Below are 144,179 nucleotides of genomic sequence, written 5' to 3' on the forward strand. Positions count from 1 at the left end.
TTCATGTATTCCATCTGGAAATTTTCTAAGAATCAGGAATCCTTCCAAAAATCGTTTCATTATCAAAAAAAATCCAAGTTCTTCAGAAATTAATCCATTCATTGATTTCCCTAGGACTTTCTCCAACATTTCCATTTAGAGCATTATTAAAATTTCAAAATTCCTTCAGAAATTCCTCCAATTTATTTAATTTTCGAAGGAAGTCTGCAAAGAAATCTTCCAATAATTCATCAAGGAATGTCTCCAGAGAAATGTCAAGGAAAACTTTAAGACTTTTTGGTGAAAATTAAAAAAAAAACGCGGGAATTTATAAATAAAATCCAAGAGTTTTCTCTGCTGAAAAAATTGAATCCTGGATTCTTGATGAAATTCTTCAGAGGTTTTTTTTTTTTCAATAAATTGCCAAGGTTACTGAAATAAATACATTCAATTCTCTGAATAATGTCCTACAACATTTTTTGAAGAAATTCCTTAAAGAAGTTCGGAGAGAATCCCTGAAGAAATGTATATATGAATGATCGAAGCAATAACTGTAATAATTGACGTAGTATCAACTGGCGTGAGACCTTGAATAACTTTCGATGTACTCATCATAGGAAGAATATAGGTAAAAGCCTTGTAAAACTATCGTTTTGTTTCGTGATTTGCCTGCGCTAAGAAGCTAGCTAGGCCATGTATTGTGTTCCTAGTGTTGATCATGCGATATTGAATACGACAATACAGTCAACTCTCCATAGCTCGATATTGAAAGAACCATCGAGTTAGGGAGGTGGTATCGACTTACAGAACACAAATCTAGTGCAACTGAGATCCAAGGAATCACCGAGTTAGCTTTGAAATCCAACTTTTACTATGGTTCTCTAACTCGATATCGAGATACGGAATATCGAGTAAGGGAGAGTTGACTGTTAGTTTTTTTAGTTTTCATATTTTTCCTACAACACCAATATAAAAAGTTTTCAGATGTCGTAAAAGTAATATCGCTAGATTTATTATTCGATTTTATACACATCTCCCTAACTTGATGGTCCCTTCAATATCGAGTTATGAAGAGTTGACTGTATATTTGTTCTTAGTTAATCGACTATTATCACATTTTTTTTTTGTTCTAAACGGAAACCTATTGATTTTGTAGCCTGTGACGAGAAAGGTTGCCGTACCCTATTTGATGCAATCACACCGGCACATCGCTAGCACAAAAAAAGCGATGAGACATTTCACCGATGTTTATCTTACTATTTTGGGAACATTTTGTTAATCGATATGGAATTAGATTTTTTTTGCTTCTGCGAATTTTATACCGGCTTGTCTGATTACAACACAAGCAAGATTGACTGATAAATTTCCCTGAACGCAGTGTTCCTATTTTTAATTTGTGCAATTCCCGACAATCATCTCCCCACCCCATTCAATACTCACAATTCCACCAGCCATTCTTCGGTCAGCATCCGGTCCCAGTTGCTCTCGTCCAGTTCGATCACCTGCGATTTGGCCGCCCGGATTGGACCGATCCATCCGATTGCCCCAAGCACCACCAGCAGCGTCGCAATTCGCCCCACTCGAAGTTGCATCATTTTGTCAATATGCGGGAGTCGTCCTCCAGAAATCCACTAGTTAAACCTCACGACCGGAAAAAAAACGTGGAATTTTCAATCTCGATTTTCCTCCTACTGATGACTGACTGGAGGTTCTTCCTGCACTTGGCACTCTTGTTCTTTGCTGTTTTTTTTCCTCTGCCACCAGCACAGACTCTGATCCTACTTTTCTTCCTCTTGATGTGCGTGTGCCGATTTTTATTTCTTGCAATGATACGTCAGAAAATAATCCGCTTTATCTTCGTTTCTGCACACAGATTCTGCGGTTTTGCGTTTACTTTCTTTCTCACTTGCCGTTAAAAAAAGGTTGAAGCCGCGGTGGATGTTTTGCCACAGTCAAGAAGCACTGATGTGGCGTCGTTTTGTTTTGTTCTCTGCGGGGATGACTGATGCGATGCGATTCTGCAGCTGTCAGCTTTCTGTTTGCTCGCGCGAAGTGACGGTTGGTGAAGGTCGCGACAAAGTGGAGTCACTTTGACGTGAGAAAGGCGTGATGATTGTGAAAATTTTAGTTAAAGTTTACATTATAGTACACTCTTACGTTGAATAATTGAATGCTTTGTATTCTTTTAATAAATTTAATAAGCTTCTTGAATTTTCATAATTTAATAGTTGTTAAAATCGTACAATCTGAATAAGAAGTTGCTATCGATACTCGTTGAGAAAAACTGACTCCACATTTTGAGGCGCAAATCAATTTTGTTTCGTTTTCCATTCGTTCCGGCGAGGACGAGGGGTCTTCGCGAAACATCGTTGCGAATTGATTTTACGAGATAGTGGAGTTCGGAAATGGGCTTCTTGACTCTTGAGAATCACGTTCTCTTTCCTTGCACTGAGAATAGGCCTTTTCATGTGACAGATCCGTCTATGCATTTGTTTACATCGGTGGAGGACCGGTGCTAACACGGGCCTGTCATTTTCATAGAACAACTGTCAAAGTGCTTCCCGATCAGCTGATTTGAGACGTCATGTGAATAGGCCTATAATCCCCATCTACACGGAGACGGAATTCAACTCAATTTTGGGTTGGCAGTTCCGTAGTTGAGCCCAATAACTCAATTTTGGCTAAATTTCCAAGGTCCCCACTAGGTAGTTTGGCTTTAATTCCATTAGAAAAATATACTCAATTTTGGGTTGATTTAACAAAAAATTGAGATCTTTCGACCCAAACATAAGAAAAGTTGCATTTACCCAAATTTGGCTTATTGGGCCAAAGTACCCCCATTGGGTAGATGCAGCTCTCTCTATTTTTGACAACATTCGTGTGGGAGAAAGAGAAAACCGAGAGATTTTGGGTTGAAACTATAATCGATATACTTAATTTTGGGTAAAGTAAACTCAAAAATTAGGTAAAAATATTTCTCCGTGTAGTTTATATGTGCGGCACCCATAGATTTTTGCAATCAAGCTTTGTACATAATTTATATATAATAATGATGCAGGTAAAACCAGATTCATTAACCCTTCATTTTTACATGCGGCACACATTCAATAGAAGAGTGAATTCGATTGAATTGATATAAGCTTACTTTTATATTTAAATGCGGCAAGAAATGGTTCACTTTTGAATTTTTTTTTCGTTTTGTTTGCTTTTCTGATCATCTAAAAAAATAAATAAATTGAAAATTAAGTTGAATGCCATATTTATTGAATAATATTTAGTAATATTGTGTTCATAAGTAATTTCAAGCATTACCCTGCCCGAATAAAAAATACAATACAAAAACAATATAACGTATTGCAACAGTACCATTCAATATATTGGAAATACAATACAGTATATGTAAAATGACAATACAATTACAGTACAATATATTGTTTTGAACAGTTCACTGTATGGTATATGAGATTTTTGCAATATAATGTATGGGTGGTTAAGTATCGTAACAATACAAATATAGATATTTTCTCATACAAACATTTTGAAAATACAATATGATATAATGTTCATGTATTGTCTTGATTAGCAATTCGTGTATTGTTGTACAATACAAAAACAATTCAACGAACTGTATCATGGTTGCATTCGTCGTTACATCTAATGTCAAGTGACTTCTAAAAAATTACTTATTTTAACTTTTTGAATATTTTTCACCCAACATTTCTTGCTTTCTGAACTTGTTTTGTTTATTTCTTTCAGCAAAGCTTCATAGAAAAAAAGCAACAGTTGTTTTACGCGAAAATAGGAATTTGACCAAAATTGTAAGGTATAAAACCAATTAAAAACAATTCAATGTTCTGTTACAATATATTATATTGTTTTTGAATTGTATATCCAAACAAGAATAATATTGCTTCGACATTCAATTACAATACGCTTTATTGTATCCAATACGTTATATTGTACATTAATGGTTTATTCCATTCACTGAATGATACGTTTTTATCCGGGTGCTTTCTGCTGTCGATGGGCGCATCAATCCGAGATTGAGTTCAGTTTTTCTAGCATCGTCTCCAGGTTTGCATTTGCATTCTAACCCTACCCAAGTAACCGTACAGCTGTATATAGTTGCATCAATATCACCTTATATGCTACTATAAAATATGGCATATAAAGTCATCCTGCATTACATGTCTAATTAATGCAGTATTAAAGTGGAAAAGGGCGCAATTAAAATGTAAATACGGCTACATTTCCTAGCTCTATGTTGGCAATTGCTAAAGTATAGTTACGGTCTGTACCGTATAAAAGCTTTAGCCAAAGTGTATTTAATGCTCAAAGGAAACCATTATTTTAAGACCCAAAATAGAAACACAAAAATATTATTGTACTCTTTTGTTCGTTGGATGTCAGGTCAGCGTTGCTTATTTGTCTGTCTATTTTTTTTTGTGTGATTGGTGGGATTCGAACCCAAATTAAGTGAGATGTTTTCGATGACTCGCCGCGCCTATCCTCCGGACCATGAATGCTGCATGTCTTGGCCGGGAAAATTGTACAACTTCAAGCAGCACCCTTTCGTTGCCGGTGGCAAATATTGTCGATTTCACTCGTCGGATACGTCGAATCATGATAATGTTTTTAGTGCACTTATTCCTTGTGGTTCAAGGAACAAGTGCACCGAATACGTTGAGATGATCCGTTTTTCTGCACTCTACAAATTTCGCGATAGTTCAATTTGGGGTGAAGTGCGCAATTAGTTTGGTGAACACGACTGTTGCACTTCCCAGTTAACCGCGGCTTTCGCTCTTTTGCTGTTGAGATTTTGTTTTGTTTTCATTATGTGGGGCTAAAACGGTTGCTCATCTTCACGCTTTATGTATCGTTTTAGCATCTTGCCACATTGAATCGGCGATAGGCGTGTGGTGTACGCACGGGCCTAACAATCGTAAGGTTTTTGGTTCTATTCCAGGTTGATGCAACTTTTTTTTTTGTTTTCAAATTCTGGTTTCTCATAAGACAAATCTACGAATTTCAACCAGATTTCTTGTGGCGAATTTTCATAAGGGATATTTAAGTATTTCTATAATCTATTTGCCTGAGTGAATGAAGGATCGACGATAAATACTGCATTGAAGTCTTGCCGTTTTTGTTGCGATGAAGCATTGAGTAAGATGATGCAATGAAGCATTGAGTGGTGACCGTATATCACCCATTGATGCACATTTCGTTGCTACAATAAAGCAATGCTACATTGCATTCATAAAATGGAATTAAAGCATTATTGCACGCATATTGCAGAATAAAAGCAATGATGCATTGCACTCGTTGAATTAAAGTTAAAATACGGTTATACATTAATGCTTGTGGTTACTTGGGTAGGTATGTTCATCCTGTATTCAAAACATTTAAATGTAACATAAAATCTTACATTTCTTACAAGTGTATTTAGTTGTTGCATTGAACCGTCAATAATGTTGTTATTTGTTTCCAAAGAATCATATCATGATCCGTTACAGAACTCCGTACAATTTAATTCATATAAAAAATAACAATAAAATTCATGAGCATGTAACATGCGTAGAATTAGTTACATTAAAATTAAAAAAAAAATCATTGAACTGTTTTTTTTTTCTTTTCAAATGGTGCTACATATATCGGTGAAAATCATACCCAAGTAACCACAAGCATTAATGTATAACCGTATTTTAACTTTAATTCAACGAGTGCAATGCATCATTGCTTTTATTCTGCAATATGCGTGCAATAATGCTTTAATTCCATTTTATGAATGCAATGTAGCATTGCTTTATTGTAGCAACGAAATGTGCATCAATGGGTGATATACGGTCACCACTCAATGCTTCATTGCATCATCTTACTCAATGCTTCATCGCAACAAAAACGGCAAGACTTCAATGCAGTATTTATCGTCGATCCTTCATTCACTCAGGCAAATAGATTATAGAAATACTTAAATATCCCTTATGAAAATTCGCCACAAGAAATCTGGTTGAAATTCGTAGATTTGTCTTATGAGAAACCAGAATTTGAAAACAAAAAAAAAAAGTTGCATCAACCTGGAATAGAACCAAAAACCTTACGATTGTTAGGCCCGTGCGTACACCACACGCCTATCGCCGATTCAATGTGGCAAGATGCTAAAACGATACATAAAGCGTGAAGATGAGCAACCGTTTTAGCCCCACATAATGAAAACAAAACAAAATCTCAACAGCAAAAGAGCGAAAGCCGCGGTTAACTGGGAAGTGCAACAGTCGTGTTCACCAAACTAATTGCGCACTTCACCCCAAATTGAACTATCGCGAAATTTGTAGAGTGCAGAAAAACGGATCATCTCAACGTATTCGGTGCACTTGTTCCTTGAACCACAAGGAATAAGTGCACTAAAAACATTATCATGATTCGACGTATCCGACGAGTGAAATCGACAATATTTGCCACCGGCAACGAAAGGGTGCTGCTTGAAGTTGTACAATTTTCCCGGCCAAGACATGCAGCATTCATGGTCCGGAGGATAGGCGCGGCGAGTCATCGAAAACATCTCACTTAATTTGGGTTCGAATCCCACCAATCACACAAAAAAAAATAGACAGACAAATAAGCAACGCTGACCTGACATCCAACGAACAAAAGAGTACAATAATATTTTTGTGTTTCTATTTTGGGTCTTAAAATAATGGTTTCCTTTGAGCATTAAATACACTTTGGCTAAAGCTTTTATACGGTACAGACCGTAACTATACTTTAGCAATTGCCAACATAGAGCTAGGAAATGTAGCCGTATTTACATTTTAATTGCGCCCTTTTCCACTTTAATACTGCATTAATTAGACATGTAATGCAGGATGACTTTATATGCCATATTTTATAGTAGCATATAAGGTGATATTGATGCAACTATATACAGCTGTACGGTTACTTGGGCAATGTCTCGGAAATACGGCAAAAATATGTGATTTATATAAATTATTTAGAAACAATTCCGGCCCCACTGCTGGAAAAATCACCAATACTACCACACAACATGACTGCTTATAGTCACCATCGCGAGTGTTTACTCTCCGTAAAAGTGAAATTGGAATTGGAAAAATAAAGCCAGTTCAACGCGATTTGCAAGGTTTTTTCGGTATTTTAATCAAAGTTATAGAAAATTTAGATGTGCGCGGTCGTAGTGATTACATTTGTATCGATTTTTACTTTAAAATTATGTGTAAAAAATTAGTGAGAACTTTGCTGCTAAATTGATGCCATCAAAAATGGAGGAAGAAGCTGAAAGAAACAGAAACTGTGGTTTGAAAAATGCACGAGCTACGTCTCCTAACTACAATTGTGCAACAAATTTAGTTTCAGTGGGTAAAATATAACCATGTGTGCTAGCTATAGCCGTTTCGCATCACAATCTAAAGGTAAGAACCGTAAAATTCGATTCACAAGTTTGCTTATATTTGTCCAAATCAAATGTATGGCAAGAGGGGTGGAAAGGAGGGAAAGTGCGGTAGGTGCCATGTTAGACGCCATTTCTGGCCTTGCTTTATAATGTCCTTAACGTTCTCACTGGGATAGAGCCTGCTTCTCAGCTTAGTGTTTTTTTATAAGCACTTCCTCATTTATTAACTGAGAGCTGTCTTTGCCAAAGTTGCCATTTTTGCATTCGTATATCGTGTGGCAGGTACGATCATACTCTATGCCCAGGGAAATCAAGGAAATTTCCATTACGAAAAGATCCTGGACCGACCGGGAATCGAACCCAGACACCTTCAGCATGGCTTTGCTTTGTAGTCGCGGACTCTATCCACTCGGCTAAGGAAGGCCCCAACCCCTACCTTATTCAAAACAAGAAAAAAAAAACATAAAATTAATCACATGGTTGAAAATATATTTTGGTGTTTTAGCTTTACCGACGCCGATCAAAATGATATAAACTCGCTCATATGGCCCAACACAATTGAACGAGTGAAAGCGAAAACAAAAAGCTTTGAGCAAGCGCGAACAATCGGCTAACGTAATCGTAGTAGGCAAATATGTATACACAGAACAAAAGCTCTCAGCCGCAGCAACCAAGCGAAACTGATCCACCCGATCGCCACCCATCATGTGCAGTAAAATAGATGAAGTGAAAGCTCACACAGCCTCTGATTTTCAAGTTCATTGTTGTTTCTGCTGTTTGCTATTATGTATGGTTGTCTTCTCCACATTGACGGGGTCGATGGTACCTATTCATCATCGTTAGATACTCATAATCCTAAACTACTGTTACTTAAGCATTGGGAGGTGGCAGGGCTTAGTTTTCAACAAGACGTGATTATCACGTTTCCGATCTTTCCGGCGGGTCATCATTATCGCATCGCATAGGAGGCGCTGGGAAAGGTTCAAATGCGATCGCAATTACATCACCATGACAATCACGTCATGTCGCTGATTGTAGTTTGAGAGGTTACCTGTCGAATACAATGTAGGTACTTCATCAACTTTCGGTGATTATGTGTCTAAGGAGATGAACTTTTTCTTCTCATGCATTTCCGTTAATCCGTTAGTCAGATTAAGTCATCATTTTCTCGTGAGTGATCTAAGGGCTTGAGTGGTTATCTAATTGATTCAAATTAAACGTCACGCCCCTACAAACTGCGGATAGTTCTGCGTAGTATAGTGCAGTAATGGCATCGAGCCGTTGAAACAAGCTTTATAAACGACTATCGGCTTGAGCTGTAAACGTTCGGATAATTGCCGTTTAGCCTCAACCTGACACGGATCACGTAGAGAAACTGACGGATTAGATATCGGCGCTAGAATTTATACACACGTGAGCCAATTGTTAACGGTTACACCGGTTACACAACTGCAGTTTAATCGTTACAAATTCGATATGCAAACACGTTCCTTTGTTTGTCTGATCGAAGAATGCGATAAAATCGAACATTTTTTTCTAATCATAGTTCACTGCGCTTATCTTAGCTTTTACCGTAACGAATCGTATAACTGTCGTGCGATAACCCGGGCTTTGCGCCTACGTTGATGGGGGTCTATCAGAAAATGCTGATAACCGGCTTCCACGCCATAAAGCTTAATCCGTGTGGTGTTTATAATTTTTCGAAGATGAAAATAGAAGTAAATTAGATAAGAGGTGCAGCTTCAAAGTTCAACATCATTACCGCCGCCGTGGCGACAATTATCGATGTTTGGCTGGGTGCACCTCCCACCGCAGATTACAACGCTGGATGCAATCAATGTAAATATGGATTTTAATTGTCACTCTCACGGTTTGGTGGATGAAAAGCAAAAACGAATTTGTTTGTTTTATTTTTCCTTTCGAACTGAACATTTCACTCGTCGTAATGAGCTTAAGTCTAACAGAATATCCAAAATGAAACTGCCACGAAATGTAGAAAGAAATCATCGGCCAATTCCTAAAATAATACTTTGAATATCTGAATAATTGAACTGAACTGAACTGAACTGAACTGAACTGAACTGAACTGAACTGAACTGAACTGAACTGAACTGAACTGAACTGAACTGAACTGAACTGAACTGAACTGAACTGAACTGAACTGAACTGAACTGAACTGAACTGAACTGAACTGAACTGAACTGAACTGAACTGAACTGAACTGAACTGAACTGAACTGAACTGAACTGAACTGAACTGAACTGAACTGAACTGAACTGAACTGAACTGAACTGAACTGAACTGAACTGAACTGAACTGAACTGAACTGAACTGAACTGAACTGAACTGAACTGAACTGAACTGAACTGAACTATAGAGGAACTATAGCAAATGTTGGTTTTGCTCACATTTTAACAGAAACGTCAGTTTTCGCGAATCTCTCTTATAAAAGATCACTAATGTCCACAAATACGTTAAACTTGAATCATACATTGAAAACATTCTACAAGCTCGATCAACATCAATCGATGGTGTAAAACCAATGGCTATCGGCAATCCAAATTCAAATGTAAAACACGTAAATATACAAATTTTCGAAAACTTTGCTGTAAGATTTATTAGCGATTTGGTGATTTTCCGATTCCAAGCACCCATTACAGACGCCCGGTTTACCCAAAAATAACATGTCACGCGTGAATGGCAAATGTGAGTCAAACTAGGTCTACTAGTGATGGATATCGCCATTGTTAAACACGTTCAAATCATGTGTAAAAGACTTTGTTATCGAATCAAAGTCAATCCTTAACAGAATCACAAGTTTTACACGTCATTTCACCTTGCATCCACGGGTCAAGAGTTTTTTAATTCAACATATAGCTAAGTATGCTGTTTCGCCAAAGAAATGGGTCAACAAATTTCCTACAGAGAGCCTTTTTTGAAATGACATTTCTCGAAAACTTATTCAATCAGACTCAAGTCAGAGAAGTTAACAAACTTACTTTATCAATCCTACGTGTTTCGCAGACGAAATTCTACCCGTTCCGGTCGAAATCAATTCGATTTTTCACTTTTAGAACGTTCAATTTCAGGATTTACAAAACGGCGTGAGTAAAATTTTAAACTTTCGCAACCTAACCATTACTTTCACCGCTTCGTTGTCTGGAGAGACAGAGTGACTTAACCACGAATCAAAACAAAACACTACTTGAGTCGATTTTACTCTGGTACAGACACGTCGCAAGTAACTGAATGAAACGAATGAATTTTATCATACAATTTTGTGGGAAACGATAGGAACTACCTAGTGTTTTAACGCGAGCTGATTGCATGCAAAATTTAAGCGATGTACACAGTAAAAATATGGTAAAAATGAGATTTATTTATAAACAGTTTTAGAAGACAGGTACGTCGATTTGAAAAAGTGTTCGATATTTCTTCTCAACTGCTTACTGCGATCAAAGAAATGTGATTTTCTTGACCAGTCTTCCACGTATCGAGATAGGCGATTCTACTGATCCTTTATAAGAGAGATTCGTAGAAGCTGACATTTCTGTCAAAGTGTGAACCAATCGAGCAGCGAGAGCTGTCAAAGCGTGAGTCAAATGAACATGCATTATGTTTGTTTTGAATTTTTCTTGAGGAGTAATGTAATCCGCTTGAAATTATTTCGGTAAAAGTTGTTTTGCATATTACAAAAAATGTGAAATATTTTCCTTTCTTGAATTTTTGTCATGCAATATTTAGTTTAGCATCAATCGAAAAATATCAATTGTAGTGTGATTGTACATTGAAGATGGAAAAAAGCTAAGACCCAAGCTTCATCTGAGTGGTTCTCTGTGCAATATCACTATCCTGATTGAACACGGAGTAGCAACTACGAAGTGTATGTTGTATGTTCCATGTTTATGTTTATTAGTTTAGAAATGTAGCTCATAGTTCTATAACGAAACAAAATACACTTTTAAGCAATGAGGAAGTCATGTCCGTGTTACAATATTATTCTCGACGCGGAAAAAACTCAGCACTGCTGGTCTGTTGCCAAATCATTCCATTTTATTTTTTATCTCTCATATAAAGGTTCACTAGGCGATTCCTCTTCTTGTCAGCAGCAAATCAGCCTTAACGTAACAAATGAATGCTGCCTATGTCATCACTGTATTTGTAGTGATAGATTTTATCTATCGGTTTTTGCCAAATTTTCTGAAACTGGACAGCACGATGCTCTTATATACGAAGCCTGTTGCCTGTTGCAGATCTCCACCACACTTTGATCGGACCATTAATTTGCATATTCAAACGAAGCTGCATCAAACAAACCCGGGAAAAGTCAAATAACAAATATGGAACATCTGTTTCGCCGATTTTGCCTTCACAGTTTAGAGACCTGGATTAAACGCCACTGCTAACGGTAAACTAACGGCGAAAGTCCCATTACTTACTGCAATCTTCTTCTTGTACCTACGTCACGTACTTTCACGTGTAGATAGGCAGGCTGTTTTCAATTGCGCCTTCTGTTTTTCAGTCCGAAGTGTGCCCATTTGCCCTTTGCCATTTGTATGTATGTGCTGCTGTTTTTTTAAGTCAACAACGGTGACAGCATCGCATATACAAACATTCACTGAAGCCTAACGCCTTCGACGTTCTTCAAAAGTAATAAAAAATGGTCGAAGCCGCCAGCAATCATCTCGTAGCGAGAAATCAAAGTCATTACCTTCGCTAGTCAAAGCAACCTCAGAACCAAGCAGTGCCCTCCGAAAAAAAAAAATCTCAAAGCCTACTTCAAGAGTGATCACGCGACCTTACGATTTGAGCCGCCACCTTTTCAATGCGAACATTACGAAAGCCTGCTGAGGTTGCAGCCGTTAGCTCTTCTGTATAGAGAAACTCACCTCCGGTAGACACGACCCGTCGTTAGTGACCCCCGCCGGCCGGTAGATCCTCCATATAGTCTCTCAATCTCAGTCTTAGTTTGTCTATTGCCCAAATCTGCAGGGGCGTAGGTAGGTCTTCCATCAGGGGGCTAACGACCATTAAGTTAATTTTGAAAATTCCACGGATAAAACAATCCCCTTTGCGTTATTATCTAAATTTTTATATGAAACGTGGCACTATGGAGAAAAATCACCCTTTTTTTTGAAGAGCAATAATTTTTTTTTGGCGAGATTTGAAACATATTCAATTTGCAAAAGTGCCATAATTATTTTATAGAACAAATTCAAAATTCCATAAATTTCGGCTTCTCAGTATGGAAAATTTAAACATAAGATTAGTCTTCTAAGCATTGAACTTTATTTGATGTTTTCTTCGACCGGTGCGAAGGGGAATAATGACCCCCTCCCTTCATCCCCATACCTACGTCCATGCGAATCTGAGTCCAAACTGTGTGCACCTTGCAGGTGACAGATTCATTCTTCGGTCGGGGAGACCCCGGCCAACCAGACAATCGATTCCAAATTCAGTTCTCCGAATCTCCGAACCTCGCCAAAGACAGGCAAGTGGTAAAAAAGGAATCCTCGGTCGGCGATAGGAACTTGTGCATGCTTATTTTTTTTTTTTTCGTATGCCGTCCCTGCGCTAAGCTCACCGTCGTTTGTTTGATGATGACGAAGAACTGCGGCGTGTGGTGGCGTTGCTTAGAGACTGGAAAGGCGCGCGCCAGCAGTTCAGCCTGAACCGTCGACCTGTTCGGATTGTTAGCCTAACGACGCGTGCGCCAACCACGTGCTTCCCCACGTAGATTAACCGTTTCGAACTCGCGAGTGATTGTTTGTGGAAATTCTTCGATTGTTTGTTTATTTTTTAAACGCGTGTCATTCTGCGGCTGGAATTACAGACCGAACTTCCGGGAATAAGCCATTTTATGAGACGTTTCGAATCATATGTTTTTTGTTTGTTTACCAGCTTTGAAACTTGCTGGCGGGCCCATTTATTTACGTTTCTTCTAGCGCCACATTAGGGAGGAGCTCATTCAATAATGGCGTGCAACGAGCTTTTCAATCTTCCCCAGTAAAATCAAAATCAGCAGGCAGGGAAGAATTTATTTCATTTACTGGTAACATCAGACATGTAACCGCGTAGAAAAATAGCCAGAAAGAGATAAAAATGTCATCACCAACAAAAACTTTACCAGCGCCATTCACATATCATACTAGTTTTTAAAACAATAACAATGAGCGGCCCGCCAGAAAACGTCATCCGACTGTCTCGTAAAATGGCTTATGGGATTTTATCGGTCATTCTCGCGGGTTGACAATGATTAGGAAGAATTTAGTGTGTGATTTCATCTGTTGAGAAAGAAACGAATGCCGCCTGGGGTGGAGATGTGCCTACTTGGATTAACCGAATCGGACGAGTGATTGTGGGAAAATTTGTCGAAACAAGTTACGTTGAAGAGTACCAAATATTGTACACGGAAAGCAAAAAAATAGTGTCTGTATCGTTCATACGTGTGCATATGCGGAGTGACTAAACCGTTGCAAAAGAAATCACCTCGATCGAGTACACTAATTCGATTTAAATCCAGTGGGAACCTTTATATGGATCAGTAATCAATATTCACGATGGTGTACAATGAAACCAAGGTAAGAGAACCGGGCACTTTTGTCTCCTTGTGGTATGGACGTGTCGTTTGATCGGGGCTCGACTGTATACCTCTGTCTTTCCATAGATAGTATAACAACGATGGTTGGCTGTACGAAACGGTAGCCGATTTCACATTAAGTATCGTTTGTGCAAGTTAATTGTGAACCAAAGGACGGTAGGAGAGTAAGGGGTGATATGGTCATCTTGATAATAAATAGTTAAAATCTGACTATCTTAGAATAATTTGATTAGATTTATGAAGACCAAATAAATTTCCAGCACTTTCAACCGAAATCGTCATCAAGAGTTTCAAAACCAATTGGACCAGTAGTTAAAATCAAAGTTTTTTTTTTATACAATATGCATATTATAGCTGAGTTTCAAACAGTTTGATCGTCAAATAGTCTCTAAGACACATTTTTTCATAAGGTCGCTAAAATAGAATAAAACACTCTCAAATATTTATGAATAGCTGTTATCAAATTCAAATGACTGTTTTACCCCGTGTACCCGTTACACCCTGTTTGCTTTTTAAACCGATCACTCGGTCGGATTTATGAAATACTTTTCAACACAATGTTACACGGATGAACGATTCATTGGTTATTTGATTAGCTGCTCCGTGTGGAATCGATGGTGGCATCATTTTGCTTGACAAAGTTCACTGTTGGAAACGAGAGTGTACTGATAGTAATTATTCTTGTACAATTTCACTGCACAGTAACAGTGGTTTCTGTTACATAGAAGGGCGCAAACCATAAGGGCATACAAGGGCACAATTTGTGAAGTTGTTCCTCGATTCTCACTACATTGGCGTAATTAAGAGGGGGCTAGGGTTATCTTAGCCCTCCTTATAAAAAAAAGTTCATCCCCTAGAATTGTTAAAACTTTGATGATACCTGTTACCCCTCTCCTTGCTCAAGAAATTTTGAAATTTTGAATGCGTCAAGTCTCTCAAAAATTCCAACTCAGGTTACGCTAATATTTTACTATTTTAGATGCATTTGTATTCTCCATGCATAATATTCTAATAAAAGGATGTTCATTAATTACGTAAGACGATTGTGACAATTTTTCAAACCCCTCTCCCCTCATAGTACACTTTTTTATGGGAAATAAAAGTAAATTGAATGGGACGTATGAAATCTAAAGTCCCGTCCCGTTATTAATGGACGACCCCTAAAGGCTGATTTGCTGCTGAAAAGGAATCGTTCAAGAAAATTCTCACTGATTTCTTGCAGAAATTTTCTGCACCAATTCCTGTTTGAACTGATACTTCGTTTTAACTGCGTTCTGCGATCAGAAAAAAAGCGTTTTCTTAGGCGGTTCCCAATGTCAAGAAAATACTTGTCAGCAGCAAACCAGGCTTAAGGATTTACATTTTCCACACCCCTCTAGATTAGCTTTAATGATTTTACATGATGACACTGAAAATGATAAGAAGGATTTATCAAACCAATAATTTAATGAATTTCGGATATCAAATCTTCAGTTTTCATTGAACCTTTTTGGTCATGGGAAGTTTTTGTCGGTAAATGATCTAAAGCTTAGCAGCGAAAAAATAATTGTGCTAGGAATATTTAAGAAAATGTTAAATCTGATAGGACGTAGAAAAAATCTGATGAAAATAGTATCAGTTAGTGAAAATTATGTATTGCGGCTCCTTTAATAATTTTTCGTTCTGCAGTAGCCGCCAAGTTCTGCCGCAGCTGTCAAAGTTCTACCACAGACTTAAGAATCATTGTATCATTGAAAGAAACCATCTAATCAAAGTATGCTAGTAAACTCCAAAGCATTGAAAATCAGAACAGTCACCATCGTGGTTTCAAAGGTATCATCGCAGCCGATCGATGATGCTTTGAAAAAATCAGTAAAGTGACAGCTGCGGTAGTTCTCTGTTCAGCCGGTAGCTTTCTATGTTCAATATAAAGCCTGGGATTCACTTTTACTGATACATAGAGTAAACGTAAAGCTAAGTATGCTCCTTCGCCTCAGAAAAGTAAAATTTTCTTGAACAAAACTAATCAAAAAATTCTCTACAATGAGGATCTCCATTTGAAATGACATTTCTTCTCAAACTGCGTACTGAGATCAAAGAAAAATGATTTTCTTGAGCAGGTTTTGCAAGAAATTTCCCACGTATCGAGATAGGCGTTTACATTTTTTTTTTCAGGTGCATAGTCTCGATGAGTCGTTAACCACGTTTCCCCATTGCATTGCGTTGCGTGGTAACGGAATTTTTAGAAGATTGCATACTGAAAACTGTCATGTTATTTAGAGTCAACTCTCCCTAACTCGATATTGAAGGGACCATCGAGTTAGGGAGGTATCAAGGTACAGAACAAATATTTTTAAAATTTTGAAGTTATTGTAAATTTTACAAAATACATTCAAAATAGTTATTTCATCGTGAAAATTAGTAAAATTTTGATACACCCTCCTACTTGACATTTTTTGAACAGTCAACAAAAGTTTTATCACCCCGAAACAGGTAAACACCCTTAATTTTACTATAAGCATAATCATAACATTCAAGTTTATGGAATGTATTAACAGGTAATTCCGTACATGATTCCATATTTAAATAGAACTCAATGGCATGGCTGCATCAATGTTCCTTGCTAAAGTAAAGTGAAGCTAAACAACTGATTCTGGATTGAAACAATCATTGCTACACTTAGCTTAACGATCTTATGATTGAAGCGATTACCACAATTCAAAATGTATTCTTCCCGACAGAAGTAAGCACTATCAAATGTCGCCACTATACAGTATGGCACATGACAAAAATGCAAAAATCGTCATATCATGTTTCATGGTAGTTTTTACATGGAAAATGAAAACGAAACAAAAAACTGTTTGGACTTTGTTTTTTGCTTTGGACATGATTTTCATCTATTACTTTTGTATTTATTTATTTATTTATTATCGTTAATCAAAGTAGACTACATGTTAACACTTAAATCTATATACTGCTATATCTTACAGAGTTAAAGTATATTCTTAGGTTACTACGCGACATTGTTAAATCTATTGTTTCGCAATGTTGATTATATAAACTCATCATTCGGTTTAGAGGAGAAAATTTTGCATAATTAGTACGACGGTGATTAATAAAAAACAAGTTACGATTCCTCAATTGCCGGGAAGGAGTATAAAAATTTAAACTGTTTAATAGGTTAGGAGAATCAATACGATGCGAAACAATATCGTTCACGAATGAAACCATAGCGAATTCGCGGTGCTTTTTCAATGTCTGGATATCAATGAGCATGCATCTTGATTCATAAGATGGAAAAGGGAAGGATGTCCAGCCCAATTTACGAAGAGCATATAACAGAAATAGCTTTTGAACTGATTCAAGACGTTCTTCATGCGTCTTCATAAAAGGAGACCATACAATACTACAATACTCTAATATAGACCTCACGTAAGCGACGTACAAAGTTTTAATGGTGTATGGATAATTAAAGTTAGAACCAAAGCGTTTGATAAAACCGAGCATATTTGTTGCTTTATGTATCATGGTGTTGTAATGATCGATAAAAGTGAGTTTTGAGTCTAAAATTACGCCTAAATCTCTGACCCTATCGCATTTTTCAACGATTTGATTTCCTAAAACTACAGTTGTTTCTTCTGTGTTTCGCTTTCTGTTAAAAGTAATTAAATTACATTTTTTAACATTTAACTGAAGTAGGCTTTTACTACACCATTCATCAAAAATAGATATCTCACTCAGATAGATGTCAATGTCGTTAGCTTACTTGATTTCCATGAATAACTTCATATCATCGGCATAGATAAGAATATTTATATGCTTAAGAATGTAGGAAATATCATTTACATATAATATGAAAAGAAGAGGTCCTAGATGTGAGCCTTGAAGAACTCCTGATGTAACATGGATAGGATTCGATTTTTTACCATTATATCTCACTATTTGTTGCCGATTTGTTAAATATGATTGTATCCAGTTCAAAGATGGTTTATCAAATCCTATTTTTTCTAACTTGAAGAGTAACATAGAGATGTCAATGCGGTCAAATGCTTTGCTGAAATCAGTATACAGAGCCTCTACATAGTTACCATTGTCCATAGCATTCAAAGTATAATTGGTGAATTCTAGTAAATTTGTAAATTTTCACCTTACTATAGAGAAAAAATAACCAAAACGACCGCTATGAAAAGCACAGATAGCGCCACCGTAGCCTTGTATTCAAACACACAGCAATGTTGTCACAATGTCAAATCCCATATACGATGGCGTCGCTGTTTTTATGCGGTGAGTGCCGAAAGACCTTCAATTATTCATTGGAAACATACCTTTTAATTTTATCATGCAACCATCGAGATCAACATCTTTGTGATGGAAGGTTTTAAAAGACCAAAGATGAGGTGATAAGTAGCTGAAGCGTTGGAGATTTAAACAATTTTTAGAATAAACGGCTCATTCTGGAGAGCCGTGGTGAACCTTCATAAAAGTGTCATAGGCGGCCCTGTTTTGCTTAAAACCTATGAGCCAGTACTGATCTGAGTTGTCTCTAACCAATGGAACTTCCTAATTAATCTCATATAAACTTTTGTATTTATTTTTCATTAAACATTACCCAAAAATAAAACCATATCAAACCCATGAGACACAAACTATGATCATGGCAAAACATTTTGTTGTAATCGCAAAGAAGCAAGTTTTCTAAAAATTCATCACCAGAGTATACGACGATCGAACGCTTTTTCTAACCTTCAGCGACCAAAACCTCCAAAATATGACAAAAATCGTCCTAGACAGCAAAGTACTGTAAGAAAATACTACAGTTATCAAAAATTTCATTCACACACAAAAACATTAACAATAACGCTTGTGGAGCTAAATTCACGTTCAAAAATTTTTCGCATTTTTTTATGGGACATACTGTAACTGTTGTAATTTCTCTTCATAATCTATCAGAATAATTCGTTACCACGTCTTCCCATGTACACTGCCGTGAATCGCAAGTCAGTCCCATCTGTAAAAAGTAGGCATTGAGAAAATGGACTGTTTTCAAACTCGTTTTCTATACGAATATTTAAAAAAATCCAGAGAATTGGAACATGTTCCATTCCAAACTGAATGAAACTTTCACAACTTGCTTTTCACTACGATATCTTTGCGAGAAAAATATAAAGATGATCAAAACAAGTTACATTTTTGTGTTTTACGGTGCGAAAGTCGGTAATGGGACTGATATGCGGTTACTTTTCATTATGGGACAATTTGACTTGCTGTTTTTTTCCTATTTTTTCCGAACAAATCATATTATTCCATTACTTCAGCTGAAAGAGCATTGGAAGAGATCTTGAAAACTGAACTCAACTCAATTTTGACGAAAATGCAGATGGGATTGACTTGCGATTCACGGCAGTACAGGGGATAGGCAAAATTTTGCCTAAATTCAAATGCTTGTAACTTTATGAAAAATTGATGAAATTGGATGCATCCGGAAGCAGTCGACGGAAAATTTGGTCTAGTTTCAGGAATGTGCTTGACCATGCATATTGGCCATTCGACACCGGAGATATTCCGGATTTTCCTAGGTTATGTCCAAATGTCATTTTTTCTGTCGCTCGTATTTTTGTGCGGCGTGAAGTTGCGTGAAGTTTACAATTTTCCTAAAAACTAGAACTTATAGGAAGTTGATTGCCGGTGGATGCATTAAGATTTGTTGAAAATCTTCAGAAATATGACCATTTCCGTAAAACTGGTTCCGGAAAATATGGTCAATCATGTTAGTATTACCCTGGAAGGGAGTCACCGATACTACTTACTTGATACTTGATGGGCTACAATTCGCTACGATGAATCTGCGCCGAATGGATGAGTCTTCTCCACTGGGCTCGGTCCTGGGCCAATCGCTTCCAGTCGCCCTGAACGTTAAGTGCCCTTAAGTCCTCCTCAACCGCAAAAAGCCATCGTGTGCGCGGCCTACCACGAAGTCGGCGGCCTCGTCCGGGTTCTCTGTTGAATATTATCTTTGCTTGTCGTTCTTCCGGCATACGGGCAACGTGACCAGCCCAACGCAGCCTGCCGTGTTTTATGCGCTTGACAATATCCACCTCTTTATACACTTGGTACAACTCGTGATTCATGCGACGCCGCCAGATGCCGTTTTCTAGTTTACCGCCGAGTATTGTTCGCAGCAATTTACGTTCAAAGACCCCGAAAGCTCTCCGGTCGACTTCCTTCAATGTCCGTGATTCATGGTCATAAAGGACAACCGGAAGGATCAGTGTCTTGTATAACGCAAGTTTTGTTTTCGTTTGCAGGCTACGGGACTTCAGCTGGTTACGGAGCCCGTAGAAAGCCCGACTCGCAGCTGCAATACGTCTTTTCACCTCGCGGGTAACATCATTATCGCATGTCACTAGTGTTCCAAGATACACAAATTCTTCCACCACTTCAAACTTATCACCACCTAGCACCATTTCGCTACCACTAACACGTCCGGACCCACGTTGACCACCAGCTATCATGTACTTCCTTTTTGTGGTGTTGATCGTGAGCCCGATTCTCGCTGTCTCCCTCTTGAAAGGCACGAACACCTCTTCCACTGCCCGACGGTCAATCCCGATGATGTCGATATCGTCCGCGAAGCCAAGGAGCATATGAGAACGTGTGATAATGGTACCGCTTCTCTGCACACCGGCTCTCCTGATAGCACCTTCGAGCGCTATGTTGAACAGCAAGTTAGAAAGAGCGTCACCCTGTTTCAATCCATCTAAGGTTACGAACGATGATGAAATCTCGTCCACCACCCGCACACTTGATTTTGATCCATCAAGCGTTGCACGAATCAGTCTAATCAGCTTCGCCGGAAAGCCATGTTCGGACATAATTTGCCACAACTCGTTTCTCTTCACTGAATCGTACGCTGCTTTGAAATCTACAAACAGATGATGAGTCTGCACCGATACTACACACGAAATATTGAACAAGACTTTTCCAAATTGCAAGATAACTTCCGCTCACCAACGACAATCAAGGCAGGCTTGGAAAAAATCGCTAGTTTTCTTTTGATGTGTACCTGCGATCTTTCTGGACAAACCTGGAAAAAGGGCCATAGTTTCGTGTGCATTTAATTTCGATTTTGATTGGAAAAGAGTAAAAAATGCGTGTTTCAGTAATTTATATTCGATCAAATTAAAAGGTGCTATCGTGGCATTGCTTTTGGGTGTGCAGGAATTGATTTTCAACCGATTGTTGTCAACTTTGTTGTAATGCAAAAATATGTTTTGATCAATTACGCGCTTTTCATGTTTGTCCATTCTTTAAGATCTGGGCTCACAATGACAGTTCGTGACAGCAGAATCTCGGCTCACTATGACGTACATAAATTTTGTATCGGTTTCTCCCTCCCAGGTATTACCAATCATGTAAATATTATTCGGAGCTTTATCCAAGTGGCATCAATCTTCAAAATGATGCTTTCAGCAGCATATTCAGAACCATTAGATGCACTGACCACTCTATAGTAGGTTCCACGTGCCCTGAGGGAAGTGGCCAATTAGGAACATATCTGGAACCATATTAATATGGGCATCAAACTTCAATATTTTCAAAGGTGGTGCTTCTGGAAGCATTTTAAGCACCATCGGCTGCCATGGCCACTCTATAGTAGGTTCTAGGTGCCCAGGGGGATGTGGTCAATTCAAAACACGAACCTTTAGTGAACATCACAACCTTTCTGTTGTCTTCTCTCCAAGAAATATCTTTCGTATAGTATAATTGATTTTTTTTAACAAATATCCTTTCGAATGTGAACGATATTACATTACATATGATGAGCTCGACTGCACACGGTGTGCTGGAACACAGATATTATCAAACTTGCATGAACCTCCGATCTTTTTTCACTAAAAGTTAGCCTTGGTAGATAAGAAAAGCTTGGAGTGTATTAAAAAATCTTTCATCGGCAAAAAATTGAAAAAAGTCGATTTTTGTGGTTTTGCCCTCTCTTTTGTATGGAATTCTTAGGATAATACTAGAATTACACTAATTCCGATGGATTTAAACCGCCTAGAGACCAATGCAATTTATCTTGAACAAAATGAATCATAGATGTTTCAAATTAAGCATAAATATTACATACACCCCCACAATATGACCCGCCTATGGCAGTATGCCGCATTTTATATAATCAAAAATTTCACTTATCGCCTTAGAACAGCTAGGATTCCAGTACCAATTTTAAGTTATGTACATAGAACCGCTTGAGTAACTACCAGTAGTTTGAACATCGCTTCAGTAGTAGATGTTCAGAAATGATGTACTACCACTATTGGAACATCAGTATCAGATATCCACTTCAGTCCACTTTTTAGATTCCACAACAAGTGTGTAAAATTTTAGCTCAAAAGGTGAACATTTAATTCAGCGCCGGTTGTTCAAAGTTTATTCCAATGATATTTGTATGGGTTAACATACTTACGCAATGAACAATCGTCAGATGTCACCCATTGAATTCTATAAAAAATATGAACGCAAACCTCGTAGGGTATTTCTACAATGAAGACCGCGGGCAAAATAATTTTCAGCTAAAATCAAGGCCAATGCAATAAATTTTCCCAATCTGTTTAAATTTTTCCAGCAAAAATCCATTTATATCTCTTAACAAAAGAAATAATAGTTTAAATTTTACTGGCGCCAAACGGAATAGCGATATTTAGACTAGCAACACTTTTTTTAGTGCTGTTCTGGTATATTGTGTATAAAGCGCACTGCTTCTGACAAAGACAATATACGAGACTCGAATGTTTCCTTTTAAAGTTAAAAATGGTTTTGAAAGATGCATAATAACTAACATGAAAACATAAATTTTAGTTTTAGCCAGATGAATTGACTATCATGGTGCGTTATTGATGTGTGATTCTAGAAAGTATACCCAATAAGCGGATGCAAAATCTTTGTCTATCTTACACTCTTATATAAAATCTGTAAACAACAAGACCAGAGAATGTATATATTTTTATGACATATCTACTATATTAAGAAAACTCCTTACCTTTTTGAACAACGAATCTAAATGATTCCACTAATTTAGAGAAATTAAGAATATTGCTAATATTGATGTGTGGTGGGATGTCTACTGTAAGTTTATATTAAGATTAAAACGAATTCACAGTGTAACAAAAAATGACATCTCAAGGATCAAATAATGTATCTATAGTATATTTGGGATTGCTGAATATGATGCCGTTCTAAGAAATGTTCGTGCACGTCATTTTTTAGCTGCAGGTCGCAAAAGTTGAATTAAACAATGGTTTCATTAACGTTTACATAAAATTTAAAGTACGATTCATTATATTTTTATGATCTAATACATTAAGCATGCGAAATAGGACTTAAACTTTCATTTCAGATATAATTTGGTTGAAATTGCACGATTTAATTTAGATTTAATCAATTTTTCCAACATACTTGCAGTCTCCATAAAAAAATCTTCGTTTATTTATTTATTTTTTTATTTCTTAACCTTAAAAAACAACTTTTGAGCGTCTCAAGTTTTATGAACTTTGTTGATAACTATTGTTATACACATAAAGTTTGAATTACGAGGCAAATTAGGCATATAAATGTCCATACAAGCAGGCAAACGTGCATGCAAGTTAACTGATATAGTCAAATTTTGCATTTTCAACAGCCAATATCTCAAAAACTAGATGTGCTATGATATTTTTTTAAACGGCAGTGGATTCAGCAACCCTTACTTAAGTTAATAGCGGTATTTCGGCGCTTGAGAAAAAAACGTGTTCCGCAGTGTTATGTCAGTAAATGTGAAGTCGATAAAATACGGCATACTGTTATGGGCTGGTCATATTGTGTGGGTGTATGTAATATTTATGCTTAATTTAGAACGTCCAATGATTGATTCGGGCTTATGATGTGTCCCAATGGTCTTTAAGCGGTTCAAATTCAGCAAATTAGTGTAGCTCTATTATTCACCTATGTATGAAACCCATATACAAATAGAGTACAAAACACAAAAATCGACTTTTTTTCAAATTTTTGCCGATGAAAGATTTTTTAATATGCCGCAAGCTTTTCTTGACTACCAAGGCTAACTTTTAGTGAAAAAATATCGGAGGTTCATGCAAGTTCGATAATATGTGTGTTCCGTGGCTGCAGCATCTAGCAGTTCGCAGTACCTTGAAGTATTTTTCCATCATCCACGAGTAAATGTCTGCAATTGATACGAGAAGTCAGTTCATAAGGTCGGAAATTTTGTTATTCTCGATATCTTCATCTGGTAGGCGAACATAAGCCGTATTTCAAGATCAGACGGTTAAGGCAGTAATGGATTTTGCTTAACTATATTGGGCCAGTTGACTCATTATCGAAATTGAAAAATGGAGTTTAATCTGTAGGTACACAATTTTCAATCACAGTAGCCATGAAATGCAATGTACACTTTTTGCTTCATTCAATTTTAAACAGTCAAGATTTAAAAGGGCTGAGAATGGTAATAGTAAACAGTAGGCTTGAATTTCGCGATACTAGCGGGTCTTTCCTGACTACAGTAGTTTAAAAGCGTGAGTCTAATCAAGTAGCCTTTGCTGGGTGCATGAATTTTCTAAATCAGTAGCGTTATTGCAGAATGAAAACGCGGGAAATGCAACGGGAAATATAACATTGTTTGCTGTAATTTTGGGATGGGAACAGCCTATATAATCTGATAAAAAATAATGTAAAGAGTCAACTCTCCATAACTGGACATTCTGTGTCTCGATTTCAGGTTATGATACCATAGTAAAAGTTGGTTTTTATGGATACCTCGATGGTCTTTTGTACCGTAGTTGTACTGATTTTATATTCTATAACTCGATATATCCCTTACTCGATGGGCCCTTCAATATCGAATTATACATAGTGGATAGTAATAGAAATGTTTTCCAATGCTTACAGAAAAGATATGAATTTTAAGAGTTCTCTTTACAATGATTGAGTTTTTTTTAAACTTTGTACTTGGAATCCATCTTCGTTACGGTACGACTCCCAATTACCCACTTGTACACCGAATTCAAATTTAAAGGTGATGCTCACCACCATGCAAAAAGCAAACACACTCAGCATTTCTTAATGTTTGACCAGTTTTTGAGTGGCGTCTCCGTGGGCTACGGTTTCGGTCAGCAGAGATCATAAGTATGCGCAAAACTGAGTGTGACACTGCCCTTGGGATGGGCGTCTCGTCAACTTGAATTTCTTGGCTGAGCCTATTTGGTTTTGATCAATATGGTTTTATATTTATCTTTCCCATTTGTCCAAGATTTCTATGCCTGCTTGGAGCGTCACAAACATTATTTCTTACTTATCTTATGTTGATGTCTACTGTGCTAATAATCTATAAAGAACTACAGTCAACTCTCCATAACTCGGTATTGAATCGAATTTGAAAATCGAGTTTGGGAAGTATCGAGTAGCAGAACTTGTGCAACTGTGATCCAAGGTCCATCGAGTTAGCGTCCAACTCGCCATTGTCGTAAATAGAACAGAAGTTATCAATTCGCAGAATGCTGAGAATTTCACTCACTCTATCAAACGCTAATCCATCGCAATCAAACGCAATGCAAATTTGACCCGTTTTAGCCCTAACAAATTCCGAAATGACTAACGTGCTGTTCCCTGATAATGATCGTTGACGTCTGCGGGCAGCACTTCGTCACTTCGGTGGGAACTTCGCTACCAGATCGCAACTAGTAGAGCTTCTAGCAAACAATTGACTCACTACTTCTGCCTTCGTCTCCACCCGACTGACGACACTGATCTTGATCTTGATCACACTGCAAGTGAATTAATAGAAGCATCGCTCGAGAATCGGCCATTTGGCGCGTCGTGGAAAATTCTAACTAAGTTGCGTTCGTTGAATTATCAGAAAAATATCGCGAAGGAGATTTTTGCTCACTTATCATTAGAAACCTGAAAATAGGTCTACTCATGCTGGAAAGCGTGATCTACCCGATCGAGTTTGCTATCTCTCGCGGTCAGTCAGTGGCGTGGGGGATAATTGCCGGCTCGTCAGACAAGTTAGTGCAGTCGAGTTACCGGTAACTTTGAGGTCGGGTCACTAGCTTTGGCAGATTTTCTGTATTAACAGTTGAGGCTCTCTAAATTAGCCCTAATTCGATTTGAAACTATCGTCTTAGCACCCAATTAGCAAGATAGGAAAATAATGATTAACTTCTTACGAAGTGAGTAACCAATACTTAAAAGAAGATCTAATCGTGAGATTCAAGAGAAGCATACAACTACAACGCATGTGCGTAGTCAAAGGGGGGTAGGTGGGGGTCGTTGTCCTTTGCCCCATGCCTGACAAAAAAAATAACTACATAACATACAATTCTCTAATTTTTTTTAAGAATTTCTAGAGAAATCCACGAAGCAATCAATAATGGAGTTTTTTTGATCAATAATTGGACGAACCTAAAAAGAAATTGATAATGAAATCTTTGGAGATTTTTTTTTCAACTCTCGTAAGTTTAAAGTAAATCAAAAAAAAAAACTGAGACTTTCCAGAAGAATTTCAGAAAAGGCATAAAAGAAGTATCTGGAGGATTGATTTCATGAATGAATATTCACCGTGAGATCCAGGTGAAATTCCAGTTGATGTTCTTGTGAGATTCCTCCAAAAACCTTTTAGAGGAATGTTTAAAGAAATTTTCATACGTTTACCTGCAAAGTATTGAGAATAATAGAACTCGAGAAACTTCTCGATGTTTCCTTAGAGAATTTATTATATCCTTATATCTACGCATACGGCAAGAAACATAGGTTGATCAACCGATTCAGCACTTCTTCTAACCAAGAAAAGCCCGAACCGTTTTCTGCTGCCATGATCTAGTCAAGACATTTTTTGTTTCGCATTTTTCATGAAAACGAGGTTCAATGGCCTCATATGTCACGTTTCATGCACATAATATGTACCTCGCATGCTGCCTACTCAGATCCATGAATAAATTTATCAAACAAGGGTTACCTAGATCTTCGCACAGCTCAAGAAACCGCTTCTCCGCGGCACTACGATCGCTATAAAATCTTCCAATGTCAAGGTCGTCGTCGCCATTTATGTCAGCTGCTCGTGTTTATCGTTGTAATGCAAGTCCGAAACCAGTTTTGTCGTCCAGCTAAAGCAACTTCCTGAAATGCGTAGCTCGGTTTACTCGGAGGTTCACTGAGCTGCGTTCAGTTCACAGCTAAAAATTCACACGTGTTGATCCAAGAAAACTGTAGTCCGCCCTGTGCGCTACGAGTTAGGACAAAGTGCCAATTAGTGAATCCATCGGTCGCCGGTGGGAAACCGTTTCGATCGATCGAAGCAAGCGTGGTGATTTTCAATACTGATGCACGTTGTGGGTAGACGCAGTAACCTTACATTTTTTTGTTTCCAAGAACTGCGGTCAAGTACAAGTTCAACCGAAGTGAAGGACGTGAAAGGAATACAGTTGATACGGTTCTAAATTGTTCCTTTATGGTCAATATTGCAGTACATTGTGATAAAAGTGTCGGCTAATTTTATAATTTGCTATAAAATTAGCCGATACGGCTAAACATGGATCAGTCAAAGTGAATATTTACCGAGGCTACTGTCTGAGTGACGAGAAAATATTTGCAAATGTTAAACATTGTCTACTATGTCACGTTTGTCGTGGTGAAGCAGAATCCGCTCCAAGTCACTTCACATGTTCAATTGTGTCACTCGTACCTTACTCTTAAGCCGCAAGTGTTCGGTCTTTGCTATAGGCGAAACGTAAACAAAAGCCAAGCCAATTCATCAACGCCTTCTTGATCTGTACCCTTTCAGTTTCTTGAGAAATCCTAGAAGTTTTGCCTTTCTGTTATTGCTGAGCTCCGCAGAAAAGCGGTTGTTTCACTCCAAATTTTGACTACAGAAGATTCGAATGTCCAGGTGATTAAGTTTAGACGAAATTCGTTTTTGATGAAGTGTCACGTAGAATTTGAGCAATTTTTGATCGCTTTTTTTTAATTCACGCGTTGGATGCATGCAAGTGACACTAAAAGAGGCTACAAGCGGTAGTCAAATTACACGTATCTGTCAAAAGATAAGCAATTAGGGCGGAATTAGAAGAGATAATACTCAAATCTACATTTTTGATTCTCTTTATTGCGATTTTGCTCAAAAGATTCAAATACTTAAAATCGGTATCAATGTATATTTTCATTGTCCAGTCAGCTCTTTCAGAATTGCTCTTTAATAATTAAGTGCAACTCAATGAAGTACAGCTAGATGAATTGTTCCTAGGTTTTACCTCTGTTTAACAACTCATCAGAATTGGCAGACATGACATGCTGTGATGGTGTTGAAAGAGCACTCAAGCTTTTTGACGTTTGATTCTAAAAAAATGAACGAAGGATGCGGCGCGATTGTGAACTGCGTTCAAAATGTCACGTTGTCAATCTGCACATATAATGGCTTGCAATCCAAGGCAGATGCATGCAAAAGAATACCGCTTTGGGAGCTGTTAGCAAAAAAAAACGAAAAAGTAGAGAGGACTTCTTAGCAAAGCATGCTAAACAAGCAGGTTTAATGATAGGAAAACTCCCTGGACCGGTTTCTTGGACGTCGTAGACCTTTACAGAATTTTCAAGGTCAATCTGCTCGAACTCTACCTCTGTGTGGAAGATATTTTCCTACTTATTTCCGTAGAGAAGATGTACAGCAAAGGAGGCTTCGGACGATTTCACTCGATTGCGGTACAAGGTTAAACTGTTCAACGCAATCAATCACTTCAAATATATGAAGTTAGATTTTCTAAGACCAAAACTTCCAGGATAAAATTTCAATTTAAGCAAAGCGTTTTCGAATTCAAATTTTTCGATTATTCAACGGATCACAGCCATTGTTGTGCATTAGCCGCAGTAGGCCGTTGTTGTCATGGTATTTCACCTTGAGGGAAGTGAAAATTTATTACACCCCTAATGTCCGCAAAGTGTTTGAACACCGGTTCCTATTAACAACGGCGCTCAAAGCTTCCAAGCGACGTCGGAGAGGCTTTGTATTGTGCTAAGTGGTAATTAAATAACATCGATGCTGCACAAAGTTTGGCGGTCGTTTTGTTGTTTGTTGGTTTTGGTATTGCTAAATAAAAATGTCAAACATGAAAGGTTGACGATGATGGAGTCTGTTAGATGCAGCGATAGGTATTTTTAACGATAATGTTTTTGAAGCTATTTAAGGCTAAGTAGCCCGTCATTCGTTTTGGCAACAATGATGACGTTTCAGCTTGCATTTCAAAGTGATAAAACTCAGTCTTGATAGTTTCTATTGACTTGAAAAAGTATCACTGTATGCGCTTACATGCATGATATATTTTTAGCTGTGTCAGTGCAAAACCAACTGATTTTCTTTGATTCGAAATCGTGAGATGATTTAGCAACAATCATCAACGACGCGTACAAATTTCAATGACGGCCTACTTCGTTATCGAAGAACAAAACGTTCCGGGCGTCGGTACCGGAAATTGCTAATAACGAAGACTTTTGTTTGTTTATTTACTACTTTCGGAGTTCAATCTAAGTTGAAAGCAGGGTTAAATTTTTGAAGAAAATAGTTACTAATGAGTGATTATCATTGCAAGATTCAAGATTGCAAGAATCTTGATCCATTCCTTCTCTGAATTTTGAACTCATCAAAATAGGTTAAGGAATTCCTTTCAAGCGGAAAACTGGGTGCAAACAGATACCCAAAAACTTCACAAATGAATTGAAATTAAGGCAAAGTAAGCCATCATTGAAATTTGTACGCGATATTGATAATTGTTGCTAATTCATCCTACTGTTCCGAATCAATGAAAATCAGTTGGTTTTGCACTGACATAGCTGAAAATGTATCAACATACTCTCGGTATGTGAGCGTATCTTGTGATACTTTTTCGAATCAATATAAACTATGAGGACTAAGTTTTATTACTTTGAAATGATTCTATCATGGCTTCCAAAACGAATGAAGGACAGCTTAGCTTAAAGGTATGATTGATAGATGTGAAAATAAATGCTGGTGATCATATCATCCAAGTAGGCTCCCAAACTCCCCTGCCTTACGAAGATAATTAGTTCTCCATTTGAACTTTTTTTTTTGTCCATCACCTTTAACGACCGGACGTTCTTCGACAAGAACGATGATCATCGCCGAAATCTCCTAATTGCAGCAAAAAGATCGCTTGAAACGAATCGGTATTTTGCATTAATTTCGTTGGCCTCACAGCTCAAGAATAACAAGCGTTTTTACCAATCATGGTTTAGTGACGTCAACGTAAATAGTAGCTTATGATTTATTACATTTTGGCAAACATGAAGAGTTGCCCAACTCGTTGCATTTCTTAGGACCTGTATTTGCTCTGTGTATGTTTAAAGTTTTTTATTAAGGCTTCTTGTTAGGAAGGTATCGAGTTATAGAACACATAACCAGTGCAAATGCCATTCAAGGGACCATCAGGGTAACTATAGAAACCAACTTTTGCTATGGTTTTCTCACTCGATATCGAAATACGCATTATCGAGTAATGGGAAGTATGCACTTCGACAGAAAAGTAAACGCCTATTCGCTCTAAAGAAGGTACGGTGCTGCCATCTGGAAAAAGTTTACTCTATGCGTGAAGCGTCGAAAATTTAACCCGGCAAGGTATGGGAAGTAAAATTTCAAATGCTTATATAAAATTAATTACAATAGCTATTTAAATTCTTTTCAGTACATGTAGATAGACTATTGATGGGCTACATCATAGACACATTATTTTGATTTTTATTTTTTTCCTCAATTTTCTGCGGATTCTATAGCTTATCACAAATCTAACCCCGTACACTAAACAGAATTTAATTAAATTTAGTTTTGAATTATTTAGAAGCATTTGAAAATTGACTTCCTATGCTTTGCTATGTAAAGAAATCGGAGCTTCACGCATAGGGTCAACTGTGGTAATTGCCTCCGTCATCGTGAATCTCGATGCGTGGGAAATTGCTTACAAGCAGGCTTGGGAACTGTGACCACAATTCACCACAGTTCATCGATTCTGCCAGTCAACCAAAACACAAAGCAGCAGCTGCATTAATACCATCAGGCGTTGCGCTGCCAACGGTTCACACACTGCTTGAATGTTTTTTTCTCTCCTCTATGATCGTTTTCGGGCAGCCATTCCGAGGTGAATGATTGAAAAAATGTTAAATAATTCAATCGCTAATATTTTGCTTGTGTTAACTGAAATCTATTAGCTCTAACAGCAAGAGCACCATCATTCCGTTGCGATACATATAAACAAGTTCAATTTCATGCTGCCTTTATCGAGCAAAAATGCAAAACCCCGAAAACCGCAAAAATCGTGTCACCACTGTGCTAGTGTGTGAGTAACTTCCTTACGGTTTTGAGAAAATTAATTCAGAAGAATAACAACCTGTCTTCTAAGACTGTTTTATAATAAATCACCTTTTTAATTTTTTTTCGCCGTGTGTATTGCTTAAATTTTGCATACAATAAGCTCGCTTAGCTTAGCTTAGCTTAGACTGACTACACATATCAATGGTTGCTATTCCGTGATGGATCGAAGTCAGTGAAAATGCACAAAGAATCAACTAGAAGTTCGGCTGGGATTGGCCATAATCTTCTTCAGTGTGCATAATTCAGTGCCTCTATTAATACAGGGTCAATAACGGCACCGGCCACGTCCTTGCAGTCAGGTGGGATTGGGGGAAGGAATGTTAGTGTGTAACCTTTGCTTTTTGGAGACCGTGTTTGCCTCTGCATCTCCACAAAGGTTACTGGGAGGGATGTTTGTTAATGGGGAGGATCGTTGGGTCATAGGATTCATTTTGATAAGCGATTAGACCATGATAAACAATGATTTGTGAGATATATACATGCTTATACGTAAATATAATATTTTCATTTGATATGAACAATTTCTATGTAGAGGAAAATTATGCCGACACTTGAGGTGACGAACCATTCAAAGTTTGTTGAACAAATACCTAAATGTAACATTCCTACAGCTGTCAGGACGAAAGCATGTGTTATTATATTTTACTCATTTGAAAAGAAACAAAAAACTCGATTGGTTGGGACATCATAGAACACTCTTATTCTTATGCCGACACTTACAGTGGCGAACCATCCAAAGATTGTTGAATAAAGTGAACCTTTCGCAAGTCTACACTTGTAGTGTCGAACCATTCAAAGTTTTTTTAATTACAAAAATAAAGGTAGGTGTTCTGAAAAAAAATGTTAAACATAAATAAATCATTAATCAGAGTTTGTGTCGACACTCACAGTGACGAACCATCCATAGTTTGTTGAAAAATCATGTTTACATCCCACCATTGTAACGATTGAATGTGCAGTCATACATATTTTATAGATTAGAAATAGTAGCATGAAACGAGTTCACCAATTGATCCGTTATCCTTGACTGAGCAGCCACAATCCACTTTCGGCTTCACTCGTTTGCTCGGCTATAAAAAAGCACTCAGGAAAAAAAAAAATAAGCGCGCGACCCAAAAAGAATAAAAAAAAAAACTGTTCGGGCTTTCTTGACGCACTGCCCAGGAGCAAGCGTCAAGGTCGAAGGATCAAACAGAACTAACCGATCGCGGCACTTTTTCAGTTACTCCAACCGAACTCACCGATCACGCCACTTTTTCACTTACTAGACCAACGCGCGACATGTTTGATCCTGCCCTCGTCGCTCGCCCCGGGAAAGCAAGTGTCAAGGTCGAAAGATCAAACAGAACTCTTAAATTTAGCATACAATAAGCTCGCGCTCAAAAACTATGGAGTTCCTGTTATTTCCCACAAATTTTTTTATTTCAAAATGATAAGCCGATTTATTCAGTTACTTGCGACGTTTTTCTACCAGTGTAAAATCGACTCAAGTAGTGTTTTGTTTTGATTTATGGTTAAGTCACTTTGTCTCTCCATACAGCGGAGAGCGGTGAAAGTAGTGGTTAGGTTGCGAAAGTTGAAAATCTTACTTTCGTCGTTTTGTAAATCCGGAAATTAAACGTTCTAAAAATGAAAAATCGAGTTGGTTTAGAGCGAAATTTGTAGAATTTCGTCTGCGAAACACGTAGAATCGATAAAGTAAGTTTGTATACTTTTTTGACTTGAGTCTATTTGAATAAGTTTTCGAGATTTCACTTTAAAATTACTTCTCTTAACTGCGTAAAGCTGCATTGGGCATTAGGGTGTTCCAAAATTTCGCTTCAAGCGGGGGTGAAGCTCTACTTGGTTGCTAAGATTTGGTTGAGATTTTTGAAAAAGTCCATTTTTTGTAATTAATATGATAAAATATATTTTTGTTAAATTTGAATTTAAATGTTTATATTAATAAGTCTTACTTCCACTCAATGCACTCACTAGTGTTACGACCTTCCTTAGCTGTGTGGTAAGTGTCCTCGGCTACAAAGCAAAGCCATGCTGAAGGTGTTTGGGATTGATTCTTGGTCGGTCCAGGATTTTTTCGTAATCGAAATTTCCCTCACTTCCCTGGTCATAGAGTATCTTCTTACCTGTCACACGATATACGAATGTGAAAATGGCAACTTTGGCAAAGAAAGCTGTCAGTTAATAAATGTGGAAGTGCTCGTTGAAAACGAACATTGGCGTAGCTAGGATTTTTTTCTGGAGGGGGCCTAGGTGGGGGGTCTAGCAAATGCTTGTTTTACAGAAGTAATGTCGGTCGCAATAATCACGATTTTCACAAATTTGGTAGTTTTTACAGATTTGTATCGATTTCATTCATTTAAAATTTTGTCTCATTTCGTGGCATATCAGTGATATTTGTAAATTTCAATCATCAAAAAGCGCACAAGGATTGCCTTTTGTGTTTCTCCTTTGATTATTTCAGGAATTAAATCATGTGCTTTGAAGAGTTTCCTCTGAGAATCCCTACGGGAATTTATTCATGAATTATGTTCGCACTTTTCAGTGCTTTTTTCAAGAACTCCTTTACTAGTTTTCATTGAGTTCGTCCTGGGATTCCCCACGAGAATCATTCTCAGACTTTTTGATCTCATCAGAAAATTTCTCGAAGAATCTCTATCGAACTGCTTAAAAAATCGTTTGAAAAATTCCGCATTACAAATTCTTTTAACACTTTCTCCTCGAAGGTCCTCTAGGTATACATTACATATAAATTCCAATTGTTAGTTTAAAGTATCCCCCTGTGTTCATAAATAATTTGTTTAGGATTTCTAAGTATTTCCCCAAAATATAGAACAAAAATATATAGGATTCTCACCAAAAATGACTTCACAATCAACAAGCAAGGATTCATTCCACGAATTCTTCAGAGAGTTCACCAACAGTTTTTCCAACTTTGCTTTTGAATTTCTTTCTATGGTTTCTCTATAGAATTGTTTGAAGAAATCGTAGCAAAATTATCCAGACATCCTCCAAATATTAATTGGCTCTTCCAGGTGTTACTTTAAGGATTCCTAGCAATATTCCACAAAAATTTCCTGAGCAATTTAAAAGAATTCAATTGGGAAATTTTATTCATGATTGCTCAGAGAAGCTCTTCGCAAGAAATCTGTATTTTTTCACAGATAATTATTTTTTTTTTATTTATCTAAAATCAAGGTGCAACATCTCTTCCGTGAAAATAATCAAAGATTCCCGAGTAATTTGCACAGAGATTTATTAGAGAATTATATTATTGTTTCTTGTAGATTCTTCTCAAAAATTACCAAAGATTCATCTTAGCATTTTCCAGAGCTTTTTTCATAAAACCGCACTAACGATTCTTTTGGGATTTAATTGAACATTTTTTCACCAGATTCACTCAACACTTGTAATTCATTCTTAATCTTAAAAAAAATCTCCAGAAGTTCCATCAAGTATTCTTCAGGTTCTAGAAATAACTCATTTTTTTTGCGAATATAAATCTTAGGAATCTTCCATAAAAAAGACATATAAAAATTTAAACACTCTCCATTGTTTGGGTCTAAAACTACTCCTGCAAAAACTTAATATTTTTTGGGATTGCTTTATAAATTCCTCTATGAATCACTCCATATCAGATTTCTAAAGTAACGAAAGGTTTGAAATAACCTTGTTGATAAGTTATTGAATAATTGCAGCTTAAACATACTTCGGAAAATATCACTGAATTCCTGTCGTAAAATTTAAGAATTTTTGAATTATGTTAGCAATGTACCTCACAGAAAAGCTTAAGTGGTTCTTGTAGGATTTACTACATAAAATCGTATTCTTTTTCGACGTCTTTTATAATAGAAAATGATCCATGTTAAAACGTATGAATTTTTTTACTGAAAGTATTTGTAACTAGAGTCTTATATAATATTTAGTATGAACTTTGAAGATTCATGATACTATGGTGAACATATTGATGTAGAACCAATTTTTTCCTACCTCTAGAAATTCCAAACACACTTTTTTGAAGGTTTTATTATCGACTATTTTGTAGTACTGTAGAAGTTTAACGTGAAAATGTAAGATTCTAATTTAACCCTTTCTTTCCCACAGCTTTGTTTGACAATTTAACTATCAAAATGGCGTTTCAGAAAACAAAAAGTTTTTACAAATAAGCTATATTGTTCAAAATTACAATATTTTTTTATTGTTTTTTCAATAGTTAGTTGATTGTTTTCCAATAGTTTGACCCTAAGGTCACTTATTTCGATGTTTGGTAAGACAAATGAGCGAATAAATTTATTCCAATCATTATTGAGCTACTCTTACCAATTCGGTTTAGCTACCGTTCATTGAAAATCGGTGACACCTGTGCTACCATGGGAAAGAGAGGGTTAAATCTTAGTGAAAACTTCTGCATTACTTTGAAATTTTGTTGAGGAACTCCTGATGGATTTTCAGGAATTAGAAACCATACGCATAAGAATTCTGTAATTTTTCACAATTTGTATAATTAGATTTAGATTCTTTAAAACGATGCTTTTTGGAGTATGGAAAGATTTGTACGAGGTTCCTCAAAGCGGTTTGCGAAGGAAGAAGAAACATTAAAATGTTGAAGCAAGTCGAACAATAGATGGGCAATGGTACAATGAAAGATAATTTATAATATCTTCTCTACAGGTAAATTACAGGATAGTAATATATATTCTCTAATGAATTAACAAATAAAACAAATTTCTCAAGGTCCATCAGAATCTTTTTTATCCTTAAAAGCTATCCTTCCTTGATTTCTGGTTTTCCAGAATTCTGCCAGAAAGCCTCTAGAAATTACGCTTTCGTATCGCACAAAAATTCAAACCAAGAACCAATTTCTAACGAAGTGTTTTAAGGAAAATCAATAAAATTTCTTTATGAATATCTTAATAAATTTTCTCCTTCCCAGTTATTTTGCTACAGACTCCTCTACCGCTATGCTTATTTCGAAAGCAAAATTTTCCTGGGAATTTTCAACAAATTTCCTCTAAAGATTCGAGGGTAAGAGACATTTTGAAAACATTTTTTTACAATTCTTGAATGATCCGGGGATTTGAACCAAAATTTCTAAATCAGAAAACATAGAAACTTTTTGACGCAATTTGTGAAATATTTTAGAAATATTTCTTAGCGACTTGAAATTTGCAGAAGAATTTGTAATAAAATTTTTGGGAAAAATATTTAAAGCAATTCAAAGAAGAATTTCTAATAAAACTTTCAGCGAAATACCTCTGAATTAGATTTAACAGAATTAATGATTTTTTGGAGGAATTGCGAGCGAAAACTTTTTGAAAGATAAAGTATCATTTTTAAGGTAAATCTGGGAACATTTTCCGAAACCAATTTGATAATAAATAGTTGACATAGGAGTGGATGTCCACCAGGATGAATTCGCTTTGAAAGTTTGAACAAGTCCCACAATATTATTTGACTAATTTCGGAAAGATTTGCAAAAGTTCTGAAGCCCCCCTTAATTATTCCTTAAGGTATTTGATTAAACTAAAATTTTATAATGCATATCGAAAAGCTTTTTGAAAAATTGTGCTACAAATTTGTTGAATATTAATCAAATAATTTTGGAATTAATAATCTATCTTGAAAAAATAATGTTCAAGCAATAAATTTATTCATGCAAAACTACTTAAAAATTGAATCAAAATCAAAGAGAGCTAAGGTCACTATGGTCGATTTTGTTACATTTTTTTTCACGCCATGTTAAATTTCTACCATTTATTTGAAGAAAACTTGGCCATGCCGAAATTCCTTGAAAAATTCTTATTTTTCGACAAGAATTCCCGCTATGTATTGTCTGAGAAATTCCTATAGTAACTTTGTCTATTTTTTCAATTATTTTTTTCGGACATCATACGAGTTGAAGTTGTCGCGTGATTCACCAAAGTCAGAACTATCACGCTGATGCTGTATAAGACAAGCGAGGTTTTCTCGCTATAGTGCTTTACAACATAAAATAACGTAACTACTGAAGAAATTTTTGTCAATAACAAGAGTCATGTACCTAGATTGATTCAGACGATTTTGCTGCAAATTAAATTGTTTGTTTGTTTCTTATTTTTTTAATTTTATTATCATCAAAAATTCTGGGGGGCCTGGATGGTTCTGGAGGGGGCCAGGCCCCCCTGGCCCCCCCTGTTCCTACGCCAATGAAAACGAAGCTGAGAAGCAAGCTCTGTCCCAGTGAGGACGTACTGCCAGTAAGAAGAAGAAAAAGAAAAAGAATAAGAAGAGTTACAATAAATCTATTGACAATGTTGTGATGCTGTTAGCAAAACATCATTAAAGATGAAACAATGATAATTTTAACCAACTCCGCAAAAAAAAATCACTTTTATAACATCGAAAATTTATTTATCACATCCTTAGCTACCATTTGGAAGTTGAGCCCCCAATATTTCCGACAAATTGAAATTTTGGGACACCCAATACTCAATGGGGTGTACCCCCGAAATGATCAACATCAATTTTTGACAGGTAAAAATCACCGAATCCGGCCTACTGAGCACCGCGGTGTGGTCAAATGGACGAGAATTAATGATGCTCAATTACTTAATTGCGATAATTGCTGCTGCGTTCATTCGGCGTACTTCCGCACGGTACGATCCAGATAATTGCTTGTCAAGGCAATAGCATCGCAAACCGGTAATAAACTTGAACTGATTTGAAATTTTGGATCAGATTCGCGTTTTCAAACCGCGATTAGATTCCTCAATAAAAATCGATATAATTCCAGTTAATGAAACAACTGTTTTGAGCAAAAATTTAGGTTGTTCAATTTGAGAAGATTTCTTGTGCAAAAGATCCTATGTAACAATGAGTGGTTATCTCCTCTCTTTTCGATTATAACAGTGCGATACTTAAGATTTTGTGAAGTTTTTTTTTACTATAGATCAACTAACAATGTCCTTGGCTGGCGTTTCATACAAAAAACGTAACAGAAGAGATTAACGCGTTATTGATTAAAGTGCAAGTAAACAAAGAGAGCATCTCAATGGTAGATAGGTTCTTATGAAAAGCTACGCGAGATTTATGAATTGAAATTTGTTTGCTTTTTGGTTACCTTTCACGGCTTTAAAGACAAAGCCATCCTGAAGAATGTTTATCAGATTTCTTGTATCTTCCGTCCCATTGAAACTGTTCTGCGACAAACGTCGTAAGTTTCTAGCATTTGAATTGAATAACTTGTGCTGGCCACCGAAGAAGCATAGCCATAGACCGAAGCCGTACGTATGCTCCCATGGGGTTATTGTACTAGGCAAACATAACTGCATAAAAGTACTCCTAGTATGCGCATGTGACGAGCCTCACGAGATGTCTTATGAGACTCGCTCACTAAGATATATTTTGTACGTATCTGCATCCACATAATCTGTGAGCTGCGACATGGGATATCGCATGGCACACTAGCTCATTTAGGTATACATGAGAAATACGACACTCTGGTCGTGATGCCAACATCCCAAGATACAGAAATACAACAATAAGAAGAACTTTCAAATTCTAGCAGCTAAGTTAATAAAAAAATACTCAACCAACCATTCCATTTTTTTATTCAGTTCATGTATGAACTGAGTTAGAACCTATATTCAAGTATACCACTATTGACAAATCTTTGTAAAGTGACTAAGCAATATTGAATTGAATCAAAAACGAGGTTTTCGAATCTTTCGCTGCCTTAGAAATTTGGCAGTATATACCGAATAAAACCATAAGAGAATCTGCAACAAACTCCCAATCGTTCTACAGTCAACGATTGGTGAACTCGGTCGCATCCAGTTTGACTGATTTACATAAGATAACCTGTCTCTTGGCGCAGTTTTTTTTTGCAGTTATACATAATTTGATTTTTCGTCAGAAATAGGAGAGATTTGGTAAACCGGTTGATCACGATAGACTTTTGCTCTCAACTGTAGTCTATCTGTAGCCCAGTAGGAGCTTAAAAGATGCATGGTACAGCTCAGAAATAGCGTGCAGTTTAAAGCATAGTTTTTCGAAATCTGCATTTCGGAGTGCCGAAGATGCTCACAATAACTAGGATACGTTTAGAACACATTAATTTTGTCTAGCATGAAACAATAGAGCTCATATATTTAAGTTCCAAGAATTGATCAAAAGAATCCAGGATACTATGTTCTACTGCAAAAAAAGTTCTCTGAAAGTTATCGAATAATCATACTTGAACACTATAGATTTTAAAAATCAGTAGATTTTGAAATCAGTAGGTTGAAAATTGGTGATCTTCCCCTAATATCCTGCGAACAAGATGTGGGCTTCAACAAAGTTGTAGCTGAGGAAATTTCCTTTATTGCATACATAGCTGAAAAGTTAATACAAACTGTGTACAGCCACTTATCTAGCGAATTAGATTATGTTCAAGTATCACTAAATTAACTTAAAATACGCCAATATACTTAAAACTACAATCCATTTTAAAAAACATGTATGCTTAGGTTTCATTTGAAATTTACTATATTTTTTAGTCTTTGAGGAAGTGAATTAAAATTAATGACTCCGGTATAAAAAATGTTTCTTACTGCCAATTTAGTACGAGGTGTAATCTTTCTCTGTTTCTAGTAAAATGTGAGTGAACTTCTGCAGCCGGCATTAATTCAATGTTGTGTTTGATAATTCTATTTTTGATTTTGTATATAATAATGCTGTATTTGTGAAGATTAACTAGAGATAAAATTCTTGGTGAGTATAATGCAATTGAAGGGGAAAGAACAGGCAAGCGTTTAATAATTTTAATAACTCTATTTTGAAGCACTTTTAAAACATTTAATTGACTACTAGCAGCTGAACCCCAAAGGCAAATTAAATAAGAGAGGTGAGGTAAAATGTATGAATTATATAAAAGCCAGCAACTTTGTAAACCAAGACATCTACGCGCTTTTCTAATAGTTAAAATGTAGGGCACAATTTTGCTTTTCACTTTTTGTATGTGATTGCCATCTCAGCTTAAAGTCTATAATTAAACGTAGGTAATTTGTTTCGTAAACAAACTTTTACGTCCCGTCCTCCGACATGTTTTCATCAATAGGGTCCTAAAGCCCTGTCCCAATTTTAGTATCAAACGCTTAAGTTTAGGGCTGAAACACATGTTTACTCAATTTTTAAATGATTTTCATTGATTGAAGTCCAAAAAAATTTTTTCTATGATTTTTCAGATTTTGTCACACCCCTTGGTTTAAACTCAAATTTTGGGTATATTTTGTTTTCCGTGTCCCTTCCGAAATGTCAGATAAGAACAACCCCAGTGTTAAAACTATAAGCCCTGTGGCATTTTTGTCGAAAAAGTGAATGTCAAACATGATCACAAGTGTCAAGGTTCATATTTGAAATCATTTTAAAAATTGAAGTTCAAAAATGTTATAGCCGTTATTTGAGCTAGAAAAATTGCTAAAGTAGTTCCAAGAACATGTTCTTTTGTATTATTAAATAAAAACAAGAATTCATTAAACATTTTAGGACCCAATTTTCATTGAGCTTTTCTGAACCACCCTCAGTGCACTTTAAAAAGATACAAGTTATTTGCTATAAATGGACAATGCAGCATTCAGAACCATGTTTGAGATATTCCGGGTTGTACTGGGGCCATGGCGGTGTCAAATATGAGAAATGCGATTATTTTATAATTTGTTTCAATAACACCATCGTAATTTTAATGTAAAACGTATACAAATGGTTGACTGTGATCATTTGAATTTAATTTGAAAAAGCTGCCCGTTACAGAACACCGTCGCTGGTTCCGCCAGGGCCCCTTAGGGAACATATTCGTTTTATGATCAACACATCTCAATCTTTATGAATTCAAGAGAACTTGAAGAATAAACTCGACATTGACAAATGTGGCCACTCCAGAGCACCTGACACAGCTTCCACCAGGGTCTCTTTGGGGACATTTGCGTTTTATGAGATAAACATGCCGTCCAACGTCTCAATCTTCATGATTTCGAATAAACATGTCAATAAATGAAGAATAAACTCGGTACCAACTGAGGAGGCCATTCCAGAAAACCTAACCCAGGCTCCACGTGGGCCTTTTTGGGGACGTTTCCGTATCATGACCAAAACATACCATGCGACGTCTCAATCTTCATGAATTTAAATGATCATGTCAGGAAAATTAAGAATTAACTCGGTAATATACGGTGTAGCCACTCCAGAGCACTTGACATGGGACTTCATCATAAATTTCTCCATCTATATAACCATTAATTCTTCTAAATATATATCCAGAATGATTCCTCCCTACTTCCCTGATTGCGATTAACCCGAATGCTATGACCCTGATTATAATTTCTCCGAGCAAACTCTTACCTTTATAACCCAATGTAAATGTACATTCGCATTTAACCCGCTAGACATTATCCCGGACTAATGGATTTCGGGGTATCTAAGGGTACATTCAGGATCATGGCTTTCCGGTTAATGGCATTTGGAGTAATGGATTCCGGCAGATGTGCGTCCACTTTCGAAACCAAATATGTCAGCAAAAACTTCATGTCCCTGGAACTCAAGAAAATTTTTCATTCCTATGAAAATCAGGACCATATACTGAAAGAAACTGTTTTTTCGAGTCGATTATTATTACAAGGCTGAGAAAGCTTCAAGATCATTAATTAGATTAACTTAGTGGCTTATGTTTTGGTCAAAATTCACTTAGAGATTTATAGAAAAATAAAACAAACTGTAAAGCTTAATGGTCGCTAACATTGTTCTATAATTTCCTTAATTACAGTCAAACCTCCATGAGTCGATATCTGAAGGGACCATCGACTCATGGAAATATCGAGTCGTGGAAACAAATTCTTTGGAAAGCTGTTTGAAGGGACCACCATAGTAACCATGAAATTTTGTTTTTAGTATGGTTCCATGAGTCGATATTGAGTCATGGAACATCGACTCATGGAGGTTTCATCGTATTTCTGATATCATAAAATGGATGAATAACCAAAATGATGTGAGGCTGTCTTATTTGCTCACCAGAAGAGATTAATAATAATTTTTAGAGTACCATGGCCTACTTGAGATTAGTTGAACCCACAGTGGGCAAGTATTAGAGTTCCCATTCTTTGTACTGCTGGGTCAATGTTAGGTGGGGAGGAAATATTAACGTATTACTTACACAAAGCTGTTGAGTCCGTTCCACGAGAAAACACTATAAGTTTGGAAAATGAGAAAGGGTTCAAAAATTGGACTTGTCTTGGCAATCTACACGTTTCATTATAAGAGCCCTTGAAGTCTACCAAAAATAACGTATGATTTTTTCATTGATAAATCCATCTGTACATAACTTGATACTGTCGATGACGGACCATTTTCAAAATTTGCATAATCATGCAACATCAACCAACAAAGTTATCTATCAATTTCTCAAGAAAAATCGACACTTATAGTGCCAATTCATTCAAAGATTTAGTAACATGAAAAAAAAAAATAGATTCAAACATTATGCAAAACATAAAATAAAGTTTCAGTAACCGGCTAACCGGCTGTTTGATGAACATATGCACAAACGTAGTATTCCCTTCGCTGTCTCGATAATAATGTTAAACACCACATTTAACTCAATAGAAACATAAGCATGAAACGAGCTCACCAGTTGATATTCCATCCAGACCAGAATGCGGTTCTTTTTTTCATTACTCTCAAATATAGTGGAACTTTTTTTCTAATTTTACAGAATAAATCTTGAATTGCTGTAAACTTTCTTAGAAGAAGCTGAAGATTTTTGGTAAATGCTACAACGTACAGTAACTCTTATAAATATTTTGCAGGAATTTGTACAACAATTCTGAAAGCACTCCTGATGATTCTAATAAGTTTTTTTTAGAAATTTTCCTTATAATACTCTATTTCCAGTAATCAAGGATTACTTACAAAAATTCCTAAGACAATTCGACCAAGAACTTCTAGAGGAATCGTTCGAAAAATCGCTAACATATTCTTCCGAGAATGCCTTGGAAACTCTAGAGCTCTTCGGTTATCGTCTACAGCATGACGCTAGTGCTGTGTATAGGCGAGCTTTGTTCAAGGTGCGTGTGCTCTATACACGTTGCGGCAGGTTTTGTATTAATCCATGAATTGTTTCAACGATTTTTAAGGCATATCCCGAGAGTCCATGGAGATGGATGGACTAATTTGTCATGAAATATTTCCAGGAGTGCTAACTGAATATCTACAGAGTTGCCAGTAGAAATTATGTAGAAATGATATCACTTCTTGTTGAACTATTGGTAGGACAGTTCTTTGACTGTTGAAACATTTGAAAAGGGCCTATCTGCATAACGTTAACATTGAGAAATGTGCGTTTGAAGTATTGTGTATTTTCTTCACTACTGGATTGCAAAGTGCGGCTTCATGAGGGCGAAAATGTGAATAAAAGTGCGGGATTCAATTGAATCATGTTCTTATTTTTTGGATTGTGAAGAATAAGCCCGCCTAAGACACCGACTCGTTTTGATGCAATCGCGCTCTTCTATTAGCGTTTTAGCACTTGTAAAAACTTCTGCGTTAATCCAGTGGCAAAAGAAATGCGCAATACCATATTAATTATTCCTATTTCGAACCCGTTCGTTTTTTTCTAGTTTTATTCTTGTGTTCCATACTCATTATAGTCTTTTATGTGGCCATACTCATTATAGTCTCATATGTGGCCAAATCTCAAATAATACAAAACCTCGCAAAAAAGGTTGAATTCAAACATCATCTGCAGATTGGCCCTTCTACCAATCTTCAGACCATTTAGGCCTGTTCAGTTCGGCGATTTGATTGAACATTGTTGCACTTGGGCCCCTCCACTTTGGCCCTGTGAATAAATATAGTTCTAGTTAGGCCCAGTTTGTACATTTTATTGATTATTGAAGTGATTTGCATAAATTTTGAACAATGTATGAAACAATGAAAAGGCCTATCTGGTTTTAGATGGACATTTTCACATTTGGCGTCCCATTGTCAGAAGACGCTTTCAAAATTGAATAAAATCATATATGTATAAAAACGCGTTTTGCAAGCTCGTGAGAGTATGTAGAGGCACAGATAACAGACGTTGAAGTCCGATTGTAAAACTGTGTAAGTCAATTAATGGTAATTTTGAATGGCAATACAAATAGCAACATCGTGGTGACGCTGTCATCGCTAAGTTCCTATGACGATGTCAGTAGTGAATACGAAATATTTCAAGATACTGATATTCACCACTGCGGCGCTAGAGATTGCAAGGAGTTTCAATTTGAATATTTACACAGGTTTTCAGAAAATGTTTGTTCTAGCATAAACATCTGTTAACTGTAGTGGTGGTAATTTACGTATAAATTTATACAATTAGTGAAAAATCTAGTCTTCTAAAAAAATATTTACCTAAGAATATTTTTACAGCTTTTCCAGGAACATATTCAGGGATTCCTGGAGAAATTTTTCCAGATATTCAGCTTTGAAGTTACACCAGGAATAAATGCAAGGATTTAAAAAAAAAAATGGCAAAAATCAATCTATATATACTTCTACCACAACTCCTATATGAATTCTTTTGAGAATGCATCCAACAAAATCTCTACTTTAAGTTGTGTGCATCAATTCAATGTGCAATTCCTTGTATCTATCACCTGTCACGCGATTTGCCATCATCAGAACCTGAGAGAGACTCGCGAAGAGGAAAAATATCAAGGTCATATGCAGCTCTGATTCCCCTCTCACGAAACGTCAAATGCAGCCCACCGGTTTTATGGCTGAAAAAGTGAAAAGTATTGTGTTCAAAGTAAACTGTTATTAAAAACCTCACTCGACGGAGCAGTTTTTTCCAAAGTTGCTGATAAATCTAAGCAGAAGATTAATTATTTCTAATGTCTGCTACGTTTGCTGGCATGAAATTTCACTCAAACGGCTATTCATGATTAAATCTGTTTGCTGTGAGGTTCATGTGAGGATTTAAACAGCATGCGCATAATTGGTATAAACATAAAGTGGAATAAGAAAAAACTCAGCAATCACAGAAAAAGAAGACCGTCTTCGCGAGTCTCGTCTCAGATCAGAACCACCACCCAGATTTTGTAAACGGCAAGCGAGATTTTTTTTATAAGTTTTTTTTTTAATTTCTCATTGTAATAGACTGTTTTTAATCACGCCGATCTGTCATGAAACGGCCTACTTTCCTGCATATATATGTTTTGTAGTTTGAAAATTGAAGAACTTTGAAAAAAATGTTGAAGTTTCTTCTAGAATCCTTAGCCGAGTGGTTTGAGTCCGCGACTATAAGCAAAGCCTGTCTGGATTCAATTCCGGGTCGGTCCAGGATCTTTTCGTAAAAGGAAATTTCCTTGACTTCCCTGATCATAGAGTATCATCGTGCCTGCCACGCGATATACGAATGCGAAAATGGCAACTTTGGCTAAGAAAGCTCTCAGTTAATAACTGTGGAAGTGCTCATAAGAACACAAAGCTAAGAAGCAACCTCTGTCCCAGTGAGGACGTAATGCCAAAAAGAAGAAAGATCTGTCAAAGTCACACCGAAAATCTTCGAGAGCACAAATCTAGAGAAGCGAATAAGGCTATCCACGAGGACTTTTCGTGATAGGACTGACAGCTAAAAGTGTGAATGCAACCGAAATGAAAGAGTAACCAAATCATGCGAGTGTTATCGGAGCTTTACATTTTCCTTTGTAATCGAAAGTCACTCCGATCGCGAAACGTCAAAAGCACATGGTAAACAGAAAAAAACAGCTATGATACTAATAAAGAATTAAAAAAAAAAAATCTCTTATAAGCAGGTGAAATCAACTCACCTGTAAAAAATCTGAACTGCTACGGCAAATGAAATGTAATATGTTGTTAACAAAATGTTAATAAAATCTTAAATTTGTTTTACCAAATTAGGATGATAGTGTTGTCTAATAACACAGAACACCTAGATATAAGAAATGAATGTAATATTTTGAATGATAATAATAAAGAATTAAAAAAAAAAAGAAAAGAAAAAACCAGCTGATTGCAGCCGTCTCATGGATTGCCTTATGTCGCTCTGCGCTGAAAGATTGATTGCTTTTTGGTAGGTAACAAGTATACGACTGAGCTAGTAAGATACTTGTTATCATTTATTCATTTGACTGCTGGAAGGTTTCTAAACACAAAAGACAAGCCTAAACTTAAAACTTCTATAATTTCTTTAGCCATCAAAATTTAAAGTTTTTTGAATTGCGCAACACATTAAGACTGCAAATGTGTTTAACTCATTCATTCGATTCAGTTGGGCGTCAAACTCAAATTGGTTTTGCTAAGCAATTCCCTCAAGGTGAGAATAATCACACATAATACTAAATTTAACCGGAGTTGTTCTTCGCCTTCGCCTCTCAGCGCCTGGCCACAATCTGCGGTTCTACGGATCGACGATCAAGTAAGCTCTGAATCAGCTCCGAAAAACCGGTGCCAATGGCAAGGTCAATCTTAATTGAGGTGCTACGCTTAGCTCGAAGCACGAAAATTAGTGTGAATGAAAAGCATGACATTGTTTGTTTCAACTATGACTATTGCGCAGATCGGATGAAACTTTGCAGGGAAAAGTGATTTTTGTGCGCATCGATGGTAAACACAGCTGTTGATGGGAATCTCTTTTCTGTCAATAGTTTTCCCAGTTTTTCATCGCTTCGTCTGAAGAAGTGAATCGTACAATAGATAGTGAAAGCTGGGAAATCGCTTCCAAATCGTTTCGGTTTTGTTTCTCCACTTGGATTCGCCAGCCGGAAATTGCCTCCTCGCGTGAAGTAACGAAATTCCGAAGCAAACAAAAAGACGATTGAAAAACAATTATACCTCCCTGTTGATACCGCGAGGGAAAAAGTAAAGCGCCTCTATATTGGCATACGAGTGGGCTTGAGTGTGCCGGTTGAGTTGATTACTAAAAGTCTTCACTACACTAGTTTGGTTTTGATGGTGGTGAAAAGCAAAAAGTGAAACCAGTTCAAAGAGTTTGCCTGATTGGAAAATCGTTCCGTTTTTGCATAGGAATGAATAAAAAAAAGCCGACAGACAATGCAGTAATCATTAGTTACGTATGCTTCGCGCGCGGTGGTGGCGCTGCTGAGATTCAACAGAACGTAACCAAGTCAACGCACCAATCGCAGCAGGCGCCTTTTTCAGGTGCACCCTTCGCCTAAAAACCTGACGAACGATGCAACAACAATAGTGCAGTGGTTTTCAACTTTTTTTTTGCTACGGCATTCTGAGCCCTAGATATATAATGCTTTATTTTTATGTTAACATAATTAGTTTTTTAGTAATTTCAAAACATATCAAATACAAAATTGATTTTATCTACCTCTTGGCTTAAATGAAATTGGCTGAAATTTAGACCAGAGACTTCTTTCCGGATACCAGTCAGGATATAAGTGTGAATAAAATTAACGAGATATGAAAATGGAGACAGGTCTAATCCATAACTTTATTTCTCTATAGTCCATGGATCGTGATCAAAGACATTGGCAATCACTGATTATAACACAGACAGAGATTCGCAACAAAGTCGATCGCAGTGCACCGTAAATCGCTCCGTCAGTTGTCAGTAGAAGTTTCGAACCGGCTACTTAGCAGGGCCTACTGTGTGCGGTCACTCTGACACGTGATCACGTGATATCACGCACCCAGCAAGCATATAGCGCCATCGTCATTCACAACGGCTATTGCAGTGCGCCCAACCATCAGTGACAACCGTTCGCCGCCCGCTGAAAACGGAGAGGAGAAGGAGGTGGAGTAATGATTTTTCGGAATTTTCTTTTCCTCGCCCACCAGCTGAACGTCAAAAGTCGGTTTATCTCGTGACGAACGATCCGCACGGTGAAAAACTATACCCGGTGCAAGGCGAGGCGGTATGAGTGCAAGAAGGTGATTACATATTATCTGCTCTTGGTGAATGAGCGGTTGTCTAATTTTTTATGCTTTGAAGTTTATCTCAATGTCTTAGTCAAAGCGATGACTAGCTAATGACGGTTATTTGTGTCGCAATTCAAAGACATGAAATGAAATGCGTGGGATTAGTGTTTTTCTCAATGGTAATGCACAATTATTAGCATTATTTGAAGTCGTGTTTACCAATTAACTCTTTTAAGACGAATGGGTCATATTGACCCAGCTTCAATAATTGGCAGTAGGAAACCTAAGACTAGGAAACCATGAATTAATGACAAGTGCTAAAGAAAGTAGAGTAAATTATCCCTTACTCAATAATTCGTATCTAGATATCGAGTTAGAGTTATTATTAAAACTTAGTTATCATGGTTAACTCGTTGGTCCCTTCAATATCGTGTTATGAGTTTGACTGTACTTCTGTGTCTTAATATTATAAGAAATTTCACTTTGGTTGAACGCGTCCGAGGAACTCTAAATCATCATGAAACAGCTCGATCTAGAATCTCCAAATTATTCCAAATTGCTGGTGAAATGATCTAGTAGATCAACGAGTTATTTGATACTAATTCTCATCATGCATCTCTCGGTGGTTCAAGATGATCTAGGTTTAGTAAATTATAAAATACTGCAGATTAAATGATATACTAAGCTCCCCAAGTTTTATTAGCAATAAAATATATACACTTAACGACAACCTATGAATTGTTGCACTTTCTCTGTTCAGCAGAAAGTTCAGGTCAAATGGTGTATTTACTAGATCAAGCAAGGATCTCACGGTTTACCCAACAATGAGACATATGTAACCGTATTGTAGGTGTCTAAACCCTAACGGTACTCCTAGATAAATCTATACAGGAATTTTCGACAAACTTAACACTAGATAACAAACATGCTCCAATAACACAACCGAGAAATATTCCTCATGAAAGCAATCACATGGAATTCTGAAAGGTGTTCTCAGATGTATCTCCGGAGTAACTATTTAGTTACGGAGAATTATTCGTGAACTTCATGGAATAATTCATTGTAAAATCTTAACACTAGGATCTCCGAGATAAAAAAAGTTACGCGGAGCCTCGGGATCAAAAACATTAATTTTCGGCTATATCTCAGCGATGGCTCAACCGAATCTCGAAATTCTTTCACGTATCTCATGTCCATATCCGAAAGTTTTTTAAGGTTAAAATAACTGTTCTTAGGGGTGTTCAAAATTCCTCTAGAGCAATTGAACCAATAAGCTTTTTGTTTGTTAACTGAAACTGCATGAGAATCTCCAACAAAGTATTTCGGAATAAGTTGAACTACATTTTGATTGTAGACATTTTTGACATTTTTTCGATAGAAATTTTCTTGCATAAGTACAGTGAACAGTACAGTGAGCAGGGATATCAATTTTTGCTTACCCTCAAAATTTATATTACAGTGGTTACACTATCATAGGTCACCCACTGTTATGGGTCATTCCCATTTGAATTGCATGTAGAATAGGGTGACTAATAATCGTGACAAAGTGGCCCATAATAGTGAGGGCAGTGTACTGAAAATAATAAATAAATATTGTTTTCTTAACTTTTTGCCTTTTTGAAACAATAGTATGTAAAAAAACAACATTTGAAACAATAGTATGTAGACAGTAATTTGATTGTAGCAGTCCAGAAAATATGTTTGAGTAGTAATATAATTTAGAGATTACACTAAAAATTCATTTTAATTATCAAACTTAAAAAAATCGACGCTTTTTATCCTTTTTGCAAATAAACAAATGTCAAAGTGATAATATGTAGTTTTTTCGCCATAAATTAGATTGTAGGAGTTCAGTGAGCATGTTTGAGTAGAAATGTGAATTTTTAATTACATTCAACATTTATTTTATTGAAAATAAACCTAAGAGAAATTCTAAATTTTAACTCCGTTTGCCTGTAAAACAATGTTCAAAGCAATGACACGCAGTTTTTATGGCATGAATTGTTTGGGCCAAAACAATATTTTTTGGGATGCATCTCTTTGCGATGCTCACCTTTATTCACACTTCAAAAAAACTCTTGAGTCTGCCGCCCGAACAAGAAAGCCCTCGGGGAGTTGTAAGAGCACGCTTTTTTTATGGAATTTTACTCTGTTGTGTTTTGTGCTGCATCTTCCTAGCTCATTTTCTGTTGCCTCTCTGCTTAGTATTTTTTCGCTCCCTTGCAAAGAGGCTAAGGAGCACGCTGCTCTAGAGTATTTCACCGAACTCTATTGATGTTGAATTCTACATGCAAATTGGTGCCGAAAAAATATTTCACTGAACAACATGGGAGAACGAAGTAGGATGTTCCTATCAATACATAAAACTGACCTAGATCAGTTAAAAGTTTGAAGTCGAAGATTCCTAATCTCTAGCATGCATATCCATTAGGGATGTTGGTTCTATTCCGTTAGACCGTATGATGTTAGGCCGAATGTCGTTAGGCCGAAAGGGTTGTTAGGCTGAATGGGTCGTTAGGCCAAAAATGTCCGATAATTCTAATGAACCGTAAGGTCGAATGGGTATCTAACAGCATTTGATAAAAAAAAGGAAAAAACATCGATGAATGTGTTTGCGGTTTGAAATAATTGTTAATGATCAAATGTTTTTTATGCCTTTCGACTCTTCCGGCCTGACGACCCATTCGTCCTAACGGAATACGGCCGAATGGCCTTCGGCCTAACGACATTCGGCTTAATGACCTGCATCCCTAGCATGCATATTCATAGCACTAAAAGTTTTGGCATGCGATATACGTGATCGACACAAATCTGCCTCATTAGGGATGTTAAAAAAATTGTTTTGCCTTACTTTAAATTATAACATTTGCAATAAAATTTGACAAGATTCTCATGCCGCTTTAGTGTGCAAAAAAAATGTATCGGTTTATATGTTCTAGGGAAAATTTGAACACCCATAGGAACATTTTTTTCTACCGTACTAAATAATGGAATACAGTATTTTGAACCGTTTCTGAGATAAACCTGATTGAAATTTAAGCTACATCTGATATTTGATCTCGGGACTCCTAGTGTTAATTTGAATACCAGTAGTATGCTACAATATGCATTGCTTTTTTGGGAGCATATGTTTTCATACGACTGTTTTAATGCAATCGCTCAAAATCACTTACACTTTTAAGCGTATTTTGTACATTGTATCGAAAGAAAACTGCCATTGAAGCATTACTGTCCCCGATAAAGTATATGTTAAATTATGAATGATGCAATAACATAATGTAGATTGAAAAATCCACATGGGATAGTTAAGCTTTTATAAGCGGAAAAGATTCAACAATAATATTACAAAGAATTTCTATCCAATCTCACACGATAATGAAAACTTCGAGTCTAAATAACTATGCATCTCCCCCAAAATCGAGGACAAAATTGAAAGAAACACCTGTTTGAATGTTAATTATTATAAAAAAAACTTATGTGGTAAACACGATTCTAGAAATTAGCAAGATAGTCATGTTATTACAAGTGTGAACTAGTTAAAAAAGGATGTGAATAATATTATTAGTTCTTACGTTATTTTTTCGTGTTATTTTAGAACAAATTTGTCAACAGATCTTCAAAACGTAAATCATTTCCCTCGGTTTTCCACATTTTAGCACCGTTCCATTAATGAGTTCTGATTCAACCTCGTGGACTTGATGTTTGCCACCTGCCTAACGAGATTTTATAGTCGGTAGCTTTACAGATAGTTTTACAGTAGTTTCTCGATTTTATCACTGTTCGTTTTAATATCGCTTCATTAAATCACTCTCGATTTTAGCACGGTTTTCTGTTCGATTTTATCACGCCTCAGTAATTGTATGAATTTCATACATTTTGCATTGAAGAATAATCCTAAACAATGATCATATATTAATTTGATCCATCTCCTGCGTGTTTTTCATTTCATTCGCTCTATTCCTGCAACATAAATCTCATATTTTGATGAAAATTATACAGAAAAAAATACATTTTCATTATATCACGCTTAGATATATCACGCCAAAAAAATTTGGATCCGTGATATAATCGAGAAATTACTGTATAGCCTTATTCTTTAGCAGATGGTTAAAGATGATAGAAGATAGAAGATAGAAGATAGAAGATAGAAGATAGAAGATAGAAGATAGAAGATAGAAGATAGAAGATAGAAGATAGAAGATAGAAGATAGAAGATAGAAGAAAGAAGATAGAAGATAGAAGAAAGAAGATAGAAGATAGAGACTATAAGAAAAAAGTTTAAACGTTTGCGCTAGTTATTATCATTAGAGTAATGATCTCTATTACTCTTTATCCACACATTGCATAACATTTTCCAAGCAAGTGATTCAAAGTGACTGACCACCAATCAAAATTTAATAAAACGCACATACTTTTATGTCACTTCAATTTGGATTACGCTACATTCCTTTTTCATCTTCATTGAGGCCCAGGTCACTGCTCTAGTCAGTCACCCAACCACCAAGGTCGTTACCATTGCAACGTAACATGTTGTCATTCCCTGCACGTTCGCCTACTAGGTGTCTTGCGGCTATACAACTTTACTCTGTTAGCGATAGCGAAAGCTCAAACCAACTGCGCCAGCTAGTGCGCAACCGCGATCAACTCGCTTCTGCTATAAGCTTTTAAGTCGTCAAAGCTCTCCTCACTGACCGTCGACTTTTTCGCTTCTCTCTTTCTTTTTGCAGCCATCCATCATCGACATAGAGAAGGGACACGTAGAAAATGACCAAGCCACCAACGGAGTCGACGGAGACAAAAAGCAGCAGCGGTTCAACATCTCTTCGACGTCATCGAGCGCTGTTGTCGCGAGGAGTCCCCCCGGAGCAGGCAGTCCACGCTCGACCAGTGAGCGGATCAGTCGCGTCTTTCTGTACGTGATTCAGTTTGTCGGATTCGGTTGTTCGATCGCGGGTATCGTCCTCGTTTGGTACTTCATGGGTTGGGAATTTGGACTGCCGGCGGTGCTGATCGGCCTGCTGGCCGTGCTGATTGCCAGTGGAAAGTGGCGCTGGTTCTACATCGCAGCCGTGACGATCCCTCGGGATGTGAAGTGAGTTCAGAGGGTGACACGTGGAATACGGGAGGGCTCGATGAGTAGATGTACTGGTAGCTAATTGCCTTTCGTGGTTTAAGTGAAAATTTAGAGATTTTCTTCAATTGTGGTTTCCATGGACGAGTGATCATTGGATAAGCACGAGATACTACGATGGCCAGGCGGTGGAAAGTGTTTTCCAAGGTTTGCTTGGATCTTGAGAGAGGAAACCGGTTTCTTCGAGGCTCTCCGCATATTAGGCGTGAAGCAATCGACGGTTGACCGTGATTGAGCATCTAGTAGGCCGCTGCTGCTGTTGTTTTGGTAATGGCATGACGCTGTTGACGTTGATGATGATGATGAGTGGCGACTGATTGACCTTGCAGCACCAGCGTCAAATTGAACTCTCATACCAGAATCGCAAATAATTAGCTTGCGGGCTGAACAATTGCCTCGATCGAGCAAGCTAGTGTGAATTTCCTATAAGGCATTAAGTGGAGGTTACAAGCACCAGGCTATTCAGTAGCAGCAAAAGACGGAAACACAGCACGACTGTGCGCGATTATTATGCAAGACTCTTGACTTCTCCGGAATGGAACTGGAGTGTGTGCTAGTGCCTCAACAGGTTAAGCAAGGTGATACCAGTCTATTGTATTAAGTTATTTTTTGCGATACTTTGCATTGATAAGACAGACGGGATTTTTGTTGAATCAGATATAAAATTAAATCGAATCGAATGATAATTTGGTCATATCGATCAAGCGGCTTAAACAAAACCTTAATCAGGAAGAATGCACCTCATCAGAGTCTCCAGCGTGGTTCGAACGTGCGTGACATTCCGTCATTTTATCGTCGCCCAGTGCACTCCACCACGCGTTCTACACCAAGCCAGTCGATTTGACAGCCGAACTCTTCGTCGCATACCAAGTAGCCAGAGCCGATGTATGATATGAATATTTTCTCGATTGACCGGTCTATTGGACCTTGGCGTTGTTGGTTGTCATGTCTTCCGAGCTTCCTGCAGAACTATTTATTCAACACGTCATATTTACACGTTCGACAGGTTGACTGTCATGGCTTTTGGTTTGTGCCTTGGCGTAGGCCGAATTTCTTTATACGGATTTAGAAGTATTTTCTTTCTGTAATAGCGATAACAGACCGGCTCATAATCTTATCGGTACATTACAGCTCTTGATAACATCGTGACCGGCTTGCTTTGCTTTTACCGTAGCGTACTATATCCCTTTTGTGCCTCGCCTGCTATTATCAAAGTCATAATTTACACGCTTTCACTTTCTGTCACTAGTGCAGTAAACAGTGAAGTCCAATGAAATCAAACCCAACAACGACGATGACGTTTTTTCATTTCGTCCCTCTCTTGGCTGCAAGCGCAGAATTGCAAGGCCACGCGAGGCTAAAGTCCGCTCATCGCCGCCGCCAGCTGTTTTATTTACCTCATATTGCTATCTTTTACTGCAAAACTGACAACAAGTCGCGTTGTAAGCGTGTTTCGTAATGGCTTTCCAGTTGTGGCTGTGGGGCGCTTTATCGTTCGTCATCGTTTTTCTGCAGCCACCACTGATCTGAAGTACCTATATGGGTGAGCATGAACATAACATATCTACTACTTGCTTGAAGGTTTTAAGTTTGATAATGATCAATCGCTGGTGGCGATTTAACGGCCTCCTATGATTTATAGAAGATAGAAGATATATTGAGATCTGTATCAATTCTTCTGAAGGACGAAATAAAACATCTTGGACAAAATTCATAAAACACCTTGAAACTTTTCAAGTGTCCGGCCATTTGGCCGAAAGGAATTTGGCCGAATCGCGTACTAAAAGTTAATTAACTTGCTACAATGCTAATGAGTAGAATTAAAAAAAATACGGCCCAAAAACTGAACTTTTTAGTTTGCACATTTTTATGATGTTATCGGGTGTCATGTTTGTCAGTATATAGATCAACAAAATTGACGGAGAAAACGTAAAACTCATTTTTCAGTATTTTTTAACTTAATTTTGAGTTGTTTTTCTCTCCCTATTTCATTCGCTCCTTCTATTGTTGTCAGAGAGCGAAGAACAAAACAACCCAAAAACCGAACCTCAGTGCGTTATCTCAAATTTGAGTAAGTGGCATAGTACTGGAAATTGAGTTATTTGATCTGCCGGTTGAGTGAAAAAAACTTAGCCAGTAGTTTTTTTGCATGGCTGAAAACAACTTCTACCCCATCAACTCAAAATAAGGTTAACGCACGAACTCCCGGAGTTGAGTGGAATGAATTCACTTTTTAGTAGGGAGACTAACGGCTTCGGCACCATTCGACTATTATCGGCAACCAAATTTCAAACGCCAAATATACAGTATTTTTCTATCAAAACACATCAGTGGAAACATTCAGATGATCCTTTGTTCTGTCCGCTTCCCGCTGGCGAGATTTCCGAGACTAAACAAACGATATCATCAATTCAAATGAGCACGCCTCAAAATGCGACTTATTTGGAGCTGCCAAAGAGATTCACCAGCAGTTGTTATGTGAAAATTGCCGAAGAGAATGAGGCTGCCGACAATAGTCACACTGACAAGGGATGTTAGCAGCGTTGTAAAAACGTTTCCAAAAGCATTTTTGACAAGTCTGTCGGTGTGAATCGATAGAGGATTGAGCGACGCATAAATGTAAATAGACAAACACGGAATTTGTCTGCTGATGTCCGAGAAAATTACAAAAGAAGCACGGCATCGGCTTAAGCTGCCGAAAATACGTAAGTTCCCCTACTTCATTTTCTCCGTGCAGGACGAAGTTGTGAATTCCACACAACGTGTCAATACTTTTGGCTGAACGGGGATCAATTTCTCCTTATGAAGAGTCAATTAATCAATCAACTTTTGGCTGAAGGCTGGTGCGTTTTTAAATTACCAACGGTGTAATAAAATTGATTTTCAATTATTTTTATCAGAATTTTTTCCTTCTTTTTAATATAAGCTATTCTTTCGTGTTTTCCTGACTATTGGCAAGGATACGCTCATATTTTAAGTAGTAACATTACCTCATTTGCAACTTTTTGCATTTATACTGATAGAACGAATTTCTGTATTACACTTGCTTACATTTACAAAAGGGATTTTTCTTCTTTTGATGAAATGCTGTTTTCTGAAAATATACTTACACTACCCGTCATAAATACGTACCCCTTAGAACAAGTATTGCAACACTCAGTGGAATATTGGATCACCTCCCAGAAAGTTTAGCATTGCCTTAAAACACGTAAATTCACATTGTTGAATCCTTATAATTTGCAAAAATGCGATCTTCAGCAAAGATCAAGGACATCCGGAAGGCAAACAGTTTGGTTGGCAATTTTTCCGCTAGGTGACGCTAGTGAGCATGCCATATTGAGCGTTCTAAACCAGTTCTATCTTGTGATTCACATGAGATAGAAAGTGCGAGTTTTTGTGAAGGACATTTGGAAGATAGACAGTATGGTTAGAAATGTTGCCGTTAGATGGCGCTAGTAAGCATGTAAAAATGAACATTTTAAGAAACTTCTATCTTGTAATCCATATGAGCCAGAAAATTCGAAATTAAAATTCTAAATTTTAACTCGAAATGAATCAACCGTTAATAACTTCAATATGAAGTAATTCATACCTTGTTACTGAAATGTAGAGCAAAACAGACTTAAATCTCTTACGTATGAAATGAATCTAACGTGAACCTTAAATATGAAGTATAACACACCTGAAACACTTGAACATAAAGCAAATCAGACTCGATTATGAAGAGATTACAACGTCATTCATTTGAAAATTAAACGCAACAGGCCTGAGTCACTTCACTTACTTGAAAATGAAGCAAATCAGAACTGACTCACATGCAAATTAAGTAAATCAGTGATGAGTTTATTAAATATAAAGCAAACCAGACCTGAATCACAACTTTGCCGAAGACTCGATCATTTCTACCACATTAATATTATTTATACCACATTAATAATAGATTAGAATGCAAAATTTCTTATGCTAATTAGCGCCACCAAGCGGCAAAATCAAAAATCAAATTTACCTTTCAGAAGTCTATGACTTTCTGAACAACTTTGTCGAAGACTCGAACTTTCTATCTCATCTGGATCATAAGATAGAGATTGTTTAAAATATTCAATTTTACATACTCACTAGCGCCACCGAACGGCCTGGAACTTCTAAACAACTTCACAAACTAGAACATGCTTAATTAAAATGCTCACTCTTACATGCTCACTAGCGCCATCTAGGGACGAAATTGTGAACCAAAAATTTTTCCAAATGCCCTAGATCTGTTGAATAACTTTGCTGAAGACCGTACCATTATAGATCATCAACATCTCAAGGAACATATAACATATGTTCCTGTTTTGAGGTGATGTCAAGTTTTCAAAAAAAAAAAAAAATGTTCTACAATTTTTTAAACACTTTTGGTTTGGGCGTTCGTTTGTTAATAAGGCGGAGGGTGTTCAAATAGTAAGTGATATAAAATTTAAAAACATGTCAAGCGCAAATTCTATTTTATAAAGTAAAGTTACAGGATCCGCGGTGCAGTTGATCAATTACTGTGATTGACTTCCAAAAATAAAAAGTCATGCTATTCACTAAATATGGAGTCACTGAATCCGAATCAAGTCTCAAAAATATGACAACTTGTTGATAAATTGGTAAATTTTGGAATTGAAGTTTACGAATTACAGAATAAACCACATTAAACGCCTAAATGTAGGCAATTTCCTTGAAAATTGGCAACTTGTGAGCATGAGCATGAGCATTGATGACCGTACAATTCGTAGTTGCTACTCCGTGATTGACCAGAATAATCGAAATTGTACAGGGAACCAACAGATGTAGCTTAGGAGTAGCATACCATCTTTAATGTACATTTTCGAGGACTCTGAAATTAGTAATGTGGCGCCCGCCACGTCCTCACGGACATCGGGGAAGTGAAGGAATGTTAGTGTGCCATCCATTGTTACTAAAGACCGAGTATACTTCTGCATCTTCATGGTTGTCACGGAAAGGAGTTTTGTTTAGGTTTAAATCTCGATTTGTTTTTTAAACATTGATAGACGCTTATGTCAACACTTAAAGTGTCGAACCATCCATAGTTTGTGCAACGAATACATAAAAAAAAAATACATGCCACGTTACATATGCGTTATTACAAGCATGAAACGAGCTCACCAGTTGGTAATCCATCCTTGACTGAACAGTCACTCCGATGGCGCGCGAATAAAGTGCTAACTGAAAAAACAAAATCACTCCGTGCGCGCGAAAAACGAATCGGACAGCTTGGGCTTTCGCAAAGCACTATCCAAGCAAACGAAGCCACCGAAAAAACACTCCGAGCGCGTGAAAAATGAATAGAACGGCTTGGGCCTTCGCAAAGAACTTTCCAAGCAAACGAAGCCAACGAAAAAACATTCCGAGCGCGCGAAAAATCAATCGAACGGCTTAGGCTTTCGCAAAGCACTCTTCTTTGAAATTGAAAATTGGCAAATTGTTCACGAAAAGAACATTTTTTTCGCTGAAAATGAATTTTTATACTCAATTCAAATTCAACACTGGGCTCGAAAAACAAATCTGGAATGTATGATACAGTTTATTTGAATGGTGTATTAATATGGGCTTGGTAAAACTCGATTGTTTGGAGCAGAACCTTTCACCAGATCATCAAACATTTACTTAAAATCAAGACTTAAAATGAAGACATTTTTAGCTCGATTGCTTAAAAAGGAATAAAACTAGAACTATTATTCAAAACAGCACTGTTGCTTCTTTATTTTATTTCTTTGTTTTATTATTTTTGCCAAATGACCCTTTCGGCCAAATGGCGTTCAGCCAAACGGAATTCGGCAAAATGACCCGGAACCAATTTTTCATATTAGTTTCAACCCATCATCGTTTACAAAAATTCAAAACTCGTGTTTTTGCTCAAAATTGAAACATTGTTCTAGAAAATTTATCATTATATTTCACTTCCTACCTATCTGTACTGCAATGATAGATTTTTCTGATGAATTCTTTAATTTTGAATGAAAAAACTGAACTCTTCAGCCTTAACCTTTCATAGTCCCTAACAAAAAGTTACAAATTGTGACTTAGGGTCGTTTTCGACCTGAAAATTCAAACAGCTCACAAAAATCAGTGTGTTGACTGAAAAATTCTTAGCGATTCTCTGGAGAAATTTCTGAAAATAAAAAGTTCCAAGACTTATTTTAGAAAATTTCCTAGAATTATTGGAGGAATTTCTATAGAAATCTTAAAAGGAATCTCTGCAGCAATTGCTCTTCAGATAAATATCTAGTTCAAATCTTGTATAAATTCTGAACGACAATCTCATAGGAAATCTCTAGAAACTCCTGGAGGCATTTCTAAAGAAGTTATTGATCCATAGATTTCCCTGGGACATCCTCCATGATTGCTGGTCAGAACATCTTCTAAAATTCGGATTTTTGGAAGATTTTTTTTTATTTCCACAATAATTTATGCAGAAATTTCATTCCTATAGTACTTCCTGACAAATCACTGCTGATTTTTTTAGGCATTCTAAGCAAAATTCTTGGAGAAATTTCCTAGAAATGTTCGTACAGAAATTCTTTGGCGCTATATTTACATCTTTAGAATTTTCCGACGTAATGTCCGAACATACCTGAAAAAATTTCTGATGAAATTCCTAGAGAGGATTATGAATATTCACATATTATTTTTCAGATCATGAACATTCACATGAAGCAATATAGCCAGTCCATAAAAAAACAATCTAGTGGGTCACCGAATTCTGTGAAAATATGCTATTTTGTTCTTTATCCGAAATAAGAATACAGGTGTTATTGTGTTTTTTGATTAAGGTGACCATTCCCAAAATAGGGTGACCAGAAAAATCGCGATTTTGCAAAAATTTTATTTTAAAAAAATATCATAACTTTTGAACCGCTTGACCGATTTTCAATCAAGTAAAATAAAAGCAAAAAATATAAAATTTCACAAAGATTGGTTTTTTAAATGAAAAAAAAAAAAAAATAATAAAAATTTCCGTGTTTTCGTGTTTTGAGGGTCTTGGGACCAAAGGGGCTATTGCTGTTCTCATTTTTTCTTGAAAGTTCAGACAATTTTACGTTTACTGTCAAATTTTCAGCGATGTATGTTTTTTAGCTTTGAAAATAAAAAATCTGTCATTTTTTATCGGCACACCTTGTAGGTCTCAGCGCATTAGAATTTTTATTTTTGAAAAATCATAACTTTTGAACAGCTCATCCAAGTTAAGTTTTGTTGTCTTTTTTTATTCCTGTTTGGCCTCTTTTCGATTCACTTTAGGTCTTTTTTATCAGGCAACAGGTCTTTCATATCCTCATTATTTATGAGGTACTCAGTCGCAGCCCTGTAAAGACGGATGTGAAAATAGTACAGTGGGATTCCGTTTTTGGCATGCTTCATTTTCGGCACCCCCCGATTTTGGCAACAAAATGGATCCGTTTTTGGCAACATTTTTGAATACCATTAAAATTTGTAATTTTTTGTAAATATTATCGTGTCTGTTGCTTTATTTATCTGAAAGGCAGGTCAACTACACACCGATTACATTCCAGATCTTCATTTTCGTTGATATTCCCCCAAATCTCATTAAATACTAAGGACTCCCGTACGCGCTTATTTACTTCAGGATGGTCATTTGTCATGCATTCGCAACGTTTCATAAGGCCATTCATCTCCAGCACAATCTCAACTAGAGATCAATCTATTAGGCATTCCTATTAAGTGTCCAGCCCACTTGGGGCTGCCAGTAGGTGGTACACTAAAAATCACTTCTCTCCAGTTTTGGAACAGCTTGTTTTAACAGAGCACAAGCATATTAGGCAATTTAAAGTCACCTTTTTAGCTCTCTGTTATTATTATGGAGTTACATACATTGCGCATGAAAAACACAACGCAGTAATAAATGAAAATACAACAATATGTCGTGCATCATAACGTTTAAGGAATTTCATAGAATAAATTGCTTAATTCTAGTGAATTGCAGAAGGGGCAACATATAATCCATAAAAAAGTGAAGATTTTACTATATTGCATATTATTTTTTAAGAATTCCAAGGTTCCATTCAATACCGGCACAAATGCGAACACAGTCCAAACTACAACTTATTCTCAATAATTGAAGCGTGCGATAAAAACGATTAAGAGTATTTTAACTTTTTGTTTGTGGTATAAGTGTGTATATTAATATTTCTCCGATAACTAATTAGAGCTACGTTCCCTCTTTGTTGGAAATTCTTTAATACGTTAGATTTTTAAGAGACGAGTTCGGTACAAGATTTTTAATCAAAGATACGGGTCTCAACATAAACAAAATGTTCCTTGCGAGCTGGAACTATGAGTTTCCTAACTGAAGCCTGGAGAATCCTTAGGAGATTCTTAGTCCCTTAACTTCTCAGAAGTTTTAACAGATTCTTGAGAATGTCTGCAGATTCCTAGCGGACACTTGGGGTTTTTTTGTGGGATCCTGAGAATGTATAGTTGGTTATTGGGGATTAAGTCCGAAATTTGGTGATTCCTAATAAACTCTTAAGATTTCTAGGGCATCCTGGTAATTCCTAGCGGGAAAATGTGAATTTGTGGTGGTATTTTGAGTATTTCTGGAATCTTGTAGATTTTGAAAAGGTTTCCAGAGGAATTTGAGGAGTGCTAGTGGTAACCTTAGAATAAAAAACATTTGAAAATTTTCCTTGGAGACTTGAGAATCTTCGGTAATATAGCAGCAATATTCTTAGCAAGATGCTTCGGAACCTTAGCGTTTTCCTGTAGATTACTTATGAGCACCTGAAGATTCCTATCAGGTTCTTGAGGTTTCATAACTTGGATATATGTAAATATATGTTTATATGTTTAGCTGAATAAAAACTCACTTCAAGTAAAAATAATAAAAGTTGTATGTGTATTCTACAAAATTACGAGTCGCATTTATGTAGATGTAGATGTAGTTGTTTATGTTTGGTATTTTGACTGCAGCCAATCATTCATTATGAAATGCTTTCCTTTATCAGAAACATTAATTAGGAAGGTATTCTAAACTTACCAACTTTTGTAAAATTCTACGCTGAAGCCTAAAGTTGAACTGATTTTTGATGATTTTCAATACCCAGGGCTTTTGATTTGTACTTAAAAACGTCTTTGTATGAATACAGTAACAAATTTATTTTTTTTCGTATTCTTACGCAGTTTTAGGAAAAGCATGGAAGTAGAACGTTTGCCACAATTAATATTTCGGCGTCATAGAGTGAACCGTTCAGAAGTCTTTATGCCATATGGTTCTACAAGGATGATGTAATAACATTCTAATGATGTTTTCAAAACCAGTAGTTGAAAAATAAAATTTAAAATAAGGGTTTCGATTTTGGCACGGTTCCGTTTTTGGCAACTGAAAATTTCGACTTTGAAAACAAAAACGAAATCGTATTGTAACATTAAATTTTCAGTTTCGTAATCCATAGGGTTAAAATTGTTCTTGGATTCACTGTGCACAAAATATTTGCTAACGTTTGTCCTACCCATGGTTCCTAACATGGGCGTGCTTCTGCATTCGGAGAAGGTTTCTCAATAATAACTCCTTGGGATTGTGATGGGATTCTTAGATTTGTAATGAGCTCAACTCAGAGCTGCCGTTTCGAAAGTTCTTCGACAATCCGTATGGTTTTAGGATCCCAAATGTATTTAAATATTCCGAATAAATTTTAGAAACCATCTGAAGAGAAATAAATGAAAAACCCAATTTAGTAATATACCATTTAATTCCACTAAACTCTAGTAGAAGAATTCAAGAAATCTTGATTTGAAGTTTTTGACTAGAAATTTGAATATAAACCATATTAATATTACGTAAAAGCACTTAAAAACCTACAATAACGCGTAAAAAGTTTGCCAAACTGTTCTCAAAAAGTATACAATTGTTACCGCTGTTATAATTAGAAATATTAACAACTGATTTACTTTACCAAAGTGACTTAAGTATGTTTGTAAATGGCTTAAACCAGTAAGTTTAGTTTAATAGAAATACGCATAAATTTCAATATGATATTGATGTTACTAGTATTAAGCAAAAATTGTATCATTTGGAGTGTAACTTTCTGTTGGTACTAAAAGATGAGGAAGTTTTGCGCCCATTTGAGGAAGAGTTATCTCAGCTCAACTCAAGTGGGCTTTTCCCTGCTCCAAAAAAGAAATAAAGAAATAAAGAAATAAAGAAATGTTATGTTCGATAAACGTGAATCATTCAATGCTGAATATTATCTATTTACAGCTTATTTGTCGACTTTCACACTAAGTGACCAGCCGACTAAAGTCTGCCAACTTTCAGTCAAAAACTTCAAATCAAGATTTCTTGAGATTCTTCGTAAGAATTTTTTTTAATAATTGTCCCAGAGGTGCAAAATAACCTTAGGAATCGAGCACTGTACCGTTTTGAATCATATTCCGAACACTTAAGGCCAACAGTGACTTCAAATGGATCCGAGAGGCATAAATTCGCTAATATTTATGAAAATTTTAATTTCTTCGCAAAGCCTAACCGTTAGCTGTTCGGTTGTGCCGAAAAATTTATTTATTCAAGCTTGTTTTTACATAAAAGTATGGAACAACAGGGGGCCCAGATAGCCGTAGCGGTAAACGCGCAGCTATTCAGCAAGACCAAGCTGAGGGTCGTGGGTTCGAATCCCACCGGTCGAGGATCTTTTCGGGTTGGAAATTTTCTCGACTTCCCAGGGCATAGAGTATCTTCGTACCTGCCACACGATATACACATGCAAAAATGGTCATTGGCATAGTAAGCTTTCAGTTAATAACTGTGGAAGTGCTCATAAAAACACTAAGCTGAGAAGCAGGCTTTGTCCCAGTTGGGACGTAACGCCAGAAAGAAGAAGAAGATGGAACAACATTTTGATTCAAATGCCGAACACTGTGCTCATTCTGTCTCATATTCCGAACACCTTGCTTCAAATTCAGAACAGCACGAATTAATCGTATTCAAATGAATAATTTCGCAAACAAATTTATCTTTGCTAGTTCTAGTGGTCTCAAGCTAGAGAATCATCACTACTCCCGAGGTATAAAATATATTGGAAGACGTTAAAATTGAATTGCAATTGACTGCCATTTCCTTGTGATCTGATGACATATTTCAGCGAAATATTTCAACCTAGTCGCCATACAAAAATCGAGTGTTCGGAATATGAGTCTGTTCGGAATTTGAGACAAAACGGTACTCAGATTTGTTGGTCAATTTTTTTTTGCATAATAACGGTCTGTCGGGGCACCGTGTTTCTACTTTTAATCGCAATATTTTTTAGCCATTCCCCTACTGCCAGAGTCGAAAAATTAAAAAAAATGTCAGAAAAGATTTTTTTCTCAATTTACATTGGTGATTTTACTTTGGACCATTGCCAACTACAATAATCGAACATCAGAATGATATGGCCAGGCCAACCAATTATATTTTTTTCAGGGGGCGATGAAATTCACAAATTTCAAATGACATTTGAAATGAAATTCACTGACATTAGAAGGCCATTTTTTTAATCATTCTCTAACTGATTTACTCGAAGTTTTGGATTTGAATTTAATGAATTTTTTTAAGACTATGGCACTCACTCAAATATATTTTATTGAAAATTTTCATCAGTTACCAAACATTTATATCAATTATTTCGGATACTTGTTCTTGAAAATAATCCTTTGCTAATAAGAGTCTTCAATTGATCATTATTTAAAAAATCCACTAGAAATTTGATAAATAAGGCAGAGATCTCTGTTAACTAGATTCTTCAGATTTTGAAAGGTCAAGAACTCAGAGATTGCGAAAGTTTCTTAGAGCTTCGAATAGATTCTCCAATCAGTATTCTCATGGTTTGAGAGCTTGTTCTTAAAAAAATAAGAAAAAAGCAACGAACATAATTTTAAATCGCGGCTAGTACACGACACTGAAGACGGCCTTACAGTTGAGATCGAAATACGCGTATCTATCAAAGGATACAAACTCCAGTGGAATTAAATGGTATAGTACTAAACTCTTTTTTTTCATCTACTTTGAAAATAATTTTGTTTAAGCCATGTTTTGTTTATATGTTTTGAATCGTAGGTGTTCTAAACCCAAGTCATTTACTTTAGGTTAGTAGTACCTCACCCAGAACATTAACTACAGAACACATCATCGGATATTGAGGGTTATCCAAAGACTCTCTGGATAAAAGTTCTACCAAATCTACATTCGCAGCCATAAATCAGTAAATTTCTACAGAAGTACGTTAGAGTGAAAAAAATCTCGTTATGGATAGGATGATGCATCAAGAACATTCAGCATTTTGACGTTACGGTCTTCAGGCAATGAGAATATATACCGAGGTGAGGAAGAAGACATTTAGTGTGCGTGGCATCCGTGTACGGTGCAAAATCAGTGGCGTAGCTAGGGGGGTGCGGTGGGTGCGGTCCGCACCGGGCCCCGAGCTCATAGGGGCCCCAAAATTGCAGTGCGGATTTCTCATAGTATTGAAAGTTCGACCTAGCTTATAGGAAATTGACAATTTATTCTTCTTCTTTCTGGCGTTACGTCCCAACTGGGACAAAGCCTGCTTCTCAGCTTTGTGTTCTTATGAGCTCTTCCACAGTTATTAACTGAGAGCTTTCTATGCCAATCGACCATTTTTGCATGTTTGTATCGTGTGGCAGGTACGAAGATACTCTATGCCCTGGGAAGTCCAGAAAATTTCCAACCAGAAAAGATCCTCGACCGGTGGGATTGGAACCCACGACCCTCAGCTTGGTCTTGCTGAATAGCTGCGCGTTTACCGCTACGGCTATCTGGGCTCCATTTGACAATTTGTATGATCCCAAACTAAAAATTTGTATAATAAGCATAGGTTTTGGAAGAGATTTGGATTAGCTATATATAGGGGCCCCTTGATTATCCCTTATTTTCAATACTTTAGGGCTAGATTTAGAACCAGCAGAGGGGTCCAGGGGGATCGTCACTTCGGGCCTCACATTTTAGGGGCCTCCACAAATATTTGTTTAGTAAGATATTTTCCTTGTTGTTGTTCAATCAATTGGGCGCATGAAAGAACTGAGCCTTTGAAAAGGGCCACGTTCAGCTAAATCTCATATGGAAACTTAAGTATGCTCAGATACTTTTTTTTAAATGTCGAGTCTAATCACGGCTTTGGATAAAATACTTCATGAATTTTGATTTCCAATTAAATGAACCTTCATTTGTTGGCCTTCAAAAACCTGGAGCGTTGGTGAGCTTTGAGCTTGAGGTAATCAAAATTCCTTATTTTGTTATCATCCAAAAATACTTATCAAAAATCATCAGAATTTATTCTCGGGTGGCCTTAAATAATAATTCAGGATATTTCTTTAAAAAATTCGCCTGGTAATTTATATGAAATTATGCCTTGAATTTTACCACCTTTTTTGTAAATCTTATTTTGAGATTCCTCCAAGGTTTCGTTTAAAAAAAAGGGAAGATGCTTTCAAGAATTCGTTTAGAAATTTTAGGATTTTTTGCAGAAATTTTAATTGGATTTCTTCAGGATAAACATTAGCAACAAATTCAGGGATCTTTTTCCAGTACTTTCATGTAAAGAACCTTATGTGCAATGCTACCTGAAATGTTTCAATTAATTTCTGAAAGAATTGCTTCGGGCGTAATACCGCTATAAAATAGCTAGTAATACTCGATTTGACATTCCGATATGGATAGGTTATAAAAAAATCCACAGAGATTCCAACAATGATTACCCTGATTTGTTTCAACGATGCTTGAAGATTGCATACAAGAATCGTTCTAGGAATTTATCAAGGTTTCAAGCAAGAATTTCATTGAGGGGACTTCTCAACATTTGCCCTTGAAAACCACTGAAGGGATTTCTTGTCGTACCCTTGGTCAAGTCCGACATTTTCCCAAGTATTCCTTTACCAATGCAATGACGCCAGGGATTCTTCCACGAATTATACCTTTTCAAATATACCCCTTGAGATTTACCTGAGGACTTTTTTCTAGTACTCATTTTAGAAGTTTGCGAGAATTTCTCAGATAATTGGAAATCTTTTTGGGTTCGTCCTTAATTTTTCACTGGGAGCCCTTCTTGAATTTGTTCATTATCACAGGCTGTCCGTAAATTACAAAACGAGTATCCGACATTTCCCCGAAAACCATTTCCCCGAAGGATTTTTTCCCGAAAACCATTTCCCCGAAAGCTTTTGCCGAAGACATTTATTAATGTATACATATATTTATTTTAAATCGTTTTAATAGACTATATTCAGCAAGTTTGGTAATCGCGTCAAACGAATGATTCTCTTATGAATGATTCCAATCAAAAAACGAAAGATGAGATATTTGGATTGAAAATCAATGACAGTTTTCACTGGCAGGTCCGGTTTTAAAAATATGTTTCAAAAAATAAGTTCAGAATTCAAATTTTATTCTGCTAAGAATCGTAATTGAAATGCATAAAATGTAGAAGGTAGGTTTTGAAAGGATATTGAAGAGATGAACAAATCTGATGCTTAATGTTGCTTGTTCGAACATAATGCATTTTAACGACAACGGCAGAATGGTGAAATAAAGTTTTAATGGTTGAAAACAATTTGCAGGATTCAAAGACATGACTCAAACGAGATCTTCACTGAATGAAAACTTTGAAAGATCAAATGAGTCACAGTTGATTTTGGATGCATTTGACAGCTCAGCACAGCGTGTCCAGGCTATCATTCAATAATTGCTTCCGCGTTAGTAGTTTATGTTTCGTAAAACATTACCAGATGGTCATTTTTTATTAGCTACAATTGACAACATAAAAAGACTTATTTTCAATATTATAAATATCCCTTCTTTAAAACATAGGTTGTCCTTCCTCTTATGGCTGGTCAAATAATCATTGCCATCAAAATAGTAGATAATTTTGAAAGCTTGTCTCGCCTTCTTATCATCGTTCTTTGAAGATTTGCTGTGTAAATATTGTACTGCTTGCAGCTGCCACTGAATTCATCAGAGATTTGTCATTTTTTATTAGAAGGCTGTTCTTTATAGATAAAAATATCAATAAACTAACAGAGCTACTGAAATTGTAATCTGATATTTTATTTACTGGTAAATGGATGCTGTTAGGGTTGACCCATTTCGCATAAAGATGTTTCGCATATGGACGTTTCCCGTATAGTGGTTTCATACAAGAACAGGTAGCAGTCTGAAGAAGGCATATTATTCTCGTTATGCCAAACGTTCTTATGAGAAACATTGTTATGCTAAATGTACCAACATCCAACTCCCCCCCCACCTTGAGATCTACTCTTTATAAAGATTTTTTTACCGAATAGGATTTTTTCTCTTAAGTTAGCGATTATCAGCATTTTGAGTATTGATTACTAACATGCTCATTGTATTTGACGTTTTCGACTAGATTACCCATTTAGGAATTCCTATCCAAGATAGATAGAAACAGATTTATATTGGGAAAACTGATATTGATTGTCAAAAAGTTAATGAAGAAGCATGTTGTCTTTTCAAAGTACCTAGAAGGAAGACTCGAGGTCTAATTATGTAGTGCAAGATATAAAATATTTTAAGGATCAATGGACTCATTGTAGCTACTGTCACTAAGCATAATGAATAAAACCTTAACCTATTAACCTAGTGGACACATGGCATGAGAACGTTTGACCGAATAAGGCATCTTTGCGTAATAATTCGAAACATTGTGAAAGAGCGGCCAATTATAAGAAAAAGAGAAAATGTAAATTAAAATATTAACAGCTAAGTGCCATCAAATGTTTGAACAGTACCCAGACAACCAGAAATCGCATGAAAGTTCACGTTATAACTCGTTTATTCATACTAATTATATCAAACTCGCAAAACACCGTGGATAAACTCGTCAAATTGATGAGTTTCCTCGCATAAAACACTTTTTTTCTGAGTTCATTTGCACATTTTGTTTCGCCTCGTACACTCGTACAAAGTAAGTCGAATCAATTCGTAGCAGCTGTCAAATCAACATTTGTTATCATAAGTTAAGTCGCATAAGATCACAGGTTAGTTCGGTGGAATATTTAAACACTCGCATTGTATGTTATTATTCATCACATAATATATGCACGCATATCGCCTCCACTTTTGTACGTAGAAAGCCTTTTCGCGACATCTTATAAGTGAAACTTTGCACATACAAAGCCTCCAGGTGATTTAGTTATGCATACATTTTGGTTGTCTGGGTATAAATATAAAGAACAGCCTTTTTTCTAAGAAGTCAAAATGAAGCCGAATGTTCGTTCGGCCTGTCATTAAGCCACAGATACCGCTTCCAATTGAACATTATCCAACATTACTTCAAACACAAGAATTTTATAACAAATTAATCATTTTCATCTAATCTTACATCTGCTAGCACGTTAAATACTTTTTGGCAACAAGATCATAAATAGCTTTCAGAATGTTAATTACATTACGATTTTTTCGGAGAAATGGTACATTCGGGAAAATAGTTTTCGGGGAAATAGTTCATTCGGGAAAACGTCATTCGAGGAAATTGCATTCGGTGAAATGGTTTTCTGGGAAATGTCGGACAATCTTACAAAACAACAAAATATGTGAAAGATTATCTCTCATTTAAAACAATAAAAAATCTATGTAGATGTATGGTTTTTTATACATCTATAAAATAGCGAAAGATACAATGATTGATAATTTCAAAATCAATGCTTCTTACTGAGATAATTCAATTTAAATTTATTGGAGACGTTTTCTTCTGAGGGGCGCTAGCCATATTAGATGTAATTTCTAGAAGATGAATTCAAATATTCTATTTATTTTTGAAATTATTTACAGAATATTGGCTTTAAGATTGACTGGAAACAGAAAATTATTCAGTTCAAATCCATTGAGTTCGAAGGGTATTTCTCTTCCATCATAAAGCTCGAAAAACGGCGTTCGTTAAGACAGTCCAACGCCATTGGGATGGATTTCACAAATATTTGACATCAAAAATGGGTCAAATTTGTTGCTTGAGAACATAATATTAAACCATGTAGGAATGCTCAATGTATCTATTTCAGTTGCATAGAGGCATGTCTTCAAATTTAGTACGGATAATATGCGGATACCCTGTACGAGAAGTTTTTCAAGTGATAAAATCAAAAATTTCCCCAGTAACTTCTGCCAGTTTTTTTTTATCGAGAATTCTTTCAAATATTCCTGCAAAATGTCTTCTAAGACTTCTTTTACAAGGACTTTTTTTATCCAAGAATTTAGAGAATTTCGGTAGAGTTCCACAGTTCCAGAAGCTTCAGAGTTATCTCAATCTGTCCATGTTTTTTTTTCAAGGGCGATCCATTAATTACGTAAGACAATTTTCGGGATTTTTCACTTCCGTCTTAAATATAAATTGTATGGCGCGTAAGAAATCTTGAACCCCCCCTCCCACCATAACCCCTTACCACAGACAAACAGACGTCACACTCTCATCATTGTCCATCGACCACCTTTTGAACGATCGATTCAAAAATATGGTAGGTGGCCAATCCACCACCCGCAGCGCTCGCATCGTTTTTGTTTGCGTTTGACGTTTACACATTACTGCCATCTGTTGGCCTGTCGGCCAAACAGACTAGTACTAGTTTTAGCATTGGGCGTACATGTCCTCGTGACTATGATTTTGATCGAAATTTGTTCTAAGTGTTACGTCTGTTTGTCTGTGCCCTTACGTTATTAATGGTTGGCGCCCAAGGTATATTCTTAAAACTTCTCTTAGGGTACCTCTATGAACTTTGCTGGGAGTTCGTCATAAAAAAACACATAAAAAATCGAGCATATTAAATCAAATTTTCCAGTGGTTTGCGCAATACTATAATTTGTCTAGTAATTGCACCATGTATTTACCTATGAATTGTTCCAATTTTTTCACGAGTTTTCAAAGAAATCAAATAGGAACAACCGTAAACATACTACTAAATACCGTACAACATACAGGAAGGTAACCAAGAATATCTTTTTAAATAGAAACATATAGAAGCTTCTGAAGCAATCGCTTTATATACACTTAAATTATTTCGTCAACCTCAGCAAAATGAATAGCCGAGAATCCAACAACTGAGAATTTGGTAATTTTCAATACAGAATCTCGGTTATTAGTTTACTTATATTTCCGCAATCCAAGTTTTTTTTATCGAGATTTTGGCAATCGCTACCGATATTCGGTAAACATTTACGAGATCTCGGTAAAAAATATATTTTTTTTAGGTCCACAAGACGTAGCAACAAAAAGTATTTCTTGGCGGAAATTATTTTTTGAGCTTTTAATCACGATTTATCTTAACAAATACTGGAGGTGCGTGTGAACTCGCTAATAAAAGACATATTTTGCAAACCCCTTTACGAGGGGCCCCCAAATCTACCTCCGCACCGGGCCCCTAAAACTCTAGCTACGCCACTGTGCAAAATGTTTCACTACTACAAGCGAGCGAGCTCCCATAAGAAACCATGTAAATTAGTGACGTAGTTATTTTTGTTTACGTTCTTTTCTTTTTACTAATACATACCCTTTGCTTCTTCTTCCACACCTTAGAATATATTCTCATTGGTTTTCAGGTCTACATGTGCAAGATGTTCATGAAATAAAATGAACTTCATCCAAGAAAATGAGTTTTCGGAGATTGAGTTCTTCAGATATGTGATGGACGTTTATACAATGACTTGAATTGTCTGAAGTTAAGGTCTCAGGTTCTAAAAGAGTGATCGCTTAGAAATGTAGATTTGATAAAAAAAGACACGTACACAGAGCAAAGTTGAGTATTTAAAGCATTGAGATCACATGATGTTTTAATTATCCATGAACTTTGTAGAGCAGGAAGCTTCATTAATTTAGGCGTTGCTAAGTAGTTTTTTTTTTGGAAATTTTGAACACTGCAATACTAACAAATCGAGCAGAGAAATGTTTTGAATACTGAGTCCTAGTTTTCATTCAAGAGCTTCCTGTTGAAAAGATCTTTAGATTTACATGGCTAATACTTTATTAGCATAGACAGCGTAAGTTTAACTTTTATATGAAACGATGTTCAACTATTGTACTATTTCATCAACTAATTCTTAGAAACTTTGTTTCTCATATCTATTGAAGATGCGACCTCTCATGAATATTCAATTTCGGGATGTTATCATTACAGAATATATCAGCTCAGTGGTGTAGCTAGGGCTTTCGGGGCCCGGTGCGGAGTCAAATTCGGGGGCCCATTTGGGAGCTAACATACAATTGACTTATGACTAGTCAACAGGGCTGGTAGTGGTTTAGGTAGTATCTTAAAATATGAACTTATGAACTTGCCTGAAAAACGCGATCAAAAAGAGACTTATCAGGAACCACGTTTCAATAAAGGTTTCCTTAGCGAATCGAATCAATAATCTCTCAGAGGGTCTTTCTACGAAATCTGTGGGGATTCTTAGTGACGTGACGCTAAATATTACTATATGTATTTAAATATTTCCTGAGAATAAAATTCATGTGTTTGCCTAAATTCCCTTTCAGGAAAAAACTCGAAGATTGCTTCAGGCGTACATTATTAGCTTCACAAATTTCGCAAGGAATTCCTCCCAGATTTTCGTCCAGGATAGAAGTATACCTCCAAGATTTTTTTTTTCTAAAAATTAACCATCTTCAGGCATTTGTTAAACGATTAAATTCTCAAAGAAGTGAACTTTCTCGGATTCTTTCATAGAATCCAGAAATAACTTCTGAGCTTCCTTCGGGATTCCTTTGAATTTCTTCTTATTTTCATTTAGAGTTTCTATAATATTGAAACTAGAAATTTATTTAAAAATACTTTGAGAGATTTTCCTTTAGGAATTCTTTAACAGGTTCTTCCAAAATTTTCCCAAAGATGTTCTCGAGAAAATCATCCTTAAAGATGTTCTCAAAGAAATCATCCATGATTTTTCTGAGAACACCTCCAAGGAGATGGTCATGAAATTTTCAAAAAAACCTAATTGAAAATAATTTCTGAAAAAAAATCCAGTGAATATTTCTAAACTAAATCCTTAAGATATCACTGATTCTAGAAAAATAGCTGATAAATTTCTTCAGGAGAGAAGCTTTTTAAAGATCTCCGGTTTTTTTCTAAACTCTTAAGAGAGTCTTGGATAAGTATCCAAGAAAACTGATAATGTAAATATACACGGGAAAAAATTCTGTAGTAAAAATAACTATTTTAGCTGACTACGCCCATTCTTACAACTACCATGGAAATTCAGACCAATTTACTATGTTTACGGTACACCCCGCCGCATTACTGGTACATCTGAGAGAAATAATTTACAACAATCTGATTCCAACTACAGACATGGTAAAATCAAGCGCATTTCTGGTCTGCTCAAAATTGCCGGTGTGAGCGCTTAAGTTAACCCCCTAAAATGGTAGTTTTTACCGCACAATTTTTTTGCGTGTAGGAAAATTAACTAAACCCAACATAATTTCCTGTAGGATTTTCTAGAGGAAATCCCTAGAAAAAACTCGAGTTGAACTTTTGTAGGAATTACGGAAATAATTGTTGTGGCATATTGTAGTCTTAAACGCTAAAAACGAAATAATAAATTGAAGAATTTAATTTACTTCTAAAGTTTTAAAGAAAATTTTGAAACAACTCTAAATTTCTGGTAAAATGTATGAGGAAACCCCGGTTGAGTCTTTTGTAAAAATACTGGAAGAATTTCTAGTAAATTTTGTGGAATATTCCCTGGTATAATTTATGAAACAATTCCTATGATAAGCTGTTGGGTAATTCCTGAAGAAGTGGTTCAAAAGTGGCACAAAGTAAAACTGAAAAAAACATGAGAGCTTTTCGTATTTAATTTCTTCTACACGATTTTTTTTTCTACTGTAGAATGAACCTATGTATGATTTTTGTAAACATCATAAATTGTGAAAAACAGAATTTTTACTGCTATGGAATATATCCACCACGATTTCTGGGTCCCTAGGAATCCGGGGCCTGGTGCGGATCGCACCCACTGCACCCCCCTAGCTACGCTACTGTATCAGCCAAGATTTAGGAATACTGATATCTTCGAAAGTAAACGTGCAGATGTTCAGCTAGACCAAGCTGAGGGTCGAGGGTTCAAATCCCACCGGTCGAGGATTTTATCGTAAATGGAAATTTTCTCGACTTCTCATGACATAGAGTTTCTTCTGACCTGCCACACGATATACACGTCTATAAATGGACAATCGACAAAGAAAGCTTTCAGTTAATAACTGTGGAAGTGCTCAAAAGAAAACTAAGCAGATCTACAAGCGATACCAGTGATGTTTCAGGACATGATAAAATCGTGGCATACCCACGATGTCCATTAGAGTGATGCAAATTTTGAAATTTTTGCTCCCCTATGCTTAAACGGTTTTAATTATGGTAAATAGCATCCTCCCAAAGTATGAAATGATTCGGAAGAAATTTGACTGTGCACACGCCATTTGAAGTTTATATGGAGATTGCTATGGAAAACGCCAATCTTTTGTGCGCAGCCGTCATTCTCTTCGTCATAAAATTTTATGGAAAATTGACCAAATTCATCTAATGTGAAATCCACCCAGCTACAACTTTGCCGAAGACCACTTTTTGATTGGACTTCAGGATAAATTTTTATTTATCATTATAAAGTTGGTTTGCATGTAGCATGCATTCCACCAACTGCTCGGCAAGCAACAGTAGTGCTCCTGGCGGGAAGAATAGATCAAAGTAATCCAGGCTACTATGTTCTATGGACCAATGCACGAGTTCACTAATTTGACGTTTGAGCGGTGCCGAATTCACTTGTTGCCATGGTCACGTAAATAACACGGCACCGCTCAAACGTCAAATAATGAACTCGTACATTGGTCCATAGCAAAAAAGCAGTGTTGCTCTGAAAGTAATAGAATGATCATTTCAGCATGATACAGACTTTGTTATCAATAATAACAAATTATTCTCATGTGCCATCAAAATGTGGTCTTCGGCAAAGTTGTAGCTGGGAAGTTTTCACATTACATGAGTGTGTTCACTTTTCCATAGATTATTATGACGAGCAGTTAGAGGACTGAACACACAAGGTTTGCCTTTTCCATAGTAATTTCCATATAAACTTCAAATAGCGTGTGCACAACCAAATTTCTTCCGAATCACTTCAAATTTTGGGAGGATCATTTTCATCATAATTGACATCGTTTAAGCATAGGGGAGCAAAAACTTCAAAATTTGCATCAGTCTAATGTCCATAGTATTGAGATACATACGCAGTTTAGTTAAATGATTATGGAGAACTCTTTGTAGTAAAGTTTTTCAAGTCTATAACCTTATTTCGCCTAGAATTTCGTAGCTAACAAAGTCTGAAACGACAAAACGAAGCACAACCTGTCCATCAACAGTCGCTTCTTATTCTTCTATCCTGTGTTCAAATCGAATCATCATTATGGTCACCAAATCGACTTCTAATTATCGCGCATGCTTTTTGTCAATTCCATCAACTCGCGCCCGCCATTTGTTTGCATACTCATACAACTTTTTTTTTTGTCACATTTGCGACGCTGATTGTTGACTACCAGCACTTCTTCGTAATTGCTACTTCGCTGCTACGTGCAGCTTGACCTTTGAATCGTTCCTTTCCCCGCAATGTACTCAAATACAATTTGTTCGTTTTTCTCCTGCAGAGCTCTGGCACGGTACGTAAAATTGCTAATGTTGGTGAAAAAATACAACCGCCAAAATGCCACCATCGCAGACATCTTTGCCGAATACGTTGCCAAGCAGCCGGAGAAGGTGTGCCTCATCTTCGAAGACCGCAAGTGGACTTTCAGAGAGGTAAGTTGGAGGTTGCTTCGTTTATGTGACTACTTTGATTGATCAATTCCATATAATCAATATCCCATTGAACAGGTCAATGACTACTCGAATCGGGTGGCGAACGTGTTCCTCAACAACAAATACAAACGTGGCGAAGTTGTGGGTCTTATGCTGGAGAATCGTCCTGAGTTCGTGGCAATGTGGCTTGGACTTTCCAAGCTCGGGGTCATCGTTCCGTTGATCAATCACAATCTACGGAAGAATGCCCTCTTGCACAGCGTCAACGTCGCCAATTGCAAAGCGTTGATCTATGGAGAATCGTTGAGGGACGCTGTACAGGAGATTAAGGAATCTTTGCCGTCATCTTTGGAACTTTTTCAGTTCAATGATGCGGTCCAACAACCCGTCCTAGATATTGCTCACGACTTGGCAAGTATGTTACAGAACGCTTCCAAGGAACAGCCAACGGCGAACGTTAATAAACCTGATCATCACGATAAGTTGTTGTACATCTACACTTCGGGAACCACTGGACTGCCGAAGGCGGCCGTTATTACACATTCCAGGTACAGGTTTCTAAAACAAGATTATAAGACTTTATGACTAACCAAGAGCACACTTTTCAGATTCGTATTCATAACGGCAGCCATCCACATGGTGGCCGGTTTCCGAAACGACGACATCTTCTACACTCCTCTGCCGCTGTATCACACGGCTGGCGGCATGATGAGCATTGGACAGGCTTTGCTGTTCGGAGCTACTGTTGTCATCCGGAAGAAGTTCTCTGCCTCGCAGTACTTTGCCGACTGTAAAAAAAACAACTGCACGGTAGATTCTGATTTTGAGATTCATGCCGTAGACTACAGTTAATGAGTGATGATCTCTATTCACAGGTTGGTCAGTACATTGGAGAAATGTGTCGCTACATCTTGGCAACCCCGGATTCTGGAACTGATAAGGCGCACAAGGTTCGACTGATTTTCGGCAACGGTCTGCGCCCACAGATTTGGCCACAGTTCGTAGAGCGGTTCAACATTCCACGGGTCGCAGAGTTCTACGGAGCTACCGAAGGCAATGCTAATATTGGTAAGTCATCAACTTTCATAGACTGTACTTAGGCCTAAGTTTAACTCACTCGTCGTTCAACAGTCAACATCGACAACACGGTGGGCGCCATCGGATTCGTATCCCGTATCATACCGCAAGTTTACCCGATTTCGATCATCCGAGCAGATCCCGCCACCGGTGAACCCATCCGTGGCAAAAATGGTTTATGTCAGGTACGTGTAATACCCTTAAATATCTAAAAGTAATTCTACTAACTGCCTTCCTTCCGCTTCAAGTTATGCGAACCAAACGAACCGGGAGTATTCATTGGCAAGATTCTGCCCAACAACCCGAGCCGAGCGTTCCTCGGTTATGTGGACAAGAGCGCTTCGGAGAAGAAGATTGTTCGCGATATTTTCAAGAAGGGTGACGCTGCCTTCTTGTCGGGTGATTTGCTAGTTGCTGATGAGCGTGGCAATCTGTTCTTCAAGGATCGAACGGGAGACACCTTCCGGTGGAAGGGTGAGAACGTATCCACCAGCGAGGTGGAAGCCGAAGTCAGCAATGCTTCGGGCTATCGAGATACAGTTGTATACGGCGTGGAAATTCCCAACATGGAAGGTCGAGCCGGAATGGCTGCCGTTCTGGACCCAGAACGCCAAGTTGATCTTACAAAACTAGCCCAAACTCTGAAGGAAACGCTCCCATCCTACGCCAGACCGATGTTTGTGCGTTTACTAACAAAAGACATGGACATGACAGGTACCTTCAAGCTGAAGAAGCTCGATCTCCAAAAGGAAGGTTACGATCCCAACGTGATCGAGGATGCCCTATTCTACCTTTCGCCAAAGGGAAGCTACGAAAGCCTCACGAAGGAAGTCTTTGATCAGATCAGCCGAGGCGAAATTAGATTCTAAGCTCTGACTGAGCCAGCAGTTCCGGTTCAAGCAAACTCCATCCTTTTCCGTGACCGATTCATGATGCTCAACTGTTGTGCTTCCTTCCTCCTGTTTCGTTCCGTCTATAGTTTTGCATGGTCCATCAATCCCATTAGTTTTGTTCCTCCTGTGTCCGATTATTATAAGTAACTGTGATATCGCGTGAAAGTGGGTGGGTTTTGCTGGCTTGAACGAAACGGTGAACGACGGAGGAGAACTTTCGAGTTTTCCGCCCCCAACAGGATCCAATGGCGCCAATGATATGTTTATCAGTACTCTACGAGTTTATGTTTTGTCGGTTAGAATTTTCACCTTTTATACACCAATGTTTATAGCGAATGATCCCGAAGACACGAGAAGCCACGCGCCGCTTATGTTTCATTCGTGGTTCAAATTGTTTTGGATTGTTTTCCTGTACTTACGCGTATTTTTTTAGTTAGGCAACTATTTGCATTTAAGCAGAAAGAACGAAAATAGATGAAACAAAAGATGAAAAATTAGTCTTTTAGACACATTGTGGAATAAAGTGGTTATGTACTTTGTAGCAGTATTAGTATACTTCAATTGAAAGTTGAGAAATGCCACACATATTTAGGTCGTATAAAATTGACGTCACCGTTGGACAAAAATTTTCAAGACCATCTCTCAAGTAATCAAAAGCTCAGATTTCCTCGATAAAACACACGTTTTAGTTCCAAAAACTCCAAATAAAGTTAAACTTTCTAGTTTCTAGTTAAGAACTCTTAGCTGTCGACTTTCAATCAAGTTTTTAGGAACACATTAAGCGGCTTCCAAGCTTACATGATAAATCTCTGAAATCATTCGTACCGAAGAATTTCTGTTGATCAAAATACATACAACACATGGAGGAGGAAAATGATTGAGATAGGATAAATTTTGCCCAATTTTAAATGGTTATAACTTTATGAAAAATAAATCAAACTGGATGCATCTGCACGGTGTATTATTTTCGCAATTTCATGCGCTTTTTGAATAGCGCCCAAACCGTTGATTTTGATGGACTAATCCACCCGCAGAGTTCGTGGGATAACGTGGAAAATGGAAAAAGTCACCAGAAAACTTATAAACGCGAATCACTTATCGAGAAAAGCAACAGATTGTCTTTATTGTGATCAATTCAACTGAGTATAAGAAAAAGAGAAAAAACGAACAAACAACGTGTGTCGTTACAAAAATGTTAATCAGTGCTGGCAGATTGCTCAGTATTGCAGAAGGTGATTAATAGGGTAGTCCTTTCACTCCAACAGATTTTAGCAATATAGTTTGTTCGGAGAAGTTCCTTGGTGTATTAAAGCGCAACTTTTGACGAAAAAAGTTTTGTGATCAATCCACGTAGCAGTGAGATAGAAAAACTATTTTTTCAAAACATTTCAATAGACATATGGTGTCTTCGGCAAAGTTGTAGAATTGGCAATTTGGAACAATTTTGTCGAAGACACGATTTTTCTATCTCTTATACTTTTTGAGATACATGCCGTTGTATGTGAATGGCCCCTAAAAATAATACTTTTTATCATAACATTTTTCCAAGATTTTTAACATTTTTTAAGTTTTCTACAAAGTTATTTGTCATGAAAAACCCGTGTTTTTGCTGAACATATCATCACTCTATCTTTTAAAGTAACAAAGTTATTCATGAATTACTCTTTTTTCAAGGGGTAGTTTAGGCCTCTATAACTGGCTTCGGCGCAAAATGGCGCAGACCACTCTTACAAATGATGAAAGTACCATATCTTCCCTTTCGGCATTTGATAAAAACTTTTGTCTAGAGGCGTCTTTGCTTGGGTTTTTACTATCGAACAAATAAGCTTTATTAAAACGAATTCGACTGATAATTCTTTTACTTTAAGAGATAGAGATGTGCGATGTTCAGCAAAAACACGCGTTTTAAGATGTTTAATAACTTTGTAGAAGACATGAAAAATGTTAAAAATCTTGGTGGAATTCCGATCTGACTAGACTCAGGAAACAATGTAGAAGGAGCTGGATCCGAGTTGTTCATGTCGGCTCGTAAGGCTTACAAGAAGGCTCTTCGTTCTGCTGAACGATCCGATGGACCCCTCTTGTAGTCTTCACAGACCGCAGAGGACATGCTTCTTCAAAAGCTTCCATAATCTAGGATGTTGTAGTATCGGCATCATCCAAATCATTTGGATTTTTTTTTGGATTAGACGGAGAATATCCATGTGACAGCACATTACAGTGATGCAAATTTTGAAATGTTGGCTCCCCTATGCTTAAACGATTTATATTATGGTAAATGGCATCCTCCCAAAGTTTGAAATGATTCGGAAGAAATTTGACTGTGCACAAGCCATTTGAAGTTAATATGGAGATTACTATGGAAAACGCCAACTTTTTGTGTTCACGTCTCTATCTCTTCGACATAATATTTTATGGGAAAGTGAACAACCTCTGCTCATGTGAAATCCTTTCAGCTACAACTTTGCTGAAGACCACATTTTGATAGGACTTAAGGATAAATTGCTATTCCTAATCATGAACTAGGTTTTGCATTTTTCATGCTTAACCAACTGCTCGGCAGGCAACAGTGGTGCTGGCGGGTAGAATAGATCAGTGCTGGGAATGGTAATAGTAGTAGCACAGACAAACAGACGTCACACTCTCACCGATGTCCATCGACCACCTTTTTAACGGCCGATTCAAATATATTGTAGGTGGCCAATCCACCACCCTCAGCGCTTGCATCGTTTTTGTTCGCGTTTGACGTTTACACACTACCGCCATCTGTTGGTCCATCGGCCAAACACACCGATTTTAGCATTGGGCGTACATGTCATCGTGACTATGATTTTGATCGGGATTTGTTCTAAGTGTTACGTCTGTTTCTCTGTGGTTTGATGTTTCGTGGCCTTGTTGTTTACGGTTCTGACTCAGAAAATTTCTGTCCGCGTTGGTGAAGCAACTTAGCCATGCAACGCTTCCTGAGATGAGATTTTCAAGCGCGAGGGCACATCCACGTGTTCAATGATGTTGATCGGTCTCTATCAGGACAAAAAATGAACATAATAATACTGGTAAAGTAGCGGAAAATCATTCGAACCACTGGTTGGAATTGTCAAAATCTTGAAAGCATCCACGCATTGTGCGTGGATAATTATGGAGAAGCGAGGTGCCATTGTTAACTATCGACAGGGTCAAACATGGTGTAAATGGTTAACTATCCACTACGATATCTCAGTTGATAAGTGTTTTAAGAAGACCGATTGAAATTGTATGCAATCATGGCTGAGAACCGTCAACAAAATTTGCCCATCTCCCGCTAGTTTCGTGTAAGTTAGTTACTATTATTGGGGCCGGATTCGATCATTTAGATGGGTACTGTGGGTACTGTCTTCGGGAGAGTTGTACAAGACAGTGCTCGCTTCTTTTCAGAATATATCGTGGTAAAATAAATCCTTAACTAGTGCACTAGTGTACAATATCACTTTTAGTGTGTTATAATTGTGGAATATTTCGTAATGTAAGCGAGATAAAAAATGTTTGAAAAGTTGTGCAGAGTGACTGAATCCCTAAGGGAATCCGTGTAGGAATCCTTAAGCCAATGGTGCTCAGCTTGTGGCCTCGGAGCCAAATGTAGCCCTCGAAGCCCATCGATGCGGTCCGCGGAATAAATAAAACATCTAAAGCAGAATAAATTGAAAGTGAACAGAAGTATAAAGAAAACATGTTACGAATAAGATTATATAAGTCGATCACTTCTCACCACAATTTTCTGAGAAGTATTACAATTCCATTTGCATCTTGAAAAATTCATAATCAATCAAGAAATTTAAAATAGAATTTCCACTTTAGAAAGAAAGTTTATTTTAAATGTGTTATTTAGCAATGATCGTCTTGTATATCAAATCATTACAACATAAAGCTGTGAATTTGTGTTCATCATCATGGTCGCACGCATATTAGCGTGTGGCTTATTTTTCGAAAGTTCTCAAAACAAAAAAAAATCGTGTGCTCTTTTGAATTCAAATCATATAAAAAACCTCAACATTCAAGCCACAAATATTAGGGTTTAGAAGTGGAGCAAGTGGCTTGAAGGTGAATTTTCAAGTTACACAGTTAAACAGACTCTCTGAGTTCGGTGAATTTTTTTACAGATTTGATTCGGTGATCTTGTAAAATACAGATGTTTCGGTAAACAACAGCTACTGGGTGTTCCGTGTCCTTCGTTGCCTAATGTTTGTGATTGTTCAGTCTGTGCAGCCTTTGGCTGAAGACGGTGTAAATTGTCTCTTTTAAAACAGATTTTTTGAATGTAAAAGCTTTTACTTTTGAAAAAAACAATCCAAGTATCTTCAAAAACATGTAAAAATATTTCTAATTGGTAGGGTATTCATGAAGACCATAGCACTTCAAACAAAGTTGAATTTTTCAGTAAAACAAGAAAAAAATGGAGAAAACTACTTGTTACTTAATTTGGATTTAAGACAAAGTTGATGTTCTAAAAACTTTCTGTAAATTTAATAATGAAGAGAATAATGGTAAAGATTTCAAAATTCGTTAGAAAATAAAAATGGTCTGAAGATTTCATTAGAGGTCATATTCTATAACTTTTAAATTCACCTTGCGCCATCTCTAAATCTTATTTTTTTGGCTTAAATTTTGAGGTTTCTCTGTTAATGTGATTTCAACTCAGAAGAGCAAACAAATTTTTGGTTTTGAGAACCTTCGAAAAATAAGCCGCACGCATGTGCATTTTGCAGAATCATTAAAATTTGTTATGCGAGCTTTGACGATGAATCGTAATTTGGCCCGCCATATGCTGCAACTTGAGAACCACTTTCTATTAAATCCCTAGGAGTATTCCTGAAAGAATATCTGGACATATATTTGAAGGCATCTCAGCAAAATCCATGAAGGGATCCATAGGAGCATTCTTGAAAGAAACCCTAGAATTATTATTTATATATCAAAAAATTAACCCCTGAAGTTATACGTAAAAGCATCGCTATAAAACACTGACATCCTATGGATCCTGAAATAATTTCTAAACAAATTTATGGAGATATCCCCTGAGTAATTTCTAAAGGCAACTCTAGAGTTATTCTTAAAGTAATTCCTGAAAAAAAATAATGTTGGGATTGCCTGGAAAAAAATCCTTGAGCAATTCTGAAAGACTCCCTGAAGCAACTCCCGAGGAATTTCCTTTAGGAATTCTTTGAGAAACCAATGGAGGTCCCCAGAGGAATCCTATCACTACAGGGATCCCCTAAAAATCCTCAGAAATAATTTCAGTATGGACATTTTGGCATTTCTGAAAGGATGCAAGAACAGAATCGCTTCTTAGTTTTAGAGATTCTGCAGGAATGCCATCTGCTAATTATAACTAAAATGCATGATCTAATAACAATTCTTCTTGCACTTGAAATTTAAAAATTATTGTGGGCCATAATTTTTATAAAAGTTTGAATCAAAAATTTCCTCCATGGCCACAAGCACAAAGAAAGTTATAATCACGTATCGATTGGACATTAGGCGGTATGAATAAAATGTAGTAAAGTTGAGTTTACTACATTCTCGGTAGTAAACGCTACATGTGGAACACGAGTGGAACATGTTTATGTCATTTTCCTTTCTACACCTTTCGAACATACTACAAACAACGCGTTGCTTTGAATAATGGTAGCATTTACTACAAAGCTACTGGTAGTTAGCTTCAGGGGTTGCTACACATGCTTTGAGATTGCAGAATTGAACGGAATAATTTACTTTTGAGTAAAAATCATGGTTACGAAAACATTCGCCCCGCCATTTTTGAGATTCTGGTAAGATTACCGACCGTAGCAATTTGTAATATCTGTGTGAATTCTGGCATTACAACGTTGTTGTTTTTTTTTTAGAAATTTTGGGATGTCGGTAGTATTAGAAATCAGGCAAAAAACAATATAATTCGGGTGGGGATGGGATTCCGGTTATAAATCTCTTGGAATTCTGTGGAAATTGAGAAGAATTTTAATAATTTCAAAAGGAACCCGGGTGTTTTAGGGGAGACCCTCATTAAATTCTAACAGTTCCCAATAAAAATCTCTATATTCTATAAATTCCAAGGATACTATCAGAAACCCCATCGAAATAACGAGAGTATCACAGAAACACTTGGATTTTCCGGAATTCAACATGCTGTAAGAAAACACGGGGAGCCTGAAAATTCTACCGCAATTTTACCAGAATCTCAGTACTGGTGCTAGGAAATATGTGGTTCCTAGTTTGATAACTGTAATCTCAAGTTCTCTTCATAGATTTTAAGCTAACATTCAAAGATTCATCAAATCCTGGCGTTGGCGAGTACCGAAAACCACCCAGAAACTTCTTTGAAGTACCATCATCATAAAATCATACACATAAAGAGAATACGATTACAATCGCAAAATTACACTACAAATCTCGTCAAATTACAGCACCTTCATGAATTTGTGCAAATTATCGCGTAATCGATTAAGATTCCATGCATTTCCTTCATATGCATGATTGTATTCATTTTTAGCGTCACTCTGAATGGATTTTTCTTTACATGCAGCATCAGTACTGCATATTCGAAAGGCTTTTTATTCATACCAAAAGTGTAGTAAACTTTGTAGATTTCGTTTTTGAGTAGATGCCACATGTAGTAAAGTTAACGCTTTTTATTCATACCACCCATCGTCTCGTAGATGGGCTACATCTCGTCTGCATCAACATGATCAAGTGCCAGGAAATTGTGGATTTTTTTTACCATGACATATTATGAAAGGAAGCGAGCACTGTCCTGTACAACTCTTCAGAAACAGTACCCATCTAAATGATCGAATTCGGTCCCAATAATAGTAACTAACTTACACGGAACTAGCGGGAGATGGGCAAATTTTGTTGACGGTTCTCAGCCATGATTGCATACAATTTCAATCGGTCTTCTTAAAACACTTATCAACTGAGATATCGTAGTGGATAGTTAACCATTTACACCATGTTTGACCCTGTCGATAGTTAACAATGGCACCTCGCTTCTCCATAATTATCCACGCACAATGCGTGGATGCTTTCAAGATTTTGACAATTCCAACCAGTGGTTCGAATGATTTTCCGCTACTTTACCAGTATTAAAATCATGTTCATTTTTTGTCCTGATAGAGACCGATCAACATCATTGAACACGTGGATGTGCCCTCGCGCTTGAAAATCTCATCTCAGGAAGCGTTGCATGGCTAAGTTTTTTTTTTATCTATATTAACGAGATTTTTAGCCCTGGGCTAGTTCATCTCGGGACCAACGGCTTTACTTCCCTTCCGAAGGAAGTCTTCACTGAAATTTTTAGTGACTATTTCGGGGATGGGATTCGATCCCATGTCCTCGGCGTGAGAACCTGCATGGCTAAGTTGCTTCACCAACGCGGACATAAATTTTCTAAGTCCAAACCGTAAACAACAAGGCCACGAAACGTCAAACACTTAGAAATTTTTACCTTAGCAACCGCGGCGTGCAGTCTCCTATAGATCAAAGTAATCCAGGCTACTATGTTCTACAGCAAAACAGCAGTGTTGCTCTGAAAGTAATTGAATGATCATCTCAGCACGATTTACACTTTGTTATCACTCATAACAAATTATCCTTAAGTCCCACCAAAATGTGGTCTTCGGCAAAGTTGTAGCTGGGAAGATTTCATATGAGTAGAGTTTGTTCACTATTCCATAACTTATTATTACGAGCGGTTAGAGGACTGAACACAAAAGGTTGGTCTTTTCCATAGAAACTTCAAATGGCCTGTGCACAACCAAATTTCTTCCAAATCACTTCAAATTTTGGGAGAATAATTTTCATCATAATTGACACCGTTTAAGCATAGGGGAGCAAAAACTTCAAAATTTGCATCAGTCTAACAGCACATACATCTCTGGTAGTTAACTCAGAAATGAGTGTAGGAACGATAGCTTTATTAACGAGCACGCATGCGTGGGGCATGGAGCGCGAGTTTGCCATTTCTAGTTTGCTGAAAGTAGCAAAAACCGGGTCCACAAGGTTACCTAGATAGAAGTTCCCTCAACGAAAGTAGGGTTTTTGAACTAGCGCTACTTGGGCTGTACCATTTTGCATGAGTCTGCAAAGATTAATCGTTGATGTTCTTTTATGCTGAAGATTGATCTGAGCTAACCTAACCGTAGCCACTATCCAAACTAGACAGGATTAAGCTTGTATGCTGCCCATGTTTGCATAACAGTCCAATATTATATGGAATACTATAAACAACTAACTAGCTTCCTACAACTAACGTATTTAAATTCGTCATTGTTCCATCGATTCCCTTGTCATGATGACTCGTACATGATGTAGCTCTAAGGTTACTCCATACTCCTTTCAGAGCACCACTTTTCGGGTCTGTTCGGTCGGTTCTTAATCGCTTGTTAACAGAATGCCTTTGTGGGCAATCCACCTTAATATGCTTCGTACTATCACAGTGCAACCATGTTCCGAACGTTGACCGACTCTGGTATTTTTATCCCTTGTACGTTCAAACAGAATTTCATATATATAGGATAACTGGTTTCAGCTCCGTATATTTCACGAGCCATCCGCTGAATGACATAACGGTCCAAATCTCTTTGTCTTCAATTTACCGGATCACAGTAATGGCTGTCGATAACCTTACCTTGTTGATTCAAAACTTATCAATCACGAAATCCAACGACCCGGAAAGTCGTTCTAGTGTTTTCACTATTTCTTCTTCCTTTTTGAACTTATCAGTGGTCATTAGACCGCAGCTTCATTTTATCACGCATAAATGCAAATGTCCGCATCTGTGGGCTCCGCACTTCCACGTTCGAAACGCACACGCAAAGAATTGACGTTGAGCTCAGTCATTTGAGTTTCTTTTTGTCCTATTGTTTCTAGCAATCCGTTCGAAAAATAAAATAAACACTACTGAAACAGAATTAAGACTGCAGAAAGGCTAGACACGATCTGTAGTTCATTTTTTGTGGAGATGTCGGGAATGGAATGAAACTTCAATGATTTAATTTTTCCATTATTTGCATTTTTAGCATTTATTTGTTTCTACGCTCGATTGCAAAGTATAACACATCCGGTAATGCTTTCTCATTCGTTTCGCGCCATTTAACATTTCATTCATATTTATTAACTATTCGCTTTATATGTATGTGTCCTTGTGTAGGATTGCAGACGCTCCTGGTAATACAAATGTCTTTACTACGTTCAAACTTCTAACAACTGAATTGGTATTAGTCCGAACGCAGCATAAGCTAAAGCAAACTAATACATCACATAATGAATGGCCTAAGTTGTGACTGAAATCTGTCTAAAACCAATTTATAGAGATCAAAATTTATCAACAAACATAACAGTTATCTAAATAATATAAAAACAACATACTTCAAAAATAGGAATGTAACAAAGAAGGTACACAGGAAGCTAAAGCTCGTGAAAGCTGCTATAATAGTTATGAATAGGGTAGCCTATAATACTTTCGAGAGATAAACTTAAAGGTACTTGTTTTTAGCTTTGAGAGATTACAATATGTTTGTTTAATGATATAATTGTGGTCTGGAGCTAAATATTTGATTATGTTTCAGTGTTTGTTTTTTGCTTCAAATAATTGAAAGATTTATCTTTGTGTTTATATTTCTCTTGCAATCCTTACTCTGTATGTATTGCCATATGCTGTAACTGCAACAATAGTTTTATTTGTTTGTTTGTAAGAGAGAGCCGGGAAGGATAGACACCGCAACGGGTTTTAAGGTGGACCTAATCCTACGTAGAAATGTTCTGATCACTGTTGTTTGTGGTATATTTCATATTTTAACTTGGTGGTACCGTTGTTGATTGGGAGATCTGCGAATGCTGACCACGGCGGCTACCGAACCAGCTCATCTTCCACGTGAGCGTATTCTGGAGCAGTTTCTCCTCCTCGTGTGACAGCTGGAGCAATGTGGCCACGGCTTTGACAAGCTGCCGCGCTTCGACCTGTCAAAATAAAGTTGTTGTTATTGATTGAATTCGTGGATAAGGATGTTTAAGCTTCGAACCTCTCGACTAGTGAGAAACTTTATTATCACATGTTTCAAATAACGAAAATTCACTTCGTCCATGACGATCGTCCCGCTGGATTTTGGAACCCCGTTGTGGTCGCCGTGGGGGTTAATGTTGCTATGGTTACTGCTTACATGGCTACTATTACTACTAGTGTGACTAATGGCACCATTTTGCTGTTTGAGTACAGCGGTTTCCTGTTTTTCCTTCGAGTTGGCTCGTTCGTAGATGTGCTCGGAATACTTTGGGTGCGATGTTCCAGAGATCGTTGTGACACTATTATTATTGTTGTTGTTGTTGTAGTTGTTGTTATTGTTGCTGTTTATCTCTTCTTGCAGTGTCTTCTTCATGTCCACCAGCCGTTGATTTAGGATTTTTATGATCTGTTGAATGGATTTGATTGAAATCGATTGTGATCCATATAATAGGGCTGGTAGCAGGTATTTTTTTTATATATTTGGTAATGCAAGTTTCTATTTTGAACAGAAGGTCTTTTAAGTCACTTTTTTTCCTTATACTACAGCCCCAGATAGCCGTAGCGGTAAACGCATAGCTAGTTAGCAAGAGCAATCCGAGGGTCTTGGGTTTCAATCCCACCGGTCCGAGGATCTTTCCATAAAGGTTTTTTTTTCGACTTCCCAGGGCATAGAGTATTTTCGTACCTGACACACGATATACACATGCAAAAATAGTGAACTGGTAAAGAACTGTGGAAGTGCTCAGGAACACTAAGCTGAGAAGCAGGCTTTGTTCCAGTTGAGACGTAGTGCCAGAAAATAAGAATACATTTTAAAGGTTCCTGTGAATCCTTCAGATACTATTACACAACTTGTCCACAGGATTCTCAGGAATTTCTTCTCAGAATTTTTGAGGAAATGTTCCAGGTATTCTTCTTGTGATTTCTTCGAAGATTTCTTCTGGCATACTTTCGGGGCCTTCTTCAAAGTCTACCAAAAACTCTTCCAGCGGTGATTCAAGGTATACCAAGAGAAATTACTTAAGAATTTATTAAGGGAATCCTTAAGCACTCCAACGCTTCTACTTTTAGTTATTTTTTTAACGATTTCTGTTAAATTTTACCAAAGATTATATCAGGTTTACCCAAAATAAAGTTTAACGTAACTTAAATTCCTGAATAGATTATTCTAGGGATTCCTTCCGATAATCATCAAGGAATTTCTGCAGGATATTAGAGATTTGATTTTGAATTTGATTCAATTGTGTTAGCAATTTATCTACGAAATCCCCCAAGACTTTCTCAAGAGTTCATTTCAGGGAAGCTTGTGGGAGTTCATTAAGGGTTTCTTTAGAGCTTAATCAAGATGTTACTTTTGGATTTACTTCTACAATAGATTGAACAAGATTAAAGAAAAAATCATAAAATTTCCTGAAAATAAGAATCTTTACATTTTTCAGACATGGCGGATTTTTTTTTCAAAGACTTCCTTACTAAAAATCTCAATGAATTTCTGGAATAAATCCTGTAGGAATTTCTTGTTGAATTCTTAAAAAAAAAACATTATGGATGAACTTGTGGTAAATCTTAGAAAATTCTTAAAAAAATTCTGGTTGAATTCTTGAGGACGTTGCTAACAGGAATCTTGGTTGAAGTCTAGTGAAAACGGTGGTAGAATGAATCGAAAAAAACCTGGAAGATTAAATATTTTTTTGATAAATTTATGATAGAATCTTTGAAAGCATTCGTGATGGAATCTCTGATGTAACTTCTGTGGTTATCCTTACAATAGTTCCACGTTGAAGGTATCTAAAACGAAACTGTTGGAAAGATTCCTTAGGAAGTTCGTAAAATGACTAAACGAACTCTAGAAGAAATCTTAGAAGTATTATCGGAAGCCAGCATCAATCAAATACCTGAAATAATTCCTAGAGAAAATAATACATAAAAAAATGAAATACATAGCAAGAATATTTGTCGTAATATACTGGATGCAGCTAAAATTTCTTTCCACAAGGAACTCCATCAAATTTTTCTTCAGGGATTCCATCAGTAGTTCTTTTAAAGGATTATTCTAGAGATTTAAATATGAATTCTATCAGGAGAACTTCTAGAGATTCTATATTAAATTCCACCAGGAGTTTCTTCAGGATTTCCATCAAAATTTCCTTTAGGGATTCCATCGGAAGTTCATCTAGGTATTTCATCGGAAATTTCGGTACGGATTCCATCAAGAGTTCTTATGGGGATTTTATCCGAAGCTCTTCTAGGGATTCCATCAGGAGCTCCTTCAAGGATTTCAGCTAGAATTCCTTCATGGCAATGAAAGTTTCTCCAAGTATTCCCCCTTGAACTCCTCTAGGGATTCCATCAGGTGTTGCTCTAGTAGTTCCATCAGAAGATTCTCCAGAATCCCTGAAGTTCCTTCAGAGATTCCACCTGGAATTACCCCAGAGCATTATATCAGGAGCTTCTTTAGGGATTCCATCAGAGATTACACCTGAAATTCCTCCAGGAATTCTATCAGGAGTTCGTCTAGGGATTGCAACAGGAAATATTCTAGGGAGTACATAAGGAGTTCCTGCAATGATACCACCAGAAGTTTCTTCAAGAATATCTTTAGGAATTCCTCCAAGGATTCCATCAGGAGTTCCTATAGGAATTCTATCATGAATACTTTTAGAACTTCCATCAAAGCTTTTCTGGGGGTTTCATCAGAAGTTTCTCTAGGGATTCCATCAATAGTTCTCTCAGAGTTTCCACTTGGAATACCTCCAGAGATTATATCACGAGTTCTTCAAGAGATTACATCACTAGTTACTCAAGGAATTCCATCAGGATTGCTTCTAGGGAAATAATAAGGAGTTCCTCTAAGGATTCTATGAGGAGTTCCAGCAGGAATCATTTCAGGAACTCCTCCAGGGATTGCATCAAGGGTTTCTTTAGGAATTACATAAAATATTTCTTCAAAGATTCCATCAGAATTGCTTCTGAAATACCACCTGGAATTCCTACTGTGGTTTTTTCAGAAGTTCCTCTAAGGATTCCATCAAGAGTTCCTTCCAGATTTGTATCAGAATTTACTTAGGGATTCCAAAGGAAGTTCTTCTATTGATTCCATCGGAAGTTCATTTAGGTATTCCATAGGAAATTTATCTACGGATTCCATCAAGAGGTCATATGGGGATTTTATCCGAAGCTCTTTTAGGGATTCTATCAGGAGTTCTTTCAAGGATTTCAGCTAAAATTCCTGCAGGGCTTTCAACGGAAGCGTCTTCAGGGATTCCACCTTGAACTCCGCTAGGAATTCCATCAGGAGTTCCTCTAGCAGTTCCATCAGAAGACTTTCCAGGGATTCCATAAGGAATTCCTTCAGAGATTACACCTGAAATTCCTCCAAGGATTCCTTCAGAAGTTCATATAGGGATTCTATCAGGAGTACATTTAGGACTGCCATCAGAGTTCTTCTGGAGATTTCATCAGGAGTCTTTCTAGGGATATCTTAAAAAGTTCCTTCAGAGATTTCACCGGGCATATCACGAATCTCTCAAGAGATTACATCAGGAGTTCCTCCAGGAATTCCATCGGGATTTCTTCTTGGGAAATAATATGGAGTTCCTCTAGGGATTCTATGAGGAGTTCCATCGGGAATCATATCAGGAACTCCTCCAGGCACTTCATCAGGAGTTTCTAAAGGAATTATATCAGATGTTCCTCTAGAGCTCTTTCAGAAATACTTACAGGGGTTCCTTCAGAAGTTCCTGTAAGGATTCCATCAGGAATTCCTTCAGAGATTCCATCAAGAGTTCCTCCTGGGATTCCATCAGACGTTTCTTCAGGAATTCCACCTGGAACTTCTCTAGGGGTTCTATCAGGAGTTCCTCTAGCAATTCCATTAGAAGTTTTCCAGAGATTCCATCAGGATTTTTTTTTAAGATTCCAAGTGATCCAGGGATTCTATCAGGAGTTCCTCCAGGGATTCCATCAGGAGATATCCTAGGGATTACATAGGGAGTACCACCAATGATTCCATTAGGGGTTTCTTCATGAATATCCTTAAAAATTTCTCCAGAGATTCCATCAGGAGTTTCTCCTGGGATTCTATCATGACTCCATCAAAAGTTCCTTCAGAGTTTCCACCTGGAATTCCTCCGGATATTATATTACGAGTTCCTCAAGAGATTATATCAGAAGTACCTCAAAGAATTCCATCAGGAATTCTTCAAGGGCAATAATAAGGAGTTCCTCAAGGGGTTCGATAAGGAGTGCCATTGGGAATCATATCAGGAACTCCTCAAGGGACTTCATCAGGAGTTCTTATAGCAATTATATCAGATGTTCCTCTAGAGATTCTGGAGTTCTTTCAGCAGTTCCTCTAAGGATTCAATCAGAAGTTCCTTCAGAGATTCCATCAAGAGTTCCTCCAGGGATTCCACGTGAAACTTCTCTAGAGATTCTATCAGGAATTCCACTAGCAATTCCATTACAAGTTTTCCGGGGATTCCATTAGAAGTTCCTTCGGAGATTCCATTCAATTCCTCAAAGGATTCTTCTAGGAGATTCTCTAGAGATTCCATCAGGAGATATTCAAGGGATTACATCAGGGGATCCTCCAATGATTCCATCAGGAGTTCTTTGAAGAATATCTTTAAGAATCCCTTGAAGGACTCCATCAGGAGTTCATATAAAAATTCTATCCGGAGTTCCTATAGGGATTCTATAATAAAGTTCTTCTGAGATTCAATCAGGAGTTCTTCCAAGAACTTCAACAAGAGTTTCTTCAGAGATTATACCTGGAATTCCTCCAGAGATTATATCTGAAGTTCCTCAAGAGAGGGGTTTCTCAAGGAATTCCATAAGGATTTCTTCTAGGGATATCATAAGGAGTTCCTCTAGGGATTTTATCGAGATTACCATCAGGAAACTTATCAGAAGCACCTTTAGGGCTTCCATCAGAGTTCTTCTAGGGATCTCATCAGGATTTTTCCAGGGATTCCATCAAGAGTTTCTTCACAGATTCTACCTGGAATTCCTCCTGAGATTCTATCGGGAATTCCTTCAAGCATCTTATCAGGTGTTCTTCCAGAAATTTCAGTAGAAGTTCTTATAGGGATTACATCAGGAGTTTCTCTAGAGATTCCATCAGAGATTCCCCCTGGAACTTCTTCAGTAATTACATAAGAAGTTCTTCTAGGGATTACACCAGGAGTTCGAATTCCTCCAGGGATTTTATCAAAAAATTATCTAGGGATTCCATCAGGAGTTCTCCTAAGTCTTTCCACAGGAATTCGTTTAGGGATTACATCAGGAGTTTCTATAGGGATTCAATTAGGCATTCCATTAGAAATCCTATCAGGAACCAGTGACTCCAATAAAAGTTCCTCCAGGGATTACATTAGAAGTTCTTCTAGGGATTTCATCAGCAGTTCCTGCAGAGATTCAACCTGAAGTTCTTACAGGGGATCTTTCAGAAGCTCCTCCAGGGCTTACATCGGGAGTTCCTTCGAAGATTGCACCTGAAATTCCTCTAAAGATTATATCAGGGGTTCCACAAGAAATTCCATCATGGTGTCTTCATGGGATTTCATAACGAGATCCGCCAGGCGTATTATCAAAAATCCAGGGATTTCATCAGGAGTTCCTATAGGGATCCTGTCTGAAGTTCAATCAGATATTTCGTTAGGAGTTCCTCCAGGGAAGTTTTTCTAGAGATTACAGCATGAGTTCCACTAGAGATTTCATCAGGATTTCTTCTACGGATTTTATCAGAAGTTCCTCCAAGATTTCCATAAAAAGTTCCTTTAGAGATTACACCTGGAATTTCTACAGGAATACTGTCATGAGTTTCCGTAGGGATTCCTCCTGGGATTACATCAGAAGTTCTTTCGAAGACTCCATCAGAAGTTAGTATAGGGATTTCATCAGGAGTTCTTCCATAGATTTCCCGAAATTCCTTAAGGGATTTCTCCCGGAATTTATCAAGGGCTGTCTACCGAAATCTCTCAAGGGTTCTATCTCGGAGTTCCTTAAGGGATTTTTCTCTGAATTCGCCGCGGAATATTTCCAAGGATTCTCGAGGGTTACCAGGAATTCCTAAAGGGATTTCACCTTGGAGAACCTTTCAAAAAATGCAAGAGGAATCTCTAAAGAATTTGGAATCCCTGAAGATTTTCTGGTAGAATTTTTGGAGAAATTCTTTGTGGAATATCTGGGGGAATTCCTTGATGAATCCTTGGATAAATTCTGGATAGAACGACTATAAGAATTTTCTGGAGGAATCTGTAGTTCCTGGTGGATCCAAAGGAAAAGAATCATGAAAGAATCTGTTTAGGACTTCCTGAAGTTGTTTCGCTAAAAGAATTCATAAATTCATTTTTGGAGGGTTTTTTTTTGTGGAATTCATGAAGTAATCATTGTAAGAACCCTGGGTAATGCGTGACGGAATCCATTCTTCTGACTAACTTCTAGAGGAATTCCTGAAGGAATCATTCAAGAAATTGTGATAGCAATCGCTGGAGGAATTTTTGGAGACAGCCTTAGAGTAAGCCCTGAAGAATTGCTGAAGAAATCACTTGAGAACTTTTTTTTTAGAATGTTCGTTGAAGGAATCAGTGGAGGAAATGCCGAATGATTTGTAGAAGACCTTTGAAGGAATCTCTTAGGTATAATAAGGAAAGGCTTCTGAACGCCTTCTGGGATCCCATTAGAAGTTCTGCCAGGGGTTCTATAAGGGATTCTTATAAATTTTCCTTCAGGAATTCCTCTAGGGTTATTTTTGGTTTCGTCAGACTATTTACAGAAATTTATGGAATCATTCTACTAGAATTTTCTTCCAGGAGTTTCTATATGGAACTCTTCAAGAGATTCCTCTAGGAACTCTTCAAGGGAGTCTTTCTGGAATTTCTTAAGGGATTTCTTCTGGAATTAATCAAGGGATGCCTGCCGAAATTCCTCTAGGAATTAATCTCGGAGTTCCTTAAGGGAATTCTCTCTGAATTCCTCCTGGAATATCTCCTAGGATTGTCGAGGGTTACCAAGAATTCCTCCAAGGATCTTGCCAGACATTTTTTTTTAGGATTTCATTAGTAATTGGGGAATCCACCAGTATATCATCCAGGGTTCTCTAGAAGAATCCCCGGAGGATAACCTTGGGGAACCTTTCCAAAAATTGCAAGCGGAATCTCTAAAGAAATTCCTGGTGAAATCATTTGGAAAAATTTGGGTGAATTCTTTTGCAGTAATTCATGTGGAATCCCTGAAGGTTTCCTGGGGAATGTCATGGTGGAATCCCCGGAATAATTTCTTGATCAATCCTTGGAAAAATTCTTGAAAAAATCCACGAAAGAATTCCTTGATGAATCCTCAGAGAAATTCTGGGTAAAATCACTGAAGTAATTCTCTGCATGCGTTTCTAGAGAAAATCGTGTAGGATTCCCTGAATCAATTCCTGGAAGAATGTTTGGATTAATCGCTGAAGGATTTTCTAGATCTGTGGAGGAATTCCTAGAGAAGTCACTGGAATATTTTTGATGGAATATTTTAATAATTTCTTGGTATCGCTTCAAGAACGTCTAGAGGAATTCCAGGTTTAATCTCAGGAAAAAAATCAAGTAAGAATTTATTCTGGTCTTTGGGGGGTTTTGGCGGTATTCTTGAAGGAAGCATTGGAAGAATCACTGATAGGAATGAATCCTTCTAACTAACTTCTAGAGGAATTCCTGATCAAGAAATTGTTATAGCAATTTCGGGAGGAATTCTTGGAGGCAGCCTTAGAGTACATCCTGAAGAAATCACTTGAGTTTTTTTTGGATTGATCGTTGAAGGAATCAGTGGAGGAAATGCCAAATGATTTGTAGCAGAACTTTGAAGGAATCTCTGAAAGAATGCCAGGATGAATTCCTGAAGGATTTACCCCGGAAAAATTTCTGCTTGAATCTGTGGATAAATTTCTATAGGAGTTATTGATAAAACTCCTGGTAGATTCCCAGGAAGAATTTCTGGTCGAATACCTAGTATAATTCCCAGGAAGAATTTCTGGTCGAATACCTAGTATAATTTATGACTTCCAGGAAAAATTCCAAAGTAGAACAACTAGAGAAATTCTTATAGCCATTTCCATATCGATGATTGTTCAGAATAATCTCCGACAGAGACCTCTCTTAATTTCTCTTTTAATACTTAGAGCGAATTACAGTCGCCTCTCCACATCTCGATATCGAAGGGACCATCGAGATGTGGAGAGATCGAGACAAATTTTTGATGAATACTAGATTGAAAAACACTCCGTTGCCAAGAAAGTAATACACAAACAGACGTCATTTTGCGCTCCTAATTTATTTTGATTCCCAAAACTTTGGTCTAGTAACCTTCGATATTAATCATATCGACATACGGAGAGAAAATTGAGAACAAAATATCAACAGAAACACATCGAGATATGGAGAGTGGAAATATATGCAGACTGAAGGGACTTATGAAATCATCGACATAGGGAGAGATATCGAGATGTAGAACATCGAGATGTGGAGAGTCGACTATATAACTGAAATTCCTCATCAATATCCATTTTTCTGTTTCATAAATTTGGAAAGTTCTGCTCTTCCTCACTACGATTATTGCCCAAAAATCCACAGCCACAGAATTCGGGAAAATAATAATCACATATCCACTAGGCTTGCCGAGATCATACAAAACATGCGAAGAAATATAACGTTTCTGCTACGAACATTGACAGTTGGTCAAACAGTAGCAGCAACATTAATCGGTTTGACTAACTTGGGGGCGGAGTTAATGTTGGTCAAACTGTCTGAGCGTCTGTGGGCTGCATATCGTTCCTATCTTCAAGTCACTTAGTCACTATCAGCCCTGATATAGTAAACCATTCAAATACCTTATTTTTATCAATCAGTTCCGCGTGTAAGCTATCCAGTGCTGCAAGTTTTGCATTTTGTTCGAGATTTGTGCTCATCAATTCGTCGATCTGTTTTCGAAGCTCGTTAACGGTGTTCAATCTGAAATGATAGAAACCATGAATTTTGCTTCGTCATTACACTTTTCAAGGAAATACTTTTTATCCAACTCCCGTTGCAGGAAAGATGCCCGGTCGTGCAGCTCCTGTGCTTCTTCCTGCTCCTGTCGAAGCTCCTTCCGTAAGATCTCCTCTTTTTGAGAAATCTCCGTGTTCTTCATAAGAATCGTGAGCTTTTCTTGCTTCTCCCTTGAAATGGAAACGATTCTTATTAGAACTAAACACGAATTTCCCCTAATCCCAATCATCCGTACATTGACAACTGTCCATCAAGCGCCCTCACGCTATCCTCTAGTTGCAAAATCTGCGATTTGTACGAATTCATGGATCGATCGGACCCCTCCAGCGATTCCAGTAGCCTTTGCTCGGTTTCTGTAAGGTTGGTTCTAATGTTGTTCAACTCCACCTGAAGTTGTTCCTGTTGGGAAAGGTTGAATTTATCATCCGATTCAAATATCCTCTACTGTATGTGCATGTGCATGTGCGCGCGCGTAGTGAAATATTTCCATTTGAAATGTTTCATTCCTGTTTGAGTGTTTGACAGATGTCGAACGGCGATGTTTCAATATTTACAGGTGAATGTTATCTGTTTTGTTTTGATTGATCTCTTTACTGATAGTTGTTTACCCGAAAGCGAAAGTATGAGGATTGCGCAAACCAACAGAAAAGGGTGCAGGAAGTAAGGAAACAAAAATAAAACAAGATGAGTCGAAACAAATACAAAATATTTTTATTTAGTTGTACTTTTTGTCATACTTTTTCGGTAACATTTGTGATGTAACTTAAATGTAAGAAATAATAAAACTTCAACGACTGTTAGTACGTCTCCAGAACCACATTTTTCTAAAAGGAACTTTTTTTTTCGCTGAACTTTATGCACAGCGGACGAATGTTTAAGTACAGTTTCTTTGTAACGAAAGGCAAAACTGAAGCATAAAATGTCCAATCCAAGGCAAAACACTGATAAGAATGGCCGTAATGTGCAGCTAACCAGAACACACCATACTGATAAGGTAAATTAAGCGTTTCGTTTACCGACTTTGACGTGTTAGTGACCTGTATGGCTCCGAAATTAGGCTCTACTTTTTACTAATTTGTATGTATGTGTATGTGATAAAGTTGATATCGTGTCACTTGTTGTGTTTACTTACGAGCTTGCAGTTCATGAACGTCACTTCCTCTTCATGCTGCTCCCGAGCTTCCCTCAGTGCGGAGTTCAGCTCGTCTATTTCCTCACTCATTAGGGTAATCTTAAAATACAGCAAAATATTGTCAGAATGACGTGTCAAAAACGTGGGTCGACTTTCCTCACCTTGTTGTCCCTCTGAGTGACTTCATTTCGAGTCTTTTCGAGCTCAAACTCCAATTGCTTCACCTTTTCGATGAGATCGTCTTTCAGTTTGAGAGCGTTATGTCTTTCACGGGTTTCTTCTGCGACCTGCCGAGAAAGTCTGTTGACTTGAGTTTCTAGAGCAAGGTTCTGGCCACTCCAGCTGCTCTTGATGTCTGACAGGTGCAGATGGGCTTCTTCTAAACGTTGCTCGAGAGATTTTCGCTCTTGTAGAAGAGAGCGAATCCTCTCATCTGTATTGCCAGACGTGAGGGATGCACGACTTTCCTCCAACACCTGAATGCGACTCTTTAGATGACGGTTCTCTTCTTCGACTGCTGCCAGGGTCGATCGGAGGTTGTTGTTTTCGATGCTGGTCGAGTGCCGAATATTCTCCAGCTCATCCTAAAACAAAAAAACTATTAATGCAGCCAACCTTTCAGTTTTACAAACCATGTTCAACCTGTAAATCCTCAATCATAGGTTCGATCCCCCTGACCCGCCCCAGCTCTTGTTTCAAGCTTTCGACTTGTTGTTCGGCCGCCTTTTGATGCGATATCCGATCGACCGCTTCCTGCTCTCTGAACAACAGCATACTTTTCAGCTTCGAGATCTCCTGTTGCTGCAGGTTCTGTATCTTATCCTGCTCCTCGCAGAGCAAGTCCTTCTGAACCTGCGCCACCTTTAGCGAATCCTCCAGCAGCTTGTTTGCTTCCTCCATTCGAACCTTATCTTCCTCATACGCCCGAATCTGATCTCTAAACTCATTACACTGGCCAGCAAGTTCCTGAAGCTGAATTCGCGTAGCGCTCAGCTCAGCATCTTTTTGCTCCAGCAGACTCAACTCATCCATCGATGCCATGCTGGTCAACGATTCTCCTCGACTCCTGCGAAACCGCTGACCCGACGCCATCGCCATGTCTGGCTGCGAACTCCTCGAAGGCAGTGACGTTACATCGCTTCCGGTCTCCTCCTTGATCTTGTTCTTCAACGAAGCGAACATGATCGCTTCCACTTGGCGAACACCCTTCGAACAGAACTACACCCCTCAGGAAACTTCTTCCTCAAACTCTTGCACAACCGATCGCCAAATTGCCACGGTGTTCGATTGATCGACGATGGTTAAGGCCGTTGCAAAACATATTCAACTCATCCACAGAAGGAAAGGTGCAACCTTCAATGGATCTCTTTGTGCACAGAATTTCGCAAATCAACAGCTGCTTCAAGGTTCGACCTGTTTGATCAAATACCGACGACAAACTACGAAGTTCCCGTTCTATAGGTTCCCCTTCAGCTCACTCGAAACACAATACGACCATTATAAAGTCGAACCTTCGAACGATAAGAACAACTTGTTTTCGGTCACACTTGATCGTGCGTTGGAGGTGTTCGTCAAACAAGCGAAAATGAAAACTCCAAAGCAAAGGAACTTTTTTTTTGTCAATTCATTCGCCGTCAAAGGCAAATGTTGTAATCCTATGGAATGGCACAAACGGAATAGCAATAATAATTATTCACACTACTCGACGACGAAGACGACGACGACTCGACCACAAATGACTAGAAATGGGTGGAATGCAACTACATAAAACACTATAAAATTAAAGAACTATAATACTTTTTCTTTTCGTCGGCTTCCAGCTAGAAGAACACGAACGAACAACACCTGTGATGAATTTTCGTGGATGAAAAGTTATTTTTTGACGTTTAGCTTCTCTTTCGACGATGGGGTTGCATGGTTGACAGTTTCTCTCCACCGTGTTTACGGCTCTGTAAAGGGGTTTGTTGTGTGAAAAAAATTATGGTGCTCTGACGTGCGATGATATTATGGATGTGAAATATTTCAGTTAGATTTATATGTCTCTGATGGTCGGTTTGTAGTTTTGAAATGCAGGTGGCGTTTTGTTCTTATAAGAAATTTGATCTTCGATTTAGTAGGAATTATTTAGCAGGGTAAATATCAATTGTTTTATTATGCTGGGAGCGAAAAATTGTCGCGCCGACTATCTTAAAAAAACGCTTGTAGATCGTCGCAGGCAGGGATGGGAAATGTACTGTAGCAAACATTTACCACCTCGACAGTCACATTTTTCAACACGACCATCACAATCCAAAGCAAACCATGACCGTTAAAACCAAAAAATATCACGGCTCTTCAAAACTGTAATCTTCTTCTTCCTAACGTTTTTTCAAACCCGAACACTGATAAAAATCCACACGCTCGATCTGTGTGTTTAAAACTATGGATCGATTCATGAACGTCCATATCGATTTGCTATGATTTTCTTGCAAACTTCGTGTGTGTTACACATTAAATTCCTGTGTTTTGCTTCATGGACCGACAACCGACAACAGGGATTCCATATTTTTTCCACATAAGTTCCCGAAGCTTTCTCTTCAGATTCGTATGTGTCAACCTATGGACGCATAGATCATCACTCCAACACGGATTCAGTGTGTTTTGCTTATGGTTATCTTGTGTCATAATCATCATGTTCAAGTTGGTCGATTCATTGATTTGCGCAATGAGATTGTTATGATGAAATCCATGAGCTATGCTATCGATTTCCATGTTCAAAGCTTCTAAATTGTTTGTGATCAACCCATGGGATGCATAGTGAACTGAATTGCGGTTGGACCTCGTGTCGAACGACAGTCATCATCATGCTTCCAAAGAGAAGAAGCAAATTTTGAAGCTGAAAGTGTTAGATGAAAATTTGTGAATTCGATTTTTCTTTTATTAGTGAAGTTGACCGATGTACGAGAATTCTACCTTTCTATAAGAAAACATTGATTATAATGTATAGTTTAGTAGAAAAATCGGATTCCACTAACAGATTTTCCTGGCTTTCAGTTTCGAAAAAAATGGAATATGCTTATCCCTAGATTCCCAAATCATGGATTTGCGGCGCCCCGCTCGTTGCTGGCTCACGGGTTTGAAAAAAAAATCAAGAGAGCTCGCGACAAGCAGAGGAGCCTCGGATCCATATTTTGGGGAGCAAAAGTTTTTCTACCAAATTTCTTCTTTCAGCCCCATGACATTTATGTTCTATCACACATGACTATCTAAAGCTACTACATTTCGAATTCAATAAGCAAATCAGTTGGTTTTCATGATTTAATATTTGGAAATTCATGTTTGTTTCACATGACAACCTAATGTTGATACACATGTTATTATACCGTGAAATCAATGATGAAATCCATATGGCTACCACACTCAAATCATGTGGTTTTCCTCATTGCGCAAATCTATAAGTAAAACACACGACCTTGACGTGTAGATTTTTCTCAGTGAATGCAAAATGACTCGAGCACAGTGGTGACACGATTTTTCCGGTTTTCGGGGTTTTGCATTTTTGCTCGATAAAGGTAGCATGAAATTGAACTTGTTTACATGTATCGCAACGGAATGATTGTGCTCTTGCTATTAGCGCTAATAGATTTCAATTAGTTGAAAACACAAGCGAAATATTAGCGATTGAATTATTAAACATTTTTTTCAATCATTCACCTCGAGATGGCTGCCCGAAAACGATCATAGTGGAGACACAAAAACAGTCAAGCAGTGTGTGAACCGTTGGCAGCGCAACGCCTGATGGTATGGACCAGTGCACGAGTTCACGAATTTGACGTTTGAGCGGTGCCGAATTCACTCGTTGCCATGGTCACATAAATAACACGGCACCGCTCAAATGTCAGATAGTGAACTCATGCATCGGTCCATTGATGCTGCTGCTGCTTTGTGTTTTGGTTGACTGGCAGAATCGATGAACTGTTGTAAATAGTGGTCACAGTTCCCAAGCCTGGCCGCAGGTACTTCAAATCGTTTTGGTGTCTTCTGCGCGATCATGCCTTGGACAATCAGGAATAATCGCGCAGAAGACACCAAAACGATTTGAAGTACCAGCGGCGATCTACACGCATTTTAAGAAGTTTTCAAGATCACAGTCGCGATAAAATATCGCGCAATGCACAGTATTAGAAAAATGAATAGATTGGACATGATGGTTTTTGGATAATCCAATTTTCCTTCACATCGTTTTTGGTAGGTACTTCAACTACTGACTTTCTGGTCAGATTACGAATTTGATGGCGAATTCCCTTTCTTCATCATTTTGTTCAATATTTTACGTATCAACGAGGTTTCATTGATGTCACTCTCCTGTTGTTCACGGCATAGGGTATATGTTCCAATATTGGAGGCACTAAGCACGATTCAGCTACATTTAAACACTATGAACCCAAAATGCTCAATTAATATACTTATATTTGTTGTAACTAGAAGTAATGACCATTTATTTAACGAGAATTTGATTACATCGCAGCATTTTGTCGACCTCATCCCTATCCATCTCGAAAAATTATGTGATAAAAATGATCTAGTGATCCGCTACGATGGGAATGACGTCACATGTTTACAATTAAATTCGATATATACATTAGTAAAGAGCCTGCCTTGTTAATTTAGTATGGCGCGCTCCATCTATTGGTACCGTAAGTAATCCCGAGGCAGTGGAAGAGGCGTTCGTGCCTTTCAAGAGGGAGACAACGAGGATCGGGCTCACGATCAACATCACAAAAACGAAGTACGTGATAGCTGGTGGTCAACGTGGGTCCGAACGTGTTAGTGGTAGCGAAATGGTGCTAGGTGGTGAAAAGTTTGATGCGGTGGAAGAATTTGTGTATATTGGAGCACTACACTGATAAAAAAGACATGGTAACGCTAACTGTATCAAGGGTCAAATTAAAACCACATTACTACTTGATTTTTGCAGAACACGCTTCATTTTTAGAACAACAAAACTGTGGTTATGACTACAGTCAACTCTCCCATACTCAATCCAAGGGACCATCGAGGTAGCCATGAAAACCAATTTTTACTATGGTTCTCTAACTCGATATCGAGATACGGAATATCGAGTAAGGGAGAGTTAACTGTACTATGTTTTGACAAAAAATTGGCATAGTAATACATACTATCCTTATAGTTTTAACAACAATGAAGACTAGTAACCTTTTGTTGTCAACATTTGTTGGAATAATAGAGAGACAAAATCATTTCAATTTGTTTTCTTTTAATTTATTTATATCTTTTATTTATTTACAAGATAAGAAGTAAGAAGTTGATATGAATACGGCACGTGGATCCTCCTTGATGATGATAAAGTAGTCTTGAGATAATGGGCCAATCTGATGATCTCCCGAGGCTTTCTTGTTTGGACTGACCCTTCCACGATTGCAGCAATTCGACAGCGCTGCCAGCTCGTCACAAACCTCCGGAAATGCATCGTCAGGTTGATAGTTGGATGCATCCGCAAGAACATGCCAACATCCGGAGGCAAGTTTTTCGCTGGAGACAACGCCAACGCGAAATAAACAGTTTCAGAATTGCAAAACTGACGTAATTTTAATGGCTGGTTTAATTTACCATCAAAACATGGTATATTCAGAGCCGTAGCGTGGCCTAATAGCGCCCTTGGCGAACCGCGATTTGAGCGCCCTTTGTTCAATGTTCTTTATTTTTCGCAGGTTTAAGTGAAGTTCCAGTAGATTCAGAAGAATTTTTTTTTCAAATTCTAGAGAGATTCCTGAAAATATTGTTCAATAAAATTCTCAAAAGGGGTCATGCACAAATTACGTCACGCTCCAAGGGGGGGGGGGGGTCAAGACACGCGTGACAAGCCTTACAAAATTTTTGGAAGACTCATACAAAAAAACGTGACAAAGGGGGGGAGGGGGTCAAAAAAGTTGAAATTTAGCGTGACATAATTTGTGTACCATCCCAAAGATAACATGATAAATCTCAAGTAATACTTACTTTGGAAAGGCTCATACAGTTTTTTTTTAAATCTCTCTTAAAGGTAAATTGTTTGAATAACCAAAGGTTCTTGAAGATTCTTAAATAATAGTAAATAAAATTAATAATTATATGGCCAGAGACAACAGAAACTACTGGATTCACTGAACAGAACTTGCAATCACGTCTTTTTTGTACCTTTATTATAGTTTCAAAGAAATACATACCCCCAAAAAGATTATTGTAGATATTGTTGATTAATTTATTTCTCCATAAGTTTTTAATACATTTGTTCAATATTTCAAAGGAATTGTGCAATGAATTTCGTTAATACTATTTATCAGTCATATTTTGTTGACTAAAAAAGAGGTTAGTCAATTGCAGAAAATATTCAGAAAAGTGTTTGGTAAAATTTTTAAAATTCAAGATTTTATGAAATATATTTGCATTGAATCATATGTACAAGAATAGTTTTTTGGAATTTTCGTCAAAGATTGCACAATTAATTAGAATAAAAAAATTGATTCTAAATTTTCAGGAATTGCTCAAAGAGACCAAAAGAAGGTTCTTGAAGACATCTTGCCAAGATCTTCTATATAAATTTGATTAAAAGTCGTAAGAGAGAATTAAATACAAAACGCTGTCAATCAATTAAATGAATGTTATGAAAAGTCCTGTACGAATTCAAACATTTATCAATCAGCTCGGAGCAGTGTTTGCGAGAATCAAAATAATAAAAATGTTACAAAAATACCCCATTCCATTGTTTTTCACGGGTCTGAGTCATTTGGAATGAAGTCCTCTGGCATAAGGTCATTTGGCTCATGATTGAATCATTTTTTTTCTTCAAAATTCAATACGAATCTGGCTTAAGGTTCTGTGATAACACCATTAACTTATACCAAATAATCCTGCTTGAAATTCTATCTGGATTCCGCCTAGTATTTTATGATATTAATTATAAGGAGTCATTTTTTGTGGACAAACATTATGTCTAGATACTATGACTCCAGAAACACCCTTACTAAATATTCTCTTCAAAAAATCTAAGGTGCGTCACGCGGGTGCCAACCTGGACAACCGCACGCTACGGCACTGGGTATAATTGATCGCAGTGGCGCAACCAAGGGGGGGTTTTGGGGGTCAAAACCCCCCCCAGAGCCGAAAAATTATAAGGCTTATCTTGTATATTTATGTAGTTCATTAACATTCTACAAGTATGGATCAGTAATTTAGGCTTGTATTAACACTCTGAGTTTCAGTGGTTTTAACAGTAACATTCTTATTCTATGGTTGCTTTAAATTCTTAGACCCCTGAAGAGATTAATAGAACAAAAATATTTGCAAACTTGTACTATAATATAGTACTGAACAAAATATAGTACAAGTTGGTCGTTTTATCAAAACAAAATGGTCGAGTTTGGAGGATTGGATCTCGGCTTCTAGTACTTGGATTGACTTAAAATTTACAACCTAACTTGGAAATACATAGGTTAGCCATAAATTCGCAACTTTAAAAAATCAATCTTTTGAGAAATAATAAATCTTCAAATTTAACAAAAACACAAAAATAAAACTGTTCATTCCACTATTTTGCGAAATTGATCAATAATTCAAACTTGTTTTTAGAACTATATTATTTAGTAAAAATTTTGTATTCAAATAAAATCAAAGTGAAAGTTAAGACATTTTTCACACGATGCGAAACATACGATGACAAAGAAGTTGGTGTTTGAAATATCATGAATTTTCTGCTATGTGAAATTATGGGAAGTGAGTGAAAGCTTATTTATGAATTTCAGTGCAAATTACAGAAAGCCCACTAGAAGCCAAGACCCAGGTCTCCAAGTTTGATCTTTTAATATGAAAAGCGACCCGTGGGCAATTTATTCTGTTCAGTGCTGTAAGGCTATAATATTGTTTTGCCTTTTCTGAAAACTTAACTGAAGCATTTGTGTCAGAAGTTGGTCATCCATTTAAATATATTGGGAAAAAGGTCCCATCCGCAGCATAAATAATCTTTCAATTTGCTCATTAGATTGCAAACTTTCCCAACCTTTAGAGCATATGAATTTCCGGAGAACCGTTTCATCAGTTTTAAAAAAATACGCAGATAATGTTTTCTCCTTCTGCATATCGAATACTGTAACATGGGACGACAACGAATGCTATGCTAAATATTCAACGAACACAGATAAGTAAATGCTGATTGAGCATTATCACGCGTTATGTATTTTAATCTTGTTTAATGAGTTTAACCAAGTATGCACATTCAAAACAAAATATACTAAAACTCTACAACCCATTTTTTTGTTGAAGCATAGGGTGCAGAACCATTTGGGCACTTCCCTGATTCACTTTGGCATGGGTGGTTTTTCTCGGTAGAATTGTCTGAAACTTTAGTGTAAGAAGCGCATCAGTGATGCATATTGTGGCCAAATATGAGCGCTCTAGCTTTTAAAAAACCCCACTGCCGAAGTGAGCCAAGAATGGGGTCTGGCTTCCTACACAGCTAAAAATATGTTATAAAATTAAGTTTATTTTCATGCACATATTTGGAGCATCAAAATAAACCTAAATTTCAACGACCAATCCGTTATTTTTCAATCGAATTAACTTTATAATTACACGTTCATGTAATATTCAACCATTATTGGTTGAAAATTGAATGTATATTCATTTAAATTTACATGATGTTGTAACAACACACAAATTTGGTTTATTTTTACAGTAGACGTCAGTTTAAATCACATTGAAAATTAAATATTTTTTTCTGTGTACTTTCCCAAAAATTATTACCTTCAAGATATCAAAACCCCCCCCAGAACCAAATCCTGGTTGCGCTACTGATTGATCGGAACATGGTAATCATAACCAGACATATTGGCAGTTACACTATATTTATAAATAGTAAAACTAAACATGCTACCGTATTTAGGAATACCACAGTATTATTTTCAGTGTAGTGACACGCGATAATGATGTTACCCGTGACGTGAAAAGATGGCCATGAATCATGGATATTGAAGGAAGTCAACCAGAGAGCTTTCGGGGTGTTTCGACGTAAAGTGCTGAAAACAATACTAAACTAGGCGGTAAACTAGAAAACGGCATCTGACGGCGTCGCATGAATCACGAGCTGTACCAAGTGTATAGAGAGGTGGATATTGTCAAGTGCATAAAACACGACAGGCTGCGTTGAGCTGATCACGTTGCCCGTATGCCGGAGGAACGACAAGCAAAGATAATATTAAACAGAGTACCTGGACGACGCCGCCGACTTCGTGGTAGACCGCGCTCACGATGGCTTTTTGCAGTTGAGGAGGGCTCAAGGTGCGGCCCACTTAGAATTGGAACAAACATCTTTGGTTCTTACAATGACTCTAGTGGTCCAATTTAGAAGCTGAACCGTCCATGTGTGCTCTATAACAATAACATCACATGATTTTTTTCGCAGCTTAATTCGAACGCACTTCTGAGAAATTCAACATAGAAGAAGAGAGAAGAAAAATAAATGCGCACAAAAATTTGAAAAAAAAAAAAACATTTGACCAGGAATAGAAATTGCAAAAGTATTAGGTTTTTCAATAAGTACTGTGTGGCTCGTACTAAATAAGTACGAAGTAATTATTTTGACAGATCGCTAGCCACAAAGGAGGCGTCGGGCAGTTACTGTGCACCGTCAGCTATGGATTGAGATCAGGACAATTGATTCAAATCCAAACATTTTAGACCGCGATTTGGCCAAAAAGTTCGGTGCTGCCGTGCTGTATCGTGTAATGGATTCAACTTCGGATATTGAAGCCTCCGATGATACCATGTCTACAGACAACCAAATAGGAAACAAAATTAGAGAAATGTGGCTAAATTCTGTACCATGAAGTTGTTTGATCAAGTGTTGATGGAATTTAAGGATTTTCATATGATAGGTGATACCCACCTAATTGACCCCAATTCAGCCCAATTAAGAGATTTTGGGCTATTATGAAGCGGAAGCTAAGAGCAAATTAAAGTATAGTCTAAATATCGACGAGCTGTAAACTAAATGGGATGAACTTGTCAAAAATATGGATGAAAATAGTGTGCGCAAATTAATTAACAGTATTCCGGGAAAAGCCCGACAATTTCTTGTAAAAGGGGATGATTTTTTTTTTCTTAATTTTTCCTTTGAAGCTTACAAGCAATGCAACATTTGAGTTAAAACAGAATTCATTTTTGTTTAATTATATTTAATTATTCACAAATTAAATGTTCCAATTTTGAAGGGCACTTAACGTTCAGGGCGACTGTAGGCGATCGACCCAGGACCGAGCCCAGTGGAGAAGATCTTCGACTCATCCATTCGGCGCAGAATAATCGTAGCGAATTGTAGCCCATCTAGTAAAGATCTTAGACAATGTCGACATATTCGGTTAATAAGCAATACGAAGAAAATTAATAAAAATTTGGCGTCAAATCAAAATACTAAACAAGGATTTGAACAGTTAAGACATTGCACAATAAACAGTATTGGACAAAACATTTGCAACTTTTTCAATTTTCCGTACAAAATGATCAACTTTGGAAACTCAGATCTCGATTATTTGTGGACCGATTTGAATGCCTTTCATATGTTATGTTATCACCGTGATACCTTAATTTTAAGCTGACCTTGGAAGGGGTAATTAAAAAATATACCAATTACTTACTTACTAAAAAGCTAGTTAAAGCTTAAAAGATACTTAAAGCTAATAATACGGCAAGTGTTAAAAAGTACGATCAATAGTTGAAAGTACGGTTACAAAAATGTAGAACGTGAAAGCTAACTCATCGTCATCTGGAGGATTCTCGAATTGCGGACGGATGATTCCTGTTGAAGACCATTTCCCACCATCGCCATTTTGGAAATCGGCAGTCCTTTAAGCCGGATTGCCGATAGCGTCGGCCATCGCATTCCCAACGCATTGTCTGCGTCCGTGTCCATCAACCCGCTTCGTCGAAAATATTGTTGCTACGTCCGTGTATGCCATCATCATTCTGCGCAGAGATTCCCAATGCTTTCTCTGCGGCAGTTATCAACCTTCACCAAAAATCCACCCCTCATGTGTATAGCTTTTCCACCCAAGTCAAGCCAAAAGCGCAAGTACACCTATTGAATGATGTGTCTGTCTCTTTAAGGCCCAAAGGGGCAAAATAAATGTAGGCATGTAAGATAGAAGCTTTGGTGATTATTTTCTATTTGAAAACCCCGCAATTGGTTTATATACATTGATACAGTCGACTCTCTACTTCGCGATGTTCTATATCTCGATATGGTTTCTTCCGTCCCTTCAATCTGCATAAATTTTCTCTCTCCATATCTCGATATCCTTTTTATCTCGATATCTCCATGTCTCGATGAATTCCTGATGATTTTTTGTTCCCAATTTTCTCTCAATATGTCGATATGACCGTTATCGATGGTAACTAGACCAAATTTTAGGGTTTCAAAACAAATTAGGAACACGAAATGACGTTCCTCTTCTTCTTCTTCTTGGCATTACGTCCTCACTGGGACAGAGCCTGCTTTTCAGCGTAGTGCTCTTATGAACACTTCTACAGTTATCAATTGAGAGCTTTCTTTGCCAATGTTGCCATTTTCGCTTTCGTATATCGTGTGGCAGGAAAGATGATATTTTATGCCCAGGGAAGTCAAGGAAATTTCCATTACGAAAAGATCTTGGACCGACCGGGAATCAAATCCAGACACCATTAGCATGGCGTTGCTTTGTAGCCGCGGATTCTAACCACTCGGCTAAGGAAGTCCCCATTTCAGCGACCATTTCTATCAAACTGCCTTCAATAATCATTTTATATCATATAATAAGCAGTTTTGAACGTTTTGAGTGGGAATTGTATTTTTGGACAGCATTTGTATGGAATGCGGCCACTGTGCGACATCGAGTACTGGAAGGGCTGCACATTACTGTACTTCACAGTACGGGAAGGGCTGGGAAACTTCATCGTATCCAGAATGAAATCTCGATCGCGCCTTCTGTTGTACAAAGGGATCATCAAGGGACTTTGGTGACTTTGTAAACATCCTATAAGGATCGTACGCTTACTGATTTTGCGGGGCTGTTTCGAGGACTGTACTTTTTTGTGATCTTGGATTGATTTACAAAGTGACCAGAAGTCAAGATCATTTCCGACAACGGATATCGCAATCAGGGCTAGGAATGATAAAAGTAGTAGGGTAAGTGTTCCCTTAGTTGTGGGTGTTCCTATAGTTGCGGTAGTGCCGTTTTCACTGATTTTATTACATTAACCACAGAACCGACACTACCAATCGACGTATTGGATTGTGGATACACGGAATAGTTGAAAAGAGCGTTCAAAATGATTTAAAACTGATGAAATATCACTCAATTTGCTAAAACTTTTCTTACTTGTTCCAATAGTTGCGGTAAAGTGTTCCTATAGTGGAGGATCCCATAAGAAAACAACGGATACCGCAACAATAGGAACACACGATGACCGTAAGGACGTGACCGGCGCTGTTATTGACTTTTGAGATTTAGGCTCTGGTCAATCACGGAGTAAGGCAGTAGCAACTACGAATTCTACGGTCAACTACACTAGCCTATGTTGATAACCCTCGCACAAACTCCTCCGGTAACTGTTCCCTCTATCAATTGGTTTAGACAGACGACCTTCGGGTCGATCTATACGAGTTCATCTTTGTTTCCATCCTTCTCAGCTACCAGGTTTATTGATTTATTTTTAACTGGTTCTAAACCATTATGGTCATCTGCTCAAAAAAAAAAAAAAAAAAAACAGTATATTGGGACTCTGTTATAATATGCTAAAGCTTTCTTTTGACTTGCAAAACTAAATTATGTAGACTGATGCTTGATGTAATTTGTACAGCTTGTCGCATAGAGTACGATACGGCGTCTTTCAGTTACAAATCTGATATCAATCAACGCAGTGTAATTGAAATGCAGCAGAGAAAGCAAAATGCCAAAATCTTTTGCATTTCATTTAGTGGTTTTCGGGCCATGCTCGTACCACCGCTGACAGCGAAAATTTATGCAATCATTTCGAATCAATACGACTTTTCTCGTCTTCTTTTTGGAACTACACAGGAGAATGCTCTACTTGGTAAAAAATCAGTTGTTACATGGAACGATAATAGAGACCGAAAAAAAAAACTGCATCGGCTGGTGCCATCGGAGTGTGCCAGCATCACTAAAGGTACGTGACACAGCCCGCATAGTTTGGCAGTTTTCAAATAAACCTCCACCAGCAGGAGTAACGATTTTCCCATGGACGTTCTTTCTGTCGTCCCCATCGCTACCAATGGACAGCTCTGGATACACCTTGCCAACGGTAAACATGCATAATAGGGTGTCACTGAAAAATTGATGTTCGAAAAGTCATGGTGCTTAACCCTAAAATGGAACATTTGAACTTTCTAGGAACTCGTTTAGCGGTTCGGCCAGTTCAATTTCATGGAAAATAGCCAATTTTTATGAAAATTATTACATACCGTCAAGCTACCATTCACCGTGCATTTAAGAAAAATTTGCACTTCAAAAAATTATACAACTTTTCCAAATAATTTGAAGCGCACTAGAATACCACTAGGTAGCGTGCAATTATATAATAATTCAGGGAAAAATCTAAAACTAGTGATCCATAACAAAAAAATACTCAAAAATTATGTTTGAAAATGTAATGTTAAGGTCGCCTCGTACCGTTCTATGTCACCATTTACCGTGCACACTAGTGCACCATTCACCGTGCGTATAGTTTTCGTCATGATTTAATTTTGTATCTCGAAGAAACGTTGTTGATGGTGCAACTATGTTGCTAGTAGTGTGCGCACTCATTTTTAAGAGTATTCAAATCATCATTAACAATAAAAACCATAAAAAAAAAATAAAATTGTCTAAACCATTATTTTTTCATTAAAACCGTTATAGGAGGTTTGACTGTATTGTCCAAACCATTCCATATTCACTCAAAAACTAAATATGAAGTAGTTTAATGACAACATAACAATAAATCTAATATTACCGAATAGTTTCATGCCTTTTACACTAATGCACGGTAATAGGAACCGTATATATTGAAAAGGGTCCATTCACCGTGCATTTGGGTTTCGACTGAAACAAAATAAAAAAATCTAATTTGCATAGAATCTTATTGCTCATACGATGAAATACATCTTACTAATAGTATCCACAGTGAAAACTTGTTGAAATTTAAAAAAAAATCATACTCTATCGTTAAAATGAAAAAATGTGATTTTTGGCGTTTCTACTAAGAGTGTTGAAAAATATCATTATCAAACAGAATTCACATGATTTTGACTACATAAACTAGGTTTTACAAAATGCTTCGTGACAAAAACTACTTCATTTCATCAGTTTTATCTTATTTTGCTGACAAAAGAATAATTTGTGAAAATTGTATGAATATTGTGTAGGAATTTGTATATGTGCACGGTGAATGGAGGCCGCACGGTGACTGGTGACTTAACGGTATAACAAAATCCTAATATTTTTTGTTTTTTTTTTTATGAGCACTATTTGTATAACACTATTTGTGCGTTATTAACTTTTGAAAATATTTATTTTCTTGTGTACAGAACTTCTTAAAACTTGAGCTTGAGCTTGATTGGCCACCCGTGTGGTTGCTACTCCAGTATCGCCAGATCAGCTGCACTTACACAAGGAACCAACCAGATGACTGCTTGAGACTAACAGATATCACCAGTGTATGAGTGCTCATGATCTTCTATTTTGGGGCAACAATGGCGCCTGCCACGTCAGAATGCAGACCAATGAGGGGAAGTGGGAGGATTTGTTATTGCATTTGAAACTGGTCCACGGTAGACCGGATATACCCCTTCATCTACGCCAGTTCATGGGGGTAAGGTAATTTTATGACAGAGAATTTTCTTTGGTTAGCATACTGCCTATGTATTAAGCGTAAGGAAAGACATGATGTAATGATGGAGGAATGGAAGCGTAAGGAAACGGATTCTTGTATACAAACTCTAGTGGAATTAAATGGTACAGTACTAAATTCGATTATCATTTACCTGAAATATTAGAAACTAGTAAGCTTTCAATTCATATGCAAAAAAAAAACGTAAAAATAAGACAAACTTCGGCACAAATCATAATTTTTCGTATTTTAAAATGTTCATATGTTCAACAACAATGCTAATAATAAGCATTTTTGTCATTCTAGGTTTGAGCACCTTGAGTTTATAGACGTTGATTTTTTCAGGAACACCCTATTGCATAACTAAACCCAGTTACATAGTTATACAGAGCAGTGAAAGTGCAGCTCATAGTGTTCCGAACCGCACCACGTGAGCCCCACAATCAATGGGCAGCAACGAAACGACACCACAAAAAAAAAAAACTATGACAGCTCAGCAAGCGGCAAGTCAATTTTGCCAACCCTGCAAAGGCACACTTCGATTGAATGTGATGAAAATTTAAATTCGTGTCTCACCGTAAAATTTTTCTTCGCCTGTTACATACACTGAGAAAAATCTACACGTCAAGGTCGTGTGTTTTACTTATAGATTTGCGCAATGAGGAAAACCACATGATTTGAGTGTGGTAGCCATATGGATTTCATCATTGATTTCACGGTATAATAACATGTGTATCAACATTAGGTTGTCATGTGAAACAAACATGAATTTCCAAATATTAAATCATGAAACCCAACTGATTTGCTCATTGAATTCGAAATGTAGTAGCTTTAGATAGTCATGTGTGATAGAACATAAATGTCATGGGGCTGAAAGAAGAAATTTGGTAGAAAAACTTTTGCTCCCCAAAATATGGATCCGAGGCTCCTCTGCTTGTCGCAAGCTCTCTTGATTTTTTTTCAAACCCGTGAGCCAGCAACAAGCGGGGCGCCGCAAATCCATAATTTGGGAAGCTAGGGATAAGCATATTCCATTTTTTTCGAAACTGAAAGCCAGGAAAATCTGTTAGTGGAATCCGATTTTTCTACTAAACTATACATTATAATCAATGTTTTCTTATAGAAAGGTAGAATTCTCGTACATCGGTCAACTTCACTAATAAAAGAAAAATCGAATTCACAAATTTTCATCTAACACTTTCAGCTTCAAAATTTGCTTCTTCTCTTTGGAAGCATGATGATGACTGTCGTTCGACACGAGGTCCAACCGCAATTCAGTTCACTATGCATCCCATGGGTTGATCACAAACAATTTAGAAGCTTTGAACATGGAAATCGATAGCATAGCTCATGGATTTCATCATAACAATCTCATTGCGCAAATCAATGAATCGACCAACTTGAACATGATGATTATGACACAAGATAACCATAAGCAAAACACACTGATTCCGTGTTGGAGTGATGATCTATGCGTCCATAGGTTGACACATACGAATCTGATGAGAAAGCTTCGGGAACTTATGTGGAAAAAATATGGAATCCCTGTTGTCGGTTGATGAATCAATCCATGAAGCAAAACACAGGAATTTAATGTGTAACACACACGAAGTTTGCAAGAAAATCATAGCAAATCGATATGGACGTTCATGAATCGATCCATAATTTTAAACACACAGATCGAGCGTGTGGATTTTTATCAGTGTAGGACTTATTTCCGACGTTCTTTCGTTCGATCGTTCGTTGGCTTGCTGAGCAGGAGACGAAAAGTTTACTTATTCGCTTCGTTTAGTTTACTCGCCCAGCTCCCAGGTCCATCGTGAGGTCGGAATTCCAGAAAATAAGACAATCCCCAATCGTTCTCGTATTCAAGTGCAAGTATACGTATCACAGCATGTCACGGTGAAGGGGACTTTTCAATCTGATTAAATTTTCATAGATAATGTGACTCTGGTGACTGAAATCGATCCTCACCGAAGACGTGGCCTGCTTCGATGTTCGAATTCCAGATTTGCGGCAGCCAATGCTGGATTGACTAAACCGCAACCACGGTGCTCATCAGCGCGTTAATATCAGAAAAAAAATCTCTATAAAATTTGTGCTCACCAGCCGTTTTCTATCGCAAAGCTGCATGCCTGCACAAAATTAAAAAAAAGACATTTAGGTATTCTCTTGTTAATGTATTCGAATCCTCTGACCAGAATCTCAATAGAGACACAAAAAAGTAGATTGGAGTACAGTGTACAATTTAATTCCGCCCTAATTGTTTATCTTTGACAGATACCGTACACCCCCGCTAATTTGAACGATACCTCATGCTAAACATCGGGGTTCATTTTCAATTTGAACTTCTAGTCAACTTACGATCGACAGAAAATCGTACTTCTGGTTACCCTTTTGGCTGTTTTGTTTTGATTCTGCGTTCCATTTCACTTTACTCTGTTCCAGGAGCTAAATGATGTTTGCACCATTTTTAATCTGAACGATGTGCAAATTAGCGGAGTACACATTAAAAAGTGTTCAAATTAAATGTGGTCAAATCAACGGGGGTACCTGAAGTTGTATATCGACTACCACTTGCAGCTTTCAGTGTGAGTTACTACTACCACTGAGTCCACTGAAGAAGAAATAAGCAAGATAAGCAATTGGGAATCAAAAGGTACCCGGTATTTTAATTTACTTTTTTGTTTCTCTAGTAGGGCTTGTATTGAAGTTATGCCCTTTTGATGTTGTAAGTTCCGAGATTCAAAGGAATTCAGAAATGTTTTAACGGGGTTCTCGTTGACCGTGATTATTAGATAATGCAACTATGAACAATATAAAGAGTTACGCCCTTTGGCGCCGTTAGCATAGAAAGCATCAATTTTGAATAAATTAATGAGGTATTCTAATACCGTTGATTGTGTTTCCATGTCAATGACAAACTGCAATTGCATGCTGCCAAAATTTTTCTCGGTTTACTCATTTTTCAATGGCTCAAGCGATATATGGCGTTACATAGTCAATTTTATCATATAAATAATAAAGTTATTATTGGACAATATTCTAGATAGCTCGATGAACCCAGTATGCGCGTTTAAAAAATATAATTAACAATTTCAACAATATTTTTTGGTCGATCGTTTGCAAATGAAAAAACTTTTGATTTCTCTATACTTTCTAAACTAATACCATCAAAAAGGCGAAACCTAAAAACGGACACTACGATTTTTTTTAAAATTTCTCCTTCAACCAAATATTTTTTTCCATCCTCATGCTTGATAAAAGTGTTGAACCATAAGCTTTCAGATGATGCATAACTTTAGGAAAATATTGCATTCCTTAAATATGAACTTTAAACTTAATTTCATTGTTACATTTTTCCATTTTGACTTTAAAATTTAGTTCAATTCCAATTAAAGATCATAGCAATATAATACATCAGAGGCGCGTCCACATTCTAATGCATGGGTGGGACAAACGTTGACAAATGTTTTGTGCACAGTGATGCAAAATAAATAATTCTGTGGAATCCTAGGCTAGAAATTGAAAGCTATTATATTTATGTGGCTCAAACGCAAAAAGTGCAAGTCTCTACGTGGTTGGTAGCGACTGAGGATTTTAAAAAGAGGAAAAGAACTCTTGCCTAAAAAAACTAAAAGTAATAAAAAATAGGTCGAAAAAGACCAAACAAAAACCAAGAAAACAAAACAAAAACTAATAACAGTCAGGAGATAAGCGTTTGATTCTTCATACCACAGTACAGCAGATATTTTTCTAAGATCTAAGCATTTTTTTTATTTCTCGTTACAGTACGACAAGCATTACTGCTCGTATTGAGTATATGATCTACTTTAGGAATTTAATCAGAAATTATTTCAGTCATGTTCAGATATTGCTCCGAGAATTTTTAAATGAGTACACTTAGTAATTATTTCCAAAGGAATTTCTCCACAAATCTGCATAGGAAATTTCGTATTAAAGAACTCAACCTGGATATTTCCAAAGAGAACTACAGAAAAGGATTTTTCTCAAGATTATTTCAGAAATCATCGAAATTCTGCCAAATATTTAAGAATTGAGAAAAGTCCTAACTCCTCTAAGATTTTATCCAGTGATTCGTCCATCGATTTCCCTGGGACATTCTCCAAGATTCCTGGGCAAAACATCTCTTGAAATTCAATCAATAACTTCTCCAGAAATGCCTCTTTAGATTTCTAGGGATTTCTCATTATTTTAGCTAAAGATTTGTTTTGGAGATACTTTCAGCAATTGCTCTAGATATTTCTATGGAAATTGCTCCATTAAATTGTTTGTCTCCAGGAATTCATCCAGGAATGTCTCCAGGGAAATGCAAAGGGAATGTAGGGAATTTCTAAGGAAAATGCTAAAGTAACCTCTGATAAAACCTGTGTAAGTTTTAAAATCATCCATAATGAACAAGAATCTCTGAAAGAACTCTTGGACTTTCGAAGAAGTACTAGAAGGTTTCATAGATGCAATCCGTCAATCTTTCATAAATAAAATAAATTGAATGTATGGATAGTACCGCAGGATTTCCTAAAAAAAATTCTGGAAAAACATTGGGTAGGAAAAAAAAACTATGCAGGAATGATCGGAGGATTTATTGGAAAAAATTCTGTAGTGCTAACTGCAGTATAAGAACTTAAATAAACTTTTGAATATTGCATGGACATTTTTTGAGAAACTTTTGAAGAAATGTTTGGTAGAACTGGGATACTTGGATAAAATGCTGGAAAAATTCCCAGATAAAAATAGATTTGTTCGAAGAATTCCTCAAGAACTTTTCGATTTCTGGGAAGAAACGTTGAAAAACCTTGAGTCATTTTTTTCTTCAAAAACTCGGTAATAAACCTTTGTGGATTTCCTGGGGTGAAATTCAGTAGAAATCGTTGGAAGATCTCTTTAAATAACAACTGGAGAATTCGGTTGAAGAAGAAGTAGTAGATTTGGAGTTTTCATAGATTTCCTGGAGAAAATTCTGGATAAATTCCATTCTGGGAGAATTGGTAGAGGAATCTCTAGAAGAAAGGTCCCTCTAGGAGACCTTAAGAGTATTCTGAATAAAATAACTATGATAATTCAAAAGCTTCGGGGAATTTGAGACGAAATTCTTGAAGAGGCTGTTGAACCCAAAATAGTCTCTGGAGCTTGTACAGTTTTGCATCAGGATTAAATCCTAGCATAATAAGGAACAAGAAGACTTAAAAAATAGCCCCTTTCCAAACAATTTATTAAACAAATTCGACAAAAAAAGACCAAACTACTTGGCTTTAAAACCAGTTGGATTCTTCTAATTTCCTCATATATTTTTAGATAACAAACGAATCAGCCGAGAATTTCTTGATACTCTGGGAGTACTATAAGAGTTGCTCTGAAAATCGTCAAGAGATTCAGCAATTTTTTGATAGATTATATCAAGAGTGATAGTACGTTCAGAAGACGCTTGCAGCACCACACTCGTACTGTGTATAAAATTATGCAATTGGTCTTAGTTTAATCTTAGAAGTAATCTTCCAAATTTTCTTCAAGAATCTGCTGATAGTTCTTGCTGGATGTTCAAGGAATTTCTCAAGAATGTCTTCCTTACGGTAATTTGTCCTAGAACAAGGGTTTGCGTAGATATTTTTAAGAAACCATCCATTGGTTGATTCAAAAATCCCATAGAGGATTGCTCCATTTGTTTTTTCTAACGTTTAAACTAGTTTCTTGTAACAATTCTTACAGTTAGTTCCCTAAGATTTTCACTATAGATATTCTCAAACGTTATTCATACGAGTCAGAACTTCTTGGGGTCATACACAAATTATGTCACGCTTCACAAGGCATAAGACAACAATGGAAAACTATATCGTGTCTTCCATTCTTCATACATTGGATTCTGGAACAGACGATTAATCAGCTTTCTGCTGATCTTGTTTTTTTTTTCGTTGAATCATGGGTAGGACAATCTATTGACTGTCCTACCCAGGTGTTTTTGTGCGTAGTACATGTCCTACCTGTCCTACCCACTTCCCGCGCCACTGTAAAACATGAGGTATATTTTAAAATATAATAAAAATCTCAAAAAAGTTTCTGGTAGTTTTGGCCGCTCCTTTATATGGTGCCCGACTATAGTGGTGGCATAAATTGATAGAGCTTTTTTTCCTATAATAACGATGTGTTGAGCACCGTGACAACCGTCGCGGGAGTTGGATCGGTTTCCTGGCGAAGCAAAAGGACGATAACGGAAAGCCAGCACGCGTAGAAAGTGTGTACTTGGAATATCGTTTCGGGTGTCTGTCAAAGGCGTTGGATTCACTTGCCTTATTCAATAGCCAATATGCTTTGGTTGGTAACGGATTGGTTACGGTGTATAGGAGTAGAGTTACCTTCCAAATCTTCAGACGAGACAGCTTGCAAATCGGATATGACACACGGGGGCACTAAAACGGAAGCCCGTATTGATATTCTGATTTGCATAAAGCGTTTTAGGCTGAAGGTGTGGACGGCGACCTTGGAACCTGAAGTGACACGTGTTTGATTGATTTTATGTTGTCTGTATGAATTTCTTTCTTGGGTTTCAAGTGGTTTTCATAGACCGGATGTCGCCATAATGGATTCCAATATGCCAATTCGGATTTTGGAATCCAGAATGGTAACATTCGGTTTATGAAAATCATTTATACGGTGGCGCCGTTGATTTGATGCGGTGAGTGCCGAAAGTGTTACCTTCATTGGTCCATTATACTATTTTAAATATAAAACTTTTATTAAACAGGAACAGGGCTGTTTCATCACAAAATAATTAGTTGGGAATTCTACCGCATGATGGCACTAGCTAAGATATTTTTTTTTGATTCCAATAAACGACTTTGACATTCTAGAATTTTATGTAAGGATGCCGAAGCGGAAAACGCTCAGCTATTCAGCTAATCTAAGCTGAGGGTCTTGGTTTCGAATCCCACTGGTCGAGGATCTTTTCGGGTGGGAAATTTCCTCGACATTCCAAGGCAAAAGGTATTTTCGTGCTTGCCATTCGTGATCAAACGTCAACATCCCACCGCAAAATCGCTAGTGTTTGGAGATGATGTTAACCTCCAAAATGCGAAATCATCACCTCCAACTTAGTTCTAATACCCACCGTTGTATGAATTATGGTGGCGCGTCGATCGTCGCAAGTTTCTCGTTAAACAGTCAATACGATATACAGCAGTTGTGCAGTGCGGCAGAGGAGGAATGGAGAACGTAGATGGAAGACGTAGCATTTCGACAAAGACGCTCCAAACATGGATGCAGGAGAGCTGACAGAAGCGTTGTGATGCAACAATGCCGAGAAAATTGGAGCCAAGGAATCAGCGGCATCCTGCATACTGGTGGACCGACAGACTCAGCACCCTCCGTGGAGCCTGCTTAAGAGCCAGAAGACACGTGCAGATCGGAAGCCAACATGGAAGAACGTAACGGGAGATAGCGACGAGTAAATCAAACTGCAACGAGGAGTTGTGCCGAAAAGCTGATGCAAATCTTTGGGGCAACGCCCATCGAGCAGTGATAGCGAAGATTAAGGGCCCAGTAACATCAGTTTAAATATTGTAACTCCCTCAAAAAATTATGGATTCTAGTTAATTTCTACCAAAAACTGTAATCAATTACCGTACTCTGAGAATTTATTTTACCGAACTGTTCAGCTATTGAGATTTCACCTTAAAGTACAAAAAGCACTGAAATACTCATAGCTCTATTAGTGCCCTTAATTTGCTGTGGAAATAAAGCAGTTGTGCATTCTGCGATGATTTAGATGTATCGAAATGTTCTAAGAGAGTATGAGAACGTTTTAACCAACTAGGTGATCGAAAGGTAGATGCCGAACTTTGTTGAACATTTGAATATCGCAGAGAGCAAAGACAAGTCAGTTATAACGTTTCAACATTTCAAGAATAATAAGGCAGCTGTCACCTGTAATAATTAGTATGTCCTACCGGGCTGAAGCTGAAGGGCGAGAAGACATAAACGGAGATAGTCTAAACTGATTCCTCCAGTTGAACACAATTTATTTAAGCATCCAGCAATTTTACATTCTAAATAAACTATGCTCGTATACATAACCGTAACGAAAATAGACAAAACTATCAGAATTAACTTCCATTATCAAAGTTTTGCTTCATTTGCGCCTTCACAGGGAGCCAAACAGTCCCGAACTTGTCCTACGAAAGTTAGAATTCTTCCATTGTCTCTGTTCATGTTCATACCTTTAACTTCATAGGAAAAAATAGACAACCTAGTTGGGCTTCCACAGCAAAACCAAAGTCAACCCCATTTGCTCGGAAAAGTTTTCCTTTTCCAGGAACTGCTTTGCCTACTGCGATGACGCCGCCGCCTCCAATCCAAGTAGGCTAGGAAGATGAACCCAGTCCCAAAATTTGCCCGACTTCTCCCTGCGCTTCCATCAGTCGGAGGAGTTTTCCCATAAGGACCGACGAAAAAGGGCAATCTAGAAAATAGTTTCGGTCTGACTTTCTTGGCCCTCCAAAAAAAAAAGCTACGTTTCCCTGCAGCCCGAGGAAATTACCTCATCTATCTTGTGTGAGGGAAACCACTTTAAGAAGCGCACTGCAATTCTCTGTGAGGGACGACGGGGTAATATGCACCCCCTACGAAAAGGAATTTCATCGGAAACTTTGTTTTAATTGGATTTACAGGAAAGTTGCATACATTCGCAAGTTCTTTAAACATCAAAAATTCAAATTGAAAAAATAAATTGAAAGAGTCAACCATTTTTAGAAAAAGATTTTAAACGGATTTGTATGGCTAAATCCAGATACTTTTAAAATACTTATGTATGCAGCATATTCTATGCATTTATATGTCTCGTTTGAGTTTGGATTTTTGCAGCATATTTTGAATTTAAATGATAGTTTCTGAGTAACGTCATACTCAATGGTTGCTCAGAAACTATCATTTAAATTCGAAATATGCTGCAAAAATCCAAATTCAATCGAGACATATAAATGCATAGAATTATTCCCCAAAGTTGTCAAAATAGTTTTCAATTGCTTCAATGTTGAAATTGGAAAACATTTGTCCGTGAGAAGCGTTCAAATTGACAGAGATACCGTATGAAATGATCGGATTCGATAAAAATACCCTTCATCTTGGAGATATTACAGGGCAGCATTGCATCCCGACGACGCATTTAACACCCAGTTCCCTAACAGTTCCGCCGCACTGAAAAGGCGATAAGTGTGTTTCCATGCCATCGCCGAAATTGCAGTGCATCGCATCAACGGTCTGCTGCGTCGACGACCCGAGTGCACTTTCCGGATCGGATCTGTATTTTTTTTTCTTTTGCATCATCCCGAATGGCTGAGGAAAAGTGTGGAGATACATTTTGCAAGATTTCGAAAGCGTGGCTGCAACATATCGCTTCAAGGTGGAACACCTCGTATAGATAAGGAAGAGAGTACGTCACTGTGCAAAACAGTTGAAGCTGGGTCGTGTGGATCGGCCTCTGGCAGATTTATGACGGATGGGGGTTCCCAATTTATAGCTGAAGTCACGTTGACAATGTTTTTATAGTTTCCTACAAAAATCCTCCAAATTCGGACCAACTGACAACAATTGGCGGCACGCTTTGTATCCTCAATAGAGTCCTACAATGTTTAATGATATCTTGTTTTTATTTAATAACACAAAAGAGCATGTTACTGCAACTACTTCAGCATTTTTTCCCGCTGAAATAACAGCTTTATCATATTTAAACTCTATTTTTAAACTTAAGCGTTTGGCACTAAAATTGGAACAGGGCTTTAGGACCCTATTGAAACAAAGAGAAAAATGATGGGCCTGGGATTGAATCGATGTTCTTCAGTTTATGATGCAGAAACGGTAGCCATCAGACCACTAACCCCGTCTATATGAACGGGTATAATCTAAAGGCACATTAACTTTGCTCAATATATTGAGAACCACTGAAAAGTATGCAGCACAGAGATCCCAATTGCCCCTTTTGTTACACACTCACCTGAGTTGTCGGATTTTCGTGTTTTCTTGCACTACCTCAAGACAATTCTGATAGAACCTAAGAATGTCTCTGCAGTGTGCACCGTAGCACATTTGAAGAGGAAAAACTTGTCCAACTTTTATCGTGAAACGATTTTCTATCTTCTTTTGGGAGACACTTGAGACGGAGCTAAGAAGGGCAAATCCTGGGACTCTGAATCGAAAGCGTGTGGGAGTGAGTTGAACGTGTAGAGAAAAACGTGCTGGAATTCCTTTTCGATGCGGAGCAGAGCAGAAAAAATTGCGGAAAACACCCACAAACAATTTACCTGGGTGTGCTGCATTCATCACTTTTGAGCTCTGCCGTTTTACAAGTTCGTTTCAGGAGTGAGATTATTTATTTTGAGGGAAAAGATCAAACGCCAGGCCTTGAATCATCTTAATAGAAAACATCGATTCTCGAGGAATGAACTAATAACATGTCTAGATTTCGAAGTTCTTTCTATTTACGTAATTTTGAAGATACAGTAAACTCTTCGTAACTGGAATTCCATATCTCGATATCGAGTTATAGAACCATAGTAAAAGTTGGTTTTCATGGCTACCTCGATGATACGTTGAACCAGCTGTTGCACTGTATTCGCATTCTATACCCGGACAGACGGAAAAATCAAAACCACATCTCAAAAAGAACAAATTATGATCGCATATCTCAATTTGATATTGAAAAGATGTTCGAAAATTTAATAAATCTCAACGCTATAGCTCAACATCTGAAAATATGTAAACAAGATCAAAATTAGTTCTTTGACATGGAACAAAACACAAAATGGCCGGACTGAACAGTGAGACGTCGGGGCAATCTCGTGGAGCAAAGAGTAGTCTCAGAAAGCGAAAAACCTGATGCTCTAGTGGGAACACTACTTACATCTGAGAGGCGTAGTCGAGTGGTCAGCATCTCTGTGTATGGATCTGAAGCTCGATGGTTCGATCCTGATTGCTGGCTATTTTATTTTTTCTATTCTTCGCCATCTGTCAGATCATATTTTGATATTGATTTATTGGTCAATCAATAAACATGCCAGATATTGTTTTGATCTTAAAATATCTTAATAAGATATTGTTCAATACTTCTCCATATTAATTTTTGATATTATTTTTGATCTTTTATCTCTTATCTCTAACAAACCAATAGCTGATTATGATCGTCAGTAATTATTTTAGAACAACAAATTATGATCTTGGTCAGCATTTTCCACCTGCTCGGGTAACTTTATATTTGCTGATCTCGAAGATCTCTCCAATATTGAGATATTGTGGGTTGGCTGTAATTCAAAGTTGTATTTTCATTTCAAATTGGTAACGATTTTGAGTATTTTTTCTGAGAAAAGAAACCCATTCCAAATTCAATAGAAATGAAATTTAGGGGTCTATTTTGTCGATAAACTCAAGTGACAGAGCCAAGTCGAGTGAAATTTTTGGTCGACAGTGACTCCAGTCGAGTCGTTTTTGATCGACCCGACTTATAAAATAGGGCCCTTAATTTCAGGTTCGTTTCTTGTACAGCTCAAACACAGTCCTAATTGACTGCAAATGCAATAACATAAAATCAAAACTGAATTCAAGCATTGAACCATGTCAAGTTGCGAAAAATCGGGCTTCCCCAGCTTTTAAATGAAACATTTTTATCCACAATTTAGTCATGATTGGCTTTACAAAATTGTATCACGCACATAAGCGAAGTCGAAATTTTATGCAACGTGTTCAAAAGCGGTATTTGATTCGATCCATGAAGGATTCAATTTGTGGGATGTATCATAAATAAATCGCACGATCTTTGTTGCCAGTTGGTAGGCACAAAAAACCTAAATCCCAAAAACAATTTTGCCCATAACACAAACACCCCGGCGCTCCGGATTCCGATTCCCATTTTCCCAATTTGTGTGGTCATTCGCTCTCCCTTTTTCATAATTCCCATAAAGCCTCCGCCAGCAGCACACAAAATACACCTTCGCGCTCTAATCCAGCAAAACAAACATCTAACGCATCAATGGTGGAGCGTTGCGCAAAAATTCCCAATTCATCAGCTTTATGGCCTGTTGTGGGGAGGGAGACAAAAAACCATTCCTGCTAGAAGGGGAGAGACAACCGCAAAAACAAACGTCAGCTCGAAATTGGAATTCCACTTCTATTGTTTCAACGCGTTTTACCGGCTCTTTTGCTCCGCTTTTGGCAACTGCTGCGTGATCTAGTCACCCGTTGCTGTCAGTGGCGTACAAATGGAAGGGTCTCAGGGGTTCAGGGATTGGATTTGGACTGAATTTGGATTGGATTTGGATTTGGATTTGGATTGGATTTGGATTGGATTTGGATTGGATTTGGATTGCATTTGGATTGGATTTGGATTGGATTTGGATTGGATTTGGATTGGATTTGGATTGGATTTGGATTGGATTTGGATTGGATTTGGATTGGATTTGGATTGGATTTGGATTGGATTTGGATTGGATTTGGATTGGATTTGGATTGCATTTGGATTGCATTTGGATTGCATTTGGATTGCATTTGGATTGCATTTGGATTGGATTTGGATTGGATTTGGATTGGATTTGGATTGGATTTGGATTGGATTTGGATTGGATTTGGATTGGATTTGGATTGGATTTGGATTGGATTTGGATTGGATTTGGATTGGATTTGGATGGATTTGGATGGGATTTGGATTGGATTTGGATTGGATTTGGATTGGATTTGGATTGGATTTGGATTGGATTTGGATTGGATTTGGATTGGATTTGGATTGGATTTGGATTGGATTTGGATTGGATTTGGATTGGATTTGGATTGGATTTGGATTGGATTTGGATTGGATTTGGATTGGATTTGGATTGGATTTGGATTGGATTTGGATTGGATTTGGATTGGATTTGGATTGGATTTGGATTGGATTTGGATTGGATTTGGATTGGATTTGGATTGGATTTGGATTGGATTTGGATTGGATTTGGATTGGATTTGGATTGGATTTGGATTGGATTTGGATTGGATTTGGATTGGATTTGGATTGGATTTGGATTGGATTTGGATTGGATTTGGATTGGATTGGATTTGGATTGGATTTGGATTGGATTGGATTGGATTGGATTTGGATTGGATTTGGATTGGATTTGGATTGGATTTGGATTGGATTTGGATTGGATTTGGATTGGATTTGGATTGGATTTGGATTGGATTTGGATTGGATTTGGATTGGATTTGGATTGGATTTGGATTGGATTTGGATTGGATTTGGATTGGATTTGGATTGGATTTGGATTGGATTTGGATTGGATTTGGATTGGATTTGGATTGGATTTGGATTGGATTTGGATTGGATTTGGATTGGATTTGGATTGGATTTGGATTGGATTTGGATTGGATTTGGATTGGATTTGGATTGGATTTGGATTGGATTTGGATTGGATTTGGATTGGATTTGGATTGGATTTGGATTGGATTTGGATTGGATTTGGATTGGATTTGGATTGGATTTGGATTGGATTTGGATTGGATTTGGATTGGATTTGGATTGGATTTGGATTGGATTTGGATTGGATTTGGATTGGATTTGGATTGGATTTGGATTGGATTTGGATTGGATTTGGATTGGATTTGGATTGGATTTGGATTGGATTTGGATTGGATTTGGATTGGATTTGGATTGGATTTGGATTGGATTTGGATTGGATTTGGATTGGATTTGGATTGGATTTGGATTGGATTTGGATTTGGATTGGATTTGGTTTTGGAATTGGCTTTGGCTTCCGATTTAGCCTTGGCTTTGGCTCTGGCTTCCAATTTAGCTTTGGCTTCAGCTTCCGATTTGGCTTTGGCTTCCGATTTGGCTTTGGCTTCCGATCTGGCTTTGACTTTGTCTTGGGCGTTGGCTTCCGATTTGGCTTTGGGTTTAGCCTCCGATTTGGCTACCGATTTCCGATTTGGCTTTGGATTCCGATTTGGCTTTGGCTTTGCTTTTCGATTTGGTTTTGGCTTTGGCTTCTGATTTGGCTTTGACGTTGGCTTAAACTTTGGCATCCGATTTGGTTTTGGGTTTGGCTTCCGATTTGGCTTCCAATATGGCTTCCGATTTGGCTACCAATTTCCGATATGGCTTTCAATTTGGCTTCCGATTTGGCTTTGGCTTCCGATTTGGCTTTGGCTTCCAATTTGGCTTTAGCTTTGGCTTCCAATTGGGCTTCCGATGTGGCTTCCGATTTCCGATTTGGCTTTCAATTTGGCTTTGGCTTCCGATTCGGCTTAGGCTTTGGCTTACGATTTGGCTTTGGCTTCCGATATGGCCTTGGCTTCCGATTTAGCTTTGACGTTGGCTTCCGATTTGACTTTGATTTCCGATTTGGCTTTGGCTTTGGCTTCCTATTTGGCTTTGGCTCTCGATTTGGATTGGATTAGATTGTGTAGTGACTACTGATTCGAACCTGCTACGCCATTGGTAACCATTCAATAAAATTCTCAACTCTTGTCGCCCTTCGCTTCCAGGGTGTCATTGAAAAGAGAGCGCACAAAAAAATCGACAGATTCGCTCCTCGTCGTCGTTTGAAACAAATATTTCCATTATGGATTAATATTCGGGATCGGTGCTTGACTGGTTGGAGGATCGGTGTGGAAAAATGTCCGTCCAGTGTGTATTTGTCTAACCGTCACCGCACTCTCCGACCGCTATCACGTCTCCCATCATCCGTCGTAAAACGAGGGAGAAGAAGCAACTTTCGTCGATGAAATTCGTTGTTTTTCACTCCTTTTTTTCCCGGAGAATGTTTGCATTAGCGGTAGGTGGCGCAGTAGGCGGTAGAAATACGCCAGCAACTGTTTCATGCGGTTTCTACGATCCGACAGCAATTTGTGGAAGGGGGAGCTCCTTTGATTTTGCGGGTTTTCGGCAGGATGGATGGTTTTCCAATGGTGTCAAAAATAAATATTAGCGAAAAAGATTTTCTCACCTTGTTTCCGTGGAAACCGAGCGGATGGGATTAAAACACGAACGACCGAAAGGAGGCGAAATAAATGCTTCATTTGGAATGCACTGATACCTTTTCAGATGAAAGTTGTGCTTGAAGGATTTGCAATGATGTCGTGCTGAGCTGTAGGCGGATATTGAGACAAGGCTTCTCGGAAGGATTAAAAAAATTGTAGGAACGACACCATAATTCATAGAACTTGTTCTTTGTAGATTAGCAAAAGCCCTTTTTGATCACCTCCAATCGATGCTGATGACTTCAATGTCGCGCACAAATGCAAATACAGTATGCAACTTTCAAGTCCAAATTGCTATGTCTTACATCAAATCTTAAAAACACCGCTTTACTTGAATGAAATCAATATTTCAAACGATATTGATACTGTTATTTTCAAACTATACAGAGTTGCATTTACTTTGAAAGCTACATTTACGTCATGTGTCGGGGCCGGGCATTACAGAATTCGTTCCCAATTGATTTTGAAGCACGATCAAAGGAAGCAAAGAAAAACATCCCATCTGTAGCGGTCCATGAATGGCAATGCATCGCAAGTTGTAACTAGTTTGCTGAATAAAGGCAGCGAACGAGAGCCCCAATAAGAGAGAGCGATTTTAAAATCATAGCAGTGTATGAATTGCAATGATAATGCTCCGGGTGATCATTGGTGTTATCATTATAAATCTGATTGCCTTTAATCCAACTAGTTCGCAAGTTTAAGAAGGCATCTTGGATCATCGCGAAGGACTTTTAAGATGTTCCCTTGGTTTAACATAAGCTTAAATGTTCAGAATTTTCATAACATTTCTTAAGTATGTGCTTAATGAAATCTGCGTAGACATACAAATGGAATTTATGTAAATAGAGGTTTCAGTGAATCAGTTTCGTTGGAAAACCACGTTTAGCCATCAACGTCCTCTCATTTAGTGTGCGTATTCTATGTTCCTGTTTTACAGAGGAGGATGAAGAATGATTATCCTTCCGTAGTTCGTAAGCAAATCCTATCCAAGTCACCGGTGCTTTTCCATAAATTCGAGCCAAAGAACACCTACGTCTTCCAATTTCAATTTGCACACATCGACTCACATCGCTCACGGTCACAAGAGACAGCATAATAATGCACTTTTATGCTGCACACAAACACGGAGCCTTTAGCTTTCTTTGCAGCCGGGACTCTGGCAGAAAATGCAGAACTCGTAGGTTTTCAATAATTCTTTCTCGCCAAAGTAAACAAGCTGACGCAGCTACCTTTTCCGGGTTGTGCCACTCGAGAGATTATTTCAAGGCGGAGAAATCATAGCAGGCGCATAAATCATAGTAGCTTCTTTTACGAAACGAAAGCGCACCTGACCGTGTAGAAGCGTAGCCATGCTTGGTTCACACGTGGATTGGACTGGAGGCCAGTTGGAAGCGGGAGCGGGACGACACTTGAATGCTAAATCGTTTCGGATTCGTTTCTTTTTTCTTGCAGGAAGGGTATAAAATGACTTGCTGCGATGAGAAGGAGAGGAAGTGATCTCTTTCGGTAAGGAAATATGATTGTCTAGCTGAATGTCTTCGGGATGTTCTTTGCAACGAGTATTAGCCGTAGCAGACGGAGCTTCTTTTTTATAGCTTAGTTTAATTAAATTCAGTTCAACCGGAAATATTAGTCGAATTCACTTCGGTATACTACGTATACGGTTTATAACGTCATGAGATAACGCAAAAACTCCAGTTCGCAACCAAATCATGCTTCTTATCAGCACCGATAATGCATCCCAATTGCACATTGCGTTTGTCTCTTTAATGGATGATTTATGAGATTTATCGCTCCTCCCAGGCCGCTCTGTCCACCACTGCCCTTTAAGGCCACATGAAACGAAGCGATAACCCTGATTGCATTAGACTCCACGGTGCTCTGCTGATCGTTATTGTCAGATAAAATAACTATCAAATCTGTTATTAAGGAAACATTTTTAAAAATAAGTTTATAAATTGCGCTCTCTTGGTGGCATACAGTTAATGATAAAAGTTAATAATCAAATACTGTTTTTCCATACAAAATGCCCATGTTTACGACTTTGTATCTTAGCTTCTGGTAATCTGAATTGGCTGCAATTTGAATGACCTAGTACAACTAACCTGCAGTTTGTTTGAAGTAAATTTATTAAATTTCAGTAATCTTTCAGAGAGTTGTTCAAAGACAGAAGAAAGTAGCCGAAAGATTTTTTAACACTTGTATTGTTGTATTTTGTGCAACACAAGTGAAAAATCTCGCTCTTCGTAAACAGCATTAGCGAGGTGCTTTTCGCGATGATCATTTTTTCTTTTATCTCTATTAACACGATTTTTAGGGTTGGACTTTTTCAGGCTTTACTTCCCTTATGAAAGATCAGTAATCTAAAACGTTACAGCTTATACAAAAATTAGAAATTTTCCATACAAAAAGCGTTACAGATGTAGGGTTGAAAATTTTCAAGTTTAGCGTTACGTTATAGATGGATGCTTCCTTACACATTTTGCTAGATATAAATCTATGGGTAAAAACCACCTGACTAGCAGATCATATCAAAATTATTGCTGTGTGCTGATTTGAAATGCAAATATCAAATGCGGGAACACCAAATGCGGTAAGGCCTACTTTCACATCGTTGAGTTGGATTGCAACAGGACACTTTGTTACTAGCTTGACCGTGTTGCCAGTTCATAAATTAGAGTTTTCATCAAAAGTTTGGTAATTTTTCGTGAAATCTTTTCGTTTCAAATCTATTTGTATTCGATGTTATGTTCAAAGCATGTGCTCCTTCAATGTTAAAATAAATATAAAATACCTAATTCAGACCAAAATAATGGCAATTGTGTCAATTTTCTCTAAAAATATCACCGGTTTTAAATTTCAACCTAATTGTTTGAAAATATATCATACTCTATTGCGCTAAATGAATAGAGCGTGCAAGAAACAATCAGATTACGAGCCTTGATATTTGAATTTGTTCACAAGATTTGCATAAAAAGGATACTGGTAACACTGGTTTTTGTATCGTCAAGGTTATCGCCGGAAAAACAACAGGGCAGTCTTAGTTGAGCTGTCACGTCCTGTTCTAGGTTGCTAGGTGTCCTTTGATAATTTTGTGTTACCGCATTTGGAGGGCGTTTACTCACCATTTGCATCTCAAATGCAAACAGCAATATATAACAATAATATCATTTTGAGTTATAAATACAGTCGACTCTCCATAACTTGATATCCAAGGGACCATCGACTTATTGAATTTACGAGTTATAGAAACAAACTGATACAAAAAATCCTAAAATCAAAAGGATCAAATTTGTGTATTTCCAATACATTTATGATCACTTTTATGAAAGAGCATAGCATGCTGATAGATTTTTGAAAGAGAATATTAAAAAAAAACTTTTTTCAAAATGCTCGACATATCAACTTTTTTTTGCTGAAAATCAATTTTTTTCATGTTTTTCAACTTCCTTTAAAATTTGAAAGTCTTTATTAGCTTTCAAACAAGAATTGGTCCACTTTTCAATGAATAAAAAGGATTTTCAGATAGATATCGAGTTATGGAGGGAGATTTATTTATTTATTTATTTATTTATTTAACCACATTTATTTGCCTCACACGTGACATCGTCTAGTGGAGACATCGAGTTATAGAAATATCGACTTATGGAGAGCATACATCCTGGGAATTGGAAGAGACCGAAAAATCCATCGAGTTATAGAATAATGAGTTGTGGAGAGTTGACTGTATCTCCCGTTGATGAGATTTTGATACGATGTATTATTTTTCCAATGATTCATAACAAGATTATATCAGAATGTGTTACAATTCATTTTTAAACACATCATGTTATGAAAAATTATAACAAATCTTGTTATAAATGGAGCAGAATTTTAGCTACACTTATTATTATCTTCTTCTTCTTTCTGGCGTTACGTCCCCACTGGGACAGAGCCTGCTTCTCAGCTTAGTGTTGTTATGAGCACTTCCACAGTTATTAACTGAGAGCTTACTATGCCAATGACCATTTTTGCATGCGTATATCGTGTGGCAGGTATGAAGATACTCTATGCCCTGGGAAGTCGAGAAAGTTTCCAACCCGAAAAGATCCTCGACCGGTGGGATTCGAACCCACGACCCTCAGCTTGGTCTTGCTGAATAGCTGCGCGTTTACCGCTACGGCTATCTGGGCCCCTCACATTTATCATTATAACAAAATTATATCATAGGTTGTTATGATAACAGGATATGCTATAACTGTGGTTTATTGTATAAAGAACTTTTACCAAGAACGAGTCAGTTCTAACAAAAATGAAACAAAATTTGTTATTTGTAACAAATCTTGAAATAATTGTGATATAATTTTGTTGTTATCCACTGATCGGGTTGGCTTTCTAGAACCTATGCTGAAATTCTAGGAGATCCACACTGTAGTCCCAGAATCCACAATGGATTCCCTGGATCCATTCTAAAATGCTAGGATCCACACTGGAATCTCTACCGAAATTCACTGAATTCTGTGTTTCACATTATAATCCCAGGATCTACATCGAAATCCTACGATTCACGCTACAATCCCTGAATCCACACAGGAAACCTGCGATCTACACTGGAAATTCAGGCTCTACACTGAAATACCAGGATTCAAACTGGAGCTCCAGGATCCACACTAGAATGCTAGTATCCAAATTTGAATCAAGTTCCTCACTGAAATTCGGCGATCCACATTTAAATGGAATCAAAAGATCCACATTGGAATAGCAAGATCCACACTAAAATACTGCAATCCAAGGATTGACATTGAAATTGTGCGATCTACCGATATTATACAATATTTTCACATCTGACTTACCTGAGTTACCTCAGGGATGTCAAAAATCTTTGTTTGCGGATGACACAGGCCTCTCCGCCAAAGGATGAAGTCTGCGTGCCATCTGCCCATAAAGTAAGTAAAATTATGGATGTTGCGACTAAAAAAGGTGTTGGCTCGAAAATCAATATGAGACAGTTATGCTATTCGATTGCAAAAGAAGTTTGGATATTTTCTCTTCATACTTGCAAAAATGGAAAATTTCTCCTAATGCTTCCGAAACTCAACTTATAATATTCCCACATAAACCAAAAGCTCTTTACTTAAAACCTTCAAGTAGGATTCCAAAAAATTGGTCAGATGAAGTTAAGTATCTAGGGCTCATGCTAGATAAGAATTTAACTTTCAAAAATCAAATATGTAAAATGTCTCTATCCCCTTATTAATAGAAAATCAAAATTTTGTCTTAAGAACAAGCTTTTGATATTCAAACAAATTTTCAGGCCATGTTGTATGCTGTCCCAATATGGACTAGCTGTTGTAATACCAGGAAGAAAACTCTTCAGAGAACTCAACATAAAATTTTGAAAATGATTCTGGAGCTTCCTTTCTGGTATAGTTCCAATGACTTACATAGAATATCCAGGGCCCAGATAGCCGTAGCGGTAAACGCGCAGCTATTCAGCAAGACCAAGCTGAGGGTCGTGGGTTCGAATCCCACCGGTCGAGGATCTTTTCGAGTTGGAAATTTTCTCGACTTCCCAGGGCATAGAGTATCTTCGTACCTGCCACACGATATACGCATGCAAAAATGGTCATTGGCATAGTAAGCTCTCAGTTAATAACTGTGGAAGTGCTCATAAGAACACTAAGCTGAGAAGCAGGCTCTGTCCCAGTGGTTGACGTAACGCCAGAAAGAAGAAGAAAAAGAATATCCAATGTTGAAACATTGGAACAAATGTCAAATAAAATAATTAATAATTTCAGGCAAAACCCCTTACAATCTTCTATTGTCACGATTAATGCGTTATATATTTAGGTTAAGTTAGGTTAAATATATTGAAAACGTGTTTTTTTCTCATAAGCAGGTGAAATCAAGTCACCTGTAAAAAATCTGAACAGCTACGGCAAATGAAATGTAGAGTAAGGTGGTGCAAAATTTCGACCTTAGTGGTATAATCAAAGTTTCCAGGAAAACAATGGCAGTTAAAACAAAACAAATACCATACAGTGAACCTTCAATATATTGGCTATAATTTTGCTGAACAAACTTGTGTCAAAATATTTACCCATTTTTAGTTAAAATAGTTTCAAAATTGATTGTCTTATTCGAACTTTTGCCCCACCGGTGGGGCAAGAGTTCGAATCTAGTGTGGGGCAAAAGTTCGCTGGCTTAAACACAAAATATCGATCCTTTAATGACAGGCATACTTTACACCAGCCGAAAACTTAAGTTTGACGAAAAATACACACTAAATTTTCATCAAAAAATTGCCCAAAACCGGGTTAATTGTAATATACTCGAAAATAGCAGATTTTCACAAAACTAAGTGGAAATGTAAAATTTTGGTGACAATTACCACACGATCAGTCAAATTTAACTGAATTTGAAAATAATATGTGGATTTTGTTCAATTTGCAAATTTTTCCGTGATTTTATACATGGGTCGAACTTTTGCCCCGCTGATTCGAACTTTTCCCCAACTATGGGCCAAAAATTGTTTTCAAGCATTTATGCAAAAACTAATACACCTCATAGCAACCTTATGATAGGCCTAGAAACGCACTTACATAAAATATTGAAAAAGATTTTATCTTTAATTGGTTCCATGCAACGAAAGTTTGACCAAAAATTACAATATTCACGTCGAAAAACAACAAATAGCATAACATAACTTTTCCAAATCTCAATCGATTTTTATGATATTTGGATTGAAAGTCTCTTACTTGAATAGCATTCGAACCACCATGACATTTATAAGATTTGTTTTTAATTGAGCTGGAAATCTTAAAAAGAAACTCTTACCCCACTCGAACTTATGCCCCACTTTACTCTAATATATTGTTAATAAAATGTTAATAAAATCTTAAATTTGGTTTACCAAATTAGGATGATAGTGTTGTCTAACACAGAACACCTAGATATAAGAAATTAATGTAATGTTTGGAATGACATTGATAAAGAAATAAAAATAAATTAGAATCCACACTGAAATTAATGGATTCACACTGGAGTTCCATGATCCATCTGGAAATCCCAAGATCCTTTCTGAAACCTCAGAATTCACACTGGAATCCTGGAATCATCACTGGGTTCTAGGATCTATTCAGCAGCTATTCATTAATCTCTGAATAGGAAACCACGCTTATAGTAACATAATACGAGCGTGGTGATGACAACGAGAGCTGTTGACAAAGCAACTCAAAATATTGAAACATTTTATGTTTACAGCGCAACCTAGTGGAAGAAATCTGAGTTAAAAACGCTGCCATTAGACTGCCCTTCAGCTCATTTACAAATTTGTCTAAGATACCATCCATCCATTTTCTCTAGAAACTTAAGGGGATTTTTTTCATTTCCGTACGGGTTTGGGCCGAAAGGTCTCAGATTTTCATGAAACTTTTTCCACAGGCAAGGCTCATCAATGAATAAAAAAAAATGAGAAAAATTCAGGGTCGCCTATTTTCCCGGAAAACTCAGTAGGAATTTTTTTGTTTTCCCCTGACACTATTTACTTTGAAAAATCATAACTCAAGAACGAAGCATCATAGAAACAAAGTTTTTTTTTAATGAAAATGAAAGCAAATTTTCTCAGGAATAAAAACAAATTAACTGGAAAAAGTTTTCCACAAAATTTTCCACCGTTGAGAAAATTCGTAAAGAAAAGCCGGAAAAACTATGCTCCAACTTGTTGTTTTTGAGTTATGGCCAATTTTGTAAAAAATGTGCAAATGTGCCATTTTGAGCCTTTTCTTTGAAAAATCATAGCTCAAGAAAAAAGCATCGTAGAAAAAAAGCTTTTTTATGAAAATGAAAGCAAATTTTCTAAGGAATAGAAAAAAGTGTTAACTGGAAAAAGTTTTTCACAAAATTTTCCACCGTTGAGAAAATTCGTAAAGAAAAGCCGGGAAAAGTATGTTCCAACTCGTGTAAGAGTTTCAAAGTAATATTTTTGAGAACAGAATTTTAAAAATTTCAATCACTGAAATTTTTAAGATGTACTACTTTTTAATTCCTGCGTTTGGTCATAGTTTTGTGAAAAATGCCCAGATTTCTCGTACAAGTCTTTTCGTTCGAAAATCATAACTGAAGATAAAAGCGTCAAAGAAACTTTTTTTTGTCAAATCGGAACCAAATTTTCTCAAACCTTCGAGATTTTTTGAAATGGAATAAGTTTCCCAGGACATTTTTCACCGTTAAGGAAAATAAATAATGATAACCCGATTAGCTATTCCAGCTTACAAACAAAGTATATTTGAAAAGAGCGAACAATAAGATCCAATCCTAAACATTTTTTAAAAACGCTCATTTTTCGTTCCTAAAACATGATCAAATATTGCCAAGATGAGCTGTTTACAAATTTATACATTTATAAGTTTATAAAGCTTATTTTCAAATTCATAAGTTTATAAACAAAACTACTTAAGAACGATACAGCATAGAAACAAAGATTTCTTCAATCATAATGTAGGCATTTTTTTCCAGCTACCTGTTAGGTAACTACAAAATTGACAGTTAAATCAATGGGTAGGCAATATGGCAATTAGGTATTTACCAATTCTGGTTTAAAGCGTTGAAATGGCTTGAGAATCATAAGTTTACCAAAAAACTAACAAAGAGCAGTAAGAAAGTGCAAGATTTGTCAGCTGTACATTACTCGTCATTACCGAAGATGTTGAAATGGACAAAGTTCAATACTACGAATAGAGTAAAGTGGGGCAAAAGATCGAGTGGGGTAAGAGTTTCTTTTTAAGATTTCTAGCTCAATTCAAAACAAATCTTATAAATGTCATGGTGGTTCGAATGCTATTCAAGTAAGAGACTTTCACTCAAAATATCATAAAAATCGATTGAGATTTGGAAAAGTTATGACTATTTGTTGTTTTTCGACGTGAATATTGTAATTTTTGGTCAAACTTTCGTTGCATGGAACCAATTGAAGATAAAATCTTTTTAAATATTTTATGTAAGGGCGTTTCTAGGCCTATCATAGGTTGCTTTGAGGTGTATTAGTTTTTGCACAAATGCTTGTAAACAATTTTTGGCCCATAGTGGGGCAAAAGTTTGACCCATGTATAAAATCACGGATAAATTTGCAAATTGCCTTAAATCCACATATTGTCTTCAAACAATCAACCCGGGTTTGGGCAATTTTTTGATGAAAATTTAGTGTGTATTTTTCGTCAAACTTAAATTTACGGCTGGTGTAAAGTATACCTGTCATAAAAGGATCGATATTTTGTGTTTTAGCCAGCGAACTTTTGCCCCACACTAGATTCGAAGTCTTGCCCCACAGATGGGGCAAAAGTTCGAATAAGACAATCAATTTTGAAACTGTTATAGCTAAAAATTGGTAAATATTTTGACACAAGTTTGTTCAGCAAAATTATAGCCAATATGTTGAAGGTTCACTGTATGGTATTTGTTTTGTTTTAACTGCTATTGTTTTCCTGGAAACTTTGATTATACTACTAAGGTCGAGCTTTTGCCCCACCTTACTCTACTATTCGCTATGCTGTAACCCCTACGGACTGGACGGCCACAAATCAGCAAGGAAAAATTAAGGCTCGATTAGCCATTGTCTCATGACCAAGTTTCATTCAAATGGAGTTCGGTGGATTACGGAAAAGATGAAAATCTGCATGAAGTGCATGATTATGATTAACCAAAAATGTAAGTTATATACTGAATAATTGAATAAATAAAATTAAAAAATAATAATAATAATCTTATTTGTTCTATAGAAAAGAAAGAATCCCTTTTCAGTGTAATGAAAAATTGAGGCAGAAACAGTTTTTTTTCAGTTTTTCTTAGCGGTGTAATTTTTCATGAAAAATATCATCCATTCCGACTTATATTTCATTAAAACCAATTCCATATCTTTTTTTCAGATGTGTTAGAAAATTTGCAATTGCTTTGATAAAAAATCTTTGTTTTTCCGAAGCTTTGATTGAGATATAGGTTTTCTAAGAAATGGCTTATATGGTCATTTTCCACAAAATTGGCCATAACTCAAAAACGAAAAAAAAGTACATTTCAAAAATTTAAGCTTATGAAATTACCTTCTCAAAAATATATTTTTGAAAGTATTCCACTAATTGGAACATAGTTTTTCCGGCTTTTCTTTACGAATTTTCTTAACGGTGGAAAATTTTGTTCAAAACTTTTTCCAGTTAATATTTTTTTTTATTCCTGAGAAAATTTGCTTTCATTTTCATAAAAAACTTTGTTTCTACGATGCTTCGTTTTTGAGAGTGCTTCGTGAGGCCCAAGCAGGACAGTTCGGTTTTGCGTCGTCCGATAGATTTTGCTCACGATTTCGCGCGTTTTCGTCGCCGGAGATTTTTTTTATTTTTTTTCCCTGTTTTGGAGCGTCTTGCTGGGTAGTGCTTCGTGAGGCCCAAGCAGGACAGTTCGGTTTTACGTCGCCCGATCGATTTTGCTCACGATTTCGCGCGTTTTCGTCGCCGGAGATTTTTTTTCCTGTTTTGGAGCGTCTTGCTGGGTAGTGCTTCGTGAAGCCCAAGCAGGACAGTTCGGTTTTGCGTCGTCCGATAGATTTTGCTCACGGTTTCGCGCGTGTTTTCGTCGCCGGAGAATTTTTTTTTCCCTGTTCTGGAGCGTCTTGCTGGGTAGGTATTTGGGAAGGCCCAAGCAAGACGGTTTGTTTTCGGAACGCCAAGAAGTTTTGCTGTCAGTGTCAGTTTTGTGTTCAGTCGAGAATGGATTACCAACTGGTGAGTTCGTTTCATGCTTATGATAACACATTTTTTCTTGAAAGCGTAACTTTTATGTAATATTAAAACAAACTTTGTATGGTTCGTCACTATAAGTGTCGGCATTATGCTATTTTCTTATACAATTTCAATATACATATATTTTTCTCTTTTTGACATTATTAAAAAATATCTTTTGAATTGTTCGACAGTGAATGTTGACGTATTTTTTAAAACTTCTACCATATCGAGACAAAATGCACAGTAATACTCATATGTCATTTTCAAACAAACTATATATGGTTCGTCACTACAAGTGTCGGCATTATTCCTGTTTCATATAATTTAAAATATATACATGTAATTTTCAGTTTTCGACATTAATAAAAACGTCTTTTAAATTGTTCGACATTATAGATGTTGACCTATTTTTTAAAGCTTCTACCAAAAACTTCTCGAGACAAAAATACAAAACTAGCTTTAAATATAAGTCTTTTATTTCCCCCTTGACCATGGATCGCATCACCAACCAGAGGTGACTCCCAGATCTTTTCCTCCCTCACTAATAAACACCCTTCCCGTGGTGATTGTGGAGATGCAGAGGTATTCTCGGTCTCTAGAAGCAACAATCATTACACCCTAACATTCCTTCCCCATCCCAACTGACTGTAAGGACTTGGCCGGCGCCGTTATTGATCAATAATATTAGATCTGCTAAAATTGCACTTCGAGAGTAAGCGGAAACTCCCATCCCTTATTCATTTGGATCGTAGTGCAATTCTTACCAGTTCCGATCAATCACGGAGTAGCAACCATTGACATGTACAGTCAGTCTATGCTATTTCTGCTATGCTATGCTATGCTTAATATTTTTTTTTTTATTCCTGAGAAAATTTGCTTTCATTTTCATAAAAAACTTTGTTTCTACGATGCTTCGTTTTTGAGTTATGATTTTTCAAAGTAAGTAGTGTCAGGGGAAAACAAAAAAAATCCAACTGAGTTTTCCGGGAAAATAAGCGACCCTGAATTTTTCTCAATTTTTTTTATTCATATATTGATGAGCCCTGCCTGTGGAAAAAGTTTCATGAAAATCTGAGACCCTTCGGCCCAATTTGTACGGAAATGAAAAAAATCACCTTAACTGTGTTCATAAAAGATCATAGGGCGTTCGAGGTTTCTGATCTACAAATAGATCACTGAGCGTTGATGGGTTGAGCATAGAAAACCAGGGTTGCGATGGATCTTCTTCGTGAACAATGATCGACGCATCTTCGCGATCCAACATTCGCCAAAATTCATTTTTCATTTTTGCGTCACGAAGAGCATCGCAAAAAGCGAACGGATGCAACGCCGAAGAAGCAAAATGAACACACCGATAAGTGGTTCGCGAAGCCTTTCCACTCGTAGGATTCATTTATCCACGCGCTGTTCATTCTCGTGATTCATTGCAAGGTTGCTTCTTCTCGTAAAGTCAAGCAAACACTCCACGCTAAGCCAGCTCCACGCAGCGCATGTGTTAAAGCTACACAGAATGAGGCAACCAATGCAGAACTGGCTGACTGAGTGAAAATTCTGAGTAGGTCGCACTCATTCTGTGAGTTGCCGACGTTTTGGCCTTCGGCTGTCCGGGATCGATGGAAACGGAACTGTCAATGATATCCCGCGTGGCAGCAAACAGTTGGCCGTTGGTAAGATGGGGAGTTATCTGAGATGTTTTCTAGCGAAAAGCCGGAAGATGATCGCAAATGCGAAAGTTTTTCCCCATTTGCTTCCGCTTCGGTCTTTCAAATGAAAAAATTTCTGAAAATCTTTAAAATTGGAATGTTTTTTTTTTATGTTTTCAGAAGCATAACAAAAATGGAAACGAATTCCGCATTCCAAGTGTTCCTCCTCTGTGCGCAATTCGATTCTATACCATTACCCGGAATACCATTACCCGGAATGCAATTTACCGGAATACCACTTACCGGAATGTACCATTACCCGGAAAAACCATTTACCGGAATGTACCATTTACCGGAATGCACCATTACCCGGAAAGCCAAATTTCCCATTTTCGACGACCTTTTTCAGTACATTTGAGTACAATATTTATTCTCTTTCATTGATGCTGAGCACAAATTATGTCACGCTAACCATGGACATTCTTGCCTCGGTTTCCATAAACACTTTTTCAAAAGTCATCTTCAAACAGCTATGGGCCAAGTATGTTTTTCTTTATGCCGGCGTTACGACTCAACTAGGACAAAGCTATTCTAATAGCATTTTTACAGTTAATAACTGAGAGCCTATGTCAATCGACCACTTTTACATTCGTTCATAGTTTGACAAGTATGTAAGTACTCCAGCTCTGAAACGGCGTCAAGTTTGCCAACCAGAAATAATTTTCAATCGGCGGTATTCAATACTACCAACCTCAGCTTGATCTTTCTGAATAGCCTCACTTTGCCGCAACGAACATTACGATACCAAAATTTAATTATACATGTCATTTATTTGCGATTTTATTAGAAAAGAATTGCCTGATAGGGTGCAGAACTATATGGGCACTTCCACAGGTTTTTCTCGGCCGAATTATCTGAAATTTTGCAGAAAGAAGCACTACAGTACGACGCACATTGTGGCCAAACATGAACTAAGTAGCTTTCAAAAACCACCGCCGAAGTGAATCAAAATTGTCAAGAATAGGATCCGGCTCCCTATAGATCGAAATCTCGGCTATAAGACTAAACATAAAAGGCAAAGATAAATTAGAATGAAAAGAATTATTTTTGTTACGTATATTTGATGTCAAATATTACGAGGTCAATATAAATCGAAAAAATCGCCTAACGATTAAGGTTGGGTGCGTTGTAGTAAAAGGAACATCTCAGCATTTTAAAATGTTTGGATTTATGATGATTTTCTTATTCTCTTCAAATAACAGTTTAGAATAAAATTTAAATATTGTATAAAAAAACACTAATCTTGCGAGGGAAGTGACATACAACAAATCAACACGATTTTTTAAGCGATATCGACAAAAAATCGACGCGATTTCGTTGTTGAGTCGCTGCAAGCACTCTTATTTGGAACCATCTAGATCGACACGACGAAAATCGCTGCGAAATTGCGTCGCTGTGGCTTAGACACGCTCATCAAACTGTGCATGCAGCGCATGTACATGACGCTGTCAACGTAAAAAATCGCCTTGATTTAGGGGAACCTTTATGGTTTGAGGAAATCTAAAAAATCAAGACGAAACTAAGAGTGCCTTGGTGATCGAGAGTAGGGACACTATACGTCATTGTGACGTCCATCTCTGGATTTCGAAATATTTAACCTCAATAGATCTACTTTTCCTTTGAACTTGCTTGATTGTGCTATTTTTCTACGATCGTCATAACTCTGAATGTCTGTACCTCGAATCCAATGCCAGGATAATATACTAGAAAGAACAGTAAGCAATTATAAGAAGAAGATATTTGGTCATTTTCGACTAAACACATTTTGCCAAAAATGCCGAGATCGGTGAAACTCGAAAGAACCGCCAACCAAATAAAGAAGGGTGAATATCAGATGACCTGGAATGGGTCATTCTAGAAAAAGGGATATACAGAGGATTTGCATTCGGTTGATTGACGTTTACAGAAACAGCATTTGGTGAATTGACACTCGGCGAAAAGTAGCTCAACCAATCGTGTTAAAAATTCTAATCATTGCTTATTAATGGATCATTGAAGATAGTTTTTGCAAGTGCTCACCGCATCAAAACACAGGCGCCACTGTATATGGGATTTAACATTGTGACAGCATTGCTGTTCTGTCAAACACACAAGACTACGGTGGCGCTATCTATGCTCTCCATAGCGGCCGTTTTGGTTATTTTAATGATCCATTAACATTTGGACACCGACTGTCGAATGTCAAAAGTAAAGTTATATAATTGTAACCAAATTTATCCAGTTCAGCCAAGACAAGCTGTAAAGATAAGTTGAAAGAACAGCTTACTTTTAAAAGAAGGGTGAATTATCTAAGAAATGCAAACATATGAAGATGTTGCATATTGACATGATCAAGTATGAAGATATCTTGAACTCCTCTTCGGTGCTTATATTTTTTGAAGGAAGAATATCCCTCTTCCATTATCGTTGGTGATCATTTTAAATATTTCAAGTCAAAATACTGACCTGAATGACCGCAGAAAGGTTAAAAGGACGTCAATAAACAAGACGAGAAATAGAGAAATAATTTTCCGGTAAATGGTCCTTCCGGGTAATGGTCTTCCGGTAAATGGTTCATTCCGGTAAATGGTTTTCCGGTTAATGGTCTTCCGGTAAATTGCATTCCGGGTAATGGTTTTCCGGGTAATGTCGGAGAACCGCGCAATTCACTAATTCAGTTTTGTTTACCACCGTTTGCACAAAACTGTGAACAGCCCCTTTGCACAGAATCTGTGCTGCACGAAAAGAGGCCAATTTTGTGCGCTTGGCACTCATTTTTGAGCGGAGCAAGTTGAGCGTGATTGTTGCAAGCCCACATGAAGATGATCGAAATGAATATTTTCCTGTTCTTCGCGAAGAGTAGGCAGTGTGGATCGTACCGTTCACATTATCGAGCGATGGAAAATCACCCGATGATAGCGTCGGGAGAAACAGCCATCCGAAAATGAAACACGAACGAATGAAGCGCCCGAACGGTTGTTTGTGTTTATTCGCAGATTCTGTTTTGATGCCTATGCAAATTCATCGTGCCTCGCGTTTCCGATCGTTGTTCAGCAACATTGTAGAAAACCAGCCAATGACAGCTATATGTCTGAGCCAAGCAATCTATTGACCTGGATTGAAAAATTAACAAAAAATGGGTAGAAGTTTGAGTGGGATTCAAAGCCTGGTCTAGCGAGTGAGAGTTGTGTTCGATACCTCTCGATCATCTAACTACGCTAAGGGAAGAGAATTCAATTTGCAACAATTTTTGTATCACTCACTACGCGTGGCATAGAAGAATAAATTATGAGTGAAATTATGAAAAAAAAAAAAAAAAATCCGCGTGCTCAGGTGGGACTCTAACCCACGATTCTTGAATGCTTGACTAAGCTATTGAGCCACTTGGTGAACCAATAACTCAGAAGGTAACAAGTTTCGAAATGG

The 144,179-nt window shown here is 37.3% G+C and overlaps 3 protein-coding genes across 6 annotated transcripts in view; 1 reads left to right on the top strand and 2 right to left on the bottom strand.

The window, feature by feature from the left end:
• LOC5564319 (thioredoxin-related transmembrane protein 1) overlaps positions 1-2,015 on the bottom strand; it is a 16,781-nt gene extending 14,766 nt beyond the window's left edge. Inside the window, exon 1 of one of the 2 annotated variants that reach the window (XM_001648617.2) lies at positions 1,420-2,015. In XM_001648617.2, the coding sequence (XP_001648667.1) occupies positions 1,420-1,574 (155 nt within the window). In that variant the 5' untranslated portion in view covers positions 1,575-2,015. The remainder of the gene's footprint in view (positions 1-1,419) is intronic. The other variant, XM_001648616.2, reaches the window with a different exon arrangement.
• An 11,022-nt stretch (positions 2,016-13,037) lies between these two features.
• On the top strand, positions 13,038-78,766 carry LOC5564323 (long-chain fatty acid transport protein 4). 3 transcript variants are annotated; one of them, XM_021854361.1, is made up of 9 exons: positions 13,038-13,170; positions 13,645-13,965; positions 53,016-53,380; positions 76,105-76,255; positions 76,331-76,803; positions 76,864-77,065; positions 77,131-77,323; positions 77,387-77,517; positions 77,581-78,766. In XM_021854361.1, the coding sequence occupies exons 2-9, from the start codon at positions 13,945-13,947 to the stop codon at positions 78,199-78,201; spliced, it is 2,157 nt and encodes a 718-aa protein (XP_021710053.1). In that variant the 5' UTR covers positions 13,038-13,170; positions 13,645-13,944; the 3' UTR covers positions 78,202-78,766. The 3 variants fall into 3 exon arrangements, with proteins under 3 accessions (XP_021710053.1, XP_021710054.1, XP_021710055.1); XM_021854362.1 differs by having other exon boundaries at positions 13,681-13,965; XM_021854363.1 differs by lacking the exons at positions 13,038-13,170; positions 13,645-13,965 and adding exons at positions 47,070-47,809; positions 47,875-48,300.
• An 8,480-nt stretch (positions 78,767-87,246) lies between these two features.
• LOC5564325 (golgin subfamily A member 1) lies at positions 87,247-100,318 on the bottom strand. Its single transcript, XM_021849014.1, has 9 exons — positions 100,214-100,318; positions 99,059-100,155; positions 98,578-99,000; positions 98,417-98,515; positions 97,520-97,683; positions 97,305-97,454; positions 97,128-97,248; positions 88,278-88,664; positions 87,247-88,215 (listed from the first exon to the last, which is right to left on the bottom strand). The coding sequence occupies exons 2-9, from the start codon at positions 99,596-99,598 to the stop codon at positions 88,051-88,053; spliced, it is 2,049 nt and encodes a 682-aa protein (XP_021704706.1). The 5' UTR covers positions 99,599-100,155; positions 100,214-100,318; the 3' UTR covers positions 87,247-88,050.
• Between the last annotated feature and the right edge of the window lie 43,861 nt (positions 100,319-144,179).

Source organism: Aedes aegypti, chromosome 3 (genome assembly GCF_002204515.2).
Source record: "Aedes aegypti strain LVP_AGWG chromosome 3, AaegL5.0 Primary Assembly, whole genome shotgun sequence".
Taxonomy (NCBI): Eukaryota; Metazoa; Arthropoda; class Insecta; order Diptera; family Culicidae; genus Aedes; species Aedes aegypti.

What these genes read in the sequence shown, in the direction of transcription:
- LOC5564323 (XM_021854361.1), top strand. Translation starts at nt 13,945, where the DNA reads ATGGTGTACAATGAAACCAAG. An exon ending in TGGTGTACAATGAAACCAAG is followed by an intron (nt 13,966 to 53,015) that starts GTAAGAGAACCG and finishes TTCTTTTTGCAG; the next exon opens with CCATCCATCATCGACATAGA. An exon ending in GCCGTTATTACACATTCCAG is followed by an intron (nt 76,804 to 76,863) that starts GTACAGGTTTCT and finishes CACACTTTTCAG; the next exon opens with ATTCGTATTCATAACGGCAG.
- LOC5564325 (XM_021849014.1), bottom strand. Translation starts at nt 99,598, where the DNA reads ATGTTCGCTTCGTTGAAGAACAAGATCAAGGAGGAGACCGGAAGCGAT. An exon ending in CAACGGGAGTTGGATAAAAA is followed by an intron (nt 97,249 to 97,304) that starts GTATTTCCTTGA and finishes CTATCATTTCAG; the next exon opens with ATTGAACACCGTTAACGAGC. An exon ending in AGTTTCTCACTAGTCGAGAG is followed by an intron (nt 88,216 to 88,277) that starts GTTCGAAGCTTA and finishes TTATTTTGACAG; the next exon opens with GTCGAAGCGCGGCAGCTTGT.